The sequence below is a fragment of the Cervus elaphus genome, chromosome 33 (genome assembly GCF_910594005.1).
Source record: "Cervus elaphus chromosome 33, mCerEla1.1, whole genome shotgun sequence".
NCBI classification, from domain to species: Eukaryota; Metazoa; Chordata; class Mammalia; order Artiodactyla; family Cervidae; genus Cervus; species Cervus elaphus.
This window is the reverse complement of record NC_057847.1, coordinates 23,983,647-24,127,825: the sequence shown is the minus strand read 5'-3', so window position 1 is coordinate 24,127,825 and position 144,179 is coordinate 23,983,647. Positions and strand designations below refer to the sequence as shown.

At 37.1% G+C, this 144,179-nt stretch overlaps 1 protein-coding gene across 1 annotated transcript; it reads left to right on the top strand.

The window, feature by feature from the left end:
* Positions 1-40,696: 40,696 nt before the first annotated feature.
* On the top strand, positions 40,697-109,938 carry MTX2 (metaxin 2). The gene is made up of 10 exons (XM_043894424.1): positions 40,697-40,945; positions 72,591-72,638; positions 73,854-73,900; positions 93,328-93,400; positions 96,108-96,184; positions 97,808-97,900; positions 98,392-98,430; positions 98,786-98,911; positions 99,987-100,063; positions 108,599-109,938. Exons 1-10 carry the CDS (start codon positions 40,906-40,908, stop codon positions 108,771-108,773), a joined length of 795 nt encoding a protein of 264 aa, XP_043750359.1. The 5' UTR covers positions 40,697-40,905; the 3' UTR covers positions 108,774-109,938.
* The last annotated feature ends 34,241 nt before the right edge of the window (positions 109,939-144,179 follow it).

Genomic DNA, 144,179 nt, shown 5'->3' with positions numbered 1-144,179 from the left:
CTAAAGCCTAATTATTCTGAGTAACATATTCTAAGATTGTTTGGGAATGGTTTGTTTCAATTATTAATTTGATTTCCAACGTTCTTTTTTTCCTAACCAACATTCTTGATATTTTTAAACTTTTAATTAAAATGAATTTGTTAAATGCATCAGGATTTGCATGATGGAAATGGTTCTCTGCAAGCAGGTTCTTTCCAAACTGAGTGGTTTAAAATGGACAGTAGATATTGGTCAGCATCATTTGGTATTAATAATACCCCTTCCATCTAGATCAAATTAAAGACAAATAAAATTCAAATTAAAGAGTTAAATCAGCTATAGTACTAATTACATTCATAACCTTCTTCAAAATTTTATTTTTATGAAGTTACTACTTACTTACCTTAATTTTCATTCATCTTAACCAGTTGTGATTTTTATTTAAGATTGTGATTTAACCTGTAAACCTGTGTATCTTATATTTATAGTAATTTGTTCATGACCTTGGGCTTTATTATGTATGTATGTATGTATTTCCAGTTTTATTGAGAAATAATTGACATATATCACTGTATAAGTTTAAGGCATACAGCAACATAGTTTGATTTTCATATATTGTGAATACGTTCAGCTAACATCCATCTTTTTATATAGACAAAATGAAGAAAAAGAGGAAAGGAAAAAATTTTTTTCTGCTTGAGATGGAACTCTTAAGATTTACTCTAACTTTCCTACATATCACACAGCAGGGTTTTCTGTAGTGTACATTACCACCCTAGTACTTATCTTATGATTGGAAACTTCTACCTTTTGACCAGTTTCCTTTGATTTCCTCTCACAAGTCTAATCTCTTCTATGAGCTTGGCTTTTTCTTTTCTTAGATTTCACATGTGAGATAACATGGTGTTTGTCTTTCTCTGTCTGACTTATTTCGCTTGGCAAAATGCCTTCAAGATTCATCCATGCTTCTGTAAATGGCAACATTTCATTCTTTTTTATGACTGAATAACATTCATATATATATATGTATATACATGCCATATCTTCTTTATCCATTCATTTGTTGATAGGCATTTAGGTTTCCTCCATATCTTGGCTATTGTAAATAATGCTGCTATGAACATTGAAGTGCATATATCTTTTTGAATTAGTGTTTTCATTTTCTTCAGATATATACCCAGGAATAGAATTGCTGTATCATATAATTGTCCTATTTTTAGTTTTTTGAGGAACCTCCATACTGTTTTTCATAGTGGCTGCACCTATTTACATTCCCATCAACAGTGTAAGAGGGTTCCCTTTCCCCCCACATCCTGGCCAGCATTTGTCATTTGTGGTCTGTTTGATGATAGCTATTCTATTCTGGTGTGAGGTGATGTCTCATAGCTTTGATTTGCATTTCTCTGATGAACAGTGATGTTGAGCATTTTTTCATATGCCTGCTAGCCATCTGTATGTCTTCTTTGGAAGAATGCCTATTCAGGTCTTCTAGATTAGGCTTTATTTTAAATTTTGAGGCCATTGGAACTTCTACCACTGTCTACAGGGCACTACCTAGGTAAAGGGCTCCTCTGCTGTTTACTCTGCTGCTAGGCTAAATCCTCAACTACTCTTCTACACCCAATCTGATTTTCCTCCACCCCACTGAGATTTTCTCCACAGGTGACTATAGCTCATTTATCCATTATAGATCATTTATGTATCTAGTTCTCACTTTGTCCTTGGGATTGGAAGTGTTCCCTTGTCTTCTGGCTTACAGCTTCTGTATTTCCTAACGTCCCCATTCCAGCAATAACTTCAATGGCTACCACAGAAAATGCTCTCCCAACCTCCACATCCCAGGGGAAATAATGTTTCCTTCAGACTTCTCCCAGGCTTGAGGTAGAACCCAGATGCCCTGTTCTTTAAAAAAAATATTATTTTGCTAATTAAATGTTGTATTGTGTAAGCTGGTAGGATGGGTAGGATCAGAAACCAACCTAAAGTTGGGGTTAGGGCTGAATGCTTTAGATAGAATTAGAATATAGCATTTGGGGGTTCCCCAATGGCTCAGATGGTAAAGAATTTGTCCACAGTGTGGGAGACCTGGGTTCAGTCCCTGGGCTGGAAAGATCCCCTGGAGAAGGAAATGGCTACCCACTCCAGTATTCTTGCCTGAAGAATCCTATGGACAGAGGAGCCTGGCGAGCCACAGTCCATGGGGTCACAGAGAGTCAGACATGACACACACAGAGACAGAATTTAGCATGCTTTAGCAGAATTAGAATATGACAGAAAGCCAATAACTGATATTTTCAGCTATTACTTTAATATTTGCAGCTATTCCACTATTTAAGTCCTTTTTATAACTAGGATGAATTAACTAGATCTGCAAAGAACATAACTTTCCTTAAGGGGTCTCTAACAGGAGCAATGATTTCCAAAGTAGAGATAAAAGTTTAAGTGTTAAGACTGAATTCACCTAAGATGAAATAAACCGGGAATCTGTAAGAAAATGAGTAGGGCCCAGCAACCCACTCCAGTGTTGCCTGGAGAATCCCATAGACAGAGGATCCTGGTGGGCTACAGTCCAGGTGTTACAAAGAGGCAGATACAACTAAAGTGACTTAGCACACACGCAGAATTATAAGAAATATAAGAAAACATATCTGTGACAATTAGACCTTGTAGCAAGTAACAGAAACCCAAAATAATAATGGCTTTACCATCGTGGAAGTTTATTTCTCTTCATGTAGAAATATTTCTAGATTTCTACTTCTGTAGGCAGTCCTTGAAATCATCAGGGATTAAGGCTCCCCCTGTATTTTGGCTTTACTGTCTTTAGTACTCTACTTTTGGCCCAAAGTGGCTGCTAAAGTTCCAGCTGTCACATTTCAGCCAACAGGAAACAAAGCTATTACATACATATATCTTATTTCTGTCACATTAGTTATAACTTAGTCATATGGCCATACGTAGTTGCTAGGGAAGCTGGGAAATGATTTTTACCAGGTGGCCACATGCTCAGCTAAAAATCAGTACTATTGCAAGGAAGAAGGAAAAATGTTGGGGAATAGATAAAAACAACGTACCTGGGGACTGTTTGGGGGTAAAAGGATCCATGAGCATTTTATGAAAAATCTCCCAAAGAATATTTGCCTTCCAACATTGTTATTCAGTCAGTAGGTTGTGTCCAACTCTGTGACCCCATGTACTGCAGAACACCAGGTTTCCCTGTCCTTCTCTATCTCCCGGAGGTTGCTCAAACTCATGTCCATTGAGTCAGTGATGCTATCAACATTAAGCAAATAATTTAAAATAGACGTTAAATCATTTTCAGGAACACTTTAATATGGAACTACAGTACAACTCTCAAGAGCGTTTGTAGAAGCCCATCACAAGTTATAGCTCTTAATGTAGGTGTGGAGAGTGAAGAAGAGTGAGTGAGTGTTGAAAACAAAGACCTCAGAGACCGTTGGATGAAGAGACTCCCGCCGTTTAACAGCAGCCTGTGACAATGTAAGAATGATTTTGATCATTGTCATAGGAGGACCTCTAAGTCACAGATTTGGGACTTGGAGAGTTTTACTTGGGTCAGATTTTCCCAGGCAGCAATTTAGTACTTAGATTTTCAAATCAGAGAAACTAAAATCTCAACTCCAAAGGATACCAGTTTTCTTTTATTTTTTTTTCCAAAGGAGCATTTTTCCTCTCAAATGAGTCAATTTCAGTCCTTTCTTGTTATTTCCCTAAGCAATAATATATTTATCCAGGGTGCGGGTGTGCTAAGTTGCTTTAGTCATGTCTGTCTCTTTGAGATCTTATGGAATTGAGACTCTATGGGCTATAGCCCACCAGGCTCCTCTGTCCGTGGGGGTTCTCCAGGCAAGAATACTGGAGCGGGTGGCCATGCCCTCCTCCAGGGGATCTTCCTGACCCAGGGATTGAACCCGCATCTCTTATGTCTCATGCATTGTCAGGTGGGTTCTTTACCACTAGCACAACCTGGGAAGCCCTTTATCCCAGGTACTTCAAATTAACTTTAGGTACTTAATCTGTTATGAGGGAATGATTTATGTACCCCCAAAAATTGAGTTCACTAGTTTGTGTGTGTGTGTAGGAAACCCAAAAGAATGTTCCCTGTGAATCAACAGATTACTCACCATTACCTCTGGCCTCACGTGTTACCTCTGCAGAACTTTTAGATCAAACTCTCTCGGGGCTGGGGAATCTTTCACTTGCTATATACCAAGTGCCTAGCACAGTGGCTCTCACAAACCTAGCTCTCTGTAAACATTTGTTGAAATAGTCTGAAGATGGTTCATCAGAGATACTGACAGAAAAGCACACAATAAAATTTAACAACACAACTCTTGATTAGTCTTCGGTCATTTTTAGTACTTCCAAGATAAAAGAAAATTCACGGCAAGTCAGCCCTGGGAAGTCTTGAGCTTTTGTAAAGAAGTGATGAAGGAAAAATATTTGTTTGACAACTGCTCTTCAGTGTGAAAAATCCACAGCTGTAAACTACAATGAAGCAAAGAAAACCTAATCTATAAGAGCTTAAGCATTTTACCATATTAGATTTCAGGACACATGATTATTCCTTTTGCTACTTCTGTTTGCCAGTTCTGCCCATTTGCCAAAATAAAGATGTCCTTTTTCCAGCCAAACCTCAGCTGTGAGAGTGAATTAATGACTTCAGAATGGAAGACAGATGCTTCCTACAGAAGGATTCCTGGGGTAGACAAAGAACATGTAACCAGAACTGGCCGCAGAGTTTGTGAGGCTGGGTGCAGAAGGAAAATGTGGGGGTGACTTTGTCCAAAAGTCAGGAAAAAAGTGGCATTAAAGGTACTAAAATATAAAACCTTTTCTTTCTTCTGCTACCTCTCTTGACTTGTTATATTGCTTTTTACTGTTACTTAATTTTATTCTAAGTAAAGAAGAATTAGACATTTTAAATTAGTGGCATGATTTTTATCATTCATCTTTTTATTTTAGAACTCCAGTTTTAAGCGTAATTATGAGAACATTTAACTTGCATGTGGAATCACTGAAATTACACAATTTGTATTTTGTAGCTATTACATGTATATGCATTTTGTTCTTACTAGAACACTGGAAACGCTGGAAAAAACAACTTGTATGTGTTTTATTTCACTTCTCGATAGACGCACATTCTACCAACATTCCACAGAAGCCAATGTCTTCTGTAAAATGCTTACCTTGTATTCGCTGAGTCCTGCTCAACTTGCACCCTTAGTTCACGGGAATTCTGTCTCTGCAGCACCAGGAATACTATATGCAAACGGGCTGGCCAGGAACTATGGATGTACACACATTGTGCATATCTACTCATGCTGTGCTAAGATGTGCCTTTGGACTTGATTTACAAAACACAAGTTCAAAGATAAAATTAATATGAATTCAACATAATGACAGTAGAACATTAAACTAAGGGTGGGGCCCTTCTGAATGTGGGGCCTTGTGTGACTGCCCAGGTACACAGCCATGAAGCCAGCCCCCCGTGTAGCCAAAGTAAAAGTTACTCTCCCTTTTTCAATAATTTGAAAAATGAGTAATCATAAATGTTAGTCACTCAGTTGTGTCTGACTTTTTGAGGCTCCCTGGACTGTAGCTTGCCGGGTGAGCCATTCTCTTCTCCAGAGGATCTTCCTGACCCAGGGGTCGAACCCGGGTCTCCTGTATTGCAGGCAAATTCTTTACCATCTGATCCACTAGGGCACAGAACAAAATGAGCACATGAAAGTAAAGTTCAATCGAGAGTCTGAAGTGCAATAGTTACATAGTTATGTGGAAAATTAGTGGATTAAAAATTTTTAAAGTTTGAAACAATTTGGTTTATTACTGCAAATCTTACAACTTTTAGGAACTAATGTTTTAAATTATAAAGTGGTAGTATTAACAAGATACTCTCACAGTTTTAATATATTTTGAAAAGTTCATTGCATATCTCTATAATAACCATTTTTACTTCTAATTCAGCAAGGTGATTTAAGAATAAGCAATCTTGTTCTTTTCATGCACTAAAATTTTGTGTAACTTTATTGATGAGAGTCAGCACCATAATAGCCGCAAAGGAAAATCCATCTAACATTTTCAATTTGAAGGGTTTAAAAAAACAATGATAAATAAGCCATTAATTTGTTTTCATTTTAATGTATCTTGTTTTATATTAGGGTGAAGAATTCAGCTTTATTTTCAAATGATCTATAAAATATAAATAGCTATATTAGAATGATATGGGAAATCATTTGTGACAAGAGGGCAATGATTAAGTTGTATGATATATAGCTTTATGAATATTAAAGTGTTGCTGCAAAATAAAGATGTATTATATACTCACTAATAATTTTTATAATAAAATTAACCAAAAGTCAGATTATTCTTTTGCTTCATCAAATATCCCTTAAAAATAACTTTTCTAATGTATATTATCTAGGGTGAAACAGATCACCAGCCAAGGTTGGATGCATGAGACAAGTGATCGGGGCTGGTGCACTGGGAAGACCTAGAGGGATTGGGTGGAGAGGGAGTTGGGAGGGGGGATCGGGATGGGGAATACATGTAAATCCATGGCTGATTCATGTCATTGTATGGCAAAAACCACTACAATATTGTAAAGTAATTAGCCTCCAACTAATAAAAATAAATGGAAAAAAAAAACTTTTCTAAACACACACACACACACACACACACACACTTGACTATGGATTGACTATTTCAGAAAGGACATTCAAGAATATGTAATTATGTGGTTCCACACCTCTGGGAGTGAGAGGATGTTGAGAGAAAGAATTTTACTTTTTACCTTTACCCCATCTTCTATGCTATTTGAGTTTTTGTCACAAACTTGATTTTATTTTAATAATTTAAAACCTGGTTAATTAGCAAAAGTAGCCCTTCAGTGTGTATACACTAAAATACAGTCGACAGGCACACAAGGAGTGTACAAGTTTCTACATGTATGCCTGCATGCCTTTAGGTTGGCTCCAGTCAGTCTCTAGCCTGGGGGGAATCTTTGTATTAATAATGTCATTGGGGTCCCCAGAAGAACAAGCATCTGCAAATGAGAGGAACTTTTTACAATAGAAAGGCTTCTTTTAAGGAAGGGCAGTACCCATAAACTTTTTCTTGTCATATGTTGTATGTAAATGACATGCCCTTATACTATTAAAACATTTTTTTAAAAAGAAAAATTCAGATATATATACAAAGGTAGAGAGAAATGAGGCCCCACGTATCCATCACCCAACTTCAACAATGGTCAACTTATGTAGAATCTTGTTTTGTTTATAACCCCCTCTCCCAGCTGAATTATTTTGGAGCAAAGGCAAATATACTATCTTTTCATCCATCAATATTTCAGTGTGTTTAAAAAGGACTTTTTAAAAAAAGTAACTACAGTGTGTTATCACATCTAAAAAATTCTCAGGAATTCCTTATTATTGTTAAATATCCAGTTATTCTTAAATTTTCCCTGTTTGTCTCATAAATGTATCTTTTTTCCAGTTGACTTGTATCTCTAATTTTTTCTCACGCTTTGTTTGTGGAAGAAACCAGGTACTTTGTCCCATAGAGTTTCTCAAAATCTGAATGTTGCTGATTGCATGCCCCTATTATTGTTTAACATGTTTTCTGTCCCGTGCATGTCTTATAAATTGGGAGTTAGCTCTGGGCGCTTGGTCAGAGCAGCCCCCACTGTTGGGGAAGACTGCTTCATAAGTAGTGCTGTGTGCTCACTCCTGCTTCGCCTCAGAAGGGGTACAATGCCTGGTTGTCTCTGTGTGAGGTTAGCCTTGGCTGGCAGCTGAGGGGCTGTCAGTAAAGTGCCCTGCAGTAGGTCTCCCCACTCTGCCCTTGCTCCCACCCCACAAAGGGTATTTTCCAGGGGGAATGAGTCAGGGGTTGGCTGGGAGATTCTACTGATCTCAGCTGGGCTTTGGCTGGCTGATTTTTCCGGGCTCATATAGGGCTCTCACACCAGTTGGTCAACCAGCTGTCTGACATAGGATGGCCTCCAGTGGGACGGTATAAGCCCAGTGGGATGATCCAAGAGCTTCCTGTGTTTGATACAATCTGATCCACTAAAAAGATCAGTCTTAGCAAATTCTTCATCAGGCTTCCAATTAGTTTTCAATATGAGCATTTAATACAGATATACTATCTGATAGAGTTGACCTTTCTGAAGTTTTGGCAGTTTCGTCTTGTCTCTTATGTAACAGGATAAGGTTTATTATTAATGCTTTCTAGTTCTTGTACTTACATAGTCTTATAGACTTTCCAACATGATTAAAGGTCTTTATCATTTTATTCTTGAGCTTGTCAGTTCATGCCACACTAGAATTCTTTATTTCCTTTAATTTGTCTCATTGACTCTTTTTCTTCCTGCACAATTCTTCTCTTTCTTTTGACAGCCCAAGCCGATTTACAGTTTTAGCTATGCTGGCCTATCTATTCAGTTTATCCTTGGGAGACTCAGGAGAAATCTGTTGTAGTTAGCATTTATAAGCTTTTGTGATATTTACTTAACAAGTGTGGCCTTTAGGAGATCAAGATAGGCATAGACTGAGTTGACAAATAAGAAAAATAGTGGAATGGCAAACAGGCACAGGTAGACAAGAGTCACTTACATGAGATGAGGAATATTTCCCCCCATCCACCCCCCACAAAATAGAAGCAGCTCTGTCAAATCATTCATTTCTTCAATAATTTACAATTTCTTGGGTCTTTTAAAGTATACAAACTATATATCTCTGTATTTATATCTTTTCCTCCAGTGGTTTGACCAAATGTAATATCTTATTTGTTGTTTCATGTTCTCCAAACTATTTTAAAAGTAATAATTCACTTAATAGTGACAAGACATTGTATCCTACTTCAGGAAGTATTAATTCATAGGCAAAAAAAAAAAAAATCCTAAAGTTCAGGAAGATGGCTTTCCTCTAATTCATGGCAGAGATGAGAGCACAGAAATCCAATTGTATGTTGAGTTGCAATCCCATACTCACCCCATGTACGGAGACAAGATAACTGACAGCCAGAACTTGAAGGATGTTACATAATCAAGTATTTTGCTGGAAATTAAGAATTGAAATCTTTGGATGGATTTTGCGAAACAACACAGTGATCTGTGAATGCCAGATAAGTAGAAAAGAAAAAGAAAAGCAATTCTTTTTTCAGAGCTTAGCCAGCCTCATGTGGGTCTCTAAGGGACAAGCTCAACACTAATTTAGAACAATAAAAAGCTTGAGTGTCTTACATTATAAGCATACTTGCAATCTGGGAACTACAAAAGGTGTTCTTGAATATCATTATCACCAATCAGTTTAAAATATTATCAGTTTAACATTGATCATCAATAAAACACTATCAGTTTAAAAATATTTCTTGAATGACTTAACACCGTGTTCAGTATTTCTGAAGAAGGCAGATGAAATTTGCCCTTGTAACTTTTTAAAGAGACAGTAACTTCTTTTGGTTACTCTCTTAAGGATCATATGAAAGCTATGAATTTTCTCCTCAGGAAATTACACATCTGAATATACACTTCAAATTTTACATTGTTTTGGGGGGCTGTATGGGCTTTCCAGAAAGTGAAGAGGAACTAAGGAGTCTCTTGATGAAGATGAAAGAGAAGAGTGAAAAAGCTGGCTTAAAACTCAACATTCAAAAAGCGAAGGTCATGGCACCCAGTCCTGTCACTTCATGGCAAATAGATGGGGAAAATGTGGAAACAGTGTCAGATTTCATTTTCTTGGGCTCCAAAATCAATGCAGACCTTTGGCTGCAGCCTCGAAATTAAAAGACGCTTGCCCCTTGGAAGAATAGCGTCTATAGGTTTGTCTATAATAAACCTGGACAGTGTATTAAAAAGCAGAGACATCACTTTGCCAACAAAGGTCTGTCAGCTATGGTTTTTCCAGTAGTTATGTACAGATGTGCAAGTTAGACCGTAAAGAAAGCTGAGTGCTGAAGAATTGACTCTTGCAAGCTGTGGTGCTGGAGAAGACTCTGGAGAGACCCTTGGATAGCAAGGAGATCAAACCAGTCAATCCTAAAGGAAATCAACCTTGAATATTCATTGGAAGGACTGATGCTGAAGCTGAAGCTCCAGTACTTTGGCCACCTGATGTGAAGAGCTGACTCATTGGAAGAGACCCTGATGCTGGAAAAATTGAGGGCAAGAGGAGAAGGGGGTGACAGAAGATGAGATGGTTGGATAGCATCACTGACTCAATGGACACGAGTTTGAACAAACTCAGGGAGATAGTGATGGACAGAGAAGCCTGGCATTCTGCAGTTCACAAAGAGTTGGACACAACTCAGTGACTGAACAACAACAACGTGGGCTTTCCAGAAGCCCTTTCATGGGTCCTCTTGGGATGAGTTATGGATTTCAGTTGCCTCTGGTGTACTGGAAAGAAACCAAGTAGAAGTCAGATATACTTCTAACTTGCCATCTGATTTTGATGAAGTCATTCAGCATCTTTAGGACTCAGTTTCTCCATCTGTGAAAAAAAAACAATGGCCCACTAAACTTTACATAACTTCCTCTCTCCTTTGGGAACCAATAATCTGGCTAGAAAGAGAAAATGATCACAAAAAATTCAAGGCATATTTTCCCAACATTTATAGTGAAAAGTGTAAAACAAATAGTGAAAACAGGAGAATTTTACAGTGACCAGCCATATCTCCTTCACTTGAATTCTACCATTAAGTTTTATCCATATTTATCCACTTAGTCATTTCTCTAGTCATCTCTCAATTTATCCCTTTAAACGTGCATTTCAAAGTAAATTAGACATCCCTACTTTCTAAGTTCTTCTGCTTGCATATCATTAAGCTGAGTTCAACATTTGTTTGCAGTTTTCTTCTTTTGATGTGAAATCTACATATAAGAGAATGCCCAAATCTCAAGCTTACATTTGTTGAGTTTTGACAGACTAAATAGTCACTCTATAATTGATCCCTTGCTATGCCCCAATTCTCTTTTCCCTTCTCTCTTTATTGTACTCAGCTGGAGAAACCAAAACTCTGCTTAAATCCAACTATCCAGCCAATAAAAGCTTATCTCTACTGTTGAATGAGATGGGATAGAAGAAACTGTTTTGACTGTGTGTCTTTTAAATTCATGATTACTAACATCAAGTGGATGCTTCATGCTTCCTAGTAGTTATACTGTTTACTTAGTCTCTCCCATATTTTAAACAAGGGTTTTTCAAACTGTGGTGAAGGGCCAGTTTCTTATAATTTAAAATTTATCTTAGAATGTTACTTTTATAAAATACAGGCTTCCCTGGTGGCTTAGATGGTAAAGAACCCACCTGCGATGTGGGAGACCTGGGTTGGGATGATCCCCTGGAGAAGGGAATGGCTACCTATTCCAGTATTCTGGCCTGGAGAATTTCATGGACAGAAGAGCCTGGCAGGCTACAGTCCATGGGGTCACAAAGAGTTGGACATGACTTTATAAAGTATAACTAAAATGAGTTGCAAGAAAAATTAAATAAAACAAAAACATGCAAAATGCAAGTCCCAAATTTTTATTATTAAATTTAAATCTAAAAATTACTCTGTCAGATTGCTAGAAAAGATTCTAAATGCTCACTATTAATTTCTGTACCTATCCTTTCATGGGCAGGTAACAAAGAATTTGCAAGAAAGCACTGGTCTCTTACTATACTTTGAGTAACGCTACTATGGCAACCCGCTCCAGTACTCTTGCCTGGAAAATCCCATGGAAGGAGGAGTCTGATAGGCTACAGTCCATGGGGTCGCAAAGAGTCAGACACCACTGAGCGACTTCACTTTCACTTTCACTATAAATGTCTAGATTATTTTGTACCTTCCCTCCTCAAACTGCCTGCACCTCCTTGCCTTTCTAAACTCTCAACTGATGATTTTTATTCACCAGTACACTTGAAGGAATCAGGAGGGAATTTCCAAACTCTCACCATCACATCTGGTTACCTACCTACTGTATCTGTGTCCATAGGCACTGTTGCTTTCTGATGTTACTGAGGATGAAGGCCATGTTCCTAGGAAAGGCCAATCTTTTCACTCATACCTGAAGTCATGCTTTCTCAACTCAAGGATATTGCTCTGGCAACTCTCTCCCTCTCTTCTGCATCATGGTTGTGCCTCCGCCTCTCTATACATCATTCCCTTCAGCATACAAGCACACTATTATTGCTGCCATTTAGAAAACTTCCCTTGGCTCTCCCTTCTTGTCCAGCTACACACTTACCTCTCTGTCCCTTTCTTGCAAAACTCCTTGAATTAGATGTTTATATCAACCCTCTCCAATTTTTTTCCCTAATTCCCTCTTGGACCCACTTTAGGCAGATTTTCACCCCAACACTGTGTGGAAACTGCTGCTTTTTTAGCATCACTAATGACATTCACATTTCCAAACCAGTAGTCATTTCTCAGTCCTCACCTTCCTTGACCAATTAGCATCATTTGACAGCTGATGATTCTGTTCCTTGGAACATTTTCTACAGTCTTCCAGAAAACCATTCTAGCTTGTTTTTCCTCTGACTTTTCTGGCCTTTCCATTTCAGTTTCCTTTAGTAGTGTTTGAATACCCAATCCTTGGACTTCTCCTTTTTCCTGTCTCTACTTATTCTTTACATGATTTTATTCAACTTCATCATTTTAAATACCATCTATAGGCTGACGAATCTTAGGTTCCAGGAACCTCTCCCCTGAACTCCAGATCACCTATTTATCATCTCTCATTGGTTGTCTAGTGAGCATCCGAGCATCCCAAACTTAAAATGTCCAAACATGGCTGATATTTCCTTCTGCCCCCCACATGATTTTTAGTCCTCTCTATTTTACTTAAAAGCAGCTCCATTTGTCCAAAGCTAAAACTTTGGCATCACCACTGGCATTTCTCTTTTTCTCACACATCATATCTAATACCTCAGTGAGTCTTGTTAATTATCTCAGTTTATCCAAATGTGAAGAGTTTTTGCATAAAGATTGAAAAGTAATACTTTCTTTTTTGATAAAAACCAAATTTATTTTCCAAAGTCAATTCTAACATTTGAGCTTCATGTAATTTTCCCAAAGCCACCTATAATTTGATCATTACTGTCTGATATATAATTATTTGGAAATTTTAAAAATGCTCCTACTTATATGTTTTGAGCTTACTATGATTTCCTGGAACATTTTTAGCCAGCAAATCAATAGTTACAAACACTCTTGTTAGCAGTCTGATCTTGCTACAACTATTCTTATGGATTACTTTTTAATAGAGTGATTTGTTCTGGTTCACTTAAAAAAAAAACAATTTTCCTTAGGTTTTCTTTATAGTAAAACATCTACAACTATTTATGAGTATCATATCAAAAGGCAACTTAACCTCATAGATCAGTGTGACTACTTTGAGTTAGGTAAGCAATGCAAATACAGTGAATGTAAGATAGAACATTTTGGGCATTAAAGCCAGTCACAGACATAATCCTGAAGGAGTATTACTTTTCAAAACAGAAATACTGTGAGAATGCAAAGCCTCTGTGCCCACTGACTATGGGGATGGAAAATGAGCAGCCCCCACTCCAGAGGCTGCAGATGGTTGCTGGGGCACAGCAAGTTGTGAGATTCTCCCCAGGCAAGAGATGAGTCAGGTTTTGTGAGGAGACTGAGGATGAGAGGAATTTGCTAATGGCAGAATTACTGTTCCAGAAGGCACAAAAGAGAAGATATGGGAGACACCTGGGAGATTATGTCATCATCCATTACCATCATCATTGAGTTAGTCGCTCAGTCTTGTCTGACTCTGCGACCCAGGAGGAGCCCGCCAGGATCCTCTGTCCGTGGGATTCTCTAGGCAAGAAACTGGACTGGGTTGCCATTTGCTACTCCAACCATCATCATTAAGTACTCTAATATCATATCAGAAGAATAGTAGGGATACATATACATATAGGTACATTGGATTGGATCCTAACATCTTAAATATAATATACATGTGGCCATGGTAACTTAATAATTTAATGCCAAGACCAATAAATCAATAAAGAAGCCCTAAATCGTAGCTAAACTATAAGAATTGAAGAAAAATGACAAATGCTGTATGATTCCACTTATATGAGATACCTGCTGCTGCTGCTGCTAAGTCGCTTCAGTCGTGTCTGACTCTGTGCAACCCCATAGATGGCAGCCCACCAGGCTCGTCCGTCCCTGGAATTCTCCAGGCAAGAACACTGGAATGGGCTGCCATTTCCTTCTCCAAGGCATGCATGCATGCTAAGCCGCTTCAGTCATGTCCGACTCTGTGCGACCCTATGGGCAGCAGTCCACCAGGCTCCTCTGTCCACAGGATTCTCTAGGCAAGAGTACTGGAGTGGGTTGCCATTTCCTTCTCCAATATGAGATACCTAGGGTAGCCAAATTTACACAGATGGAAAGAATGGTGATTGCCAAGGGCTGAAGGAGGCGATGAGGGAGGGGAGTTAGAGTTTCCTGGGTAGAGAGTTTTGTTTGGGGAAGATGAAAAAATTCTGGAGATTGATGGTGGTGATGGTGGTTGAACAACAATGTAAATGTACTTCACGATGCTGAACTGAACACTAAAAAACAGTTAAAATGGTACATTTTATGTTTTTTATTTTTTACCACAATACAAAATTGGAGCCGTATGCATTTTAACACTTGCTATTTCAAGTGAGTTCACAATGTCAATGGCACAGCCTAATAGGGATCTGATGCTGTGGAAAGGGTTCCATTCAGTTTTTCTTATTTAATCCTCACTCAACCTCATCAGGGAAGAATAGCTATCTCCATCATCGAAGAAGGAAAACTGAAAGAGAGTGTTTCTTTAGCTCTTTTTTTTTTTTTTTCTTTTCGGTTGGTTTATAATGTTGTGTTAGTTTCAGGTGTAGAGCAAAGTGATTCGGTTATATATGTGTGCTTAGTCACTCAGTCATGTCCGACTCTTTGCGACCCCCAGGACTATAGCCCTCCAGGCTTCTCTTTCCATGGAATTATGCTAGGAAGAACACTGGAGTAGGTAGCCATTCCCTTCTCCAGGGGATCTTGTGACCTAGGGATTGAACCCAAATCTCCTGCATTGGAAGCGGATTCTTTATCATCTGAGCCATCAGGGAAGCCTTTGGTTTTATTTATATTTATATATCCTTTTTCAGAAGAATATGTATTCTTTTTCAGATTCTTTCCCATTATAGGTTATTACAAGATATCGAATATAGTTCTTCCCTATGCTATGTTGTAGGTCCTTGTCGCTAGCCAGAGTAGTATTCTCATCCAGTCATGTAGCCAGTAAACAATGGAGCTGGGGATTATATCTAAGCAAATGTATCTCCAGAGCACTATGTGTGTTCTGCCCGTTAGCCCCATCACACTGCAACAGGGGAGATGTCAATTCCGCTTTTAAAATGCTCTGAAGTCCATATTTTAAGCACATGACACAATAGTGGACCCCTGGGAGGGGTCCTTAACTGTCTAGCAATAGACAGTTAAGGCAACTTCTTTTAGACAGAAGCCAGACTGTGCTTAAGTTGAGAAAGTTGAGAAGCCAGTTCTCTGAACCAGAGCGAGTTCCAGAAGTGGCCGAGCCCTTGAATGAAAGAGCACTGCTCAGTGGGAATGCTGTGGACAGACTCACTCATACATCCAATTTCTCAGCTCTCTCTGCACACAGAGGCAGTAATTGCTCTCACTGGGCACCCCCCCTGGATAATGCACAGCCAAAACACGATGTGCTCAGAGGTAAAATTAAAATTTTATATCAGTACTTTAGAAATATAAGTGTTTCATAAATACAAGGCATTAAAATGATTTGGATTCCACAAAGCAGTCTGGGAACAGGAACAGTTTTATCAGATGAGTGTCATAAAGCTCATGAACTGCCAAAACAACAGTGCCCGAAAGGAATTAGGTACAGACCACTCAGGGAAGCCTTTTATAATGCAAACTTGAACATTTTTTTTTTTTCTTTTCCCCACCAAAGCATGTTTTGGAAAAGCTATGTATGTATCCTATTGTATAGAGAACTTCAAAAGACTAAAGTGGACCACTGCAGAAACCTCAGAATACTGTCTTGAGAATACTTCAAATATTTCCAAAACACATCAGTATAAAACATCTGCATTGTAAATTAAAGATGCCAATTGGGTTGCCAGTAAAGGCAAAGTTTAATATTCCCAGATGGTACTATACAGTATCTATGATATGTTGGCTGAGTAGGGTATGCACATTTGCGCATTGTGGTGTTTTTTCAAAATGTAAATCTAGTCCCCAGAGATATAACAAAAGCAAGACTGAATAAATTGTCTGAAAAGTAAAATTCGTATTTCTTTTTTTATTGGTAGTTTAAAAGGTGGGGGAAGGGAAAAAGTAAGAAAACTAATTTCTCTATTAAATGATATTTTTTCTTATCAAAGTTATAAGCAAATTCTTAATATTATTGATATGAAAAGAATAGTTTTTTATTTTGGCATTAATTATTCCTATTACACTGCTTTGAAAGGAAGCAGTGGAAACCAAGTATGTTCATTTGCTTAATAAGTTCTCTTGCTGAGGTACTGACCATATTATAGTATACTCTATTTTTAAAGCTTCCTGTATTTTAAGACAAATTTTATCTAAGATGTTCAAAAAAATGAAGCAAGGTGATTTTACAACATCAAAAAGTCATACCTATATTATAGAAGTGTTTTGGAGGGTTTAGTAATTTGTAAGTTCCCTTGTCCTTGTTGGAGTTGGTAGCAAGGATAAAATAGTAGCAGCAGTTTCATTCTGGAAGCTTTCTCCTACTTAACTCCATTTGGAGTTGAAACTCAGTGATAATAACTGTAAAGAACATTTTTTTAAGTGCAAAATTATTTTGGTTAACCCAAAGGACAATTTTTACCCAGTCACTGTCTCATTCAATTATTCAATAGATTTTGAACTCAAAATATCATTATAGAAAGCAGAAGAGGAACATTTTCAAGTATGTATATTCTTTCTAAAAACAACACAGCTAACGTACCATTCTCTAAGTACTTTGACATTATGCAAAAACTTTCAAGGTACAGATCAGGAAATGAGGTTTCTAAATTCTAACACTAGCTAGTTGTGCGACCTCGGAAAAATAATGTCAGCTCTTTGGAACTATGTTTCTCTATTTTAAAAATAAGAAAGTTAAGTTAGACTAGTTTTTCTGCCCCACCTCATCATCAGAGTATCTCATTTCAGCAGTTGTCAGAGGAGTCCTAGTTGGGAACCTCTAATTCACTTATGTAGTCAATCTGAGGACTAAGGCACAATATCTGTTAGATGTTAGGCTAGGATCAGGGAGTTTTCAGTTTCCTTCCAACTCCAGCAGCCCATGGGCCTATGACTCATTTGGTGCCTATCCTTCAATCATCTTCAACAACAACATGTTATGGGGTGCTTATTATTTTACCATACTGGGCAAGGCAAGGAGGATACTAAAAGTTTTAAAAGATTCCTCTTCAGTCTGGTTGGGAAGAGAAGTTACATGGATAGAATTAGGGTAATAGAATAATGCGTACTGGTTGGGAATGATGCTCTAGGGCCAGAGTGTTGAGGAAGGCCTTCACAGATGGCACTGGAGAGAGCTTAACAAGGTAGAAGAGGATGGACCTGTAGAAAGGAGTGATAAGGTCTTTCTAGGTGGGATAAACAGAGTAATTGGGAATATGGGAGCAGGGATATTTAATGCCTGTCTTGGAATAATGTGTAGGCCAGTTTGACTGGAAAGAATTGTGTTACTATTTAATGAGTCTTTAATCCCAAATTGTGTATAGCAGCTTAGCTGTTATTTTAGCAAACGTGGTAGCTATTATTGCTATATTTAGCCAGTCTGTGGTACATCAGACTATCCAACTGTTCACAATTACTTTTATTAACCCTAGGGAAATTATTGATGTGTCTCAGAATCTAACATGGACACAGTGGAACAACTGACAAATATTTATTGAATCCATATAGTGTGCAAGTCTTTATGGGGTGTAAAGCTGGATTGGACAGTTTCTGGCCCTAATGGAGAAGACTAGTTGCTGTTATAAAATGCCGTCAAGGAAGAAGCAAAATAAAATCCAAGACTATACAGCCCGTTTACCACTTTAAAAAAATAAACCTTCAAGCCAACTGTACTTAGAAAAATGATCTTATTCATGCCCATGTTGAGAATGATTATCTTCATACACTGATCAGACTAAACCTCTAGCTCTGGCCCAAGTCACTGGATTTTTTGGCCTCATTTTGTGCCTTGTCTTAGTTCCATGACCAGGGATTGAACCCTGGGCCATTAGCAGTGAAAGTGCAAGAGCAGAGTCCTAACCACTGACTGCCAGGAAATTCCAAGTCACTTCTTATCCTCATAAGCTCTGAAACAGCATTTCCTCTATTTTTTTTCACTTTGCATGTCTTTACGTGATATCTTGCAAGCATGCCAAATTTTAAGCTCCTATGGAATACATAGTCCTCTTTCCCCAGCGTATCATCTCTCTCCCAAACAATATATAACAAAAACAGAAACCACTTCCATGGCCCCTGCTATCATAAGAAGTTCAGTTCAGTTCAGTCGCTCAGTCATGTCTGACTCTTTGAGACCCCATGAACCACAGCATGCCAGGCCTCCCTGTCCATCACCAACTCCTGGAGTCCACCCAAACCCATGTCTATTGCGTTGGTGAGGCCATCCAACCATCTCATCCTCTGTCGTCTCCTTCTCCTCCTGCCCTCAATCTTTCCCAGCATCAGGGTCTTTTCAAATGAGTCAGCTCTTCGCATCAGGTAGCCAAAGTATTGGAGTTTCAGCTTCAACATCTGTCCTTCCAATGAACACCCAGGACTGATCTCCTTTAGGATGGACTGGTTGGATCTCCTTGCAGTCCAAGGAACTCTCAAGAGTCTTCTCCAACACCACAGTTCAAAAGCATCAATTCTTCGGCACTCAGCTTTTTTTATAATCCAACTCTCACATCCATACGTGACCCCAGGAAAAACTATAGCCTTGACTAGACGGACCTTTGTTGACAAAAATAATATCTCTGCTTTTTAATATGCTGTCTATGTTGGTCATAACTTTCCTTCCAAAGAGCAAGCATCTTTTAATTTCATGGCTGCAATCACCATCTGCAGTGATTTTGGGGCTCCCAAAAATAAAGTCAGCCACTGTTTCCACTGTTTCCCCATCCATCTGCCATGAAGTGATGGGACCGGATGCCATGATCTTAGTTTTCTGAATGTTGAGCTTTAAGCCAACTTTTTCACTCTCCTCTTTCACTTTCATCAAGAGGCTCTTTAGTTCTTCTTCACTTTCTGCCATAAGGGTGGTGTTATCTGCATATCTGAGGTTATTGATATTTCTCCCAGCGATCTTGATTCCAGCTGTGCTTCCTCCAGCTCAGCGTTTCTCATGATGTACTCTGCATATAAGTTAAATAAGCAGGGTGACAATATACAGCCTCGAAGTACTCCTTTTCCTATTTGGAACCAGTTCCATGTCCAGTTCTAACTGTTGCTTCCTGACCTGCATACGGGTTTCTCAAGAGGCAGGTCAGGTGGTCTGGTATTCCCATCTCTCTCAGAATTTTCCACAGTTTATTGTGATCCACACAGTCAAAGGCTTTGGCATAGTCAATAAAACAGAAATAGATGTTTCTCTGGAACTCTCTTGCTTTTTCAATGATCCAGCGGATGTTGGCAATTTGATCTCTGGTTCCTCTGCCTTTTCTAAAACCAGCTTGAACATCTGGAAGTTCATGGTTCACATATTGCTGAAGCCTGGCTTGGAGAATTTCGAGCATTACTTTACCAGTATGTGAGATGAGTGCAATTGTGCGGTAGTTTGAGCATTCTTTGGCATTGCCTTTCTTAGGGACTGGAATGAAAACTGACCTTTTCCAGTCCTGTGGCCACTGCTGAGTTTTCTAAATTTGCTGATATATTGAGTGCAGCACTTTCACAGAATCATCTTTTAGGATTTGAAATAGCTCAACTGGAATTCCATCACCTCCACTAGCTTTGTTTGTAGTGATGCTTCCTAAGGCCCACTTGACTTCGCATTCCAGGATGTCTGGCTCTAGGTGAGTGATCACACCATCATGATTATCTTGGTGATGAAGATCTTTTTCTGTACAGTTCTGTGTATTCTTGCCACCTCTTCTTAATATCTTCTGCTTCGGTTAGGTCCATACCATTTCTGTCCTTTATTGAGCCCATTTTTGCATGAAATGTTCCCTTGGTATCTCTAATTTTCTTGAAGAGATCTCTAGTCTTTCCCATCCTGTTGTTTTCCTCTATTTATTTGCATTGATCGCTGAGGAAGGCTTTCTTATCTCTCCTTGCTATTCTTTGGAACTCTGCATTCAAATGGGAATATCTTTCCTTTCCTCCTTTGCTTTTCATGTCTCTTCCTTTCACAGCTGTTTGTAAGGTCTCCTCAGACAGCCATTTTGCTTTTTTGCATTTCTTTTTCCCGGGGATGGTACAATGTCTCCTGTACAATGTCACAAACCTCTGTCCATAGTTCTTCAGGCACTCTATTTATCAGATCTACTCCCTTAAATCTATTTCTCACTTCTACTGTATAGTCATAAGGGATTTGATTCAGGTCATACCTGAATGATCTAGTGGTTTTCCCCACTTTCTTCAATTTCAGTTTGAATTTGGGAATAAGGAGTTGATGATCTGAGCCACAGTCAGCTCCCAGTCTTGTTTTTGCTGACTGTATAGAGCTTCTCCATCTTTGGCTGCAAAGAATATAATCAATCTGATTTGAGTGTTGGCCATCTGGTGATGTCCATGTGTAGAGTGTTCTCTGGTGTTGTTGGAAGAGGGTGTTTGCTATGACCAGTATGTTCTCTTGGCAGAACTCTATTAGCCTTTGCCCTGCTTCATTCTGTACTCCAAGGCCAAATTTGCCTGTTACTCCAGGTGTTTCTTGACTTCCTACTTTTGCATTCCGGTGCCCTATAATGAAAAGGACATCTTTTTTGGGTGTTAATTCTAGAAGGTCTTGTAGGTCTTCATAGAACTGATCAACTTCAGCTTCTTCAGCGTTACTGGTTGGGGCAGAGACTTGGATTACCATAATATTGAATGGTTTGCCTTGGAAACGAACAGAGATCATTCTGTTGTTTTTGAGATTGCATCCAAGTACTGCATTTCGGACTCTTTTGTTGACTATAATGGCTACTCCATTTCTTCTAAGCAAAATACAAAAGCAAAAACAATACCCAGTTGTGGATGGGACTGGTGATAGAAGCAAGGTTAGATGCTATCATAAAAAAACAACCATCAAAAAACTCCAAACCAAATATATCCAAACTCATCTTTTCTCTGGCAAGGCCCCCCTTGATGAATGGCACTGCTTCCAATAACCTAGTCACTAGTTCTGAAATTTTGGCCTGTGGAAGAGTGGTTGATGAGATGAGGGAGCATGGCATACAGGAAGAGGGTAGGGAAAGTAACCATTATGAGGCCGAAGGATATGTTTGTCTTAATCACTGTGTTTCTACAGTACTTGTCACTTAGTAATTGTCTAATAAATGTTTGTTAAATTAAGTAGAAAGTTGCCCAAGAGCAGAAATTATTGCTTTGTCAAAGGGGAGGAGTTTTTAATATTTATATTTTTGCTTTTTCTGGACAGCATAACATTTTGACCCACAGATTCTTGAACTGGTACTGAGCACTTGAGTACAGTTTCCTTAAAGGCCTTAGATTTCTGTGAACTAGCTTCAAAATCTAACCAGGTACAAATGAACTTATTTACAAAACAGAAACAGATTCACAGACTTAGTGAACAAACTTATGGTTACTGGGGGAGGTGGGAGACAGGTTGGGATAGGGAGTTTGGGATGGATATGTATACACTGCTATATCTAAACTGCATAACCAACAAGGTCCTTTGTAAAGCACAGGGAACTCTGCTCAATATTATGTAACAACCTAAATGGGAATAGAATTTGAAAAACAATAGATACATATATATGTATAACTGAATCACTTTGCTATATACCTGAAACTAACAGAACACTGTTTATCAACTATACTCCACTATAAAATAGAATGTAAAAAGCAATCTAACTATCATTTATAATCTGACTTCTGAGGGAGATTGTATTCAGAGCCACTTCATTATTTTTTAGTATTTAATTAAATCACAATAATGCAAAAATCAACTAAATATTACTGAGCACTTTTTGAACTGCATAGTAACATGCAGTAATAGAGTATCTAATTTTTGCCTTCCCATTACCAAAAGTTACCTAAATGTTCAATTTTATTCAACAATGACCAACAAAGTAGACCCCCTCAAAAAATACTGTTAAGCAAACACTTTATAAAGATACCTTTTCCAAACTTTTTTGTAAATTAGGGATTCTCTGTATTATATGTGACAAATGATGAGTAAGTATTCCAGCTGCTAAACACTAATGGAATGCTCAAAAGGGTAAGCTTATTTCCAGGGGGTAGATGAGAGAAGTTTTCAAGATGAAAGATTTAAACAGAAACTTTAAAAATGGGCAGCGGTTGAAAAGGAATAGAGAAGGCAGAAGAACATTCTAGATGACAATAAAATTATGAACAAAAGCAAGGATTAACAAGGAGTACAGGGTGGTTAGTGAGTAAATGTCTAAGTTGTGTAAGGAAGTATGAGAGATAAGCAAGAAGCATGTCACTACAAGAGCAGCTTTTTAGGAGGATTATCTGGTGATTATCTGTGGCATGATTTGTAATTGAGGGAGACTGGAAATGGTAAAATCAGTTAAGAGTCTATTTCATAAGTCCTGGTATGAGGTTTCATCCTATTTATTTAATGTTGATATTTAAAATGTGAGACAGTTTGGCTGAGGCTTAGTGGTAGGGATCTCCGTGAAGTAGTGCTAGTTTTAGTCGGATGATGAATAGTGGTTGTGGGATTTCTATCCAGCTGGGAGCCAGACCCCAGCCATCAGGTACAGCACAGGAGTAGTGGTGATGATCGTGGTGGTTAAGGGGTCAGCGTGAGCGGTGGAGGATTGAGCGTGTCAACCTGCTGACACGAGGGTGATTGGCAAGACTCTAGTCAAGAGGGCTTGAGTTTAGGGTAGATGTATATCCTAGGAGAGGAATGAGTTACAAAACAAATTGGAAAAGAAGTCCTGTAATGCAGGTTAGATGTGCACAAACAAGGGGTAGGGAAGACACGACACATTCAGGATTTGGACTACTGGTGCCCAGGCTACCAGACTTCGATCAACAAGACTAATTCCAGACCTCACATACTGATGGGAATGAGGTTTCCAATATGCTGCCAGGCTGGGTTAAGACTTGATGAGAACTTAAGCAAATTTAAGACCTAAAACTGAATGAAATTCCATGAGACAAGCACGAATACATTTGATTGTATTTATATACCCACTTATTTCTTGCCCTTATCCAATACCCACTTACCCAATGTCCTTAGGACTTAAATGAAGACTCTTACATTAACATTGGGTAATAAAGCAATTGTCTTCCTCTTTAATTTACTAAAAAATATACAAATATTCCTTTTGCACACAATATAGTCTCTATTTAAGTGAATTCTAGTATTCTTGCCTGGGAAAGCCCATGGGCAGAGCCTGGCTACAGGCTACAGGACATCCCGTGGTTAGAGGGCTACAGTCCATGGAGTCGCAAAGGAGTTGGACATGGCTTAGTGACTAAGCAACAAGGAACATCTTGATGAGCAGATTTATCATAAATTCATCCAACTCTTTGTTATCTGGCTTCCACTGTCACTAGAACTTCTTTTTTGGTGTTTACTAGAGAAATGTTTTTTCCTTTGATGATAAAGTATCTTTTGAGGAGTGATTTTTTGTCTTAGAAAATTTAAAATAACATTTTAAATGAGTGAGTTTAGAATATTTTGTTTGCAAGGGGAAATTCCAGTCAGCCCTGTCCCCACCCTAACTGCCCACCATGTTGGTGCCCGTCTACAGGCTCCATCTGGACAGGCTGTGTCAGGAGCTGCTCCCTTCTGGGAAAAGCCTGGAGCTGCCAGACTCCCAGCATTGAGGATCTGCTTCTGAGAACCAAAGTGTTTTTGGCTCTCGGGCATCAAACCTCTTGGGAACTGTGCTACCAGATTGCGTGTGAGTTTCCAAATATTCCTGGGCCTTTTGATTCCACTGGTTTCGTGTTCTCTCTGCCCTCACAGAGCCCCTCTCTTCCTCAAAGCACCCTCCCCTTCCTTTTAGCTCTCAGGTGCCTGCTTCAGGGTGATTCTCAGCACGCTGTTCAGCTGGGGCAGTGGGGTGTCAACACTGGGAGTACTCTGTGGCAATGTACCAGGGTAGGAAAGTTCTGTTTCCTGTAAAATAAAAATAAAATTCCTAGATTCTGTTTTTGACTTTGAAGGCAGAGAGGAGGCTGAAGAAAACTGATTTGTGGCATGGTCTAAATTTCCGAAGTGTATTCTAAGATCCATCTTATCCTGAGAATCTTCTTTGGAAAAAAAAGATGTGTAAAGGCATGATTAGGTTAATTTGCTACAAAACATTATGCAAAATATTTCTTTTTGCACATAGTATAAGTTCTGTTGAAATGAATGCTACTTCTCAATGAATAGATTTGTGGTAACCCCCATCCAGCTCTTTATCTGGCTTCCACTGTTGCTATAGCCTCATTAACCGTTAGTTGGTTAGAAAAAAAAGTGTAGAAATCTGCATACTGCTGTCTCTTATGGGAATTCATAATCCGTGGCAGCATGCTAACCGTTCTGAGAAGTCCTATTTGATTTTGATTAATCCAATGTTTTTCAAAACTTTTTGATCTCCATAACGTTTTTTTAATAATACCTATCCTGAAGGAACTAGAATGCTGGGGACCCAGCTTTGGAAAACATGAGAATTACCTGCATCTAATGGCATTTGCTTAGGTTTCATTGACTTTACAGCTTTTGCAGAGAGGCCCACTTTTACTCTGGACGGTTCTTTCTTGGCCTCCGTGACTTCCCTTAATCTGATGTTCCTCCTACCTCCACTCTGCATCCTAAACCTGGATATTCCTCACAGTTCAGGCTTCAGCTCTCAGTTCTTTTTCTTCTTCTTCTCCCCCACCCTTTCCTTTTAAATAACCCTCTTTCTCTTATATTACATTTCCTCTGTAATTTCCTTATATTACATTTATATTACATTATAAACATTACATATTACATTTTATATTTATATTTATTATATTTATATTTACACTTTATATTTATTATGTAATTATTTTATATTTGTTTTGTAATTATTATTATATTATATATTTATATTTACATTTTATATTTATATATAAATATATTACATTTATATTACATTATAAACATTTCCTTATATTATTATCATCACCCATATATAGATAAAAAATTCAGTCCCTAATTATTTCTCTTAGCCTGAGTCCTGCACCTCAAATGTTTCCAGAATATTCCCCTTGAATATTGTTCTGCCACCTAAAATTCGACATGTTTCCCCACTTCTCTTCCTATAATATATTTCCCTTTCTGTGTATATATACAAATAATAACCAGTTACAGACTATGAATTTAGAGAAAACCCCATTTTTAATAGCAATAAAAAAGATTAAATACTCAGGAATAAACATAATAAGAAATGTGCAAAACCTAGATGTGAAAATTTTAAAACACACCTGAAAGCCAAAAATGTAGACTTGAACAAATGGAAAGACATTCTCTCTTCCTGGATAGGATGACTCAACATTATAAAGATGTCAGCTCTCCTTAAATCAATTTATAGATTTAATGCAATTCCAATAAAAATACCAACAAGCTTTTTTTTATGAAGCAATATAAATTGATACTAAAGTTCATGTGGAAAAATAAACATGAAAGAATGTACAGGGTAACATTCCAAATTTATGAGAAAAGAAAGACATTGATGATGATGATGAACTACTTCATGTAAAAAGGAAGGGGATTTTAAGAAAATAAACATTTATCTGCTAACTTGTACAAAAGAAACAGAGGAAGGATAAACCAGAAGTAATGAGATACAAGGAGTGGATGAAAGTGAGTGGAGACAATGTGTACTATGAATGAGAGGAACTGACATTTCTCTGTGACTTCTTTTTATATTTCTTTGACTCTTATAACCATGGTAATGTTTCACAAACTCATCCCTTCCCAAAAGAAATAACTGAAATAAGCCAAGACTTGGGGATAACCTCAAATAGAATATGAAGAGCAATAAATGAAACCAAGTGTATTAAATGAATAACACAGTCACACTGAAATGTGTGGTGAAAAAAAGAACTAACCTAACTAACCTTGGAAAAATAGTTTTTTGGCTATAAACTATAATGCTTAAGCCAAAAGTCCTGCATAGAAATGCTGTACTCAACTTAGTAAATTTATTTCCCTGGGGATATGGGTTTGCAATTCTGAAAGTACTTTATATGTACACTGTGTATGTGTGTATGTTAGTTGCTAGTTGTGTCCGACTGTTTGAGACCCCATGGACTGTAGCCAGCCAGGCTCCTCTGTCCATGGAATTCTCCAGGCAAGAATACTGGAGTGGGTTGCCATTCTCTTCTCCAGGGATATGTACACTATGATTGAACAAATAAGAAAATATATTGTAGATAATGAGAGCCAGACTTCTCAATGTCAGATAAGGATATTACAAATAAGGAAAGCGGGGAATGGGGTGGGGGTTGGGGGAAACTTCTTGGTGGTCCGGTGGTTAAGACTCTGCACTTCCAGTGCAGGGAGTGTGGATTTGATCCCTGGTTGGAGAACTAAGAGCCCACATGCTGTGGGGCTTGGCCAAAAAAACAAATAAATAAATAAGGAAAGGGTGACAGGCTAAAATGAAATTTGGATAAACTTCAGGGTATCAGTATGAACTCATGGTTTTATATATATACATATGCATTGTGAAAATAAAGGAAATCTTATTTTAAATGGTGTGAGGGAGCTCTCATACACTACCATTTGCCACTGCTTTCAAGATGCCAGCAGGAAGCAGCTTGCTTTACACCTCAGCAGAAGGTGGAAAGATTTTTCCTCTTCCCCTAGCAACAGGCTAGCCAATGAGAAACCACCACTCCCAGCCAAGAAGAAGCGACCACCACCTCCTAACTTCCTCCTTTTCACTGTAAAAGAAGATGGCCTCTATTGTGTTCTCTAGACTTGCCTATGGTTCTCCGTGGTTTGCATGTCCTGAATGCAATTCCTCTGCTATTCCTTAATAAACTTGATTTTGCTGGCTAAATCACTAACCCTTTTGTTTTAAGGGTAGAATGTATATATTTGCTGTTTGTTATTCTGTGGCTCAGTCATGTCCTACTCTTTGCGACCCTGTGGACTGTAGCATGCTGGGCTTCCCTGTCCTTTACCATCTCCCTGCTCAAACTCATGTCCATTGAGTTGGTGATGCCATCCAACCGTCTCATCCTTTGTCATCCCCTTCTCTTCTTGCCTTCAATCTTTCTTAGAATCAGAGTGTTTTCTAATGAGTCAGTTCTTCGCATCAGGTGGCCAAAGTATTGGAGCTTCAGCTTCAGCATCAGTCCTTCCAATGTATATTCAGGACTGATTTCCTTTAGGATTGACTGGTTTGATCTCCTTGCAGTCCAAAGGACTCTCAAGAGTCTTCTCCAACACCACAATTCAAAAGCATCAATTCTTTCTCACTCAGCCTTCTTTATGGTCCAACTCTCACATCCATACATGACCACTGGAAAAACCATAGCTTTGACTATATACATAGACTAATATGGGCTTCCCTGGTGGCTCAGGCAGCAGAGTCTGTCTGCAATGCAGGAGACCTGGGTTCTACCCCTGGGTTGGGAAGATCCCCTGGAGGAGGGCATGGCAACCACTCCAGTATTCTTGCCTGGAGAATCCCATGGACAGAGGAGCCTGGCGGGCTACAGTAAAGAGTCAGACACGACTGAGCAACTAATTACCACTCCACTAAAAGGAATCAGGGTTCCTTGGGAAATTACTGATTCTATGACTAGAGCTGGAAAAATGCAAAATGAGCCTGGAACATCTTCTAGCTCTTGAAAATATGGAAATGTTCAAAAATTGACAGTAAGTGAAAGTGAAAGTCACTCAGTTTTGTCCGACTCTATGTGACCCCATGGACTATATAGTCCAGGGAATTCTCCAGGCCGGAAGACTGGAGTGGGTAGCCTTTCCCTTCTCCAGGGGATTTTCCTAACCCAGGGATAGAACCTAAATCTCCCACATTGTGGATTCTTTACCAGCTAAGTCACAAGGGAAAATATTGATACAGGAATTTTGAAAAAAGACACAGGAATCAACTTGAAAGATCTACCAATAGCCAAATCTGGGGAAATTTGAGTAAGAAAATAAACAATGATAACTTTAATTTTAGAATAAAATTAATATTCACAAATCTATACTGATATAGATGAAAAATTGAATAAGTAAAAGGAGAGAAAGCACAGCTTTCTTTTTTTTCAGAAAACGAAAATGTTTACTCCTTACTTTCTTTAAAAAAATTTTTTTTAATTAAAGGATAACTGCTTTACAGAATTATGTTGTTTTCTGTAAAACCTCAACCTGAATCAGTCATAGGTATACATGTATTCTGTTCCTTTTGAACCTCCCTCCCATTTCCCTCCCCATCCCACCCCTTTAGATTGATACAGAGCCCCTGTTTGAGTTTCTTAACCATACAGCAAGTTCCCGTTGGCTATCTATTTTACATGTGGTAATGTGAGTTTCCATGTTCCTCTTTTCATACATCTCACCCTCTCCTCCCCTCTCCTCAGGTCCACAAGTCTATTCTCTATGTCTGCTTCTCCATGCTGGCCTGTAAGTAAATTCTTCAGTACCATTTTTCTAGATCCTGTATATATGCGTTAGAATACAATATTTATCTTTCTCTTTCTGACTCACCACAGCTCTTTCTTGAAGTAGGATTCTATTTATAAATGTGGGAGGAAAAATAAAAGTAGAAAATCATTACTAGGCAAAGATCAAAGTAATAATTGTTGCAGGTAAGAACAATCAACAGATATCAAAATTAGAGACAGAATTTTGTATAGTCTCAAAGTATCTTCCAGAATGTACTTATTAATTACAAAAAGTGTAGCTGTATAGTGGAGAAAACTCACGGATAGTATCTTAACCAACTGATCAAACTGAACATGACCAGTAATAAGATGTATTGATGTGTGCCCCTGATATGATGTACTGAAAAAGACACAGCATCAGTTATGGGCAAACTCTTGCCAAAAACACATAACCTCAGTTTATCATGGAAATATCAGAGAAACTCAAATTGAGAAACATTCTACAAGATAACTGATGAGTATTTTTCAAAAGTGTCAATGTCATGGAAGACAAAGAAACTAGAGAAGCTGTCACACACTGGACGAGACTAGAGATATGACAACTAAATGTGTGTGAGATCCTGGACCAGAAAAAGAAGGTTAGTAGGAAAACTGGAGAAATTAGTATAAGATCTGTAGATTAGCTAATGGTAGTACATCACTGTGTTAATTTCCTGGTTTCAGTAATTTTATGATATTTTATTTTACATTTACAACTGCACATACATTTTGCAAATATATTACATTTGCAAATATAATTTTGCATGTACATAAAATACAAAATTATCATTTACCATAAGATATTAACATTAGAACTAAATTAACAATAGAAATGAATAAAGTCCCAGATGGTGCTAGTGGTAACAAACCCACCTGAACCCGCCTGCGAATGCAGGAGACATAAGAGATGCAGGTTCAGTCCCTGGGTCAAGAAGATCCCCTGGAGGAAGGCATGGCAAGCCACTCCAGTATTCTTGCCACTCCAGTCTTCTCTGGAGAATCCCATTGTCGGAGGAGCCTGGTGCAGCTACAGTCCATGAGGTCTCAAAGAGCTGGACACGACTGAAATGACTTAGCACAGCATATCACACCATCAAGCGTATACGGGAACTCTGTACAATTTTTATCACTTTTCTGTAAGTCTAAAATTATTCAAAACAGATAAAAGGACTTCGGCTACTAGCAGGATATACTTCAATACTCAAGAACCGAAATTAAAAAAAATTACTGAGAAGGTTATGTTTTAATCCAACTTACACTTTCCTTTATGTGCTTTCTAACCACAAAATGATTAAGCAGTGCTGGTAAGCTCCAAGTGTTTTCCAGTATGCCATTCTTTTCCTAAGAGCCTTATGTGCTGAATCAGTCGTATCCAATTCTTTGTGACCCTATAGACTGTAGCCCGCCAGGCTCCTCTGTCCTTGGGGATTCTCCAGGCAAGAATACTGGAGTGGATTGCCAGGCTCTCCTCAAGGGGAATCTTCCTCACCCAAAAATCGAACCCAGGTTTCCTGCAATGCAGGTGGATTCTTTACCAGCTAAGCTATCCGGGTAGCCAAAAACCTTATATCTTGCTGTTAACATATATTTAAACATTATGGGCATTAAAGAAAAGTTGAAAGATATATTTTTAGTTTATCATAAGAAAAATATATTGATTATTATATGACTTTTAAGTTAAATACCAAAGTAAATTTATTATTATTAAAAATATTCCCTTAGATATAATTTTTTTCACTTACATCTCATTTTAAGATACTGAGATTTTTTTAAGATACTGAGATTGTTTTTCATGCTTGAGTTTATGTTTGTGTGAAAATGTGTGTGTTAGTTGCTCAGTCTACTCCGAGTCTTTGCACCCCATGAACTGTAGCCCACCAGGCTCCTGTGTCCGTGGGATTCTCCAGGCAAGAATACTGGAGTGGAAAACCATTCTCTGCTCCAGGGGATCTTCCTGATCTAGAGATTGAACCCAGGTCTCCTGCACTGCAGGCAGATTCTTTACCATCTGAACCATCAGAGGACACTACTTACAGAGATACCTTATGTATGCAAGTTCTCTTTTCTCAGATATGGGGGGGTTTAGTTATAAATCCTCTGGAGAAAACTGAATGAAGGAACCCTGTGTGAAGAACAGAATTCTCTTATCCCTCCACAGCTGGTGAAAGGCCTTCTTATTTGATTTTTCTAATATTTCAGCCTTAGATTGCAATTTATTGTTCAGTTGCTCAGTCGTGTCCTACTGTTTGTGATCCCATGGACTGCAGCATGCCAGGCTTCCCTACCCTTCACCATCTCCCAGAGCCAGCTCAAACTCATGTTCTTTGAGCTGGTGATGCCATCCAACCATCTCACCCTCTGTTGTCCCCCTTTCCTCCTGCCTTCTATCTTTCTCAGCATCAGGGTCTTTTCCAATGAGTCAGTTCTTCGCATCAGGTGGCCAAAGTATTGGAACTTCAGCTTCAGCGTTTAGATGCGACTAATGTACTTTGAATGCTCCTCATTCAGTATCTTTTCCCTCCTGATTTTGGAGTAGTAGCCTGACAACAGTACTAGTGTTATAAATATGACTTTAAAGAAAGCAAAGGCAGATGTTCTTTGTGACTTTTACATTTGAAATTAAGTTCTTTACTGATAGTTAAGTACAGACAAAACTAAAGAGAAGATCTCAGCAAAGTTCGTGTGGGTTCATGTGACCGACTGGGCTCAGTAGCAAAGAGAGGAATATTCAAAAAAACTTTGCAGAGAGAAAAGGGGAAACACTGCCATGATTGGTGAGAAGTGCTGCTTTCCAATATCAGTTGCTTTTATTCCTTTTGAGTTCCTGTGTTTTATTTCTGGAATACTGTTTTTAAAAAGGGGAAGCTGGTAAGATACCAAATGTTTTGTGCTGAAATTTGAACTAACCAACAGCTTAACATGGTTGCTTTTAATTTTGAAATGTTTTCACTTTATCTAGAAAGGAAAAATATAATGAATCCCCATGAAGAGAAGCATGTTGTGCCCCTAAGACTGTGAAGTTCAAGCATATGCCAAAATAAAGATTGCTCATTACCCCTGCAAAAGCTATTCGATAACCTTTAAGATTACTGAAGGTGCACTTTATACCACTCCGAGCGGTTATTTTTTTTTTCAGACATCTAATTTCAGAAGACATTCGGTATCCTGGTAAGGGCATCATTTCACTTACCCTGAAGAGTTGTGGTAGCTATGGCAACACAGTGACTTAAAACATTTCTTAGGTAACATTTCTTGCCTATGACTTTGGTTTGGACACTCATAATGCTTATTACATTGTGTTGACATGGCTTGTTTGTTTGTCCATTGTCTCAGCTGGGTCCATCTCAATTAGGCTGTAATTCAGAGCAGACTCTGAATCTTGTTCACCATGGTATCTCCATGATCTTGTTTAGGGCCCAACATTACAAAATAAGGTCCAATAATTACCTGATGAGTGACTAAATCTCATGAATGAGTGACTAAACGTCATGAATGAGTGACCAAATCTCACTCTGTCACAGAGATTCTGATTTGAAAGGCAAAGGAAAATAGTGGTGGCCGTGTTGAATGACATAATCTTATAAATGCCAAATATGTATCAGAGGTGACCTATTTTTCCACCTTGAGAACCTTTTTTCCAAAGTGTCTCCAACTGTTCAGGGGTCCTTTTAAACGTCTGCTGTCTTAGGCCCATCTCTTTACCAGTTGTTGGTGGCACACGTGTTGCAGACACACTTGCTTCAGTCTCCTTAATCACCATCCTCAGCTCTTCAGCTTTGTTTAAGGATTATAAAGTGAAATATGACAACTCAGATAGAGTTTAAAATCAATGCCAAACCATCATCAAAAGCAAGAGTGTCTGTAATTGGTCTGCAAAGTTTGCCAGTTTTTCTCTGTTCAACAGGAAGTCACAGGAGTGACTTCACAACAGGAGTCACACATTGAGATATGTCTTGCCCAGGTGTATACAGCATTGACTGAGGACATACAATCAAATGATAATGTATCTTGGACATTATTCTGTCTGCATGTGTTCTCTACATTACCATAGGAGTGAATCTCTGCTATGGAATAGGGAGGTGGTTCAAGACAGGTTCTCAATAGTATAATTAAGGCTGTGGAGACCTATGCCATGCGAGGCCTGGATATAGACAGGTCAGAGGGCTTGCCATATTAGCCACCTTTAAAAAAGTTCTACTCAGTGTGATAAAAGTACTTATTTTTCTAAGTGGTAAAAGTGGCATAAAAGCATAGAAAAAAAAATCAAAATCCCATCCCTTTGTTATGACAGCTTTATTACATTTAAGAAATCCCAGCCAGGTTTTTTTTTTTTTTTTGTACATAATTTTACATAGTGGCATTCACAATAAGGGGCTTCCCTGGTGGCTCGGAGTGTAAATCTGCCTGCAATGTGGGAGAACTGAGTTCAATCCCTGGGTGGGGAAGATCCCCTAGAGAAGGAAATGGCAACCCACTCGAGTATTCTTGCCTGGAGAATCCCATGGACAGAGGAGCCTGGCCGGCTACATTCCACAGAAGCACACAGGGTTGGACAGGACTGAAGCGACTTAGCGAGCAAACGAGTGAAGTTTACGGCTACAGTGATTTAGGACTGAGTTAGCTTATTACATTTACGTGAAAGTAATTACTACTTTCACGTAAATATAATAATGTCATGATAAATTATATACAATAAATATAAATTGTTGAAAGTTCCTCAGCTCTTCCTTTTAGTTAACACAATCATCTGAATTTCTCTCCCCTTCCCTCACCTCAGAGGCTGTAGTTAAGGCATCATTACATTTTATTATCCCTTTTGTGGAAATAAAAATTACCAAAGAGTTTAAATGACTTCTCTAGCTTTAAAACTAGAAGTGGCAGCCACAGCATAGGACTCTTGAGTCTTACTGTAGACTGCGGTACTATGATTTTTGACTCCTGGCATCTTTTCTTTCATTTATCCTTCTTGTAACAGGTCCCATTTCTCCCTGGCCTGGTTGATCATTGAACCCATTCACCCGGACAAAACATTTAATCCAGAGATGAGAAAGAAAGTGCAAGTGAAAGTTGCTCAGTCGTGTCTGACTCTTTGTGACCCCATGGACTATACAGTCCATGGAATTCTCCAGGCCAGAGTACTGGAGTGGGCAGCCTTTCCCTTTTTCAGGGGATCTTCTCAACTCAGGGGTCAAACCCAGGTCTCCCGCATTGCAGGCGAATTCTTTACCAGCTGAGCCACCAGGGAAGCCCAAGAATACTGCAGTGGGTAGCCTATCCCTTCTGCAGTGGATCTTCCCAACCTAGGATTCGAACCGGGGTCTCCTGCATTCCAGGCAGATTCTTTACCAACTGATCTATCAGAGAATATACAAACAATTATCATTCTTTCCTGGGATTAACATATGGAAGTTTGAGCTGCCAAACCAGGAAGATGTCACGTTAGTGCTGCTGGCAGCAATTTTTCCTGCCATCTGTGAGGTGTGTCTTCAATTAAAAAAATTAAGCTGAACATAGATGAGAGGTGGTGAGACAGAAAGTTGAAACACTAAGGTCCTGGCTCCGAGAGCTCTTCATTCAGTTGTGGGAATCACCTTGTGTCTTTTTTGCCACTATGAAGGAAAATATTTTATCTTTCTTATGTTAGGTTTAATTGTGTTTATATAACTCACAACCAGAAAAGTCCTAACTCAGTTTCTGTAACCATAGGTAAGACATTTATCCACCATAAGAGTACCTTTAGTAGATAGGATTAAAATACTCAGCTCCTAATAATAATAAAAAGCTATGAAAGTGAGGTAGGGGCTTCCCAGGTGGCTCAGTGGTAAAGAATCTGCCTGCTAATGCAAACGAGACAAGAGTTCGATTCCTGGGTTGGGAAGATCCCGCGGAAGAGGAAATGGCAACCCACTCCAGTATTCTTGACTGTGAAGTCCCATGCGCAGAGGAGCCTGGCAGGTTACAGTGTGGTGGGTCCAAAAGAGTCACGAGACTGAGCACATGAAAGTGAGGAAATGTACATATTCTGCAGAATATTTTGGAAATTAAACATTTTAATTTCTTTTGATAATCAGTTAATGTTTGTAGAATCCAGGCCCATTAGAGTTAATAATGTAGTTATTTCCTGAAGTGTAGTTTGATAGACTTGCAGTTCATGTGAGGGTGTGCTAACTTAAAATGTAAAAGGGTGGGATCAGAAAGTGAGGAAAAGTTAAGAATTTAACAGTACTGGATTGATCATGATTTCTTAGGAATTAAATAAAGTGGGGGAAAGAGGGGTTGAGAATGATAAGAACCAATGGCTGTCACATTTCTGTACCCTTTAAAAGATGTCTTTGAAAATATATTTCAAAATATATTAGATTGCTTATAGTGGTCCTCAGTTCCATTGTTTTTAAGGAATGAATTTGTTAACAGATGAATAGAAAAGCTCTGGGGCATAACATGGTTACCTTAGTGTTTTTTTTTAAACTGTATTAAAGTTAGTTGATTGATTAATCATAGTTAATTCAGTTGATGGGATTGGGGGGAACTAACTTGATAAAAAAGGCCTGAATTTATGAAATCATTGTAAATAGTGTAATTTTGAAGAAATTTCAGCCCCAAATTTTATCTTGCAGGCATTTTTGATAAAAGAAAATGTTTACATTTAAAATATTAACATTCCATTACATAAAAATGAGAATAAAATGCTTTAGTACCTTAATCTTAATAAAGCATATATTCACTATGATTACCGTTATTTTTTATTTAACATGGTAATATAAAATTCAGATTAGAGACATGAAAATGACATGACAGAACAGTTTTGCAAGAAAAGTGATTTTATTAGAGCTAACAATAAGGCTGTTAGTGTCATGCATTAATATTTTATTTTAAATAATTATGTGATTAAGCTTTTAGTAACATATGAATTCCTTAGCACTATTTTTTAACCTCATTCTTAAAAATTCCAGTGGCTTGTTTTCTTGTATTTTTCTTAATCATGGTGATCTTAAACAGACCTTCAGTTTTAAATCTGCCAGTTGTTCTAATACAATGCATAAATATATTTTATCCAGTTGACTATTACAAAGACAACTAACTTGTTTGTGGGCACCGTCAGGACATCTGCATTTTATTGGATTTAATTTTCAGTAATAAAGACCTCCCACATTATAGATTATTTCCAGCCCAAATTAGCCTGTGTGGGAAGCAAAGAACGGTCAGTCAGGGAGAAAAAGTGAACCCATATGGCACCAATGATTCAGTTTCTCTGGCTACAGTGAAGAAAGAGTTGAGTATAGACAGTTTCCCCCAGCAGATCTTTTTTTTTTTTTTCCTCAAAAGCTTGCTACAACAAAATTGGTGTCAGTCCCAACCCAATGCCTTTTAGCTAGCCCAGCTCATCCGCGTACCATGCATCTAGTCATAGATACCTAACTGAAATTTCAAGGGCGAATTCTCCTTCCTCTAACGTTTCTGTTTCCCTTATATGTATGCCCAGTCCCTGCTCTGACCATTCTCTTTCATTCTGGGGCTCACTTCTGCCTTGTGGACTCATTTTATTTTGTTTTTGCCCATCCAAATTCGTAGCGCTTTCTCAGGGCTTTGGTTCAGGCTCCTAAACAAAGGTCTATAATATGGAGAAATCTTTTAAAAAAAATCATTGTGTCAAAAAGCAGTCAAAACATTCTATCTTCAGCTTTAAAGGTGACAAACTAAACCTGGTAATAGAACTTGAATAGATGATGGATATTCTTCACTTTTAAAAGTTATATATAATTCTCTGCTATATAGAGAACAGACAGGAACCGAAAGATTTTCTTTCAATTGACACTTAAGTACCTGGAACAGTTCATTTCTCTTGGTCAGTGTCACTCATGGGATGAGGAGGAGGAAACTGGGCATAGCATACACTTTATTATCAGTGTTAACTCCTTCAGCACAAGAGGAAGGAAGGGAGGGAGGGACGGAGGGAGGGAGGGAGAAAGGAAGGAAGAAAGAAAAAGAAAGAAAGAAAGAAAAATATAGCACCAAGTTGTGTCTGACTCTTACGATCCCACAAACTGTAGCCCGCCAGGCTCCTCTGTCCATGGGATCCTCCAGGCAAGAATACTGGAGTGGGTTGCCATTTTCTTTTCCAAAGGATCTTCCCAACCCAGGAATTGAAGCCAGGTCTCCCGCATTGCAGGCAGATGCTTTAGCGGCTGAGCTATGCAGGAAGCCCAAGAGATAAACCTATTATCTCTACTTCTTGGCAACTCTGAATCTCAGCCAGCAAGATGCTGATGTTTCTTAAACACTGCTATCTTTATGTCCACGTGAGTTTTTGGTTAAGTTGAAATTTAGTTTAGCAAGTTTCCTGGTTGCAGAGGGTGATACTGATGTGCTTGCTCAGTCGCTTCAGTCATGTCCAATTCTTTGTGACGCTATGGACTGTGAGCCGCCAGGCTCCTCTGTCCATGGGATTCTTCAGGCAAGGATACTAGAGTGGTTTCTCATGCCCTCCTCCAGGGGATCTTCCTGACCCAGGGATTGAACCCACATCTCCTAAGTCTCCTACATTGCAGGCGGATTCTTTACCACTGAGCCATGGGGAAAGCCCACAAATGTTGCTTTATCCTTAAAAGAAATTATCTACTGAAGTGGGTAGAATTGTGTCCCTTCTCTCCCACAATAGAAAGGTACAAATTTCTAATCCCTGGTACCTGTGATCTTATTCGGAAATATAGTCTTTGCAGATGAAATCAACTTAAGATGAGGTCATCTTAAATGAGGTGGGCCCTAATCCAATGACTGGTGCCCTTATACGAAGAGGGAAATATGCCCACATAGACAAACAGCCTCTTGCCTATTGATGAAAGAGAAAGAGGAGAGTGAAAAAGTTGGCTTAAAACTCAACATTCAAAAAACTAAGATCATGGCATCCCGTCCCATCACTTTATGGCAAATAGATGGGAAACAATGGAAACAGTGACAGACTATTTTCTTGGGCTCCAAAATCACTGCAGATGGTGACTGCAGCCATGAAATTAAAAGACGCCTTCTCCTTGGAAGAAAAGCTATGACAAACCTAGACAGCATATTAAAAAGCAGAGATATTCCTTTGCCAATAAATTCCATCTAGTCAAAGCTATGGTTTTCCCAGTAGTCATGTATGGATGTGAGAGCTGGACTATAAAGAAAGCTGAGTGCAGAAAAATTGATGCTTTTGAACTGTGGTGTTGGAAAAGACTCTTGAGAGTCCCAGCAAGGAGATCCAACCAGTCCATCTTAAAGGAAATCAGTCCTAAATATTCACTGGAAGGACTGATGTTGAAGCTGAAACTCCAATACTTTGGCCACCTGATGCGAAGAACTGACTCATTTGAAAAGACCCTGATGCTGGGAAAGATTGAAGGCAGAAGGAGAAGGGGACGACAGAGGATGAGATGGTTGCACGGCATCACTGAATCGTTGGACATGAGTTTGAGCAAGCTTCGGGAGTTGGTGATGGATGGGGAAGTCTGGTGTGCTGCAGTCCATAGTGTCACAGAGTCGGACACGACTGTGTTACTGAACTGAGACACACAGCAAAAATGCATATTACGATGGGGGGCAAAGATTGAGTGATGTGTCTACAAGCCAGAGAAGGCCAAGGATAGCTGACAACCCCCCAAAGCTACAAAGAAGCAGGGAAGAATTCTTCCCAGCAGCTTGGAGAGAAAGCATGGTTCTGATGACACCCTGATTTTAGACTTCTGGCCTCCACATTTTTGAGAGAATACATTCCTATTGTTTTTAGCCACCCAATTTATGGTTATATGTTATGAAACTAATATATTAGTTAAAGAAGCAGAACTATGAACCAGAAACTGTAATAGAGCTATGGAAGCATAAATATATTGCTTTCTAAATGTCATGAACGGTAATTCTCAGAACATCATGTTTCTTTGCAGAAACTTAGTAAGCTATCTGACTTTTAAATTTATTGTTTTTTTTTTAATTGAGGTATGATTGACATAGTAGTAGTAGTAGTGTTAGTTGATCAGTTATGTCTGACTCTTTGCAACCCCGTGGACTGTAGCCCACCAGGCTCCTCTGTCCATGGGATTCTCCAGGCAAGAATACTGGAGTGGGTTGCCATTCCTTTCTCCACAGGTTCTTCCCAACGCAAGGGGCAAACCCTGGTCTCCTGCATTGCAGGCAGATTCTTTACCATCCTAGCTAAGAGGGAAGCTCCATGATTGACATACATTATATTAGTTTCAGATGTACAGCATAAAGATTCAATATTTGTATGTATTGTGAAATGATCACCACAATACACCTAGTTAACATTTGTCATTCTACATAGTTACAGAAGTGTTTCTTGTGATGTAAACTTGTAGGATTTATCCTCTTAGCAACTTTTAAATATGCAATACATTATTATCTATAGTTGCTGTGCTGTACATTATATACTCTTGACTTATTTCAAAACTAGAGAAGTTTGTACCTTTTGATTTCTTTCACACATTTCTTACACCCTGCCTCTGTCACCCACCAATCTGTTCTCTGTAACGGTAAGCTTTCATTTCTTCTTGTTTTTTTTTTTTTGTTTTTTTTTTAGGTTTCATGTATAAGTGAGATCATATGGTGTTTTCTTTCTCTGACCTATTTAGTTAGCATAATGCCCTCAAGGTCCATCTATGTTGTTGCAATGGCAGTATTTCATTATTTTCTATGGCTGAATAATATCCCTTTGTATGTATATACATACAGTGTACCTATATATTGTGACATTGGGCAAACTACTTACCTTTTTAAGCCTCAGGCTTCCCTGGTCGCTCAGCTGGTAAAGAATCCACCTGCGATGCTGGAGGCCAGGGTTTGATCCCTGGGTTGGAAAGATCCCTTGGCGAAGAGAATGGCTATCCACTCCTGCATTCTGGCCTGGAGAATTCCATGGACTGTATAGTCCACTGGGTCGCAAAGAGTCCAACAGGACTGAGTGACTTTCACTTTCTTATTTGCTCCAGCTACCTTCTTTCTGGCAAGCATGGTTGAGTAAATAATTAAACGTTAATGTCTGTCCAGGGACCAATCAACAGTAGCTGAATACAGGAAATTAATGTGGATTTGAAATCTGGGCTTGAGCGGACTCCCTGGGCAGGCAGTTTAAACTTCCTAAGCCTGTTTCTTTACCTGTAAAACGGCAATAAGATCTCACCGGCTTGTTTAGAGGATGAAATGAAATAGAATACTGTATATATATTTTAAGTCTGGTATTCAGTGGACGCTTAGAAATGCTACTTGTCTTTATCATATCACTAATATGTGGAATCTAAAAAATACAACAAAGTAGTGAATGTAACAAAAAAAAAAGATACAGAGAACAAATTAATGGTTACAAGTGAGGAGGAGGAAGGGGCAATACAGGAGTGGGAGTGTGGGAGACACAAACTACGGGATGTAAGATAAGCTATAGGGATGTATTTATTGTACGACACAGGGGATATAGCCAATATTTTGTAATGTAAATGGAGTTTAACCTTTAAAAATTGTATAAACATAAAACTTAAAGGAAACGGCAACCCACTCCAGTATTCTCGTCTGGAAAATCCCATGGACAAAGGAGCTTGGCGGGCTACAGCTCATGGGCTTGCAAAGTGTTGGTCACGACTAAGTTAGCACATAGAATCATGAGCAAACAACTGCCTCTTGTTTGAAATCACTTAAAAAAAAAACTTATTTGCTTACAAAAATATCGCTTGGAAAGGAAACTGAAAACTTCTGGGGTACACCCGCCCACCCTGTACGCCAGAGTCGGGAATCAAATACCCTTCCCTTCCCCTCTCCCTTGCTGGGGTGGCCCCAGCGGCCGGGAGCCCGGGGACAGGAAATGCCAGAGAAGGCGGAGGCGGGGCCACCGGAAGCGCTCGCGCGCCGCTGTCAGCTGCGCCGGAAGTTCCTGGCCTGGCCTGGTGGTAACCTTGGGAGTCTAAGCCGGTGGTCTGCCGCCGCCGCTGGGTGGGCTGTGGGAGTCGGAGCTTCAGTCGGGGCCAGGCCTGTTAGGTGCCAGGAGCCGCCGGGGTTGCGCGGGAGTTCGCTGAGGATCGCGGGGAGCAGGAACTGCGGGCGCAGGGCCGCCCAGCCGACATGTCTCTAGTTGCGGAAGCCTTAGTCTCCCAGATCGCAGGTAGCGTGTGTGGCAGCGGACCCGGACGGAGGCGGGGGCCGGCGTGGGGTAGTCGTAGGGAGCAGTGCGGCTTTAAGCATTGCAGCTTTCCTCCAGCCTTGCAGCATTAGACGCTGAACCCAAGGTTCGGGATAGAGGCGGGCACTGACCGCCAACTCCTGGATGAGAAAACTGAGGGGGAGAAACTCAGTTACGGTCAGCTCGGAGGAGTGGGAATCCCATCCTTTTTTACTGGGCAGTACTTTGTCCAGTTACCCATTTGGTCTGGAGGTGTTGGGATAAGTGGAGAACGCTGTGGCCTGGAATTAAGGTGGGGGGCGTGGCCATATCCGAGAGCTTCAGAGTTAAGTGTGGGGGCAGCCTCGGTGTGGGACCTGAGGTTTAAGGTGCTGTCACTAATGAGTCGCCATTGTCATTTGAGAGGCCAATGAAGTTTCCTCTCCGAGCAGCCCAATGTTGCCATTTGCTGGGTCTCCAGCTTCACTGACACATTTTTAAGGCTGCATGAATTTTTTGAAACACCTTTGACTTGACGGACTGAACATGGCTGTTGTAAATAGATTTACAATATATTTTGAAAATTTCTGTTATTGAATATATTTCTGTTATCAAGATTCTTATTTACTGTAGTGAAAGATATTAAATATTGTTGAGAAAGTGAGACTATTGTAGGTATAGGTTGATGGGTTAATCTTTAAATGGAGTTAGTTTTAAACGTCCTAGAAGTATTTTCATTGTGAGTACGGTAAATATTCAGTTACCAGGATACTTAGGTACCTTTGCAATAAGGTAGTATTTTTGAAATGAAAAGTATTGAATGTCATGGAATTTGCCAAAATATTTTTCATTACATTTGTGTTAACATTTAGTTCTTCTTTCTTTTTCTCACTCAAAGACATTGTCTTCTAAAAATGAGGGAAGCCCCCACTAGATTGCAAGCTTCTTGAAGGCAGGAATAATATTTACATTGTTTCTAGTATCTTGAGGACCTGTCAGTTGGTGCTCAATAAGTATTCGTGACCTGAATTAATGAATAATCTTGAGATTTCAAGCAATGATTATTTGCTCTTACTGTTCATGTTTTTTAAAATGTTAGATCATGAATGTAGATTGCTATATTAAAATATTTCACAGTTACATACTGATATTGGCATACAGTGTGCATGTTCCCCTAATGTGTGATTTCTTTTAAGGAAGAAATGAATATCTTGTAATCAGTTTGGAACTTTGCTTCAATTACTGAAATTTAGGAGTTTCTAAGAATTTTATCAATCTGCCATCTTAGCTATTTGGGGTGATCACTCTAGGAGGAGGCACTTATAAATGGATAATTCAATAAGTGGTGTTGGGACAACTCCTCAGTCATGACACTGCAAGAATAAATTCTAGATGAATTAAAAATTTAAGTGTAAAATAAGAACAAAAACCAAATTGTAATAAAATAATTAGGAAAAATATAGGTGATATAGTGTAGGAGGCCTAAGCAAGATACAGAGTTCAGAGTGCATGGAAGAAAAAATTAACAGAATTTTTGCAGATACATTTTAAAAGCTTCGTATGATGAGACACATAAGTTTCTACAAATTAAGAAAAAGGCAGTCCAACAGAATCAAAGGTAAAGGATAAGAACAGGCAGTTTACTAAAGGGGAAATGCAAATCAGCAGTGAACATATGAAAAGATGCCCTCCATCACTAATTTCCACCCAGTCAAATGGGCAGAAATGAATATGATAATTTTTAGTACTGACACTGGCATGGGGAAAACAGTTGCCCTCGAAGTATTGGGGAGTCTGTAAGAAACAACTGCTTTTGGGGAACTTAACATAGCAATATTTATTTAAATGCTGTTAATTGAGTCAGAAATTCTTCATGGGATTTATCTGATAGAAATGTAAGGGCCAGTATTTAAAGAAATATACAACTGTAGTAATTGTAGTAGTATTTGTAATAGCAAAAACCCAGAGACATCCTAAACATATGTTAAATTACGGCATGCATGGTCAGTTGTGTCTGACTCTTCGTGACCCCATGGACTGTAGCCTGCCAGGCTCCTCTGTTCATGAGCTTTTCCAGGCAGGAAATCCTGGGGATCTTCCCCCATCCAGGGATCTAACCTGCATCTCTTGTGTCCCCTGAATTGGCAGGCAGAGTCTTTATCACTGCGCACCTGGGAGAGTAAAGTTATGGCATGCCCACATTATTGCAGAAAAATGATGAGGTATAGCTGTTAAGCTTTCCTGGTGGCTCATTGGTAAAGAATCCACCTACCAATGCTGGAGACATGGGTTCAGTCCCTGGGTTGGGAAAATCCCCTGGGGAAGGAAATGGCAGCCCACTCCAGTATTCTTGCCTGGGAAATCCCATGGACAGAGGAACCTGATGGGCTGCAGTCCGTGAGGTTGCAAGAGTCAGACATAGTGACTAAACAACAATAGCAACATAGCCGTTAAGCATATTGGCTTGAAGACTCTGATTATCTTAGATATTAATAAAAACAAGTTATAGAGTTATGTATATATATACTATGAACCATTTAAATGAATCCTGTGTAAACAGGTGAAGTGAAGTCGCTCAGTCATGTCCGACTCTTTGTGACCCCGTGAACTGTAGCCTACCAGGCTCCTCTGTCCATGGGAATCTCCAGGCAAGAATACTGGAGTGGGTTGTCATTTCCTTCTCCAGGGAATCTTCCCAACCCAGGGATAGAACACGGGTCTCCTGCCTTGCAGGCAGACGCCTTACCCTCTGAACCACCAGAGAAGCTGTGTAAACAGCTGTATACCTGTGTAAACAGGTATATGTAAGCAAAAAAAATGTAGGAGAATACTCAATTTTAACTAGTAATTTCAGAAGAATAAGGATAGTGTGTTGGAGTGAGAATATTTTAATTTTGAATTTAAATGGTTGTAATTATAAAAATTTGGAAGATTATATTTTGGCAACAGCAAAAAAAAAAAAATGATGGTTAACATGATTTATATGAAACCTTGTATTTGACTGGTAAGTGTGACTCAAATCCAGCAACTATTCACAGTATTCTGCTTCTTGTCACAGCTATTTGTAAGACCTCCTCAGCCAGCCATATTGCTTTTTGGCATTTTTTTTTTCTTGGGAGTGATCTTGATCCCTGTCTCCTGTACAATGTCACAAACCTCTGTCCATAGTTCATCAGGCACTCTTGTCTATCAGATCTAGTCCCTTAAATCTATTTCTCACACTGTATAATCATAAGGGATTTGATTTAGGTCGTACCTGAATGGTCTAGTGGTTTTCCCTACTTTCTTCAATTTAAGTCTGAATTTGGCAATAAGGACTTCATGATCTGAGCCACAGTCAGCTCCCAGTCTTGTTTTTGCTGACTGTATAGAGCTTCTCCATCTTTGGCTGCAAAGAATATAATCAATCTGATTTCTATGTTGACCATCTGGTGATGTCCATGTATAGATTTTTCTCTTGTGTTGTTGAAAGAGGATGTTTGCTATGACCAGTATGTTCTCTTGGCAGAACTCTATTAGCCTTTGCCCTGCTTCATTCTGTACTCCAAGGCCAAATTTTCACAAATAGCAGTGAAAAGGGAAGCGAAAAGCAAAGGAGAAAAGGAAAGATACATGCATTTGAATGCAGAGTTCCAAAGAATAGCAAGGAGAGATAAGAAAGCCTTTCTCAGTGATCAGTGCAAAGAAATAGAGGAAGACAATAGAATGGGAAAGACTAGAAATCGCTTCAAGAAAATTAGAGATACCAAGGGAACATTTCATGCAAAAATGGGCTCAATAAAGGACAGAAATGGTATGGACCTAACAAGCAGAAGATATTAAGAAGAGGTGGCAAGAATACACAGAAGAACTATACAAAAAAGATCTTCCCAACCCAGATAATCATGATGGTTTGATCACTCACCTAGAGCCAGACATCCTGGAATGTGAAGTCAAGTGGACCTTAGGAAACATCACTACGAAAAAAGCTAGTGGAGGTGGTGGAATTCCAATTGAGCTATTTCAAATACTAAAAGATGATACTGTGAAAGTGCTACACTCAATATACCAGCAAATTTGGAAAACTCATCAGTGGCCACAGGACTGGAAAAGGTCAGTGTTCATTCCAGTCCCAAAGAAAGGCAATGCCAAAGAATGCTCAAACTACCGCACAATTGCACTCATCTCATATACTAGTAAAGTAATGCTTAAAATTCTCCAAGCCAGGCTTCAACAATATGTGAACCATGAACTTCCAGATGTTCAGGCTGGTTTTAGAACAGGCAGAGGAACCAGAGATCAAATCGCCAACGTCCACTGGATCATCGAAAAAGCAAGAGAGTTCCAGAAAAACATCTATTTCTGCTTTATTGACTATACCAAAGCCTTTGACTGTGTGGATCACAATAAACTGTGGAAAATTCTGAGAGAGATGGGAATACCAGACCACCTGACCTGTCTCTTGAGAAAACTGTATGCAGGTCAAGAAGCAACCGTTAGAACTGGACATGGAACAACAGGTTGGTTCCAAATGGGAAAAGGAGTATATCAAGGCTGTATATTGTCACCCTGCTTATTTAACTTCTGTGCAGAGTACATCATGAGAAATGCTGGGCTGGATGAAGCACAAGCTAGAATCGAGATTGCCGGGAGAAATATCAATAACCTCAGTAAGCAGATGACACCACCCTTATGGCAGAAAGCGAAGAAGAACTAAAGAGCCTCTTGATGAAAGTGAAAGAGGATAGTGAAAAAGTTGGCTTAAAGCTCACCATTCAGAAAACTTAAGATCATGGCATCCAATCCCATCACTCTATGGCAAGTAGATGGGGAAACAGTGGAAACAGTGACACTTTAGTTTTTTGGGCTCCAAAATCACTGCAGATGGTGATTGCAGCCATGAAATTAAAAGACGCTTACTCCTTGGAAGGAAAGTTATGACCAACGTAGACAGCATATTAAAAAATGGAGACATTTCTTTGCCAACAAAGGTCCGTCTAGTCAAGGCTATTGTTTTTCCAGTAGTCATGTATGGATGTGAGAGTTGGACTATAAAGAAAGCTGAGAGCCAAAGAATTGATGCTTTGGAACTGTGGTGTTGGAGGAGACTCTTGACGGTCTCATGAACAGCAAGGAGATCCAGCCTGTCTGTCCTAAAGGAAATAAGTCCTGAATATTCATTGGAAGGACTGATGCTGAAGCTGAAACTTCGATCCTTTGGCCATCTGATATGAAGAGCTGACTCATTTGAAAAGGCCCTGAACTGGGAAAGATTGAAGGCGAGAGGAGAAGGGGATGACAGAGGATGAGATGGTTGGATGGCATCACTGACTCCATGGACATGAGTTTGAGTAAGCTCTGGGAGCTGGTGATGGACAGGGAGGCCTGGGGTGCTGCAGTGCGTGGGGTCACAAAGAGTCGGACACGACTGAGTGACTGAACTGAGTGAACTGATTCTGCTTCTGGCAGTAATGTGGTTTTCTTGGAAGAGACGAACCTCGAGAGATTAGAGATATATATATATCTACACAGTTCTGTTATATTAATAACTTAAGTAAATGTGAATCTGTTTTTGTAGTTGAGAGCTCTGTTTTTAAATGTATTTAGCACTTTGCTTATAATTCTTTCCTTCAGTGGGCCAACAAACTGGTGTTTCTTTTGGAAACATATAAAGATGTCTTCCATCTAGCTGTGATACTCATGAGGTACCCTCCTTGAGAGCCTCATTCATAAGGACATCTTTTAGAAGCCGCCTCTGAATTCCCCCATTTAAGTGAACCATTTCTGTCACTTTACTACTAATGTATTCCCCCTCCAAGTTCTCTCAGTTCTTACTCCTTATTATGACTCAGTGGCTATTCCTTCCATCTCTACCTTAGTTTAGGGTTTGTTATTTCTGGCTTGAATTACTGTAGTATTGTCTGAATAGGTTTCCCTGATTTCAGTCTTATCTCTTTCTAGTACAGCCTGTATACTGGAAGCCTCAGTGGGCTTTTGTTTGTTTGTGTTGAATTATTTTTATTTTCCTAAAATGCAGAGGTAACTCCTCTTGTTTGAACACCATCATTTGTTCCCTGTTGTCAGTAGATGGAGTGAGGCATGTAAGACCCTCTGTAAGTTAGAGTCTGTCTCTCTAGCTTCATCTCTTGTCACCCCTTTCCTTGAACTCTTGCTGTTCTAAACTATTTGTAGTGTCCATCTTTGGCAAATGTTGACTTTTGCCTCAACTGTTCACTTTGCTTGGATAACTAAGCACATTTTAGTCTGTAAGTCTACTAGACATTATTTCTCTGTCAAATAAGAAAGGTTTATTTTTTTTTCTTTTTTCCCTCATAATAAAAATAATACATTGTTATTGTAGAAAATGAAAAAAAAAAAAGGATATAAAGTAAAAGTCACCTAAAATCATAAATTTGAAATCCCATCTTCCTCATTATAACTTTGGTGAACAAAGCTACCCCATTCACTCTCTCTAAAATAAAAAAAGAAACATAAATAATATATAATATGCATACTTTTTTGTAATCTGTTTGTCATGTAACATTGACATCTCTTTTCCATGTCTGTGAATGAAATGACATATTTATCATTGTTAAAGTTTGTATTGTATTTCATTGTAATGAAGAAATCATAATTAGCTTATCTAGTCTTTTTATGATGGGTGTTCATGTATTACATTAGTTCAGACTGAGAAGGAGAAATGGTAGGAGCTCTAGTTCTGTCTCTGTGTACACACACACTTGCACACACACACATACATGAATGGGCTTATGCTGTTGACACACACACACATGAACTGGCTTAGGCTGCACACACATGCACATACACACACACTGGCTTATGTTCTTGTGGAGGTTGTACACACACAGACACACATACAGACACACACAGACACACACACACACACACACACACACTCTCTCTCAGAGGCTTTTGTTCTTGTGGAGGTTGGCCAACCAGATGCTAAGGCCACAGGCAGATAGCCATGAAGGGGCTCCATGAGGAGAGCGCACGTGCAGCAGGTGCTGCTTGCAGAGGCTGAGCTTTGTTTGTTAGTAAGTTCAGCCCACCCAGGATAATCTCCCTTTTGATTAACATAAAGTTATTATCAGGGCTTGCTTTAGTTATGTCAACAAAATTCCTTCCCAGCTCGCCTAGAGTAGTAGTTGAATAACTGGGAGGTGCTTGCTACAAAATGGCTGTCTTCCCTCTGTGTTCCCACTACCTGCTGGAGGATGTCCCTTGTAGCTCACCCTAATAAGACAACAGTAGAAAGGGTATTCTGGCAAAGGTAGTTTAGTCTAACCAGTTTAATGGACTTCAGAGCCATCATAGGTATATATGAATTTGCTGATATAAATGGTACTTGCAAATACATATTTGTGTATCTAACTGAATAGTTCATTTGGATACATTTTTTAAGGAGAGAATTTTGAATTTTTCTTTTAACTTGGTGATGTGGAAAGGAATGGTAACTTATGATTTTTGAACTAAAGTTTGAATCTCTAGATAAGGACATGCTAGATTAAGAACTGTAAAAGGAGGATAAATAGTCTGGATATTGAATGGTTTTCAGAATCTTTTATAACAGCCTGTGTATTTTAAATTTTCACTTGCTTTTTGTTTTAAACTGGCAAGATTTTCAACACATTACTTGAGTTTCAGGTTAAAAATGTATTTTTTACAGATAGTTGGGTATGAACATATCCTGGGGAAGGATTCAGTATTCCCATTTGGGTTGTGTGACCAAATTTGGCGTGGTCACTGTAGTAGTCAAAGGCTGGGATACTGTGACAGGAAATGACTGACTCACTTGCCTGTCTCTGCACCAGGAGCGTCTCCAGCTTTTAGGGTTCCACACTGTCATCAGATACATGCAAAAAACTAGAGAGATACTGAATTTAAACTGCGGGAATCTTCTTCAGTGCTGATCACTCCCTTCGCCTTGCTTTCTTTTTGTGGACTTGGAAGTGAGAGTCAGATCTGGGTTCTTATTCAGCTACTTGCTAAAGGTGTGACCTTAGGCAAGTCACTTGCCTTTTAAAGCTTCAGGTTTCTTATTTGCAAATCGGTAAAGATAATTGCTGATTATTTAAGGATTAGATAAGAAAAGATAGAAAATGTTTGGCATTGTGTCTGGCACATAATAAGTGCTCAATAAGTGTTCATTAATGTTATTTTTGACACATTTACCTATCAGTTTTTCTCTCTTGCTGGACTTTGCCTCTGTCCTCTTGTGTAAAAATACAAGTTTGGTAAAACTTTTAAAATTGCTTTTAGATAATTCATTTCAATAATATAAAACATCTGTAAACAGTTATTACATTAAAATTACCCCATAACAAATTATTCTAAGATATTTGTTTCAAGATTATACCTTTGATAAGTATCAGCCATATTTATCTTCATTACATAATTGAATCTTCAGTATAGGTCATAGGTGTAAATACTCTGAAGCTTTTTCAGTGGTTTATCATGAGGTTTTGCTGAAAGCTTTTAGCCTTAAAAAATTAGTTGCTATGTATCTGGTTGATGATAAGAGTAAGTCTCCATTTTTGACCCACTGTGCTAGATAATACATAGCTGCTGATATTAACAATTTGATCCTTTTAGGTGTTGTTTTTGTTTTATGGATAAGGAAATTGAAACTTGTATGAAAATAAGGCCACTGGAGTGAGATAGAACTGAGTTCTAAGCTCAGTTTTGCCTTTTGTTTTATAATCTTGGACAGACCTTGATAGGCCAGTTTCCTTATTTGTGAAAGGACAGTATATTTTATAAAGTATGGTCGGCAGCTATTTTAGGGTGGTACATGGTAAATTTAGTACATGGTAGTTTCTGTTATTACTTTGTTTTCCTGGTGCCTTTGAGGATATTGCCATTGTAATATCGTGTTAATATTTTGGACACAAAAATATCCGAAGTGTCTTTATTTTTATTAACTATGCCATCTTTTCTGAATTAGTGAATATTACTTCACTAATGTGTTGATATATTTTAAGCATATTAGTCAATTTCATCATAGCACAGTTAAAATAATCTTTTGAAATCAGGGCGATGTCTGTTCTTTATTTAGAAGCTCTGTAAACTATGTAAAGTATGAAAAAGAAGACTTGGGATATTTCATTTATCTCATTGTGGGTATGCAGGTGCTTAATTATTTAAATTTATTAATAATTTCCTTCTGGCAGTAGCATTACTTTATGGTATCATCTCAGAAAGTAGTTTTACAGGGTTCCATGACATCCTTATGTAAACATGAAGTTAAGTGTAATAAGTACAGACATGTTTAAAAGTTTTGTTTTTTTTTATCAGTAATAAGCTTTTTTATTCCATCTTTCTTTCACATGAATACTGGGAAATCTGGACTTAGAACATTTCAGGAGGATTCTAGAGGCTCAATGAAGTGGAAACTATGGGTTAAAAGTCCTTTGTATAATAGAAGTGATGCTGTTGGTCACAAGGTATATTGAGAATAAAAAAGTGATAGTCAGGGCTCTTATATCTGCATATCAAATATCTAATAATCATTGCAACAGATATTTGAAAAAATATGTTACATTTCTTTGTTATTGAAAATAAAGATTTGTTAGTTATTTGTAATCTGCATTCTGAGGATTTTCCAGTATTGAGGAAGGCACTGAGGAATTAATAAGAAGTTACTGAATTGGCCATAACATTTCAGAGAGTCTTTTTTTCATTTGTGTTCATTGTAGGAATAGTCTCTACTGTAGTGCTTATCACCTTGGCACCTGTGAAGTAAATATTAAAGGGGCAGATGCAATAACAATGACAAAATAGCTTAAACTTCAGATTAGAGACAAAACACAATTTATTGACATCAGTGTGATCTATTTTATCATATTTGTATTCATGAATAGGTTGGAAACCAAATTCTTAGAGCCAATAATTTGTTTCATTTTAGAAAACTTTGGTATGCTGTGAAGATCACATGAGAGACTTGTTTTTGACCTTGTAATAGTCCACATTAAGCATAACATGAATTTTGCTTCTGTTGTATGCTTTATTAACAATCTATACCCTGAAATTACTTGACTTTTCATTTTTAGCTTAAAAGATTTTGTTGATGTATGCCCCATAAAATTTGTCAGTCTCTCTTCTGTGAAGACTTCTGAGTTATTAATGTTAGCTCAAGTCTTTCATATTTGAGTGGAAATTGAAAGAAAACACCATCAAACTTCTTAACATTTTTCAAACGTTTTTGATATTTCTTGATAAGCAGTTATCAGATGGACTGAAGATGTCAACTGGAGATGAGATATTAAATTCAGGCTTCTCATTTTTTGTTCAAAGACAGACATTATATTCAGCAAATCCAGCTACAGACATTTATGTGTAGAAGTATCTGCCTTGGCAGTAAGAAAAATGCATGTTTAATTTTTTATTGCTTTGTAAATGATCCTGTACTCTGTTCTTGAACACTTTTCTTATTTTTGTACGCTTTATAAATGAATCATGGTTTTGAACTTTTCTACATCAGTAATAAAAATGAAATTTGATTGGTTAGTAATAAAGAAGGTTCTTTTCATAAAAACAATCATTTTGTCATGGCAATGCCCATTAACTGTAACTGCTTTAGCAAAATAGAAACCATAAAAAGCATTTCATTATGCATATACACTTAGCTCTGTTTTTGTGCTGATTATATATTTTTTATCTCTAAGAACTTCTATAAGCCAAAGAAGTTACTTCATGACTTAACCTGAGATGTTAGTTTGTTTAGATGGTTTTATTTCCAGACTTACAGCAATTTTTTGCTGTCAATTATCTTTTAGGCTTTAGATAGCAAAAGACCTGCTTGTATTTTCCATAGAATATATTTTTAGGCTGAGTATCTAATTTGTGCTGGGTGCTCTGCTAGGTGCTGGGGTAAAAAAATGGGTGACAATTGTTGCTTTTGATGAACTTAACATCCTTGTGTAGGACACATCCATCAAAACAGATAGTTTGGATACAAAGTGGTGTATCCTATAGTACAAATGCTAATTTAGGAAGTCTTTACTGAGTCTTTTACCTCTCTTCTCTCAAACAGAGTTTGGGTGTTAGATACTTAGTGACCATCTGAACTCCTCTCTCTGCACCCTCACCCGCTGTCTGGCGCCCTGGTGATTATTATTATTTGTGTTTTTACTCAGTTCAGATTTCATCTCCTCTTGTGAATTCTTTCCTGTCTTCCTCCAGCAGGTTGTTATTTCTTCAAGAAGATTCCTTTAGTGCTTTATACAAACCTCTGGTCTGATGCTTATATTAATGTTACTGAATACATTCTGTGAGCTTAGAGCTTGTATATGGTATTTACATAGTTTATCTAGTTTTATTCTTCAACAGCCTTACAAGGTGGGTCATTTTCCTCTTTTTACAGATGAGGTAAATGAGGCAAGAAAGATTACACAACTTGGCTAAGGTCACTTAGGCGATAAGTTGTAGAATTGGGAGGGGAACCCCGCCATGTCTCACTTTGAGACCTCTGTTTTCCCCAACCCACCTGTATGGGTTTATTGTATTGTGAATGGTGACGTGTATCTCAGTCACCTCTTCTCCCTCCCCCTGTTCTGCGCCCCCCACCTACTCAACAAAATTAGATCCTAGAGAGCAGTGGCAGTTTTATATTAATCGTTGTCTATTTATCATAGTCCTTGGTACATTTTGCAAGTTTAATAACCTATGGTAGTTTAGTTCAAGGCTTTAATATATTTTTTTCTGCCTCTCTGAGGATTTTCTTTCCCTGTGCTCCTGTTCATGAAGGGATTCTGTGATGGTTAGGCTGTATTATCTTATTTCCTGTTTATTTTGTCTTTTTGTTTTTGTTCTTGGGGAATCTTGCAATTCTGCCAAGATTTCTGGAGATGTAACAACAGATCAGATCCTCTGTAGGGAATCATTTGTCTCATGGCTGCCAGAGAGGAGTGACGCAGGAGGAAAAGAGAGTTCTCTGGTTACCTAGCTTGACAGGAGAGAGTGAATCTATGTCCAGTATTAGAACATAGTAGATATTTAAAATAACAGATAGTATTATTACAATGATTGTAATGAGTTTAGAGTGGTGGGGAGGATTGCTTCTTAGTTGAAGGGACATTTATTTTACATTTACTAGGATTAGATTTAGAAAACCATTAAATCTTGAAGGTTAACATTGTTAGCAATGTTGAGTTCTGATATTTGTGTGGGACTGTTTGTCTTTTCTCAGTTTTCTGGCCAGAAATTGCGCTTTTAATCTAAACCAGCTGTTTTTGTATAGCTCTGCTATTGATCACATATTCATCTTTGTTTCTGAGAAAAGCTCAGACATGGTGTCAGTGTTTCCTCTTTTATGAATTCCAGATTACCATTTTTAAAAACAAAATTCGCATTTTGAGCCCTAGCTACAAGGTTCATATCTATTCATAGTCACTTGGAGTTGGCCAGCTTTTTATTGGAAATTAATGAAAAATGATGGATCATTTTTATAATGAGACAAAGTCTAAACATAGCCATTTGAGAGGATGACATATGAATCCTTACTGAATAAGAATGGAACGTTTTCAGTTTTAGCTTATATTCACTGTAGTCTGGGTTATTGGCTTGATGATGCTATGAATTTGTTTTTTTCACCCTTGTTAAGCTCCAGAAATTTGTCTGTTTTGTGAAATTGATCCTTGAGTAACTTTTTGAAATTGATCTCTAGTTTCAAGTAGATAGGTTCAAATGGCTCACGTTCAAATCTCATAGCTACTAACTTAATTTTACTTTCCTTATTGATTACATCTAATGGAAAAACTATCATTTAACCACTTTCTGGTTCCAGAACAAGTGTGGCCTCAGTTCATTAATCTTAAAAGCTTATTCTGGAACACTGTAAAATTGCAACATATTAACTAAAGCCATGTTTTAAGACATGGCTTTAAGCCATATCCACAAATACTTACATAGAATAAGATTGGCAAAAATCTTCTTGAATAAAATTAATCTACAGAGATCCTTACTGCCACATTCTTTAATGAGGCAAATGAATGAAAGGGGTGAAAAGAACTTACTCTTATTTCAGGTGTACTCCATGTCCTCAGGACAGTTTTTTTTTTTTTGTGGTCACAGACCATCTTCATCAGATTTACTGGACATGCCTGTGGCAAGTTTGGATTCTTGGCCTTCATTTCTACAGTATCAGAATCTCTGAGTTTAGAGTTTGATGGAAATACACAGTTTTATGAAGTTTTTTAGGGGATTCTTGTTTATTAAGGGTTGGGAACCATTGTTGTAGAATGATTATAATTGCTTTAATTATAATTAGTTATAGTAATTATTACCCGAGTATGTTTGTCTGTGGGTTCTGTAAGAGGTTAGCTAGTACAGTTGTGTGTTCATTGACTCTGGAGCCGCTACCTGACAAACCCTAGCCCTTGTCATTGATTAGCACTATGACTTTGGCAAATTATTTATGGTTGTGCCTTAGTTTTCTTATTGTAAAATAGGGATAATAATAGTAGTGGCTACCTCATCATGGGCTTCCCAGGTGGCACCAGTGCTTAAGAACCTGCCTGCCAATGCAGGAAACACAAGAGACATGGGTTCAGTCCTTGGGTCAGGAAGATCCCCTGGAGGAGAGCACAGCAACCCACTCCAGTGTTCTTGCCTGGAGAACCCCATGGACAGAGGAGCCTGGTGGGCTACAGTCCATAGGGTTGCGAAGAGTCAGACACTACTGAAGCGACTTAGCACACATGCACCTCATAAAGTTGTTGTGAAACAGTTACTATGTCAAGCACTTAAGTGTGCACAATAAATGCTAGAAGTGTTTTAAGATCTATTTATGATCTATAACTTATATACCTTTTAAAGTATAAAATTAAAAAAATTTTTAGTGTATTTATAGAGATGTGATTATTACCATAATCCAGTTGTAGGACAAACATTTTCTTCACCCCCAAAAGAAATTTCTTGCCCACATACAATCATTTCTATTCCCAGCCCCGCCTGAGTCAACCACTAACCTACTTTCTGTCTGTAGATTTGCCTATTCTGAATATCTTGTATAAATGGAATCATACAGTGTGTATTCTTTAGTGATTGGCTTTTTTCACTGGGAATAATGCTTTTGAAATTCATCTGTCTTGTATCAGGTTTTCTACTCGATTCTTTTTTATTGCCAAATAGTGTTCTATGGTATGGATATACCACATTTTGTTAATCCACTCATCAGCTGATGGTCATTTAGGTTGTTTCCACCATTTGATTATTATGAATAATGCTGCTGTGAACTTTCTTGTACAAATCTCTGTGTGTATATGTTTTCCCATTTCACATGGGTGAAATCCTAGGAGTGGAATTGCTGAGTCGTAATGGTAATTTTGAGAAATCCCCACCAGCAATGTGTGAGAATTCGAAATGCTCCATATCCTTTAAATATTTGTTACTGTCTGTCTTGTTAATTATAGTCATTTTAGTGGCTCTGAAGTGGCACCTCCTTATGGTTTTGATGTGTGTCTCCCTAGTGACTCATGATATTGAGTATTTTTTCATGTGCTTGTTGGCCAGTCATGGAGAAATATCTATTCATATCCTAAGCTCACTGAAAAGACTGAGTTGTCATCTTTATTACTGAGTTGTCAGCATTTTAAAATACATGCTGTATATTAGCTGTAGAATTCTTGAGGAATCTTAACTGCTGTCACCATCACCACCACCACCACTACCATCATCATCTGTGAAAGTAGAAGTCTAATTTTTTTTTAATTTATTTTTTTATTGAAGGATAATTGTTTTACAGAATTTTGTTGTTTTCTGTCAAACCTCAACATGAATCAGCCATAGGTATACATATATCCCTTCCCTTTTGAACCTCCCTCCCATCTTCCTCCCATCCCACCCCTCTAGGTTGAAACAGAGGCCTTGTTTGAGTTTCCTGAGCCATAGAGTAAGTTCTTGTTGGCTATCTATTTTACATATGGTAATGTAAGTTTCCATGTTACTCTTTCCATATATCTCACCCTCTCCTCCCCTCTCCCCATGTTTGTAAGTCTATTCTCTGTGTCTGTTTCTCTATTGCTGCCCTGTAAATAAGTTCTTCAGTACCATTCTTCTAGATCACATATATGTATTAGAATACAATATTTATCTTTCTCTTTCTGACTCATTTCACTCTGTATATTAGGTTCTAGATTCATCCATGTCTTTAGAACTGACTCAAATGCATTCCTTTTTATGGCTGATTAATATTCCACTGTGTATATGTACCACAGCTTCTTTATCCATTCATCTGTTGATAGACATCTAGGTTTCTTCCATGTTCTAGCTATTGTAAATAGTGCTTCAGTGAACAATGGGATACATGTGTCTTTCAATTTTGGTTTCCTTAGGGTATTTGCCTAGGAGTGAGTTTGCTGGGTCATACGGTGATTTTATTCCTAGTTTTTTAAGGAATCTCCATACCATCTTCCATAGTAACTGTATCAATTTACATTCCCACCAACAGTGCAAGAGTGTTCCCTTTTCTCCCCACCCTCTCCAGCATTTATTGTTTGTAAGACTTTTTGATGATGGCCATTCTGACTGGTATGAGGTGATAAATCTCATTGTGGGTTTGATTTGTATTTCTCTAACAATGAGTGATGTTGAGTATCTTTTCATGTGTTTGTTAGCCATCTGTATGTCTTCTTTGGAGAAATGTCCGTTAGGTCTTTTCCCCACTTTTTGATTGGGTTGTTTGATTTTCTGGCATTGAGTTGTATGACTGCTTGTTTATTTTGGAAATAATCCTTTGTCAGTTGTTTCATTTGCTATTATTTTCTCCCATTCTGAGGGTTGTCTTTTCACCTTGCGTATAGTTTCCTTTGCTGTGCAAAAGCTTTTAAGTTTAATCAGGTCCCACTTGTTTACTCTTGTTTTTATTTCCATTACTCTGGGAGGTGGGTCATAGAGGGTCTTGCTTTAATTTATGTCGTCAAATGTTCTGCCTATGTTTTCCTCTGAGAGTTTTAAAGTTTCTGGTCTTACATTTAGGTCTTTAATCCATTTTGAGTTTATCTTTGTGTATGGTGTTAGGAAGTGTTCTAATTTCATTCTTTTACGTGTAGCTGTCCAGTTTTCCCAGCACCACTTGTTAAAGAGATTGTCTTTGCCCCATTGTATATTCTTGCCTCCTTTGTCAAAAATAAGGTACCCATAGGTGCATGGGTTTATTTCTGGGCTTTCTATCTTGTTCCATTGGTCTGTATTTCTGTTTCTGTGCTAGTACCATACTGTCGTGATGACTGTAGCTTTGTAGTATAATCTGAAGTCAGGAAGGTTGATTCTTCCTTCTCCATTCTTCTTTCTCAAGACTTCTTTGGCTATTTGGGGTCTTTTGTGTTTCCGTATGAATTGTGAAATTTTTTGTTCTAGTTCTGTGAAAAATGCCATTGATAATTTCATAGGGATCACATTGAATCTGTTGATTGCATTTGGCAATATAGTCATTTTCACAGTATTGCTTCTTCCTACCCAGGAACATGGAATATCTCTCCATCTGTTTATGTTGTCTTTGATTTCTTTCATTAGTGTCATAATTTTCTGTGTACAGTTCTTTTGTCTCCTTACATAAGTTTATTCCTAGATATTTAATTCTTTTTGTTGCAATGGTGGATGGGATTGATTCCTTAATTTCTGTTTCTGATTTTTCATTGTTAGTGTATAGAAATGCAAGTGATTTCTGTGTGTTGATTTTGTATCCTGCAACCTTGCTAAATTCACTGATAAGCTCTAGTAATTTTCTGATACTTTCTTTAGGGTTTTCTATGTACAGTATCATGTCATCTGCAAATAGTGAGAGCTTCTTTTCTGATCTGGATTCCGTTTATTTCTTTTTCTTCTCTGATTGCTGTGACTAGGACTTCCAGAACTGTGTTGAATAATGGTGAAAGTGGACACCCTTGTCTTGTTCCTGATCTTGGGGGAGATGCTTTCAGTTTTTTTTACCGTTGAGAATGTTTGCTGTAGACTTTTCATATATGGCCTTTACTATGTTGAGATAGGTTCCTTTTATGCCCATTTTTAAAAGAGTTTTAATCATAAATGGGTGCTGAATTTTGTCAAAGGCTTTTTCTGCATCTATTGAGATTATCATATGGTTTTTGTCTTTCAATTTGTTAATATGGTGTATCACATTGATTGATTTGTGTATATTGAAGAATCCTTGCATCCCTGGAATACACCCAACTTGATCATGGTGTATGAGCTTTTTGATGTGTTGCTGAATTCTGTTTGCTAAAATTTTGTTGAGGATTTTTGCATCTATGTTCATCAGTGATATTGGCCTGTAGTTTTTTTGTGTGTGTTGTCTTTGTCTGGTTTTGGTATCAGGGTGGCAGTGGCCTCGTAGAATGAATTTGGAAGTGTTCCTTCCTCTGTAATTTTTTGAGAGTTTTAGAAGGATAGGCATTAGCTCTTCTCTAAATGTTTGATAGAATTCTCCTGTGAAGCCATCTGGTCCTGGGATTTTGTTTTTTGGGAGATTTTTGATCACAGCTTCAATTTCAGTGCTTGTAATTGGGTTGTTCATAATTTCTATTTCTTCTTGGTTCAATCTTGGAAGATTGAACTTTTCTAAGAAAGAATAGATAGTTTTTCTTAGGAAGAATTAATAGTTAATTCTATTAATTAGAATTAAATAGTTAAATAAGTTAAATAGAGGTAGTTAATAGTTAAATAGAGGTAGATGAAGGTTTATATACATTAAAGATTAACTCCAAGGAGAAAAGAACAGTAGGAAAGGCAAAGAAGGGAATAAATGTAGAAAAAATATAATAGGTTTAAAAAATTAAAAATTAAAATTATAAAAAAGAAAAGAAGAAAGAAAAAAATGGAAGAAGAAAGAAAAAAGGAAAAGAAAAAAAAAGGAAAACTCTACAGAACTGTAAAAGCCCAACATAGAGGCAGAGTTTTATAACATCAGTAAAAATTGTGACTGAATATACATATATACATATACACCCATAAGCAAAATGAAAATAGTCCAAGAAAAATAAAGTACAATAGATTGACCCAGTGAACCAAGGAAACCAAAAATTATATCTACCAGACAAAACTAACTAAAGCAAAAACTGGAAAACAAAACTAAAACAAGGTGCCAATTGGGGAATAAAGCAATAAAAATAAAACTAACAAATATGTTGAGGAAAGAAAAGAAAGAATAGATATGCAAAGTTATATATAGATAGATAAAGAAGATTTATATACATTAAAGATTAACTGCAAGGGGAAAAGGACAGTAGGAAAAGCAAACAAAGGAATAAATGTAGAAAAAATAATAGGTTTAAAAAATTAAAAATTAAATTTAAGAAAAGAAAAAAAAAGGAAAACTGCAGAACTGCAAAAGCTCAACAGAGAGGCAAAGGTTTATAACTATTAAAAAAATGTGACAGAAAAAAAACAAAAAAGTGCAAAAGCTTAATTAGATTTCGTAATGCCAGTAAAATCGACAACTACAACAAAGCAGGGGAGAAAAGGAAAAAAATCCAAAAGAATCTAGAAAACAAATCAAAACATAAGAATAATAAATGTTTTTCTTGAGTCACTGCTGTCAGAGTCCTTTCCCTCGCTGGAAGTCACAGTCCACTCACTTCCCTAGGATGCTTCCAACACTGCTGATGTCTGGACCTGCTGTGGGGGCAGCTCAGGTTCTAATCTGGTCCTACTCCTGTGTGTTCTTGCCTTGAGTGTCCACAGCTATCAGAACTAGTGCGTTCTCTTTTGTGGGAGCTCTTGATGACCTTTTATATATTCCATAGACACAGAGTTGCCAGGTTGATTGTGTGGATTTAATCTGCAGCTTGTACAGCTGGTGGGAAGGTTTTGGGTCTTCTTCCTTAGCCACACTGCCCCTGGGTTTCAGTTGTGGTTTTATTTCCACCTCTGCATGTGGGTCATCCACTGGGGTTTGCTCCTGAGTCTGCCTGGAGGACTTGGGTTTGCCCCTAAGGCTGCCCTGGAGGACTTGGGTTTGCCCCTAAGGCTGCCCTGGAGGACTTGGGTTTGCCCCTAAGGCTGCCCTGGAGGACTTGGGTTTGCCCCTGTGAGGGCCAGTTGAGGTGGTGCAGCTGCTTGGGTCACAGGGGTTCTGGCAGCACCAGGTACTCAGGGGGGTTGGTGGCTAGAGCAGCAGGAAATGTAGTGCTCTAGAAGGGTATGGCAACCAGTATTGGCCCATACGTTCCAGCATTCTTGCCTGGAGAACCCTGCTCCCTGACAGAGAAGCCTGGCAGGCCACAGTCTACAGGGTTGCAAAGAGTTGGACACTACTGAAGCGACCCTGTGCGCATAGATGCAAGACTTTTTTTTGCTTGTGGCAGCTGTGCCCAGTGAGAGTTGAGTGTGAAGGTGGCGCAGCTGCTTGGCTTGCGGGGACCCTGGTGGTGCCAAGTGTGCAGGGACACAGACTGCCTTCGCTGCAGGAGTTATGGCCCTATGAGAGTCTTTTTTGAGCCTCTTGTAGCTGGCAATCAGAAGGCCCCTTTGGCCAGTCTTTGTCTGTAGCTCTGCCTGTTCAGGCACTTAGAGGGCTCCCTTGCCTGGGTTCCTTCTCTGTTGTTTGGTGGATCGGGCACATAGAAGGGCCCCCCTGGTTGGGGTCCTACTCTGTAGATCGGTGCGTCAGGCACTCAAAGGGGCACCCTGGGTGGGGTCCTACTCTGTAGTTCAGTGCTTCAGGCGTTTGATGGGAGGCTATGGTGATGGCTAACCCCTACACGTGACTCAGCAGTATTGCCTTGCTTCCAAGGCTGCCTGGCTTTCCTCCACAGGCATTTCCCACCTCCTCCCTCATATCTCCTCGATCCCGTCTCTTCGCAGCCAACAGCAGCCCTCGCCCTGGGATTGCTCCACAGTTCCTAAACTCCAGCTCCCAGCTGCTGCGCTTTCTAGGGGACTTGTGTTCCTGTCTGGGGTATGTATGGCTGCAGCAAGGACTGTCTGATTCTCATTCCATTTAGGCTGCCACAGATCAGCTGTTTCACTCTCAGCCTCAAATGTTTCTCCTCTGACTTAGACAGTTTCCCCAATGTGGGGATTGGACCCCTGCTTCAGTTCCCCCACTGGCTGAGGGCAGGTCCAGTCCTACTGACACTCCTGTTTTTCCTCCTAGTTCCTTTGTCCTACCGAGTTTTGGGTGGTTCTATATATTCTTTTCCACTGGTCAGGTACTCCTGTCCGCTCTCAGCTGGTGTTCTGCATGCACTTCTGTGTCTGAAGATATATTCCTGATGTATCCGTGGAGAGAGATGTGCTCCACGTCCACCTACCCCTCTGCCATCTTGTTCTCTTTCTAGTTAGATTTTGACCAGAAGGAGATCTTCATTGTTCTCTAGTTTCATTTGGGCTCCCACTTTGGTTGTAAGGAGGAAGTTCTGCCCCTTACTAGTTTTCCTGAATTTTTAATCAGTTTTGCTTTTCTTCCTCTGCTTCCTGAATGGCAGGGTATTAGAACCCATTTATCTAATGTATCACTCAGTCATATATCCTCACTTTGAGTGTTTTTAGTCTTTTGTTTACCACTTTGTTACAAATGAGTGGGTGGTTGGAGATATTGATGATGGGTTGGTGAGACTGATGATTTATCTCCCGTGGGCTCAGTAGATTGGCATTCCTTTGGCATTCTGGAGATTGTGCACTGTTGTATGTAGTTCTTAGTTGTCTGTAACATGTTGATAGAATTAAGACTTGTTGCGAGTGTATCGTGTGTGTGAGCATGCATGCTCGTGTGCTCAGTTGCTCAGTTGTGTTCGACTCTGTGACCCCATGGACTGTAGCCTGCCAGGCTCCTCTGTCCATGGAATTGTCCTGGCAAGAATACTGGAGTGGGTTGCCATTTCCTCCTTCAGGTTGGAATCTTTCCAACCCAGGGATTGAACCCACGTCTCCTCAACTCCTGCATTAGCAGGTGTAATCTTTACCACTGAGCCGTATCAGGTAATCCTTACTGTTATCTTCAGATGGGCTCTAGTATTATAAAGATAAAAAATATGGAGATGGGCCATATGGTACCACTAAAGTCTAAGTACCTTAAAGGCAGGTACTTGGTTTTCTTTGTAATTTTATCCTTAAGTGCTTAGACTGGTGCGTGGTACACTATATTTAAGGGGGGGGGGTATATTTTATATATATAAAATATGTGTGTGTGTGTTCTGTGACTATATGTTGAATGACTGATAAAGCAGATTTGTAGAATGTGACTAAATTTACTTTCTAAAATGAAAGCTATATACAGTTTACTACATATATACAACAAGCAATAAAGAATATTCAGTGAATTTTGATGTCAGTCAACAAGTTTTTTCTCCTTAAGGACTGATTGATCAAGCCAAGGAAATGGTTCTAGTGTGGATCTTCTTTTAGAGTTTGGCAGTCCCTTTGTATTTATCTTACACTTCTCCAGTCTGTCTTAGAATGTCTGCTTCTTGCTTCAGGGCCCTTATTTCAATCTAAGGTAGTCTTTAATCTTTTTATCTGCACTTCCTTGCAGTTTATTTTTTAAGTGGCTCCTATGAATGTATCCCCCTTCCCCCTACTCATGTGTTGAAATCCTAATCCCCAAAGTGATGTTATTAGAATATGGGGGCCATTGGGAGGTGATTAGGAATTAGTGCCATTATAAAAGAGATCCCAGAGAGCTCCCTAGCCCCTTCCACCATGTGAGGACCTGGCAGGAAGTCAGTAGTCAGTGACCTGGAAGACGTCTCTTACCTGAACCCAACCGTGCCAGCACTCTGATTTTGGACTTCGAGCTTCCAGAACTGTGAGAAATAAATTTCTGTTGTTTGTAAGCCACTCTCTCTGTGGTATTTTGTTATAGTAGCCCAAATGGACTAAGAGAGTAACCTTACTACTATGTTACAGAATACTACCTGTCAGTATTTTAGGTTTATGGAAATGACAACATGACACTGCATCTCTCCATTTGCTAACAGGAGCCACTTTCTTTTTTTAAATTTTCTTAAAAATTGAAGTATAGTTGATGTGCAATATTGTATAAATTACAGGTGTACAACATAGTGATTCACAATTTTTAAAGGTTGTACTTCACTAATAATAATTATAAAATATTGGCTCTATTCCCTGAGTTATAAAATACATGGACCACTTTCCCACATGTTGAACATTGATCTCCGACTGTTGAGGTGATTGGAGAATGGTTTTAAACTCCTGTTAGGTGAAGAGTCACTTCCTGCTTACACATCCTCTGTAGTATCATTAAACATCCCCTAAGAGACAGTGCCTCGGGGACATTGTCATTTAATCATTTCATCATCAGTATTACCTGGGATATAGTGTTATATTTAAATTGTACTGTAATTTGAAAATAGAATTACAGGTTTAATAGTTCTTAAAATTCTAGTTTTGATAAGGTTACATGTCATTATATTTTAAGTCTAAACGTCTTGAAAATCTGTTTTAAATGAAGGCTTCATATTATAACTTCCTAAAACTTAGCAGGTTTTGAACTTAGTGGCTATGTTGATATCACTGAGATCATCAATATAGTATTTATGACAAACTGGTAAATTTATTTCCTTTTCTCTGTGTGTCTTGCAGCAACTTGTCCATGTTTTAAGAGCTGCCAGATGTTCTTTGAGCATTTTGTTATATTAGTAGTATTTGCATTTACACCTTTGGCAGAAAGACATCCAAATTTGGAGATTGGTTACATATGTTTCTTACTCCTTTTGTATTACACTGTCTAAATAGTCTTTGGAAGCTGAAGAGATGACATCTATGAGCTTTTGGAGTGTAGTTGCCTAAGGATAAACTGGGTTTGACTTCATTAGTGTACAAATGATAGGTTTGTGTAGAGTTATTATAGCATTAATCAATTTGATGGATTGGAAATATGACAGTTCTAAAGCAGCATGTATTATTAGTGCCTTTTATTCTACAAATTATGTCTTCACCTGTGTTCATATGCCAGAGGAGTCATGTGGTACATTAAGAATGCAGAACTTAAAAAAAAAAAAAATCAACAAGAGAGGGCATCTCTTTTCACTGCCCTTCTCTTGTCCTTTTAGATTAGATCATCAAGAGGTGGACTTTGGAATTAGACTTGTTTATTAGGTCATAGCACTTTCATGCTGTGAAATGAGTGGAATGCCCTGAATTGAGTGGAATAGACAGATCATCTGGCACCAGAATGACTTATCACCCAACTTGATACTTGAGAGAATACTGCAGGTAAAATGGAGTATTTAAGAATCTTAGGTATATACATATGTTAATTTGTTGGCAGTAGTCATTTCTCTAAAAATTGTAATGGATTAATAGTAAAGAATGTTGGTGTTTTTGTTGTATTGGTTGATAAAACTTAAAAGTAGTAGGTACCTTAAAGAGAATTAAATGAGAATCAAATATGTATTTTGGGGGTCTGTGAGAGTTATTTTACCATATACGTATTTCTAGCATAAATTTATTTGTTTATTTATTTATTTTATGTTAGGGTTTTCACAAGTCCAAGAGTGTGTATTCCCTCTCTTTCTAAACTTTCTTCTCCTCCAACCTAAATACTTATAGGAGATAGAAATTATCTTTGAAAAGCTTTGAAATTCATTTGCATAAAAAAGCCCTCTATCTCACTAAAGGTTGCAACCTTTGCTCCTAGTAAAAGAGACATTAGTGTAAAATTCTCAAGACAATTTTACCTAGACAAAATTGGAAAGACAGTAAAGGACAAAGGGGTTAAAAGACTTCTAACAGTGTTATTTGAATAGGAAGTGTTGAGGTGCTCCAATATTTGCTTTATTTCTAGATGTTTTAAATTTATACCTATCAAATAGGAGTATATTTCTTCTTTATAAAAGTTATAAACATTTTCATGGATCTTTTGCTAGGGAATGGGAAGTCATTGTAATTTTTAAAAATGAATTAATATAGGTCACTAGGAATGTCTTAGTGTAAGTTATTTCTTTGGTATGAAAATGAGATAGTAGTTTCTGATTGTGAAAGAATTAATTTCTGAAAGGTGGGTAATTTTACCTTGGAACTCCTGTGATAAAGATTAGTTTTTAAATGATACTTAGACCAAAGTAATTTAAATATTGCTTAATTTGAATTTCATATCTTTCCATATAGTGTATACATTGTTATTAATATTGTATTCAGTTTGGGGCAGTTGAGAAGCTGAGTCTTTAATAAATACTCTCAGGATCATGGGAATTTTCACATTCTAGGAACTTACTGCCTAGAAAGGAAGATAAGATATTGATGTAATAATAGAGTAGAAAGCAATATATGATATAAGACAAGTGCAAACTGCTATGAGCAGTAGAGATAGAGGAGAAATTAGATTTGTTTAGTTACAGAAGCCTTCTTGATGGAGGCTTGGTCTTGAAAAAGGTGTAGGATTTGGTCATGCAGTGGGAAGAAGTATTCTGGGTAGAAGGTAACAGTCTGAGCAAAGTCACTAAGGTGAGAAAGTATAAAGTATACGGGGGAAATTTTAAATATTCTGGTAAGATGCAAGGGTCCTATTATTAGCTGGTTGGGTAGTCAGGTCTTCCCCCCACCCCACATTGATTTGTGTGTATTCTTTCCAAGCTCTTTTTGTGGTCAAAAAGATGACTTCCCTAGGATAGAGGAGGACTTGTCTTTGATCAAGGGCGTGTGAATGGCCGAGTTCCCTGATGAAACTGCAAATAAGGAGTTATTTATTTCGAACCGTGTTTTCTAAAGTGGGGTTAGGTGTACATATAGGGGTTTTCCTGGAGAAGGAAATGGCAACCCACTCCAGTACTCTTGCCTGGAAAATCCCCTGGACAGAGGAGCCTGGTAGGCTACAGTCCATGGGGTCGCAAAGAGTCGGACACGACTGAGCAACTTCACTTCACAGGGGTTTTAAGCTATATAATCCTTTCAAGTACAGAAAAGAAATATTGGAATTTAGGTTTCAACTTTTTAACTGTTTTTTTTTTTTAGTGTATTTTGTAATGTGCATGATTCACTAGATTAGGAATATTAGCCATATGATTTCCAAATCTATTTGGGTCTGCCTACTCAAATATTTTATTGATGGGGACAAGAGATTTTAGAAAGTGGTAATCCCTAGGTTAGAGTTAAAGAATATGGAGGGGAATAGTGAGATGACTTGTCAGATGGTTGAGGGCATTGGTGATGGCCTTAGGAGTATTGCAACAGTATTATCTGATGGAAATTATGTATTTGATAGAAATCAGAAACAGATTTCCAGTTTCAGGGTAAGTTTACAGGATTAGATTCTGCCAGCTGTTTCAGGGAGCTGTTTAATATTTTTATAGTTGTGTTATTGGCTGTAGAGTTGGAGTTCTCTGGGGCTTCCTTGGGGGCTCAGTTGGTAAAGAATCTGCCTGCAATGCAGGAGACCCAGGTTAGGAAGATCTCCTAGAGAAGAAAATGGCAACTCATTCCAGTATTCTTGCTGAAGAATTCCATGGACAGAGAAGCCTGGTGAACTACCGTCCATGGGGGACTGTAGAACTGCAGTCTACAGTCGTAGAGTCAGACATGACTGAGCCAGTTTCACTTTCACTTTCACTTTATCCAGAGAACCCCAATGTGTGTGTTCGTCTCTCAGTCATATCTGACTCTGCAACCTCCTTCTCTAGAGGATCTTCCCGACCCAGGGATCAAACCTGGATCTCCTGCATTGCAGGCAGATTCTTTACCATCTGAGCCACCAGGGATAAAAATTTACCTTTTTTGGCCATTTTGAGTAGTTTTCTTGTTCTTCTCTGCTGCATTTTTTTTTAGCCTTAACAGTACAGAATCATTAACAATAATGATAGCAGTAATAGTAAAAACAAACATTTATTCAACCAACATTTACTGATTGCCTATTTGGTGCTGGATTCTAGGAATGAAGTGGTAAGTAAAAATCAGAACTGAACACTGAATTCATGGGGCTTACATTCTAGTGGGGGAGATAAATGAATAGTCCTCAAACCCCTGTGAAAATGTTGACTATGGTAAGTGGTACAAAGGAGTGTACATGCTATTTAAGCTTGGAGAAGAGAGGGTTTGAACTATTCTAGAGGTCCCTGAAGTTTCCCTGAGGACAGGACCAGCTACATAATTTGTAGGGCCCAGTGCAAGATGAAAATATGGAGGCCCTTTGTTTAAAAGAATTCTAGGACTGCCATAAGTAAGTAAGTAAATGTAGTCGCTCAGCCGTGTCCGACTCTTTGCGACCCTGTGGACTGTAGCCCACCAGGCTCCTCTATCCATGGGATTCTCCAGGCAAGAACATTGGAGTGGGTTGCCATTTCCTTCTCTATAGTAGACTGTTTAACTGAGAGTAGAACCCTTCAAGTACCAGCCCTGTGCAGCTGCTCAGCTTGTATGTCCATGAAGCTGGACCAACATAAGGAAGTGATGTTTTTGCTGAGATATAAGGACATAGTGGGAGGGGAAGATTGCTCCAGGGTAAAGGAAACACTCTAATGGCAGAAAGCGAAGAGGAACTAGAGAGCCTCTTGATGAAGGTGAAGGAAGAGAGTGAAAGAGCCGGCTAAAGACTAAATATTAAAAAAAACTAAGATCATGGCACCTGGCCCCATTACTGCATGGCAAATAGAAAGGGAAAAGTTGGAAGTAGTGACAGATTTCCTCTTCTTGGGCTTCAAAATCACTGTGGATGGTGACTGCAACCATGAAATAAGATGATTGCTTCTTGGCAGGAAAGCCATTACAAACCTAGACAGTGTGTTGAAAAGCAGAGATATTACTCTGCTGACAAAGGTTCGCATAGTCGAGGCTACAGTCTTTCCAGTGGTCATGTTTGGTTGTGAGAGCTGGACCATAAAAAAAGCAGAAAGCCAAAGAATTGATGCTTTTGAACTGTGGTGCTGAAGAAGACTCCTGAAAGTCCTGTGGACAGCAAGGAGATCAAACCAGTCAATCTTAAGGGAGATCAACCTTGAATATTCACTGGAAGGACTGATGCTGAAGCTGAAGCTCCAGTATTTTGGTCATCTGATGTGAACAGATGACTCATTGGGCAAGTCCCTGATGCTGGGAAAGATTGAGGGCAGAAAGAGTAGAGGGCGTCAGAGGATGAGATGGCAGGACAACATCACTGATGCAGTGAGCATGAACTTGGGCAAACTCCCGGAGATGGTGAGGGACAGGGAGGCCTGACTTGCTGCAGTCCGTGGGGTCACAAGGAGTTGGACGCAACTGAACAACAACAACAGCAGCAACAACAAAGGAAACAGCTTAGATGAGTTTCTGGTGCAGGAAGAAACATGATGCATTCAGAAACTGGGTGAAGGCCAGTGTGGCTGATGTACAGAGAGGTTGGAAAAGAATGATGAGGCCAGAGAGGTAGAGAGAGCGATGTGTAAGGTCAAGTTGATCTTTATTCCAAAAGCCACAGAACTATTAAGGTGTATTAAGCATAAAGTCTACTTTTGATATGCTGATTATACCAGTGTCTTGTATTTTGACAGCCTTGGACAATGTTCTCTCTCAGTCCCCATTTTTTTAATCAGTCTCCTTTCCAGAAACTTTTAGTCTAACCTTCTATATTTATTCTAAGACTGGTCCTTCCTTAAGGCAAGTCTAAAAAGGCTCTTCACATCAGGGAGAGATTTTGGTGGTAGAACTTGAAAGTAGGATGAGTCATGGAATTTTTATTCACTGTTGGATGGGTTAGTGTGGTCTAAAACATTTTAGGTTGACTGAGGTAAAACTAGTAAGAGATGAAAATGTTTTAATACTGTTTTAAAAAGATTTTTCTTTTTAAATGCTGAGATATTTAAGGCTTTTATCAGTACTATGGTTTTGAATTCTTCCTCTCCCTCTCTTTTATACATGATCAAGGGCAAGCGTGGGTATTGACTTGCTTGACCTTTGGAAAGAGGAGTGAGGAGTGGGGAATAATTGTACTTTTGGACTTTCTCTTTCACATAATAGGCATTCTCAGTGAAAAGGCTTTATATAATATTACCCAAACCAAGAAATAGGCTTTGTATTTGTTGTGTGTGTATAATGTTTATGATTCCTAGACTGACTTATTATGAAGGCTTCTTTCCTAGAGAGATAGCTAGCTACATGGTTGATTTGTAGATCCAATGCTATGCCACACAATTTAGGATTTTTGCTGTTGTCTCTCTATTGAATAACACACCAGCTATTTCTTCTCCCATGTCATGCTTAAAATGTGAGCTGATTCACATAGGTGATGCACTTAAATCAATGATGTTTATATTTTCTGAACTGCTCATGGGTGAGATCATTCCTTGCATACTCTGCCATTTCTTGCCTTCTGCTCTGTGGATGTACTGGAATTTCAAGCTGTTGAAATAGCATGGTTATATAGGTTTATATCAGCTTGCCTTCCCTTTTTAAATGAAATGTTCTGTTTGTGACCCACTCCAGTATTCTTGCCCGGAGAATCCCATGGATGGAGGAGCCTGGTAGGCTACAGTCCACGGGGTCACAGTTGGACACGACTGAGCAACTTCACTTTCTTTTCTTTCTTTTTTCTGTTTGTGAAGACAACATCAAATGTTTTGGCAGAGTTACTTTCTGAGAATTTATTTTCAGTAATAGTTTCTGAGAGCAGAAATTGGATAAAGAAAAATATACTCTGCCAACCCCATTTTCAGCTGTAGGTTCTTAATAACAACTTTAAAAAAATAATTTTCTTTTCTTCCTTTCTTTCTTTATTTTCGGTTTTGCTAGGTCTTCGTTGCTGCATGGGCTTTTCTCTACTTGTAGTGAGCCCGCTACCCTTTGTTGTGGTGCACAGGTTTCTCATTGCGGCCGCTTCTCTTTTTGTGGCGCATGAACTCTATATCTCCAGCACAATGGCTTCAGTAGTTGTGGTGCATGGGCTTAGTAGTTCTGGTTTCTGGGCTGAGTAGTTGTGGCACATGAGCTTAGTTGCTCTGTGGCAAGTGGAATCTTCCCGAACCAGGGATCAAACCCATGTCTCCTGCATTGGCAGGCAGATTCTTTACCCCTGAGCTACCAGAGAAGCCCCAACTCCTTTATTCTTATTTGTGGTTGAGTCATATGTTACAAGATTTCTTTTAAATATGCCGGTTGTATTAGATCAGGAGAATAGGAGTGCGGCCGGTGATGATAAATGAATTTTTAACTCAAATTGTAAACATAAGTTCCTGTTCTTATGAGACCTCTGATATTGCAGAGTAGTGACTTTAGCTTCTGATTTATTAAAGAACACTTCAATTATATTCAGCATATATTTAATGCTAAATGTATGTTACTCTTTTGAAAATTTGTAATTCATGGTCTCGTATGTATACAAATAGCTAATCAAAAATTAAAATTATCAGAATATTTAATTAGAGCACCCTAGTACTTTAATATATTGATTAGTAAAACTTTGATTAGCCAGAATGTTTAGGGAATTGAGTGATAAGCTTAATATCCCTTTTCTTTCCATGCATGATTAATGAACACCAACTGTATGCAAAACTTGGCACAGTGTGGCATACACAATGCATGTGACACATTTTTGCCCTCAAGGAACTTAAATTCAGTGTCTTTGGAACTTTTGTAAATTTTATTCCTTTGCTTTATTGCTTTAATAAGATAATTGAATCTTTGATGATTCTTAAAACAAATGAACCTCACAGTATTGTTCTCATATGAATGTAAACGGTATAGGTGTGCTGACCATATAGTTTATCCTAAAAGGTTATTTTTGAGTAGTTTGCAGATGTCAGCTTATTTTTGTTTCCCTGTCTTTTATTTTATTTATTTATTTTTTTTTTTTGTGTCTTTTATTTTTAAAACTGTTAACACTGGTTAATTGGATTCTTATTGAAATTTTACTTTGTTAAAAGTTTACAGTAACGTAGTAAGTATTTAATTGCGCTGCCTTTTTGGTATGTGAGTTGAAGTTCGGTAGCTTTTATATATATGTATACAGACAGTCTCCAACTTAACAATGGTTTGACTTAGAATTTTCTGACTTTACAATAGTGTAGACATGATATGCATTCAGTAGAAACTGTACTTCAAATTGTGAATTTTGATCTTTGCCTGGGCTAGTGATGTGTAGTGAGATACTCTATCTTGATGCTGGGCAGCTGCAGGGAGCCGGAGTTCCCAGTCAGCCAGAAATCGCAAGGGTGAACAACTGGTACAGTTAAAATCATTTTATACCCATAAAATCTTTCTGTTTTCACTTTCAGTACAGTATTCCATAAATGACATGAGATATTATCAACACTTTATTACAAAACAGGCTTTGTGTTAGGTGATTTTGCCCATCTGTAAGCTAATGTAAGTGTTCTGAGCACGTTTAAGGTAGGCTAGGTTAGGCTATCATGTTTGGTAGGTGAGGTATATTAAATGCATTTTCAAGTTACAGTGTGTTTATCAGGATGTAACTCCACTGTAAGTTGAGGAAGGTCTGTAATATTGTGGATAACTGTACAAAACTATGAATTATTTGCTTGGTGATTTCATGGTGTCCCTAAGTATAAGTTTAATTTTGTGTAGCCCAGACCAAACCAAATTTTACAGTTTATAATAATTACTACAACTTTTTCTTTTCATTCTAAAGTGGAAGTAAAAGCAAATTAAGGTGTCCACCTCCCACCCACTCCTAAGACTGTTTGAGTGAATACATCTTAAATGATCATTCTTAAAAGAAAAAATGCTTCATGTGTATAAATTTCTTTTTTAAAAAACCAACTAGAAGTATATATTAAAAAATAATTTGTTGCTATGTCACAGAGACTGTGTTAGTTTAAACACCATAAGAAAAGTTAATCAAATTTCATATATATGACTGACTTTCTTGATAACAGCAAATATAGTTAGTGTGTTAGAATTGGTGATTTTGATGTTTTATGGATTTTACAAAGAATTCAGCAAATAATATCCTGAATATTCTGTCTGTGGAGGCACTGCTTCTTATGTGCAGTTGATTAAACAAATTCAAATCTAGGGCTTTCTCCAAGCACTGGTAGGTTGCTAATACTCTTTGTAGCTGGAGTCTTCTCTAGATGGGAGGTTGAGAGTCAAGGTCAAGCCTGACTTTAGGCCTAAAATGAGCTTCACCAGCTTTATTTCACATTGTTTTGATAGGGACTTACTGTTTCATCGTATTCTCTGTTTTTGTGAGATGATGTTGGTGGGCTCAAGGCAATTAAACATAGACAACAGGATTCCAATGTTTAAATACTATCAGCTTATAAGGAAAGACGCACAGCCTGATATGCATAGATTTGATTCTTTCGTACAGTGTCTTCTGAAAATTTACTTTGTTAAAAGTTTACAGTAAAATACAAATATTGTTTCACTATATTTCTTTTTGATAGTGAGCTGAAATTCAGTGTCTTTTTATGTGTATGAATATCATTTTGGATATGTCTGTGTTTGAAGGAGGGTAAAGGAATAGTAGCATATAGGCAGTTTTATTTTTTAAATTTTCACTTTTGATTGGGCAAAATGTCTTCCATTTCCTCCCCATAAAAAATTAAACTGCCATCAAACATTCATTTAAATGAAATTATCTAACCTGCTTATATAGGTTCTCATAGAATCTACAGTAATGTGATTAGTTGCCATATTTAAGGTATCCTTGGTAATTTGATCCTTGGCAATTTATGCTTGACATTAAATGCTCCAGGCAAATGTATGTGTTTATTAATTTGGTTGGTTATTGATATATTTTTGCCCTGTGTACCTGTTTCCACAGCTGCAGAACCTTGGCCTGAAAATGCTACATTGTATCAGCAACTGAAAGGTAGGTGCTTATTCTCCATTAAAAATGGCTTCATATCAAAATATGTGTGTTCAGTCATGTCTGACTCTTTGTGACCCCACGGACTGTAGCCCAAGGCTCCTCTGTCCATGGGATTCTCCAGGCAAGAATACTGGAGTGGGTTGCTATTTCCTCCTTCAGCGGATCTTCTAGACTCAGGATTCAAACCTGCGTCTCCTGTGACTTCTGCATTGACAGGTGGATTCTTTACCACTGAACCACCTGGGAAGCCCAGATATATCAAATACATCAAAATATATTATTTATTATAAAAAACACCCATCGATAATGCAATTTAATGCAAAGAGAACATGAAACATAAAGAAGGAATTCCCTTGTATAATTTGTCTAGGAGATTTTACCTAAACTTGTATGTGCCAGTGTAAACCAACTATTCATGGCCTATAAGGTGCTTAGTTTATTATTGACTCATTATATTGGCTGCTGTAGGCAGTGTAATATGATGTGGTTGCAGGAGCAGTTGGCAGATTTACTGCACCAATAGCTGACACAGCAGATTTTTGAAGTCCTGTGGTAAAGTGGGCTCTCACTAAAAAGGAACTGTTAAAATGTATAGGCTAGGATGGTTCAGGCTCCCTTTAGCAGCTCTTCATATATCATCAGATCACATTATGGACCCCATTTGGGGCTCAGCAGCCTGCTCCAGTTGTCAGAAGACTGCATAGTAATGAAGACTAATAGGCAGCAGCCCTAGTCTTCTAAGCATGGAATTTTTATTGCAGTGAACTTGTCATCTTTCTTTTGTGTGACAGATCTAGACACACTGTGCAATATTAACTGGAAGCTGGTTTTGTACGAGTTTGAATGCTTTTACTTTTAACTAGAGAGGTTTGAGCAGAGATACTATTTTACTTAATTTTAATGAAAGGGATTATTTCTTAAAAACTTGAGGAAAGCTTTCGTTTTTAAGTGAGCAGTTTTACTTACATATTGCTGATAAAATACAATAAGTGATCAAATAGATTTAGAGGAAATAGTCTTCATTGTTATTTACATAACATGATACTTTAATCCAAATTATAATCTTGTAACATTGATATAGAACTTCATGATTACGCTTTCTTTTTAGAAATAGGAATAGTTTTTTAAAATAAAAAAGCACTTGTAAAAAAAAAAAAAAAAGCACTTGTTTAGTAGTTATGCTTTTGACTCAGACCTTTCATTGTATTTCTACAGGGGAGCAAATTTTGCTTTCTGACAATGCAGCTTCTCTTGCTGTGCAGGTAAATATGTAAAGAATGCAGTATTTTTTTACTTTTTGCTTTTCGCTAAATATGCTAGTATGGATTATTTGGAATGATTTCTTCATGTATAGGCACAAACCTATTTTCTAACTTACTTGTAAAGATTTATTCACTACGCGTATTTAAGTGTCACTTTCTCATTGTACTCATTCTAGCCTTAATCCATTTGGTGGTTATGAAGCAGACCTATTTTTCTTTAGCGACGCCTTATATATTTATTGATTATATTAGTGCCTGTTATCCCCAGACCACTTATTGAATATAATAGCTCTTTGAGTTTTATATCACAGTTGTGTAATCCAAAAGATTTGTGGCCCTGTAAACTTTAAACTGCACTATAGGAAGAATAGGATACTTGGGGATTGTTTGCTTTTAAAGAAAACACAATGTTTATGTAGATTATGGAATTATAAATATTGAAACATTTTACATATTTAGCTGCTCTTTGTTTGGTTAGCTTGCGTAGTTTGAATCACAAAGAGTATTTTAACGTGTAGCACCTAAAAGATAACTTAGAAATTTAAGACATGCCATTTGTTGGAAATGAGATTGTGAGCTTCTTGAGAACAGAAAGAAAAGAAAGAGGGACTGCTTTTGCCTCATTCTAGGCATGATGCTAGGCATTTGGTCATCTTGTGTTTTTTTTAAACACAACTTGGTACTTTCTGGACTTAATAACTATGACTGTTACACATCCATAGTATGTCATTCAGTACATTTTACTTTTAAGTTGGATAAAGAAGGAAAAGATAGAAGGAAATGTGTTTGAACAATATTTGTATGAGTACTGTAAAGTTTCTTTCACGGATTTTTACTTCTTTTAGAAGATTTGTATATTTTTACCAAGAATATAAATTTTATTTACTTACATTTATTTTATCTTTAGGCACTAGTACTATAACTAGTGTATTTTCTTTCTTATGTTAATCTTTGAGAAGCAGAAATTCTCGGTTGGTTTTATTTAATAAATAACTACTTTATACTGCCTTTTTGGCCGGGGCCATAAGGAAGTTGGAGTTGGTTTAGTTTTCAAATACTAATAATATAGTGCCTAGCATATAAAGTGTGCTCAGTAAATATTTGTTGAATGAAGGGTTTACAAGTGGGGTAGAAACAGTCTTGCTTGATAACTGATAACACAAGTAAATTATTTGTTATGTATGAAATAGTGTCTTCAGTCTTTATATTTTTGAAAAGATGGCTTCAGGGCACAGTAACTATTTTAGCTGAAGCACTAATTCTTAACCCTGTCTTAGTTGCCATTTTGGGGATAATTCTTTCAATCTTATGAAGCTATGGGATATTTTTCCAGAAAACATCTCAACATACACACAGGTATAGACATACCTAGGCAATTCTGCATATAGTATCAGGTTTATTGATCTCCCAGCTGAAGCTCTCTGGGTATCCAGTATGAAGAGCCTCTAAAACTAAAGAATATTAGTTTAGGAAGTACGGAAGTAATTTTCACCAGTAGGAATGTTATTTTGGGTAAGAATAGACCAGTGGTTCTTAGCTGAGGGAGGGTTTCAAACCCACAGAGAACATTTGACAGTGTTTAGACATTTTTGATGGTCACAGCTGTTGGGGAGGCTGTTTTTGGCATCTGTTGGGTAGATGCCAGGGATTCTGTGAAACAGTGCACGAGACAGTCCCGCCCCAGAAAGAGTTATCTCACCCTAAATGTAAATGGTGTCAGTGTTGAGAAACCCTAGAGTAGATGGCTTAACTAGTTTTTGGCATAAACCAAGATATCAGTATATTACCGTTAAAAGAAATTTAACATTTTAAATAATCTGGAGAAGGAAAGAAAAAAGAAATCTTAGTGTGTACCTTCTTTAGTAATTCTGTTTTTATGGTTCTTATTAATTGGTTTTCTCAACATTCATCTCAAATCATAGTTGCAATTAAAGCTAAGACCAGAAAATAAGACTCTTTTAAAATGCAGAATTTTGCATAACTGTTTTAATTTTTTGTTATCCTACACATGTCACTTAGATGATGAATTAACCAGCATATATTAAAAATTCTTGGTTTTCTTCAATATTCTTTGACTTGACAGCTGATAGTAGCCATGACTATAAATGTGACTTTTCTAGATATCTGATGTAAACTTTATGGAATAATTTTCTTCTATATAGTGGATGAGTATCCATTTGGAAGAATCAGTTAAATGTATAAAATTGATCTAACAGTGTGACAGGTATCCATAAATTGGATATTTCCTAGAAAATACCAGATATTAAGCATTAGATCCTTTAGTAGTTAGCCACCTAAGCCATCAGGAAATTTAAATTTTACATACCACATAGGCTTTGCATTTATTATGTTCCTGGAACTAAATGGTTAGACTTTTTAAAAATTTAATTAAAGAAACCTCTTTATGATTTCAGTTTAAAAGAAAATAAAAAAATTTTTCTCCTATGGCTGTTATTTTTGTCTTAGATTTTGCTTTCCTTCTTTCATCCATGAAGTATTGTTATTACCTGAAGTGTTTGCCTAGTCATAAAATAATCTTGTATGTTGAATATTATGAAGTATTAGAGTAGTGTGTCCCTCTGGTTCTCACAAGCAGTAGTACTATGTGTGTGTGTGTATACATACATATATATGGCAGTGCGTACATACAGTGTTATACATACACAAACATTAGGGAGATAAATCTTCCATTTCATAGTATTACTTCCACTTTGAAGCTTGTATTGATTGGAAAAGAACTTTGATAACAATTCTCTGTTACTATCCTCTCATCCCCTAAACCAACTGCTTGATAGATACGTAATGTATATAATGTTGCCTACATATATGTAAGGTGGTGGGTGTTGTTTAGTCACTAAGTCGTGTCTGACTCTTGTGACCCCATGGACTGTAGCCTGCTAGGCTTCTCTGTCCATGCAAGAATGGACAGGCAAGAATATTGGAGTGGGTTGCTATTTCCTTCTCCAGGGGATCTTCCTGACCCAGGGATTGATCCAGCTTCTCCTGCATTGCAGGCGGTCTCTTGCATTACAAGTGGATTCTTTACCACTAAGCCACCAGGGAAGCCCAGTCACATATGTGTAATAGTTTAAAATTTTCTAGTAACCACACTAAAAGAAGTAAAAAGAAATGTGAAATTAATTTTAATAAATATATTGTATTTAATATTGTCAAATATTATCATTTAATCAATACAAAATTTATTAATGGGATGTTTTTCCTTTTTTTTAATGTTAGGTTCAAAATCTGATGTGTATTTTATACATCTCAATTTGTGCCAGCCACATTTCAAGCACTCAATAGCCATATGTAGCTGGCAGCTCTTGTATTGGACAGCACATGTCTAGAAATACTATATAAGCAAATATATATGAACTTCAAAGTTTTCTGCAGAAAATACTTTATTTGATTTTTCTTCAAGAAATTTATGTCTTTACGAATTTAGTATCTCTTTTATAGTAGATTCCACAAGTGAAATGAGTGAATAATCTGTTCCAGATACCTCAGACATTACTGTTTGTCTTAAGTTTCCTCATCTTTAAAATGCAGATATAATAGAAGCTGTCCTACTGGATGTCATTAAGATTGAATGTGTTTAAAAAAATATATGAAATGTGTATAAACATTAAAGCACTTAGAAAAGCACCTGGCATATTGTAAACATGTGGTGAATATTGGTTATTTCCTTCTTTCCTGGTTCTTTGACAGAAGTACACATTATCAGTGGCAGCAGCAGGAATGGAAGCTTGTAGGCTTTGTAATACCTAAACTGATTAAAACAAATGTTAGGTGTAAGAATTATTTTTGGATGTATTTAAATCTATATGAACATTAATAATTTTTGTAATCATTCTTTCATTGTATGCCTAAAAGTTGTTAGTGTAGATTGCTTTAATTCAAACAAAATATTATTTTAATAGTATTTACTAAATAAGGCTTGTTTCAGAATTAAGTATTGAATGCTTTTGTTGTTTAAGGCACTCTTTTTAAAGAGCTTTTCTGAGAGACATCTTATTCAATCATTACCATAACCCAAGTGTATGGTACTGTTATTAAGCTCATTTTTAAATATGTGGAAACTGAAGCTCAGGAAAACTCTGGCCAAGGTCATAAAGCCCATAAATTGTGGAGGTAAACAGACACCAGCAGCACTGGCTGAGTGCCTACTACATGCTAATCACTGTGCTGAGCATTTAATTCTTAGGAACTCACTTAGTCTTTATAATAACTGTATGAAGTCAGTGCTGCTCAAATCCCCTTCTGCAGATAATACTGATAGAACAACAATAATAACTAGCTAAAATCTATACCGTACTTACTCAATGTGCCAGGTCTTATTATATATACTTTAGATATCGTAGATAATCCTCACATGCAGCCACCATATGAGGTAAGTAGCACTATTATTATCATTTTACAGATTAGGAAGTTGAGGCAGAAAAGTTAAGCAGTTGGCCCAAACTTATATAATTAGTACTTGACAGAGCTGGAGTGCAAACTCAGGGAGTCTGGGTCAAGTCCATGCTTGTAACACTTTGCTGCATACCAGTTCAGTGTGTGATACAGACCTTTGGACTTTTCTCTGAAATAAGTAGATAACTTAATTCAAAAATCATTTCTGACATTTCCTAGCAAATTATATATAACAATTTATGGATTACATTAAGACGTGAAAGCTATATTGCTGCTTTTGGATCTCTAAAATGTGATGAAGATAGTCTTACCTATATTATGGGTTGTTACGAAGTTCAAGTTAGGTAGTAAATGGGAAATTCTTTTGAAAGAGAAGAAAGCAGTATAACTACAAGATGATGTTGAATGCTGAATTAGTGCCTATTTTTCAAGGATTTGTGCATATTTTGTGAATGTCTATATAATAAAATGTTATTTCTAGTAAGTTTATTAGAAAGAATAGGATTACAGAATCCTATTCTAGAAAGGATTTTGTTTAGTATATATGAAGCCAATTTAAAAAGAAAACTGTTTCCCTTTTTTGTATGGCTTAATTTAAATACTGTAAAAGTTTAATTATTGAATTTATTTTTTAGACAGTGTCTCAAACTGATTATTAGAATGCCACATGAAAAAGTAGCCTTACTTTTTACTTCTACAGTTTTTACTTACTTCCAGTAAGAATAACATTTAAGCTCAGGTTAAGGGAAATGTCCCTATTTTACTTAATATTCTTATTTTTTCCTATCCTTTGTGAATAAATACTTAATCTCTAAAAACGAAAGGGAACACAACAGAAATACACTGTATTCTTTCTGTTGAATGTGTTTTAATCATTTAAAAAGTCAACATTTTTATAGGCTGCATTAATACTGGGCCACAAACGTTAATATGTTAGATATGCTGATAAATAGCTGACACTTGCTTTTTCCTTTTTTGCAAATGATGCCTTTTAGGTGGACGTATTAATCTGAGGTTAAATGGTAATATCCTGATATAGTGGTTGGGGAAGAGCAGAAGAGAGGAGTATCTCTTTTCTTTGAGACTGCAGGTCAGTTGTGTGGGGAATCACCTGTGATTAAGAAATTACAGCAGCTGTAAACTTGTATCATTCAGAATGTCACAGTGGACAACTTACCTGCAGAATTTTAGAGGAAATGATTTTAAATTTTCAGTTTCGTTTAATGCATTTTTTGGTTTGCTGGTTCTATGCAGTTTCTAAGTGTCAGTTTAAACCTGATATAAATACAACAGGTAGGAATGCACCAGTGCATTGATTTTAATAGAGAAGTAACAGAATGCTATTTTATGTAAAACATTTTAAAATTGATATAACTTTCTTAAAATTTCATAAAAGATACAATATGTTTATCCTTTCCACTTTGATCATTTTCTGCAAAATGAGGCTCCTGTGTTCCCTTTCAGGATGAGGAGAAGGAAAACTAAGGGGTGGAGAGAATTCAGTGAATCCTTTTCAGGATTCTAAAATGAGCAAAATGCAGGCTGCAGATGTTTCCTTGATTTAAATTCTTCAGGTTGAATGTTACATTAGGTTACCTTTTTTATCTCAGAAGTATTACAAAGTGTTTTGGTGATATATGCTTATAGCACCTGTAATGATTTAAATGTATAAAATGTGACCTTTAGAAAAGATAACTGTGAGCTTAAATTGCAAATAGAATTTAAAAAATTCTCAATATTAATCCCTCAACACATAAATGATATGGTATATAGAAAACATTTAAATTAGTCTTACAAAATTTGTGAAAATGAAGTATATTCCAAACAGAATTAGATGGGTATTAGAGTTGTCATTATTAGTAATTAGTGAAATAATGTAAAATGGTTACACAGGGTAATAGTTTGCTAATATCAGTATCTACCTAACTTAGCAAAAAATTTACACTCCTGTAGTTCTGAGAGATTACAAATTAGAATATCAACCATAGGCTTTCTCTGTTTAAGAAGTAAACAGCAAGCAGAATTTTACAATTTGTTGCTGTTAAACAGAACAATAAAGACATAGCAGTAAGATGAAAAAAATGACAGTCTATTTTCTTAAACAGAAAAAGGCTAGAATTCTTCATTATTAGATATACAGTATCAACATAATCAATCTAGCAGCATTATATTTGAGCTGAAAATACACTTAAATTTGAGGTCATACACTACCCCATGTGAGTGAAACATCTTTCATATAGTTCTAAGATGAAATTACCCTTGAATGAATAGCATCTTCATTTATCTTCAAACCTCTTCTGTGCTTTTAGTGAATCTACTCTTTCAACATTCTACAACAAGAATTACATTATACCATTATACCAGAGTATTTCTGCAGTGTGAAATAGATTGGTTTGGAAAATGAACCTGGCTTTGCTATAAATTACATTCCCAGGTACAAAGGAATTTGTTATTTTGTTTAAAATAGTCACAAATATAATTAAGGTCTTAATTTATGTTAAACTACAAATGCGGCTATTGCTTTAACTGGATTAGGAACTTAATCTGTCACTTTAAGAATGATACCTAACACTTTCCATTTGTAACCTTTAGATACATTATTTCAATTATAGGGTCTACAGCTGTTTGATATAAAAAATGAATTATTTTAAAATTTGTTCTTGGTTTTTAATTTTAAAACATGTCTCTTAGTAAGGTGGAAAATAATTCTTCAGTTGTTGTCACAGATTTTCCTTTGTGTCCTGACGAAACAAGATATGAATTAAAATTTGGAATCATTCTTATTTTGTGCCCTGAAAATGGCATTGCATGATTTAGAAGAGTCCTTAGTGAGTTCTTACCTAAAATATTTCAAATTTAATTATGAAATGAATAGAAGCTTTGTCCTAAAGAGGAAAACCTGAGGTCTGCTGTCTATGGATAACTGATAACAGCTGAACTGAAAATGGATTTTCTCTATTTAGAGTTTGGATAGTTTTGTTAATTTTAAATTTATGTACATTTAGAAACTATGTTTATAATCTCTTAAATTCCACAGTGTTAATCAGTGTAAAGTACCCAGTGTTTTAAAAACTTATTAAAGACAATTCTTTAAAATTTTGAGTTATTTTAATATTGGCAAGCAATGTTGATTTTTTTGTTTAAGTGCAATTAAAGAGTATTGTTTTGTATTTAATTTATAAGACAAATGTTTCTTCTGTTTTTGGGCTAAAGAAGAGGAAGGAAATGTGTTGTTCATTGGTAAATGGTTTAGTATTGAGTTTATCATTAGGTTAAAAAATGAAATGAATACATTTTATATTGCTGCCATCTACCACTTAGTTTGTCCTAAGAATTTTAAATTTAGTGGGTTTGTTGTTGTTGTTGTTATTGTTATTTTTCTCAGTTGGAATATTTATCTGTGAATCACGAAACTTCACAACATTCATAGGAACTTAGAAAAAAGCAGTTTCTTGTCATTAGACCCAGATTGTTCATTGAATGCCAGTTATGTGACTGGTATTGTATTAGGTTCTTGGGTTACAAGAGTTGCTTCTGGGTCTTTAACTACTTTTAACTCTTTTACTTAAATTTCGACTCTACAATTTACATTTATTTATATTTAATTCTAATGGGGAAAGTTTATACCTTTTCCTGTTATGGTCATCTTTTTTTGTTGCTTTCTTTCTGAACTTGATTTTTTTCTACAGCTATCAGATATTGATATATCTAAACTTGAGTCATATATTCCAAGAGTGGTATTCAGGTGAGAGTTGTGTTAATTAGGAAGGTCCTCTTTTATGGGATCTGTTTCATTTGTGCTCCCAGTAGCATTTCATGTTTTTGGTAACAAAGTTTCTCTATTTCATATAAAACTTTTTGTGCTTATTGAATTGTAGTTTCTGATGATTTCTGCATAGCTAATTTTTTAAAAAGTTGAATTCCTGTTACTGTTTTCCTAAAACATTACTTGTTTAAATACCTCTGAGTTTAATAGGAATCATATTGATCTTTTTAATGCAGTGAGCTTTGGTACCATAAAATCATGAAATGCTAATCTGTGTTGTAGCTTACTAGTTTTCTGTGAACTTGGGTATGTTTTTATTTTTATGGATATCTGTGTCTTATTCATTAAGAAATGTTTATTGAGAGTCTGTGGTGTGCCAACGATAAAGTAGTGAACAGGATAGGCATGGTCATTCTGAACTAATGGAGCTGATGTTCTGGAGGGGGAGGCCTTTTATCAGTTTCATCAATGTGTGTGACTTTGAAAAGTTATTTGTAAAGTAAAAGTTTATGTCAGTATTAAAATATCTTCATTCATATTTTTGCTTTGTTGAATCGAGTGTGTATTATATAGGCTTTTGGTTATATTCTATTTATTCTTTTGATATCTACTTAGAGGTTTTTATCTTAGTATATAATTTTTCTATTTTGATTATAAATAGTTACAGTATATAATTATTATTTATTTACCCTTTTCTCTTAAGGAGATGTTAATAGGTAAAGTTTTCTTTTGAAATCACCAATGTTGAAAAGTCTTTTTTTTCCACAGATAGATCTATCAGTTCAGTTCAGTCGCTCAGTCATGTCCGACTCTTTGTGACCCCATGAACCGCAGCACACCAGGCCTCCCTGTCCATCACCAACTCCCAGAGTTTACTCAAACTCATGTCCATCAAGTCGGTGATGCCATCCAACCATCTCATCCTCTGTCATCCCCTTCTCCTCCTGCCCCCAGTCCCTCCCAGCATCAGGGTCTTTTCCAGTGAGTCAGCTCTTCTCATGAGGTGGCCAAAGTATTGGAGCTTCAGCTTCAGCATCAGTCCTTCCAATGAACACCCAGGACTGATCTCCTTTAGGATGGACTGGTTGGATCTCCTTGCAGTCCAAGGGACTCTCAAGATTCTTCTCCAACACCACAGTTCAAAAGCATCAATTCTTCAGTGCTCAACTTTCTTTACCGTTCAACTCTCACATGCATACATGACCACTGGAAAAACCATAGATAGATCTATAAGTATTTATTATTACTAATATTATTACTACTAATTTTAATAGTAATATATTTATTAAAATACTGTGTGCCAGCTGGTGTGTAAAGTGTTTCACATACAACACCTCAGTTAATCTGCCTAATAAATTGTCTTCCTTTTAGAAATGGGGAAGCTTATGAGGTAAAGAAACTTTCTCAGACTAACACAGGCATCAAGATTCTACTCTTGAGATGGCTCACTGGGAGACTTCTGCTCTGTTAAATCTTACTGTTCTGTGAGTGAAGTTGCTCAGTCGTGTCCAACTCTTTGCAATCCCATGGACTGTAGCCTACCAGGATCCTCAGTCCATGGGATTATCCAGGCAAGAATACTGGAGTGGGTTGCCATTTGTTCTGTATTGACTCTTAAAAGACTGATGCAGAGGTTTCCATTTTTTTAAGATACTCTAGTCTTCCACTCAAACAGCGTGCTTCTTAAATCTCTACTCTGTTAGGATCCACTAGGTTCTGCTGGGGCACTAAACCAGTGACAAAGGAGTGGGAGTGTGCTAATAGTAGCCCCGTTATAAGAGTGGTAGGGCTTCCCGGTGGCTCAGATGGTAAAGTGTCTGCCTGCAATGTAGGAGACCTGGGTTCAATCCTTGGGTCGGGAAGATCCCCTGGAGAAGGAAACGGCAACCAACTCTAGTACTCTTGCCTGGAAAATTGTGTGGACAGAGGAGCCTTGTACGCTATAGTCCATGGGGTCTCAAAGAGTCAGACATGACTGAGCGACTTCACTTCACTTGTAAGAGTGGTATGGCTTATGAGTCAGCAACAGCAAGTCATATTACTTTAAATGATGATAAGGACAGCATCTCAATGAGGCAGCATCTTCCCTGTGCAGATGCAGCAACAAGGGTGGGCTTGTTGTTGGCTGGCTGTGTTTCCATTCAACCAGGATTGAGCCGTTTTCACCATTTCATAAACTGAGTATTTTTAATTATCTTACCAGAAGCCTTGCCACCATGTTACTGAAGGATTGCTGTTATAGAATCTGTCTATAATTCCTGGTGCTCTTTTTTAAAAAAATTTATTTTATTGAAGTGTAGTTGATTTATGGGCTTCCCCAGTGGCTCAGTGGGTAAAGAATCTTCCTGCAGTACAGGAGACACAGGTTCGATCCCTGGGTCGGGAAGACCCCCTGGAGAAGGGAGTGGCAACCTGTTCCAGTATTCTTGCCTGGAAAACCCTTTGGACAGAGGAGCCTGGCGGGCCACAGTCCGAAGGGTTGCAAAGAATCAGACACAACTAAGCACTGAGGCATGGCATAGTTGATTTACAATGTGTTCATTTCTGTTGTACAGCAGAGTGATTCAGTTATGTGTATATTATATATTCTTTTTCCTTTATGGTTTATCACAGGATATTGAATATAGTTCCCTATGCTATATAGTAGGACCTTATTGTTTATCCATTCCATATATAATAGTTTACATCTGTTAATCCCAAACTCCTAATCAATACCCCTCTCCTTGCCCCCAGCCCGTTGTCAACCGCAAATCTGTCCCCTGCTGCTGCTGCTAAGTCACTTCAGTCGTGTCCGACTCTGTGCGACCCCATAAATGGCAGCTTCTCCATCCCTGGGATTCTCCAGGCAAGAACACTGAAGTGGGTTGCCATTGCCTTCTCCAATGCATGAAAGTGAAGTCGCTCAGTGGTGTCCAACTCTTAGCAACCCCATGGACTGCAGCCTACCAGGCTCCTCCGTCCATATGGGATTTTCCAGGCAAAGAGTGGGGTGCCATTGCCTTCCCCAATCTGTCCTCAATTGCCATTCTTTTATCTTCAGCTGTGTTAGGTTTTTCCACAACATTTAAGCTGCTAGTTTTATAATCTAATCAAAGCAGTTACATTGTTATCTACAATAGCAACTTTTGAATATAGGATTTAGATATTTGTAAGGGTCAAATTGATTGGTAACAGGTTGTTCTTATTTCTTTAGACTCTTGGCCTTAACTTTAATTGTATGTAAATGAAATATATTTTACTCCTCAGAGTTATTTTTTTTATAAAATATCTGAGCTGTAGTTCCTGAAAGGTATGATTCAGAAGTAATTACTGAAGAAATAGACTTTAAAATCTTCATCAAATATCATAGGTGTCATCTTTTGGAACTGTTTCTAGAATTTCTCTTATTTAAGTTCCAAATGAATGCTATTTCTAAAAAATGTAGAGTTAAGAAAAATGTATAACCTTTTTATCTTTACTTTTCCCTTTAATAGCAGTTGGTAACATATATCCTTTTTAGCTTGGAATTAGAAATTTTGGAGTTGCTGCTCATGTTAGTGGGCATATGAGTTCCTGTTATTTGATTACATGGGTGAAGTTGCTAGGGGCATTCTTGTGTGTTAGTGGCTCTGTGCCTCCTTTCTTGTTGATATATTTCTGGGAAGGGGGATTGTTGGCTGATAGAGTAGGCATCTGCTTAGTAGTCAGTATTACTAAACAGATCAAAGTGACTCATTTTACTCCCACCAGTAATGTATGGGAGGCCTATCACACAAAAAATGTATACTGTCCCACCCTACCCCAAATCCTGATACTCAGAGACAACCTCTTTCAGTTCTTTTAGCTGTATTTTTTCCCTTGGGTATTCATTGCTATAATTTCGAAGTAAGATGTTTATGTTTCTATTTCATTTTTTAATTTAAATTTATCTATTGAATTTCACTGTGAAATTTAATTTTCCTTTTATAACTCTCTCCCATCTTCCCAATAGTTCTCTAACTGTTGGGGTTAAATTAATATTCAGTGTTTATATTATAATTAGAATGTAAAGATTGATACTAGCTGAGTGGCTTGGTGTACAACAGACATATTCTTTCTTTCTTTTTTTTTTTTTTTAATTTTTTTTATTAGTTGGAGGCTAATTACTTCACAACATTTCAGTGGGTTTTGTCATACATTGATATGAATCAGCCATAGATTTACACTTATTCCCCATCCCGATCCCCCCTCCCACCTCCCTCTCCACCCGATCCCTCTGGGTCTTCCCAGTGCACCAGGCCCGAGCACTTGTCTCATGCATCCCACCTGGGCTGGTGATCTGTTTCACCATAGATAGTATACATGCTGTTCTTTTGAAACATCCCACCCTCACATTCTCCCACAGAGTTCAAAAGTCTGTTCTGTATTTCTGTGTCTCTTTTTCTGTCTTACATATAGGGTTATCATTACCATCTTTCTAAATTCCATATATATGTGTTAGTATGCTGTAATGTTCTTTATCTTTCTGGCTTACTTCACTCTGTATAATGGGCTCCAGTTTCATCCATCTCATTAGGACTGATTCAAATGAATTCTTTTTGACGGCTGAGTAATATTCCATGGTGTATATGTACCACAGCTTCCTTATCCATTCATCTGCTGATGGGCATCTAGGTTGCTTCCATGTCCTGGCTATTATAAACAGTGCTGCAATGAACATTGGGGTGCACGTGTCTCTTTCAGATCTGGTTTCCTCAGTGTGTATGCCCAGAAGTGGGATTGCTGGGTCATATGGCAGTTCTATTTCCAGTTTTTTAAGGAATCTCCACACTGTTTTCCATAGTGGCTGTACTAGTTTGCATTCCCACCAACAGTGTAAGAGGGTTCCCTTTTCTCCACACCCTCTCCAGCATTTATTGCTTGTAGTCTTTTGGATAGCAGCCATCCTGACTGGCGTGTAATGGTACCTCATTGTGGTTTTGATTTGCATTTCTCTAATAATGAGTGATGTTGAGCACCTTTTCATGTGTTTGTTAGCCATCTGTATGTCTTCTTTGGAGAAATGTCTGTTTAGTTCTTTGGCCCATTTTTTGATTGGGTCATTTATTTTTCTGGAATTGAGCTTCAGGAGTTGCTTGTATATTTTTGAGATTAATCCTTTGTCTGTTTCTTCATTTGCTATTATTTTCTCCCAATCTGACGGCTGTCTTTTCACCTTACTTATAGTTTCCTTTGTAGTGCAAAAGCTTTTAAGTTTCATTAGATCCCATTTGTTTAGTTTTGCTTTTATTTCCAATATTCTGGGAGGTGGGACATAGAGGATCTTGCTGTGATTTATGTCAGAGAGTGTTTTGCCTATGTTCTCCTCTAGGAGTTTTATAGTTTCTGGTCTTACATTTAGATCTTTAATCCATTTTGAGTTTATTTTTGTGTATGGACATATTCTTTCTATATGATTTTTTTTCCCTTGAGTAAATAATTGCTTTATCTAATTCATTTGGGTAATTTTCTCTTCTATACTCTTTGAACTTTCCCTCACAGTAGTCAAACACATCAGGTCTTTTATTTATTTATTTCTTGGAAATATTACGTTTCTACTTCAAAGGGAATGGTTCCTTTCTTGATGGGCTTCAGAAATGTTTTCTTACGACTGCTATTCATTATCATTCAGGGAATTCTTTTTTCCTTTTTTAAATGTTGGATCCCCTAATTTTCTGCATTCTGTGCTCGTTTTTTCTTGGTTTATTATTTTTATTTTGGCTTTTTAAAGACCTTGCTTATGTTGTGTTGTTTTTATTCTGTCCACACTTGATTGATACCTTAGCCACATGGAAAATTTTAGCTTGACAAGATTTTCCCTTAGAATTTGGAAGGCCTTTTGTCATCTTCTAGCATTTGGAATTGCTGTTGAGATATTCAGTGTCATCTCAGTCCCTTGTATGCTTTGCTTTTTTTCTTTTTTCCCCTTTTCTTTGTTTCCTTTTTTCATTTCTTTCCCTTTTTTTCTTCTTTCTTCCCTCTCTCCCTCCTTTCCTTTCTACCTATATGCCTTAAGTAGATTCCTTAATCTTTCTGTACTTCTGTTTTCTTATCTTAAAATAGGTTGGTTTTTTTTTTTTGTATCTACCCCATAAAGTTTTTATGTAAGTACCTGGGACATAGTAAGCGCTCAATAAATATTAGCCATTATAAATTTTCTTTGAAGTTGCTCTCTGCTTTCTGTCTTTTCTGTTTTCTCTCGCCTCCGTTTTTTGTGGTTTGTTTTGGCTCTGTATGTTTGAAGCTATCCTCAAATATCTCTTGATCTCTGCTAACAATTTATATTTAAGAGTGAGGCACTAAAAAGCTGATGGGGACTTTTTGACATGTGGGCTTCACTATAGACTGATTGCACAGCTAGCTACTGTTTTTTTGGCAATTATCTAAATGGCCACCTACCCCTCACTAAAACCATCAGTATTTGCAGGTGTTTTCTATGGAGAGATAGTCTATAAGGACTAAATTTGGCTGCCAGTGTTTGGGAGCTGAGAGAGAGAGGGACGCTGTGGGTCTCTACCATCAGTGTACATACTTTCCCTTCACTTTCTTTTCATTGCTACTCTCCACTCCTGGCCATCTGCTTTGCTTGGATCCTGATTCAAGAGTCTCTCTGGTTTAGTTCTTCCAGAGGATGAACCTGTGAATTTTGCCAGATTGGGGATGGCTGGTTGTCTGATGACTTTCATCCAGTTCTCCTACTTTGACTCCTTTATCTCGCCTCTGCCTTCTGTGGTACTTGGCCTCCAGTTTTGGAGTCTTCCTAGTTTCTGTGATGCAAATGTATTGATTTTCTCCTCTTTATGCTCTTAGGTTTCAGCTTCCTCTGCCCTGCTAAGTCTGCTTTTCGTCTTACAAAAACGGGTTGACATCTCTGGTCTGCTTTGGTCTCCTCTTCCATTCTGTGTGTTTTTCTGAGTTTATACGTTTTCTGTTTCTTCACTGTTACTTCATTGGATTTTTTTTGAAGGTTTGCAGAGATAAATATAGAAGTTCAGTCCTTCATATTTAACTGATTGTCAATGATCTAGTGTTACTTTTTCCTTTGAATTTTTTTCAGAAATAAAAAAATGTACCAACACAACCCCTTCAATGAATTTTTTTGTGTGCTATGAATTTAATTAATTCATTCAATATGTTGAAACTACATCAAGCTTATTAAATTTCAGGGTCTCAGCCGTTAGGTGCTGGGTTTTATGTTCTGTGTGTGTGCGTGTGTGTGTGTAAAAAATTCCCACCATGTTATGTGTTTAGACACTTGGCAAATTTATATTCATAGAATCAATACATTTAACAGCTGTGGTTTTATTTAATTTATTCATTCTAAAGTCTTAGTTTTCACTTTTTAATAAACTTACCTGACCATTTTGTCAATTGGGATTGCTCAGCAAATGAGTAAACCCTATACTAGGTCTTTCTGAAATGGAAAATATTATGGTATTTAATGTGTCACTGTCATCAAAAGGTGATTGATCAGTTGCAGGATTTGTGGACACTGTAATACTCTGCAGGCTGTTTTTATAATATTTAGCCTAATCTCTTTCAGATGATGTCAGCCTCTTTTGCTTAGATGTCTTTTATGCACTGATTGCCGTTGCAATAGACCCATGCTGTCCAATAGAACTTTCTGTGATGATAGAAATCTTCTGTTATTTATACTGTTCAATAAATGTGGTAGCCACTAGCCACATGTGGCTGTTGAGCACATGAAATGGCTAGTGCAGCTGGGGAGCTGAAATGAACTTTTCAACTGTAGTCAATTTAAATTTATGTTAAATAGCCACAAGTGACTAGTGGCCTCCATGTTAGACAGCACAGTTACAAGTCATTGTTCTTATAGGATGTGCTAACTTTTTGATTTAAGTTATTTTATGTTGTCAGTCACTTGAATTAGTTTGGAATAATGTATCCAACAGAGGAATAGGAGTTGACTGAGTTATCCTGACTTTCCTTATTATTATTGGAACTACATTTTTCTTTGGATTTATATAAGAATAAAAATATGCAGATTGCTATTTCAGAATTGAAAATAAAATGTGTTTTAGGTTGGTGTATCATGCTTGTTTTATTTGGAGTATTTGAGGTGCAGATAAGAGATTGAAAATCCAAGTGAAAGGTGAAAGTACTGTTTTGAAACCTCAGAGATTTTTCTCCTAGCCTATAAGAGAAAGGAGAAATACTGCTGAATCAAAGCCTGGTTTGGATTTAGAGTTTTTATATTCTTGAAGACAGTCATGGTAATGTTTTGTTTTGCAATTTTAATGTTTGGATGAAAATACTGTGTTTGTGACCTCAAATGTCTTTGTGATTAATTCAGATTAATTCAGAAAATTTCTTTTGAATCAGGGATGAAGAATAATTGCAGTGAATGCTATAGCATTAATCTTTGGCTAAGTAGACTTGTGGCATCAGTTGAGGTCTGTGGTAAGTTGAATATTGTGAAATTGGTCAAAATTAAGTCAGTTATTTTTTAGTAAAGAGGTAAAAATTTCATAAGACTGAAAACATGGCTTTGATTGTAGAGCATTACAATTTTGCTTAACCTTTTTTAGTGAAACAGAGCTTTTTGGAATAATGTTTAGTATAGTTACCAATATAATACATGTAGGTTAGCAAAATATACTGTATTTGCTATTTTATATAGTATTATGACTGTGGCTTCCCTTGTGGCTCAGCTGGTAAAGAATCCGCCTGCAATGCGGGAGACCTAAGTTTGATACCTGGGTTGGGGAGATCCCTTGGAGAAGGGAAAGGCTATCCACTCCAGTATTCTGGCCTGGAGAACTCCATGGGCTATATAGTCCATGGGGTCGCAAAGAATCAGACAAGACTAAGCGATTCTCGCTTTCATGACTTAACTAACAACTGAATATTATTATGATCTACAAGAAGATACTTCAAGCAGTTCTTTCCAATTCTTTTTGTTCTTCTGAAGCCTAATACCCCCCCAGGTCCTTCATTCTCGACAGTTTCTCCTCCCATTTCACAGAATGTGGCACTCCCTCATTTTCCCATCCTCACTTATCAGCTTATAGTCATCATCGCTGATTCTGACCACCCCTTGCAAGTACAGTGAAAAAGTGTCCTGTTTTCACTGCAGAGGCGGGGGGTAATGCTGCTACCTATGCTCTTATTTCATTACTTTTTATCTTCTGTTACTTGTATATCAGTTATTACCTAGTTCTTGTCATTTCAGCCTATTTCCACTGTTTCTTCCTGCTATATATGGTTTAATGAGCTCAACTTTTTTTGTATCATTAGGTACAGATACATATGTAATGAAGAGAGTTGATTCTTCTTAATTCCTTTCTCCCTTTTCTTCTGTCTTCTTGAAAGATCTCTTTATACTTATTTTAATTCTTTCCTTCTCAGTCTGTGTTTTAACAAGCCTTCCGCATGATTCTGATGCACACTGAAGCTTGAGAACCGCTGCCTGCAGTCCATACTTGTGGATTAACCAAGAAACTCACTATTATTGTTATAAATTGGGAGTGTAGGTTATAGTTTTTAGAGGACTGTTAGTGTATACTTACATAGACAGAGTCTATGGTTGGATGAGTTGTTCTTTAAACCTGGAAACAGTTAATTGTTGGTCAATTAGGTAGGATGAGGTTTGGCTTTTGGTTTTGGAAAACCCGAAATAGCAGTGGCTTAAAAAAGAGGATTCTTTCTTTCTTTCTCTCTCTCTCTTTCTCTTTTTTAATACAAGTAATCCAGGTTTGGTGACTGCATGATTATCAAAGACTTAAGCTTCTTTACTCTTATTGTTGCTCTACCACCTTCAACATTCAGCTTCTACTGTGATTCAGTTTGGCTACTGTGGCTATATGATCAGCCTTTTCACATTCTAGTCAGCATGAAGGAAAAAGAGGAGAGGTCACATCTCTTGTTTTTAAAGACACTTCACAAGCAGTTGCCCAAACTTTAAGTCCCATAGGCCAGAATTTAGACACTGGTCACACCCAGTTGTAAGGAAGGTTTGGAAATAAAGTTGTTATTTCAGACAGCCTTGTGTGAAAATATAATTAATGATTTAAAAAATTGTATAGCATTATGTGGTTTGCATTTACCATAAATGATTTACCAGTTCCCTATTGTTAGACAGTTAAGTTGCTTATAAAATTTTTGTTGCTATTTTTGTTGTTCAGTTGCTCCTACTCCTTGTGACCCCATGTACTGCAGCATGCCAGGCTTCCCTGTCCTTCACTATTCCCTGGAGTTTACTCATGTCCATTGAGTCGATGATGCCATCCAACCATCTCATCCTCTGCCGCTCCCTTTTCCTCCTGCCCTCAATCTTTCCCAACATCAGGATCTTTTCCAGTGAGTTGGCTCTTCGCATTAGGTGACCAAAGTATTGGAGCTTCAGTTTCAGCATCAGTCCTTCCAATGAGTATTCAGGGTTGATTGCCTTTAAGATCGACTGGTTTGGTCTCCTTGCAGTCTAAGGGACCCTCAAGAGTCTTCTCCAGAACCACATTCAAAGGCATCAATTCTTTGGTGCTCAGCCTTCTTTATGATCCAGCTCTCATATCCATATGTGACTACTGGAAAAACCATAGCTTTGACTTTGTGGACCTTTGTCTGCAAAGTGATGTCTCTGCTTTTTAATACACTGTCTCGGTTTGTCATAACTTTTCTTCCAAGGAGCAAGCATCTTTTAAATTCATGGCTGCAGTCACTATCCACAGTGATTTTGGAGCCCAAGAAAATAAAGTGCCTTCTAAAATGTTTGTTGCTATAAACAAAGTAAAAATAAACAATTCTCTGTCTTTTAAAAGTGAATTAGTGAGCATAAAAGCTACATGTTAGGATATTGAGTATTATTGGAGAGAACTTTGAAGTAGTAAAAAAAAAGCAGTTTGAGAGTTTCAGCCTAAGACGAAGATAAGAATCCTGAGAGTAGTGGAATTAACTAATAACTTACAACGTTTGGACTTTTTAGTCATCTGTTATAGAAAATTAAAGAAATACACAGTATTGCTGACTTACCTAAACTAATGCAGTAAGTGTGGATAACTTACATTTGAGTATATAAATGCTTTAAGCTTCATACATTTACTTGAGTCTGAGTCATATGTATTGATCTTTTAGTATTGAAATGACATTTTATTTTTGTTTTAGAGTACAAATCTTTCACTTTAAATTGATTTATTCTTTTCCTTTTCCTGAGCTTTACTTAAGAAATAAAACATTGTGTTCTAATATGCATATACTTTCATTAGACTTACTATAGATTTCTTTTGATTGACAGGCCTTTTTGCAAATGTGTAACCTGCCTATCAAAGTGGTCTGCAGGGCAAATGCTGAATATATGTCTCCATCTGGTAAGTGTCGTCCCCCCCCACCGCCCCCCCCCCCCCCCCCCCCCCCGTTAATACTCTGCATTGATAGAATTGCAGTGATAGTCCAGTTTGTACCTAGAATTTTTTAGAATGCCTACACTATACTGTAGTCTGTTAAGTGTGTAATAGCATTGTGGCTAAGAAAAACAATATACATATTTCAATTAGAAATACTTTATTGCTAAAAAAAATACTAACCATTGTCTGAACCTTCCGTGAGTCAAAACCTTTTTGCTAGTGGAGGATCTTTCCTCCATGCTGATGGCTGCTAACTGATCAGGGTGCTGGTTGCTAAAGCTTGGGGTGGCTGTGTCTGTTTCTTAAAGTAAGACAACACTGAAGTTTGCCTCATTGATTGACTCTTCCTTTCACAAATGGTTTCTCTGTAGCATGCAGTGCTGTTTGCTAGCATATTACCCCGCAGTAGAGCTTCTTTCAGAACTTCTCAAATCCTGGTGCTCTTTTATAAACTAAGTTTATGTAATATTCTCATTCCTTTCTTGTCATTTCAACAGTCTTCACAGCATCTTCAGTAAGAGTACATTCCAAGAAACCACTTTCTTTGCTCATCTATAAGCAGCAACTCTTCATCCTTTAAAGTTTTATAACAGAATAATAATGAAAATGTTTGAATTATTGTGAAAATTACCAAAATGTGATACAGAGACATAAAGTAAGCAAATGCTGTTGGAAAAATGGCACCAATATACTTAGTCAATGCAGGGTTGCCACAAACCTTCAGTGTATAAAAACGCTCAATATTTGCAAAACACAATAAAGCAAAGTGCAGTAAGGTGAGGTATACATAAACTCTTTGTTCCAAGAACTCCAAACTGGATATTGGAAATGAGAGATACACTTTGCTCTCAAAATGTACCACCCCAAAATACTCTTCAGTCTGGACATTCGTTCACCAATAGTTTTCATTCTGTAATCATATTATCTCAGAGGACCTGCACTATTTCTAGCAGTATAGTAGTTGTAAAGATTTTATCCCAAGTTAAAAAAAGAGTGTGATCTAATGCTTACGCAGATAAGATTTTTTTTTTCTCTTTTGCAAGATTTATAAAGCCGTAGAAAAAAAGAATGCAGGATTCAGTGTTTTTATATTGGTAAATGGAAATGTCTTCTAAATTCATTTGCTGAGTTGTATTCCAAAAGGCCTGTGTTTCCTTTGTAATGTTATCCTATGGATGCAGATGAAGCTTTTGTTGGTGCAGTGCACCTCATCCATTACCCTCAGGCTGTCTGAGCCAGAGAGGAGTGAATCTATTGAAAAGGACCAAGAAGAAGCCCGGTGTTAGTGTGAACTCTATTTGAACTAGGTCTGACAGAGTTTCATTCTCTAGCATTTGAGGTAGACTTTATTACTATTTGGAGATTGTCATCTCTGATAATTTCACCAGTTATTAGTATTTATAAAATTAAAACATTACTTTTTAATGTGATATTTACTTAGAGAAGCCAGTTTTTCTTTAAACTAATTTATTTTAATTGGGGGCTAATTACTTTACAATATTGTAGTGGTTTTTGCCATACATTGACATGAATCAGCCATGGATTTACATGTGTTCCCCATCCTGAACCCCCCTCCCACCTCCCTCCCCATCCCATCCCTCAGGGTCATCCCAGCGTTCCAGCCCTGAGCACCCTGTCTCAAGCATCGAACCTGGACTGGCGATCTGTTTCACATATGATAATATACATGTTTCAATGCTATTCTCTCAAATCATCCCACCCTTGCCTTCTCCTACAGAGTCCAAAAGGCTGTTCTTTACATCTGTGTCTCTTTTGCTGTCTCGCATATAGGGTCATCAGTACCATCTTTCTAAATTCCGTATATATGCATTAATATACTGTATTGGTGTTTTTCTTTCTGACTTACTTCACTCTGTATAATAGGCTCCAGTTTCATCCCCCTCATTAGAACTGATTCAATGCATTCTTTTTAATAGCTGAGTAATATTCCATTGTGTGTATGTATCACAGCTTTCTTATCCATTCATCTGCCAGTGGACATCTAGGTTGCTTCCATGTCTTGGCTATGGTAAACAGTGGAGAAGCCAGTTTTTATAAGCATACTATTTATTCTTTTTTTCCCACATGTGTTGGGAGCAAACTTTGTATTATAATTCATAAGTTAGCATACCTTCAAAGATTGTTATTCACTTAATTCCTAATATTTTTGAATCAGATACATTTATTAATGCACCATTATGTGCTTAAACAATTGACCTCAATGGTTGTCTGAGATATGAAAGTAGTAGATGTAAAAAAAAAAAGTTTATAAATATTGTTTAAATATAGGTTGATTTATTGTAGTCTGAAGGGAAGGCCTAGTTAAAATTTTAAAAATCTATCAGTCGTGAAACAATGTCCAGGCTTAGCTCATATAATTTAGATAATTAGTATTTACTGCTGCATAGTGATTTGTTAGTGTTAGCTCTGAAAAGGGAATATTATGTTATTATATGCAAGTGAGAGCTCTAGAAATGAATCATTTCTTTTATTTTAAAATTGTTAGAAAATTTTTATAATTTAATATACATGCTTAACTATAATTTTAAAAAGTCATAATGTTACAAAACTCTGTATTAATAAGACATAACCAGGTTTTGTGTTGATTTCCTTTTTAGCACAAACTTTAATTTACTGGTCATGTTCTCACATTGTTTTTCCCCCTCCACAGGTAAAGTACCTTTTATTCATGTAGGAAATCAAGTAGTATCAGAACTTGGTCCAATAGTCCAATTCGTTAAAGCCAAGGTAATAAAAATGATATTAAATGCATTTGATCACAGTTACTCTTAAATAGGTCATTCATCATCTTTAGTGTGTCGTAGCATTTACATTGATTTTAACCTAGTTTTATAAAATGCTGATATAAACTCCTGGAGAAATATTTCTGGAGAGTAAGTTTTTTTTTTTTTTTTACTTTCCTAATGTAAATCAATGGCAAAAGAGGCCATTTGATCTTTACAAAATGAGAGATAATTTTCTCACTCATGTTTATGAGAATTTTGGTCACAAATGAAAATGTTGTAAAATATCAGGTTAACTTTTGAGAAGGGAGTTATAGAATGTTTACAAGTTGAATGTACTCCTTTACCCATTATTCAGTTTAGATTTTAACAGTTATCAAAGAACAACCTCCATTAACATTTTGGGGGACATCCATCCAGAAGTTTTTTTGCATATGTAGAAAAGTATAGGTAATACTATTAGTATTATTTTGAAACCTGCCTTTTAAAATCATCAATATGTTTAGAAATTCTTCCATGTTAATGACTATAGATGTGTATTATCCTTTTAAATTGTTGCATAGTATTCTTTTGTATTCAGTTCAGTTCAGTCCCTCAGTTGTGTCTGACTCTTTGCGACCCCATGGACTGTAGCACGCCAGGCCTCCATGTCCATCACCAGCTCCCGGAATCTACTCAAACCCATGTCCATTGAGTTGGTGATGCCATCCAACCATATTACCGTCTGTTGTCCCCTTTTTCTCCCGCCTTCAGTCTTTCCCAGCATCAGGGTCTTTTCCAATGAGTTAGTTCGTCGCATCAGGTGGCCAAAGTATTGGAGTTTCAGCTTCAGCATCAGTCCTTCCAGTGAACACCCAGGACTGATCTCCTTTAGGATGGACTGGTTGGATCTCCTTCCAGTCCAAGGAACTCTCAAGAGTCTTCTCCAACACCACAGTTCCAAAGCGTCTTTTATATTAGAATTTTTTTACTTAATTCTTTATTGATGGACACTTAAGTTGTTGGCAACTTTTTGCTGTTATTGAGTGCTAAGATAAATATTCTTTTATATACACCTTTGTACACTTGTTAAATTATCTCCTTAGCATAAATTCCTAAGAGTGATATTACAGTGTTATAGGGTATACATTTTAAAAATTTTACAACAGATCATCAGATTGAACTAACGTTTACACTATTTTATATGTCTAGTCATTACTGTAGTGTATTAGAATTTAAAAATTAGTGTCTGTTTCCCTATCCGTTACTAATAACACTTTAAAAAATCTTTGACCACTTTATAAGTAACACATGTCAATCTTTGGAATTTATTTTATCACTAAGGTTTAGTGTCTTAAAAAAACACAGTTTACTGACCATCCTTGTTTTCTTCTTTCGTGAAATAATAAATTTTATCTCTTGAATGATATAGTTTTATAATGACAAGTAAATATTTCTTATTAATATTTTGTAGTCATAGCAAAGTATTATTTTTTCACATAAAATATTATGTTTTGGGGACATTTTGGAAACTAATCCTTTGGACATTTGCAGTAAGACATTGATGTTGTATTACTTGGTAGTAAGATAACTGAAAGTTTTTGTGTTTAATATGATGCTGTTTAAAATTTTTTTAAATTCCCTCTAGGGCCATTCTCTTAGTGATGGGCTGGATGAAGTTCAAAAAGCAGAAATGAAAGCCTACATGGAATTAGTCAACAATATGCTGTTGACTGCAGAGGTATAATAGAAGATAATAGGCCTTGAAAATAAGCTTTTTCTCTCATAACAGATTATCTTTCTTATGTGTTATTTTTAAGTTACTGAAATAAAGGAAAATAGTCAAGTAAACTCTAGGGCTAGTATGGTTACCCAGATTATTTGATCATTATGTTTGAATAAGTTGCCTGTTTTTTCATTTCTAGTTTTTCCTTTTTGTAAACAGGAGTGATCATTTTATTTTAGTCTTGTGAAGTTTTCCTAAGTAATATCCGTGAAATACTCTAATGGCATATAGAGATATATTTTATGAATAAAAAATATTTTTAAGGTACCATCATTAAGCTTAATAATTCTGTGTAGAACATTAGCCAAGGGAAGAAAAAAACCCTCACATATGTGACTGCTATGATACTGGTTTATAAAAAATTACTCTGGCAAGAAATAACTTACTTTATCCATTTTCTCTTTGATATTCTAAAGTTTTGGTGACTGGTTTTTTTTTTTTCCTAGCTGTATCTTCAGTGGTGTGATGATGCTACTGTAGGAGAGGTGAGTGGTTCTGCAGCATTTATCTTAATTAAAATTTAATGAAAAAACACTTTTGCTCAGAATCGTAAGTCCCTGCTCATAAATGAAACATTGTGGTTTGTACCATTAGTGATATAGTTTTTCACTTAACTTTAATTTTGCTTGCACATACATTTTGGGGAAGCTATGTGTTTGATATAACTGGTTGCAAAGTACATAAAAGTTTCTATATTTTTAAAGGGAATGGTTTAAAATTTTAATTTTAAGATTGCAAGCTGTGTTTTTGTTTCTCTGCAAGTATATTTCCTTTAGAAATCTATTTGTGAAAGCACTTTATTTTTAGGATTGCAATTTTAACATGACCTTTTTGCTTTAGATCACTCATGCTAGGTATGGATCTCCCTACCCTTGGCCTCTGAATCATATTTTGGCCTATCAGAAACAGTGGGAAGTCAAACGTAAGATGAAAGCTATTGGATGGGGTAACAAGACTCTGGACCAGGTCAGTTCAGGTTGAAGTTGATAAAACCCTCAACTTTAATGCATAAAGAAAAAGAATTTTTAAAATGCATAGTCCTTTAAAAAAAAATCCCAACATAAAAAAAAAATTAACAAACCATTTGTTCTTATTTTCTCTGACATGAAGTAGTTTATTGTTTTGTAAAAATCACACATGCTTATCGTAAGACAAATTATGTAATACAGAAAACTTCAAAAAGGGAATAGAAATTGCTTTGGATCCTACCACCTAGAAATTGCCATTGTTAACTATGTGAAAAACATTCTTCTAGATGTCTCTTAATAACATTTTAAAAAAGTGGGATCATATTATACTCACCACTCTCTAACCTAATTTTTTTTTCCATTCAACAATACATTGTGGGCATTTTTTATGCCAGTAAATACAGATCTGCAGCATCAGGGCTTAAAAAAAAAACAAAACTCTGTTAAATGCAGTGCTTAATATTCCCACTTTTCTTTGGTCTTAAATTTACTGAAGTAGCAAAATTATAAAAATATGAGTTTGAGTATCATTAAGCTTATTAATGTCTCTTTCAAGGATACCCCTAGTCCTAGCAAGCCAACCATTGATTTGTGCCACTGGCCATGAGGAGGATTGGGTAATTGAAAGGAACAGTGTAAATAAAATCTGTTTTCCACTAGTGGAAAACAATTCAAATGCTTTCTATTCATGGTAGATCAGTAGAGTCATCTTTATGAAGCAGATATTTTAATACATGTGAAATCATTTGATTATATGGATTCAGGAAAACTTTTATAGTGAGTAGAGTTTTTTTGGGGGGGAGAGTAGAGTTTTGAGATAAAAACCTTCTTGATCATAATCCTTATGAGTAACTTAAATGTACTTGCATTTAAAGGAAATTTGTTCTCAAATTTTCCTATTTCTTATATAGAAAGTATTACTTATGCTCTCTATGTGGTCTCTTGTCTGATTTAAATATACTATAAAAGGTTACCTAAATTTATTATAAGCTATGTTACAAATGAAGTTTTAGACAAATTTTTTTTGCTTGCTAATGTAAATATTTTTCTGTGGGGTCTGTTGTTTGTGTTAGGTCTTAGAAGATGTAGACCAGTGCTGTCAAGCTCTTTCTCAAAGACTGGGAACACAACCATATTTCTTCAATAAGCAGTAAGGATTTTATTCTTTTTAGTTAGTTTCTTTTCTGTATTGTTATTTTATCATATATATAATATCATTTTGTCATAGAGGAATTGTTTTATCAATAAATATTTATGAAAACAGTTACATTAAAATTTATTTTTGCATTCATTAAACATTTAACTTCTTGAGTATCAGGCACAGCACTAGCTTCTGGGAGACTAAGATTTTTAAACTGTGGTGCTAGCCATTAAGAATTTTCTTCTGAAGGCAGACGTGTAAACCCGTCATTATAGTATGATATAGAGGTTCTACTAGAAATACATCAAGGTGCTTTGTATGGAACTATGACATCTTAAAATTCTGAGCTTGCAAAGTACTATTAAAACATGTAGTGTAGCCATTGTATGTATAGGATAATTCCCTGAGGACTAGAAAAGTGAATAAAACTAAACAGTATACTGTTGGATGGACAAGCACTATTAGAAATTTTTTCTTTTTTAAATTTAATGAAAATATTGTAAAGCATAGAAATGATTGTGAAGGATATAGATTCAAAATATGTATGTATATATGTGAATTGAGTATTTCATGTTTCATTAAGATAGAATTTTTTGTAATTTGGAAAATAATATCTAATGTAGGCAAAGAATGAATTTTTCCTTTTTTTTTTTTAAGTTACTATTTTACTATATCAGAATCATTTATCCTGTGATCTACTTTAAGATTGGTTTAAATAAGCATTTTAACCTCAGTGGTTTGCTTGGAATCAAATCTTTTTTTAGCTTTAATAAAAATCCCTTGACTTTTAGATTGATAATTTTTAAAAAGATTTATTTGCTATTATTTATTATATCTTCATAGGCATTCATCTGTAGCTATATCAAACATCTTTTGGTAGAGATATTAATATTTGTAGCAAAAATGATGATGATGATAGCCAGGAAATATTTAAGTTATATTAATGTATATGCTATACAATTGATATTCAAATAAAATTGGAGTCTGTTGATCTTTGAAGCAGATAATGTCATAGAGTTCAAACCATGAAATCCTGGTAGGTGAAGCTTCTATAGCTATATGTTCTTATTTCTAGTGATGTTTGCTATACTGATTCTAGTTGTTTAGTCTCTAATACAAAAGAAATATATCAAAATGTTACTATTATGTAGTTCCTTTTCTTTCTGATACAGGAATTCATAGGAGCTGAAAAGCTCAAAAAAGGTATAGTTTATTAATCCACCTTGAACATCTGGAAGTTCACGGTTCACGTACTGTTGAAGCCTGGCTTGGAGAATTTTGAGCATTACTTTACTACCGTGTAATTATTTTTAAACTTGTAATTGAAAATTCAAAGTTTAGAATAGGTGCAAAAATAAGGTTTGTAACTGAGAAACTGTTTAACTGGTATTAAGATGTAGGTTTTTGAAATAATTTTATCTTATATGAGAGTTAAACATTTTTATTTTTGAAGTATAGAACACATTTAATTTTACCCACTTGTTTAGTAATACTAAAATTTATTTCCCTGTGAATCTTCTGCTTACCCTCTAAAATTAGAATCAGCTTTTCTTCTAACTTACTTACTGGACATGTTGAGAGGCCTCATGAAAGAAACTCAGTCACTCTTGAGAAGAAAGGGAAAGAGTTGAGGGAGATGTTGTGAGAATTTGTTGTTGCCGTTTAGAGCTAAGTCGTATCTGACTCTTTGCGACCCCATGGACTGTAGCCCATCAGGCTCCTCTGGTTCATGGGATTCTCCAGGCAACAATACTGGAGCGGGTGGCCATTTCCTTTTCCAGGGGATCCTTCTGACCCAGGGATTGAACCTGCGTCTCATGCACTGCAGGCAGATTCTTTACCAAGGAGCTACCAGGGAAGCTCTGCCGCAAGAATAGTAGTTGGGAAAAGGAGACAAAGAAGCTCAATGGTGGAAAGGAAAAAGGAAGGTGAATTTGAAAACAAATTAGAAATAATACAAAGTAGATACTAATGATTGTTGGCCTTTTTATCCTTCATGATACACAGTGTTGGTGTGTGCTTTATCGCTCAGTCATGTCTGACTCTTTGCTCCTTTGTCCATGGCGATTCTCCAAGCAAGAAAACTGGAATGGGTTGCCATGCCCTCCTCCAGGGGATCTTCCCAACCCAGAGATTGAACCCAGGTCTCCTGCATTGCAGGCAGATTCTTTACCATCTGAGCCACCAGGGAAACTCATATTTCTAAAATGAAAGTCAAATAAAATCTGTGCTATCTGTTGTATACACATGACCTTGCTGATGTGATGCCTGTTAAGACACCTATACAAAGACTGGATCATTTGTTCCCTTTGACCTGGTGGGTGGATTTGAAATAAAAACCTGAAAGTTTTCTTAAAGTGGTATTTTCCTGTTACTTTTTAATAAAGAGAAAGAAGTAGGAAAAAAACAGTTTTTATAAATGTAATCAGGATAGTAAGAGTTATACTACTCTAAAGCATTTATGAGCTCCTTGCAGGTCTTAAGTGTTTTCCAAACAAAATCTGATAGAGGAAACTTAGTAAATGTTGGTTAAAACTAGATTAAATTGAATGAGAAATTGAAAAAGAGTTAGATTTGAAAAAGAAAAAAATACTGCTGTTAACCATTAAGTAAATAGTAAAATTTGAAAATTATACCTTCATATATAGATTAGAAATGCAAAAATTATACTTGTGAACCTTAAGAAAAATTTCAGGGGGGAGTAGGATTTCATTGAGGTTTTTTAAATTAAGAAATCACCAGTTAGGAAAATTAAGTAGAAATTGCTCAAAAATACCCACAGGTAAAATACCCAAAGCATAATATAGCAAAGTTAATGGCAAGAAGCTTGATTTACAAATTTGAGTGATAGTCCTAAAGATCAGTGATCGATATAAAGAAAGGATATGTAAATTATTTCTGTTAGTATGAAGAAATGACAAGTTAATAGTATAACAGGAAAGAAAAATAAGGGAACACTCAGACAAAATTAATGTTTTTGGAAAGAAAAATTAGAGAACACTCAAGACAAAATTAATGTTTTGGAAACTAGACTATGAAAGGTATCAAAAAGAAAGAAATGTGGAACCATAACAATTGAAGAAAATGAAAAGGATGAGTGCAAAAATTTTTAATGGAAAGGTTAGGAAAACATTCATATTTTATGGTACTGTTTTTATTTTTATATGCAAATGAAAGACTAGTAGGTAACTGATGGATGTTAGCTGAACCTATTAATAGCAATTTTATAATATATGTAAGTCAAGCTATCATGCTGAACTTATACAGTGATGTATGTTAATTATTTTTCAGTAAAACTGGGAAAAAAGAGAATAGTGGATAACCAACAGAGAAGTAGAAAGAATGATAATGCAGGATGAGAAGGCAGCATTATGAAAGATGTTAAATGTCTTAGGAGGGGAGTTGCTGTTTATATCCAAATTACAATCCACAAACTACAGAAATTACACAAACTACAGTGGGCAGAAGGGTGGAAATGTTATGTTTTCTCTCCATATTATATAGAAAGGGTAATTAAAGCTGGAGGTACATGAAATCTTGGCTTGATTACATGATTCAGTAGAAATACTGGATGTCTCATAGGAATTGCAAACATTTTTCTGAGTTTACTGTTTTTTTTTTAAAAAGTCAAGTTTGTGGTATAATTTACAAAAAGTAAAATTGGCACTTTTATGTGTATATAGTTTTGTGAGTTACAGCAGTGGTATATAGTTGTGTCCCACTACCACGGTGTACTCTTTATTTATTTTTAACAATATCAATATTTCAGTATACAGTCATTAAAAGAAAAGAGAAATAGAAACAACAGAGAAGAGTAACAGCACATACACAGTGTACTTTTTAAAAAGAGAATTGTGGGAATTGATAACATATATGTCAGAGTCAGCTAATGTAAGTAGTTGCTGAAGGATTGCAAAAAATACGCATTGGAAGTTATGCGTGTATTTTGATTTAGTGTAGTTTATCCTACTTCCTGTTAGGTGTTCTAAAAGTAATTGGTCATGAAGTTGCGGTCTTTAGGTAACATCAGATCAATTTTTATACGCTTGTTACCTGTATATAATTCAGCACCTTTTGAGTTATATAGATTACTTTTGCAGCAGATAACATTTTAACCACTTCAGGGGTACTACTAGACCACTCTGTTTAAACATACCTTCATACCCAAGCTCATTCAGAGCCTTCATTTATTGAGAAAAGGTGCCCTACTACTAGAAGTTGCATCGCAGAATATATTCACCTCTTTTAGGCTCTAGTACAAGAAACAGAGGGTGGTTAATCCTAAGTAAAGATTAGAAAAAAAATCCTAAATTGATAAGATACACATTTTAAGAAATATGCTTAGGGATTTGGAAGGATTAGTGTTCGTATTACTTCTCATAGAGTGCCTCAGCTCTACGTTATCTACCTTCTGCATCTTTGGTTTTTTTCAGGTGTTCATTTGTTATTAATTCTTAATCTGTGATGCTAGGATCATAGTGCTATTAAGTCCCAGGACACTTGTGATTTCTTTTAAACTATCCTGTTGACTACCTTCTTAAACATGGCCATAAATTGCACATTTGACTTTGATTAATAGTTCATGAATGTGTCAAAAGAGGGAAGGCTTTGGAAGACTGTGAATAACTACTATTGGAAAATTAAATATTCTATCTAGCTTAGGATGCTTTTTGTTTCATTATTCATTTAGCATATAACCATTCAGTTCCTTAGATTCCTTGCTAAGAACTGGGATTATAAAGATGTATGCTTTGTTACCTTTAGAGAACTTAGGGAATAAGAGAAAAACATTAAGTAGTTATAATATGGTATGAAAAGTACTTCACCTTTTTATTGTTTCATTTAAACACATACTTACTGAGAACTTACTTTGGGCCAGGCGTTGTTCTAGGTAATGGGGACATAATAGGAAACAAGTAGACAATGTCCTGGTGGAAGGAGACAGACAATTAAAAACAAATATGAGAAAGTTTTAAGTGCCATATGGAGAATTAAAATAGGATCACATCACAGTAAGTGACTATATGCCCAATTTAGTTTGCATGGTCAGGGGAGACTTTCAGATGTGACATTTAAGCTGTATTCTGAAAAACAAGGAGGAACCAGCAATGTGAAGTCAAGGGAAGGGTGTTCCAGCAGCAGGAATAGTTGGGTCAAGTCCCTAAGATTGGCTAGTTTATGTTCAGATGAAAGAAACAAAGCCATTTATGGTTGTGTGTTGAAAATGGTGTGGCTCAGACTGTAAAGAGTCTGCCTGCAGTGCAGGAGACCTGGGTTCAATCCCCGGGTTTGGAAGATCCTCTGGAGAAGGAAATGGCAACCCACTCCAGTACTCTTGCCTGGAAAATCCCAAGGATGGAGGAGCCTGGCAGGTACAGTCCATGGATTCACAAAGAGTCAGACACGACTGAGCGACTTCACTTTCACTTTCACAGCTGCAGAGGTGAGCCAGAGCCAGATCATCTGAGACTTGTATGCTTTGGGTAAGGAGTTTGGCATGATAGTGTAAGTAGAGTGGAAATTCATTGGAATGTTTTATGCTTGGCGTGGTATGAGCTGGTGATGTTTTTTTAAAAAGTAGCAGAGCAGTTAAGTAGAAGCAGGGAGATAGGGTAGGAGGGTAGTACAGTTGTCTTGGTGAGATGATGGTGGTTCAGATGAGGAGATAATAATAGATAAGTGGTGGTATTCAGGACGTATTTTGGTGGTTATGTCTCACCTGGCTTGCTAATAGATGTGAGAGGATAAGAGAAGACTCAAGGGGAACTCAGATTTTTGGCTTGAACAGGTGGTGCATATAGGTGCATATAGACTTTAATTTTAAGAAGATGAGACAAGCTGATTTGAGATCATTATTGAACATTCATGTGGAGATGTTTGAATGTATTATTCTGGACTTCAGGGGAGAGACTCAATCTGGAGATAAATATTTAGGAATTAGTGACATGAAGACATATAAAGCCATGCAGCTACAAGAGGTCATTCATGAGTGGCGATCAAGGTTACATAGCTAGTAAGTTAGTGGCAGAATTAGGATTTGACAAAACCCCGTTGTGAAGAGAAATATCAATAACCTCAAACATGCAGATGCCATAACCCTTAACTGCAGAAAGCGAAGAACTAAAGAGCCTCCTGATGAAAGTGAAAGAGGAGAGTGAAGAAGTTGGCTTAAAACTCAGCATTCAGAAAACTAAGATCATGGCATCTGGTCCCATCACTTCATGGTCAATAGATGGGAAAACAGTGGAAACAGTGATAGACTTTATTTTTTTGGGCCCCAAAATCACTGCAGATGGTGACTGCAACCATGAAATTAAAAGACGCTTGCTCCTTGGAAGAAAAGTTATGACCAACCTAGACAGCATATTAAAAAGCAGAGATGTTACTTTGCCAACAAAGGTCCGTCTAGTCAAAGCTACGGTTTTTCCAGTAGTCATGTATGGATGTGAGAGTTGGTCTATAAAGAAGGCTGAGCACCAAAGAATTGATGCTTTTGAACTGTGGTGTTGGAGAAGACTCTTGAGAGTCCCTTGGACAGCAAGGAGATCCAACCAGTCCATCCTAAAGGAGATCAGTTCTGAATATTCACTCGGAAGACATGCTGAAATTGAAACTCCAATATTTTGGCCACCTGATGAGAAGAACTGACTCATTTGAAAAGACCCTGATGCTGGGAAAGATCGAAAAGATCGAAGGCGGGAGGAGAAGGGGATGACAGAGGATGAGATGGTTGGTTGGGATCACCGACTCAATGGACATGAGTTTGAGTAAACTCTGGGAGATGGTGATGGACAGGGAGGCCTGGCGTGCTGCAGTCCATGTGGTCACAAAGAGTTGGACCTGACTGAGTGACTGAACTGAACTGAAAAGGTCTATTTTGCCAAACCAGGTTACTGCAACATATTTTTACATTTCAGGTGGATTAACATATTTTCTCTATAATTTAGGACTACCACTGTAGGATTGACAGCAATAATTACTGATGGCGTATAATGATGTGTTTTCTCCTTTTAGTAATACCATGCTGTGCTTAATCACTCACTTGTGTTCAACTCTGTGCAGCCCCATGGACTGTAGCCCTCCAGGCTCCTCTGTCCATGGGGATTCTCCAGGCAAGAATACTGGAGTGGGTTGACACGCCCTCCTCCAGGGAATCTTCCCGATCCAGGGATTGAACCCATGTCTCCCCCATTGCAGGCGGATTCTTTACCATCTGAGCCACCAGGGAAGCCCAATATTGTGCTAATGCAGTATACTGAGAGGGTTCAGGGTGCTGACCCTCTGCTACAGTTGAAAATCCATGTATAACTTTAGAGTCAGACCTCTGTGTCTGTGGCTCCGCATCTGCAAACAGATTCGGTCAACCATGGATTGTGTAGTAATGTAGTATCTATTTATTGAAAAAAAAACTTGGCATGTAACTGGACCTTAACAACAATTCCAGCCAGCCTTGTTCACAGGTTTACTGTAATTATTTTAATATAATGTAAATTTGTGATATCCCATATATAGACCATTGGTAGCAAGGTAGATAAATTTCATCTTTTTGTTAGGGATATTTAATTAAAGGGGAAAATTTTTTGTTGAAGCCATTTTTGTATATCCTCCAGAAAGCTAAGTTTACTTTAAAAAGGGTAAGTAAACTTGCTTTCTTACTTTTATATCTTTAGCGTCTGGCACAGTTACTGGCTCATTGGAGACCTGTTGTATATTTAGTGAATAACTTAATAAAATTAATGTGATTATTTACACTAATATTATTTTAACACATTTAAATGATACTACTATTTAAGAAGGGCTTCCCTGATAGCTCAGTTGGTAAAGAATCCACCTGCAATGTGGGAGACCCCAGTTTGATTCCTGGGTCAGGAAGATCCACTGGAGAAGGGATAGGCTACCCACTCCATTATTCTTGGGTTTCCCTTGTGGCTCAGCTCGTAACGAACCCCCTGCAGTGTGGGAGACCTGGATTTGATCCCTGGGTTGGGAAGAGCCCCTGGAGAAGGAAAAGGCTACCCACTCCAGTATCCTGGCCTAGAGAATTCCATGGACTGTATAGTCTATGGAGTTGTAAAGAGTCGAACAGACTGAGTGACTTTGGGCTTCCCTGGTGGCTCAGACAGTAAAGAATTTTCCCATAATATGGGAGATCCGGGTTCAATCGCTGGGTTGGGAAGATCTCCTGGAGAAGGGAATGGCAACCCACTCCAGTGTTCTTGCCTGGAGAATGTCACGGACAGAGGAGTCTGGTGGGCTACAGTCCACGGGGTCGCAAAGAGTCGGACACAACTGAGCAACTAACACACACACTATTTAAGAAAGCAAGTCACATAACCAGCACATCATAGTTCAGAAGTTTTCATATTTTTTAATAGAAACTCCAGTAAAATAGAATAAATTCTATCAGGTTGGGGTAGGATTTATTTCTTAAATTAGTTTTTTCTTTTAGATATAATAATAAAGTGTTTATTTAAAAAGTAGTGTATATTCTACCTTGTAAGTTAAACCCTGTTCATGTTGCTCTCATTTCTGCTTTTGTCTTAGGCCTACTGAACTAGATGCACTGGTATTTGGCCATCTGTACACTATTCTTACTACACAAATGACCAATGATGAACTTTCTGAGAAGGTGAAAAACTACAGCAACCTCCTTGCTTTCTGTAGAAGAATTGAACAACACTATTTTGGCAAAGGCAGCTCATCTATCAGATTGTCTTAGAGTTATGTGTCAATTTAGTTATTATTAAAAAATTTAAACTTTTGAAATATGTGTTACTTGAATGATGTAATAGATAATAGTATGAGAATTCAAAGCCCAAAATACTGCTTTTCAAAACCTCAGAACAGATTATGTAATGTATCATATACATGTCCTTTATACTATTACTTGTGTATACATTAAAATAATTTTAAATGATTTCATTTGATATGTTGTACCCCATATCTTTGAAAATTTTGTTTTTTTGACACTTGTATGCATATAAAAATGAAGCTCAAGCAACTCTATGGCTGGTGTATTTATTAATACTTTCCATCTTTCTGAAAGCTGTTCTTTGAGCTTTATACGTGTAATAAACAGTGTCTTTTCTAAGGCAGTAATTTGTGTTCCATACTCCCAAGATTACTAGATACATGATGAACCTGGTCATGGGAAATACGTTCTTAACAGTGTACTTAGAAAATGCAAATGATTACAAAGCATTTAAGTCCTGGAACAGATTTAAGAACATTTTTCTTATGTCAACTTTATTGAACTTAAAAACATTTTTTCACAGGAGCTATGCTTTACATTTGATAAAAAGATAGTTTTAAGAACTTAACTTTTTTTAAACTTCTTTTGGAATAGAATATTTTAATATTGCTGTTTTATTCCTTTTGTGGGGAAGTTGAGGCTTTCATGCAGGCTTAGACGGTAAAGAGTCTACCTGCAATGCAGGAGACCCAGATTTGATCCCTGGGTCAGGAAGATCCCCTGCAGTAGGAGTGGCAACCCACTTCTTTATTCTTGTCTGGAGAATTCCATGAACAGAGGGGCCTGGTGGCTACAGTCCATGTGGTCGGAAACAGTTGGACACAACTGAGAGACTAACACTTTCTTTACACTTTTGTTTTCTGAGGATAGTTTTCACAGAAGTATTTATTTATACCTAGACACTAGAGTTATATGCTGTATTTCTTTCAGTTTTTTAAATATTTTATGTAAAACCAGGGATGCTATAAGAGTCAGATGTAAAAATCATTTCATAAAATTGTCTAGAATAGTAGTACTTTTATGTTTGTTTATGTACCAGACATTTTAACTCATTTAATCCTTACAAAAACCATGAAGGTTGTTATCCCCAGTTCACACAAGAGGAAATGGAGACACAAAAAGTTAGTAAGTGGTAGAATTGGAATTCAAACCCAGGCGGTCTTGGCGTCTGTTTGGATTTTTTAAAGAACACTATAATTTTTTTTTTAAGATGATAGATTTATACCTTTTAAGGAATGTATTAGGTTCTCCTTAACCCAAGTCCCATGTAAACATTGGGTTCTCCCTTTTGACTGTAGTGCTATTTATTAAAGCTTTCCTGAACTAATTTTGTAATTTGTATTATTATTTAAAAAAATTCCAATTTACGTGTGATTTTGTACAATTTTTATGACAGGTTTTTTGGCTCTGTATTTTTATATGATTTTTTTTTATACTGGATAATATTCTCTTCTTTTAATAATACCATTATTAAAGGAAATTAATACACTCTTGTAAATGCTGCTGTTCTCTCCAAGGAACCATAAGGGACAGTTTCTAAGGTTCCTGCCATGCCCCCCATTTTTTGTTTTCTTTTTCCTTTTTTTTGGTGAACTTCCTGTGAGGTCCTTGGAGAAAATCCTGTGAGTAAATGTGAATTCCTCTTGGTTTGTGGCCTCCAAGGTTTTGATGGTCTCCTGTTAGCTCACACTCCGCCTTTAGTCATTAAAGTATTAGCTGAGTTCTCACTATTGTCCAGTACTGCCTTTTTCAGGTAAACAGCTGCTCATGTCCCTTCTCTCCTTAGATTTGGGTTAGTTGGCCCTGTAACCTCAGCTTTCGGCTGGGTTCAAGAACCAGAATGAATTTTTGTATGGTGTTTATCATTATTACAAGATAGGGAGCAGTGCTTTTCTTTACATTCTGAAATGGGAAATCTGGGAATCTGGGTTGCTTTTTATTCTTGAGGTAAGAAATGCTCATTAAGAATTAAAAGTGCTGAATTTTTAAAGTGGCTTTATTATGAAGAATTTCAAACATGAAGAGAAAATAAAAAGAATTCCCATGTACCTATGAACTTACCTCACTTCAACAGTTAGCAACTCAGGGAGGTCTATTCCCCACCCCACCCCCTTTTTTTATATGCTTTATAATATATGTTGCACACAAGTTCATGTAAGTCTGCTTTTGAAGATGTAATATAGAAACATATTCTTAAAAATATTTTCTTGTTATTTGACACTATTTTCATCTAATCCCAGTCCCTTACTCTACCACTGGAAGTTGCCATTATAGTGAATTTTGTGTTAACCATTCCCATGATTTAATTTTTTGCTTTTGATGTTTATATAAATGGAATCACACTCTATGCATCTTCTGTTTTGCTTCTTTCACACAATGTTACATTTAAAAATTTCATTCATTTTGTTGTACCTAGCAGTGGTTCAGTTCAGTTCAGTTCAGTTGCTCAGTCGTGTCCCACTCCTTACGACCCCATGGACCACAACACGCCAGGCCTCCCTGTCCATCACCAACTGCCAGAGTACCCAAACCCATGTCCATTGAGTCGGTGATGCCATCCAACCATCTCATCCTCTGTTGTCCCCTTCTCCTCCTGCCCTTGATCTTTCCCAGCATCAGGATCTTTTCAAATGAGTCAGCTCTTCGCATCAGGTGGCCAAAGTATTAGAGTTTCAGCTTCAACATCAGTCCTTCCAATGAACACCCAGGACTGATCTCCTTTAGGATGGACTGGTTGGATCTCCTTGCAGTCCAAGGAACTCTCAAGAGTCTTCTCCAACACCGCAGTTCAAAAGCATCAATTCTTCTGTGCTCAGCTTTCTTTATAGTCCAACTCTCGTATCCATACTGGAAAAAGCATAGCCTTGACTAGACGGACCTTTGTTGGCAAAGTAATGTCTCTGCTTTTTAATATGCTCTCTAGGTTGGTCATAACTTTCCTTCCAAGGAGTAAGCATCTTTTAATTTCCTGACTGCAATCACCATCTGCAGTGATTTTGGAGCCCAAAAAAATAAAGTCAGCCACTGTTTCCACTGTTTCCCCACCTATCTTCCATGAAGTAATGGGGCCAGATGCCATGATCTTAGCTTTCTGAATGTTGAGCTCTAAGCCAGCTTTTTTACATAGTTTTCTTTTATATGCAAACATAGCACTTCTTTTCTCTGTTCTCTTGTCAGTGGACATTTTAGTTGTTACAGAAATTTGCTATTATAAAAAATGCTACTTATGAACAATCTGTACATATGTCCTGATATAAATATGTATGAAGTTTTCCAGGGTATATACTTAGGTGTATTATCACTGGGTTGTCAGGTATGTGTCTGTTTAACTTCTCTAGGTAATTCCAAATAATCTTTCTAAATATTTGTGCCAGTTTACACACTTACACTTAGCTACTTTGCAAACATTTGGAATTATTAGTGTTTTTTTGCTAATTGGTTTTTATTTAGTATTCTCCGGGTGACATCAATGAGTTGAGGATACATTTATTTATTTATTCTTAGCTATTCTGGGTCTTTGTGGCTGTGAAGGCTACTCTCTAGTTGCAGTGTGTGGGCTTCTTATTTCTGTGGCTTCTCTTTTGTGGAACACAGGCTCTAGGGTTCATGGACGTCAGTAGTTTTGGCACATGGGCTCCTGGGAGCTGCGGCTCCCAGGCTTTAGAGCACAGTAGTTGTGTTGCACAGGCTTAGTTGGTCTGAGGCATGTGGAATCTTCCTGGATCAGGGATCGAACCTGTGTCTCCTGCATTGACAGGTGGATTCTTTGCCCCTGAGCCAGCAGCAGAACCCCTACATTTATGCTTATTGGCCATTTTCTTTTTTTTTTTTTTTTTGAAGTGACTACTTGCTGTTCAGTCACTCAGTCATGTCTGACTCTTGGTGACCCCATGGACTGCAGCATGCCAGGCTTCCCTGTCCTTCACCATCTCTCTGAGGTTGCTCAAATTCATGTCCATCGAGTTGGTGATGCCATCCAAACATCTCATCCTCTGTCGTCTCCTTCTTCTGCTCTCCATCCTTCCCAGCATCAGGGTCTTTTCCAGTGAGTGGGCTCTTCGCATCAGGGGGCCAGAGTATTGGCGACATTTTTCTATTGGGTTGTTTGCTACTCTTACGACCTATCAGAATCCTATTTGTATCATTGATATTAATGTCTACTTGACTATAAATGTTACAAATATCTCCTAGTTTGTTGTCTTTTCACTCCCTTTATGATGTATTCTAATGTACAGAAGATCTTAATTTTTATATAATCAGTGATGATCAATCTTTACCTTCATGATTTGAGCTTTTTGTCCTGTGTTTATACAGAATATCCTTCCCAGTCATTATATATGAGTCAGGCTTCAGTGTTACAGTCCTGTCATTCATGGGACTCCAAAATATGGCCTTATTTCCTTTCCATGGGAAGTGACTCCGAAGACCCTGTGCTTGCTTTATTTTCTGTATTTTAATCAATCCAGTGGACACAGTCTTGGGCACCAGTATGGTTATGGTATATCTCAGTGTCACGGAGCAGGTAACTGAAAACTATACCCACCCATTGTATGATGTTAAGCAAAATATTTCTGTGAACTTATTTTAGTGTTCACCTTGTAAGTTCTCGCCTACTTGAATCAACAGAGGGGGATAAATGTTAAAAGACAATATGTCAAAGTAATACCAAAAGAACATTTTGTGAAGTTCCTAAGCACATTCAGTTTACTTTTTGTAAAAGTTTGTAGAGAAAGACCGTGTGAAACTGACAGCAGATGTGTTGAGAAAAGTATAATCTCAACTGCATAGCACTCCTATATAAAACTTGAAAAAAAGAAAAGCTTAAGTTACTCAAGGATTGGTTAGCTTGAAGAACTGTTCTACAAAAGCCCAACTAAACTCTGCCTACCTGGCTTCTGTGTTCTGTAGAGTTTTTTTGGCATAATTTATGATGACTCCATTAATAACTCTTAAACATTAAAAAACAAAAATCCCAACAGAATTCACTTTAGAGTGTTCTAGCAGGGGAGCATTTATTGTAAGGTATGAAATGGCTTACAGGACCACTGAGAGTACTGAAGAAACAGTAGGTTGTACTTTCAGTAATGACTCCACAGAACTGGGTCACCAGTGAAGCTCTTGCCTCTTCTATGATCAGGAAGCCACGGGCTCCACAGCCATTTCTCACTGTTGTGATCAAGAAGCTACCGTGATTGGAATGCTCTGGTCACTGCTGCAGCATTCTGAGCAAGAATCCGATAATGCTTGCTGTAGTAAGCGTTAGCAAAAACAGATGCCTCTTAACACACCTCCTCTTAACTTCACAAAGCTGGTGGCTAAATACCAGGATCTCTGCTGATGCTCAGTCGTGTCTGACTCTTTGCGACCCCATGGACTATACAGTCCGTGGAATTCTCCAGGCCAGAATACTCGAGTGCGGAGCCATTCCCATCTCCAGGGGATCTTCCCAACCCAGGGATCGAACCCAGGTCTCCTGAATTGCAGGTGGATTCTTTACCAGCTGAACTGCAAAGGAAGCCCTTACTGATGCTACTACAAAAGAATCAGAGCCTATATGATAATGCTGCCAGAGAGAGAGTAGAATTGTACCTTCCACCTCACTTTTGCTTTTCAAATCTTTCACACATGCATCTGATTGGCTTACTCTAAATAATATCCAGAACCCTATTTGTAAAGCATCTGGAAGATGTAGGTTTTAACTTTCTAGCTTCTGTAGGAAAGGGTGATACAATGAATGTTGAACACCAATCCACACTGTATTCATCACCCTTGAGTTTATAAAACTACTCCCCAACATATTCCTAAACAAGTTTTGCCTCTCATACTAAATTTCTTAATGTATCTGAAATATTCTTTTTTAATTGTTTGAGGTGGCTGTTTAATTTCTTTCTTGTCTGAAATGGATAACTAATTTTTCCAGCATCATTTACTGATTTTATTATCTGGTCTGACTTTTTCCTGTTGGTCCACAATCCCAGTTGTATTACCAGTTTGCACATAGGATTGTTTCTTGGTTGTTCTGTTACATTGGTCTAGTCCATGTATGGCTATCCTATTTGGCAACAAAATAAAATTCTCTTAGTTACTATATTTTATGTCAAATTTTGATATGTGATAAGGCAAATCCCCCATTTTCTTCTTCACCTTCATAAATTGAAGTTGGACCTTTGCACTTCAGTGTAAGTTTTAGAATCAATTTTTTAAATTCCATCAAAAACAAAAAAGTGGAATTTTGATTGCATTTACATTGAATCTCTGAATTATTTTGGGAAGAATCACAAAATTCAATTTTTATATTCATGAATGTGTCATGCTGCCACATATCTCTTTAATGTCCTTCAATAAGGTTTTTCTTCATAGAGGTTTTGAAAATCTTTTGTTGATTTTGTTTCTATGTTCTCCTTCTTTCTATTTTTAGCCATTATAAATAATTACAAATGCAAATTGTTGATATAAAAAAATCTTCATGAATTTTGTATGTAGTCTCTCCAGTCATCTTGTTAAATGTTTTTATTCTAATGGTCTTTCTAAGGATCCTTTTTGGTTTTCTGTAGATAAAATAATATAATTCCTAGATAATGGGAATTGTGTTTCTTTCACACTTTTGTTTTTTACTTGTCATATTGTGGTAACCTGCACCTTACATTAATGTTAAATAAAAATGGAATATCCTTTTTTGTAGATTAATTAGATGGGAGTTGACAAGCTTAAACATATTGTTTCTGCTCTTAAAACATGATAAATATCTCCATTCATTTATTATTTTCTTTAAGTACTTCTTGAAAGCTTTATATCTTGCTGCATGTAAACTGATTTCCCCCCTTACTACAGGTTGTATTTTCCTGCTTCTTTGCCTATCTGGTAACTTTTTGATGTTGGATAATGTTAATTTTGTCTTTTGAGGGTCTGGGTTGCTTATTTCTCTGAATATTGTGAGCTTTGCTCTGGGATGCAGTGTTCTGTTGCATTTTGGAGTCTTTCTCCCGTGAAATTGGTTCTCTTTGTATGTTTGCCAGTTCTCGGTTGTCTGCTTATCTGTCTTTGAGGATCGCTGTACATCTCTTTGTGGACGCTAGTTACATTCCTTTATCTGGTTCTTTTCACTTCCACGATGTGCTTCTAAATAGAGTTTGGTGGTAGTCTGTGAGTGTTGTGTCTCCTCCTCGGATTAGCTGTTCGCGTGCCCCGCTGTCTGTCTAACCTCAGATCTGTGCTCGCTGCATCGTTCTGAGGGCAGATGCCTTACCGCTGCCGAGCACTTGCTTCTTAGCCGGAGTTGAAGGAGAGCCGCACTGGCCCAGCTGCTCTGAATTCATCTTCCTAATGAACCACTTGAATACCGAAAATCCTTCCCGCACTTTGTAGAAGGTGCCATCTACCAGTGGCGTTTCCTTAGACTCCTGCCATTCTTCTGAGATAACTTTCTGCTTCTACCTGGAGCTTTGGTTTCCTCCAAACTTATTTCTGTATAAATTTGATGCCATCTGCGTCATTTTTAAAATCAGAAGTTCTTCAGAATTTGTGCCCTTTGGTAGCCCTTTTGTGTGTGTTTGTTTTCCACTGTTGCTTTAGATATATTCTTTTAAAATACATATTTATTCTGACAGTTTATGGGCTTTTGGGTAGGATATTGTGGACATATGGTTAGCAGTTACACGTTCATTATATGAAGGTGTATAGTAAGTGTTTATCACCCTGATTAATAAGGGATTTAGCTGGTTTACAGTGTATATGTTATAGTGTAATAAACATTCTTGAACATATATCTTTAAATACGTAAATATTTCTGAAGTATTAATTTTTAATGGTGGAAATTTGTTGTTCTTGCTTTTGGTAAGTTTTAAGAGTTAACATTGTCAAATTATCCTAAAAAATGTATACTTGTCCAAACCCATAGAATGTATAATATCAAGAATGAACTGCAAACAGTGAACTTTGAATGACTATGATGTGTCATTGTGGGTTCATTAGTTGTAACAAGTGTACCTCACTCTGTTGAGGGATGTTGACAATGGGGGAGAAGCTACGCATATGTGGGGGCAGGGAGTATATGGGAAATCTTTGTACTTTCTCTTCAGTTTTGCTGTGAACCTAAAACTGCTCTAAAAAATTATTTTAATTTTTTAATAGTGTATTTATTGAGTAAAGACTTATAGTACTTGCAATTTTGAAGCATTATTCTAAGCTCTTTACAGATATTAAAACTATTCTTCACAATAACTCTGTGATGTAATATTATCCCCATATTAGAGATGAGAAAACTAAGGGCTCACAGAAAAATTAAGAAATTTGTTCAAGGTTATATAGCTAAATTAAATCAGTTTACGTCCCACAAAACTGTGTTTCACCATTAAACATTTAAATATTTGCCAATCTAAGTGAAAAGTAACATTTCATTACTCTTTGGCTTTGTGTCTTTATCTAAGTGAGATTAAACATTTTCATATCTTTATTAGTTATTTGTAATCTTGGATTTTATTTGTAGCCAATTGGATTGTTTCTTTTCCTTATTGATTTACATGCGATCTTTGTATCATGCATAAATTAACCCACTGTTTTCATAGGGACTGTGGATCTTTGTCCTCAGCTTGCCATTCACTTTTGACTTCATTTTTCCTGCAATGTGAGAGACCTAGGTTCGATCCCTGAGTTGGGAAGACCCCCCCTGGAGGAGGGATAAACTACCCACTCCAGTATTCTTGCCTGGAAAAATCCCATGGACAGAGGAGCCTGACAGGCTACAGTCCATGGGGTTGCAAAGAGTCAGACACGGCTGAGCGACATTTGCTTTCATTTTTTCCAGGAGTAAGTTAAAATTATTCTAATATGTTGTCAGCGTTCAAATAATTAAAATGCAGTAGATTGTAATTAATAGTGAAATAGCATCAGGTATAACTTTAATTACTCAGAATGAATTAGAAAGGATTTTAGGATATTGTAATGCTTCTGGTGGTTTTTGTTAAAATTAGGATGAAAAATTTTTGTGCCAATTGATACATTTATGCTTGAATGATAGATATATCTGTTTATATCATAACTACTAATCTTTATGAAGTTCTGAAACACAGCTTATTTGATTTGCTCACATTATATTTAAACTCAAAAGGCATATAGTATTCATTTTAACCTCACCTGCCTACTTGATGAAATTACGTTAGAGGATAAAATATTGATTCTAATTTGAAAAACAGTGTTTCTCCTTCCTGATTCCTAATTTCCTCCATTAATGAGCGATAGAAAAGGCTTTATGTTAAAAAACAAACCCTTTTATTTACTAGGTATTTTGAAAATTTTACCAAGTATGTGAAATTAACATATTACCTAATATCATAGGTGCTGTTGATTTATGCTAATTATCAGATCAATGTCTTAAGTTTGATGTGTTAGATATTATTCAGTATGTGGGTTTCACATGCAAATATGTAATGTATGCACTTTCAATAACTGCTGGATTGAAATTGTACTCCGGAAGGGAGAGCATACTTAAATCTCTCTGCCCCCACATAACACGTGCATTTTGTTCATTTTGAACATGTAATTATTTAATTTTGGTTTAATCATACATTTAAAAGAGATACCATTCATAGGTACAAAGTTGTTTCTGGGGTTTAGCTCCTTGTTTTTCATTGCCTAGGTTTTAAAACTGAAGTTATTTTAAAAATAATATATGAAAGACTATAGTATAGCTTAGATCAGAAAAATGATTAATTTTATGGTGATTTTTTTCCCTTTAAATCAGAAACATTGGCTCACTGAGTTTAATACAATATACTTCATCAATGTAATGTTTCATTCCTATAAAATCAGAGAGAAATGAAAAAACAATAAAGATGTTGCTATTTTTAGCTTTTTGTTGTACATATTTAGTTTGAATTCCCAGTTGTATTTACTTTTTTCTGTTAGACTAAGTAAGATATGTACTTAAAGATATTACTGAGAATTTTTATCACAAACAGGGAAACTGAAAGAGAAGTAGAATGTGCCATGAGGAAAAACATATGACAGTCTCATTACTGACCACATATGGAGTTTCAAAAGACACTCTTTTGTCTTTTTGAAAAGACAAAGCTAATGAATGAAGTTAAGTAAATTAATGAATTTTTAAAATGTCTATTTAAAAAGTAGGAAAGATCATTCTCTAGCTAGTTGTTTATTATGATAGTTGATTTTTTAAATAGACTGGAAAATTAGTTAACAATCTATGATATGTTCTTGCATATATACCTAAAATTGTGTAAACAGTAATTTAACCCACTGGCGATATTGGGGAGATCCACTGTATCATTTATTGACAGTCATTTGACTATGTGATGTTACAAGTTTTTTCTAACTAAAAGCAATAACAGATTCAGTTCAGTTCAGTCACTCAGTCATGTCCGACTCTTTGCAACCCCATGAACCGCAGCACGCCAGGCCTCCCTGTCCGTCACCAACTCCCAGAGTTTACCCAAACTCATATCCATTGAGTCGGTGATACCATCCAACCATCTCATCCTCTGTCATCCCCTTCTCCTCTTGCCCTCAATCTTTCCCAGCATCAGGGTCTTTTCACATGAGTCAACTCTTCGCATCAGGTGGCCAAACTATTGGAGTTTCAGCTTCAACATCAGTCCTTCCAATGAACACCCAGGACTGATTTCCTTTAGGAAGAACTGGTTGGATCTCCTTGCAGTCCAAGGGACTCTCAAGAGTCTTCTCCAACACCACAGTTCAGAAGCATCAATTATGCGCTCAGTTTCTTTATAGTCCAACTCTCACATCCATACATGACTACTGGAAAAACTATAGCCTTGACTAGATGGACATTTGTTGACAAAGTAATGACTCTGCTTTTTAATATGCTGTCTAGGTTGGTAATAACTTTCCTTCCAAGGAGTAAGCATCTTTTAATGTCTTGGCTGCAATCACCATCTGCAGTGATTTTGGAGACCCCAAAAATAAAGTCAGCCACCGTTTCCACTGTTTCCCCACCTATTTGCCATGAAGTGATGGGGCCAGATCCCATGACCTTAGTTTTCTGAATGTTGAGCTTTAAGCCAACTTCTTCACTCTCCTCTTTCACTTTCATCAAGAGGCTCTTTAGTTCTTCCTCACTTTCTACCGTAAGGGTAGTGTCATCTGCATATCTGAGGTTATTGATACTTCTCCTGGCAATCTTGATTCCAGCTTGTGCTTCTTCCAGCCCAGTGTTTCTCTGATGTACTCTGCATATAAGTTAAATAAGCAGGGTGACAATAACAGATTAGGCGTCCTTTATCTGCTCTTTCAGAGAATTTAGAAGTGTTGAATTTCTCATTAGCACAAGAAGCATTATTTTGGCAAGTTCTTAAATATCCAAGTAGTCTTTATCCCTTTATATCAATCATATTCTTTATCACTAGACTAATACCCTTGAGAGTTAAGTTCTAATTAAATTTCATTTTCATATCCCCCAAAGTGTTATATTCATTCATTTAGTAAACATCTTTAATTTGCCAGGTACTGTGCAAGGTTAAGTAGTCTGGATAAAGATCTGTTTTCCTGTCCTGTTATCTCCAGATACTTACTAACTTGTTGAGCATATATGGCAGGTGCTCAGCAAATAGTAACTGCATAAATTTAGGTCATGGATAATCTCCTGAAACTGGAAATTAAACAGAGCACTTAGAAATAATCCATGGCCAAAGAAGAAATCCAAAGAATGTTAGAAAATATTTCGAATTTAGGAATAATGAAATTATATCCAAGCTTGTGGCATTTAATTTAAGCAGTGCCTAGAGGGAAAGCTATAGCTTCACATGCTCATAATAGAAAAGGAAAAAAGTTTTCAGTCGGTTATCTAAGCTTCCACTTTTAGAATCCAGAAAAAAGAAGAGCAATTAACCCCCACCCAATAAATACAATGAAGGAAATAACAATGAAAATCAATAAAGTAGGAAGTGGGTAAACAATAGAGAAAAGAAACCCAAAATGACATAGAAAGCAGAGACAAAGTAGAGAAAATCATAAAATTCTAGACAGTTCAAGTACTGAAATGGGTTGTCATGCCCTCCTCTAGGAGAGCTTCCCAACACAGGGATCAAACCCAGGTCTCCCACATTTAAGGCAGTTTCTTTATCATCTGAGCCACCAGGGAAACCCAAGAACACTGGAGTGGGTAGCCTATCCCTTCTCCAGGGGCTCTTCCTGACCCAGAAATCAAACCAGGATCTCCTGTATTGCAGGTGGATTCTTTACCAGCTGAGCTACCAGGTAAGTCCAAAAAACAGACAAAATGGAGAAAATCAGTAAAACTCTAGACATTTCCAAAGGGGAGAATGGATCTGTTTTAGACAGATGATTCTGGAATAACAATATCATATGGGAAAAAAAACCAGTATTATTTTGATCATTCACAAAAATTAACCCAAAATATATTATAGATCTAAATGTAATAAATGTAAAAGTTTAAAACTAGAAGAAAACACTTCTAGAAGGAAGGGATCTTTGTGTCCTTGGGTAGGCAACAGTTTTATAGATAGAACAGAGAAAGCACTTATGAAAAAAGAAAATATTGAAAAATTGAACTTCATTTAAAATTCTGCTCTTCCAAAGATACTTTGTAAAATGAAAAGGCTTGCAACAGATGGAGAAAACATTTTGTAATAATGTATCTGTTAAAAGTCTTGTATCCAAACAGATAAAGAACTCTTAGAACTTAATAAAAAGACAACCCAGATTAAAAAGTGAAAAAAATACATACACAGACATTTACAAAAGAGAGGATATAAATGGCTAATAAATACATGAAACAAGCTTAATGTCATTAGTTATCAGGTAAAAGTAAATTAATCCATGAGATACCATTATACACCTACTAAAATGGCTAAAATTGGAAAGTTTTATATTATCAGGTGTTGACAAAAATGTGGAATAGGGCACTTTGCTGGTGGTCCAGTGGTTGGGACTCTGCCCTCCCAGTGTGGAGGGCATGGGTTTAATTTCTGGCCAGGGAACTAGGGTCCCCTTGCTGCAGAGTGTGGCTAAATAAATAAATAAATAGATGTGAAACAACGGGAATTCTCATACACTGATGTGCTGTGCTTGGTCGCTCAGTCGTGTCCAACTCTTTGCAACCCATGGGCTGTAGCCCTCCAGGCTCCCATATCCATGGGGATTCTCCAGGCAAGAATACTGGAGTGCGTTGCCATGGGAATGTAAGCTGGTGCAAGCATTTTGGAAAACTACGTTTCTTAAATATACATTTACTATATGACTAAGCAAATCCACTTCTGAGTGTATGCCCTAGAGGAATGAAACCATGTCCATTTAAAGATTTGTACCTGAATGTTCACAGCAGTTTAATTCATAATAGCATGGAATTTGAAAAACAAATCTCAAAATTCCATCCACAGATGAATAGATAAAAATTATGGTTTATTCAAACAATGGAATACAACTCAGAATAAAAGAGGCAAACTACTATGACTTGCAGCACTCTTGAATCTCAGGATCATTACCTATGCTGAAGATAAGAGGCCAGAAGTGAAAATATATACTCTACGTATGGATATGTGAAATTCTAGAACACAAAAAGTTAACCTATAGTGACAACAGATCAATGGTTACTTGGAGTGAGGTAATTTGGTTTTGAGGGGTGTTTGTTTTTCTTTTTGATTGAATACAGAGGGGCACAAGGGAAATTCTGGGAGGGATGAAAAAAATTCTGTATTGTGGTGTTGTTTGTAAATTGTATGCATTTGTCAAACCTCACCAAACTGTATTTTTTTCCTATGCAAATTATACCTGGATAAAGTTGATATAAAGTAATGAATTAGATGGAGGCTTCCCTGGTGGCTCAGTGGTAAAGAATCAGCCTGCCAATGTAAGAGACACAGATTCGATCCCTGGGTCAGGAGGATCCTCTGGAGAAAAAAAATGACAACCTACTCCAGTATTCTTGCTGGGAAAGTCCCATGGACAGAGGAGTCTGGTGGGCTACAGTCCATGGGGTCATAAGAGTTGGACACGACTTAGCGACTAAACAACAACAACAGTGAATTAGATAACACTCTGTTCTCTGAAACTTGCATGATACAGTGATTGTCATTCTTAAAGTTTATTAGACTTGGGAGTGGAGTAGATTTTTGACTACCAATTTATGTTTTTTGTCATTCATTTATTTAGATTTTTCTCTCAAAGAGAAAATCAGTGGTAAATCAATAGTCTAGAATTTCAATTTCAGGTACTTTTCTTCACTTTTTATTAAAAATTGTGAGATATTTGGTTACTGAGTGAAGAGGGTTCTTGTTTCATTCTGTTTTTCTCCATTTATTTCAAATCTTGGCTGAAACTGTTCTTAAGAGTTATCCTGAGATCTCGGGTGGGTTACATTCCCCTCTTCTGTGTTTTCATATCACTTATAATACGGTGCAGTTTTCAAGAGATCTTGATACCATGCTAGGCATTGCTTATTTAGATACAGCAGAGGTAAAATATCTCTTAACTGAAGAATTTGATTCTTAGATAATTTGTGATTCTTGAAAACTCTGGATACATTTAGCCACATATTTTCATCCAAGTAACTTTCTTAGTTTTTTTTTTTTTTCTTGGTTATTATTTATATCTGTCTATTTAGCTAGGGATCACAAACTCAATTCAGAAGTTAGAATGAAGAGAGACAGGATATTAAGGCAATAGGGAATAGTGGGGGCTGTGCCAAACTGGAGAATGCATCCTTCTCCTTAAGGCCTTTAAATAACATAAAAAAATAAAAACAAAATGCCCGCCAAACAAATACGTTTTTAGGCCATGTTCAACAGGTCGACACCATTATGAATCCATTGACTTGTGACTTAAGATGTATCAGTGAACCAGTGAGGTTGCTTAGTCGTGTCCGACTCTTTGCGATCCCATGGACTGTAGCCTACCAGGTTCCTCCATCCATGGGATTTTCCAGGCAAGAGTACTGGAGTGGATTGCCATTTCCTTCTCCAGGGGATCTTCCCAACCCAGGGATCGAACCCAGGTTTCCCGCATTGCAGGCAGACGCTTTACTGTCTGAGCTACCAGGGAAGCCCAAATATATGGTTTCATTTAAAGAAGTTTCTCAATTTGGAGACAAGGAATATCCCGGAAAACTTTTCAAACAATACATATTCCCCTTACTATCTGCTCAATTGAGGATGACTAATAGACTACCTTGGTATTCAGCGCTAAATGATAATAATCAAGTTGATGGCACCATATGGCTTTAGTTACTGGCCATTACTAACAGTTTTCCTTTTGCCAGCAGAGAATGTTAAGTTTGCTATGGGTTTTAGCAAAACTACATTGGGCACAATTGCATTATTAGAGAAATGACAAGAGATAACCATACGTAGCTCTCAAATGACCCGTATTACTATGTTGAGTACTTGGGCAAGAATTCTATTTTTCCATTTATTATTCATTTATCCATTTATTCAATAAATATTTACATGTATGCAAAAATGAGTTAGTGGCTTCTTTTCTCTGAAGATACTTAAAACTTAGTGTCGGGTGGGAGAAAATCTAGCACTGGTATTCAAATGGTGAATGTCGCTGAGATGGGCTTAATGAAGCCTCTTAGGATCAGCTGGACTGCTAGCAAACGCATCATTTCCTATGGATTTCTTTCCTCACAAGCTGAGCAGGGCTTCAACAGTTCTCACAACAATTATCACCCACTTGTTCTGTAGGTCTCAAGTTTTTTGCATTAGTCAGGTTGAAGGATTCATGGTATTAATCACGACTGAAGTTGTTATTTATCACCTGCTGGGTGAGAAATAATAATTTTGGCACTAGTGGGGCAGCAGGCCAGAGGTACCAAATTAAGTAAAACATCTAAACACTAGCAAGGATCATTTCTCTGATTAATGAATTGTTACAAAGAAAAAGCACTACTCATTATCTGGTCTTACCAATACAAAGTGGGGCATGTAAGAAAAAAATATACCAGCTTGCTCAGGCCAGTTTTTCTGTTTATTTCATTCCTTTCTTGTTCTTTCCACATTCTCTCTCTCTTTTTTTTCTATGAACAGACTTGTGTAGCCAATCACATTATTTTTTGTTTATTTTTGCTACCAAATAACACAAATGGACAAATACTTTGTATTTGAATCAGAAAATATTTCTGGCTGTTGCAGCAGTGTTTTTTGTGACCTCTAAGAAATTAAAGCGACTTTGAAAGAAGTTAGGTAAATTACATTTTAAATGTTGAATTATCTCTTCATACATGTATAAATAAAAGATTTTTAATTTATACATAGAAGATGACATATTTTACTTTTTCTACTTGAAGTTAATACCATTTCTGAAGTGCTTATTTTAGAAAGGGTAAATTTTCATTTCTATTGGTTAGGTTTCTTTTTTTTTTTAAAATATATTCCAAAGAAGAAAGACTCACTTGGACTCTGACTTATAGAGCAATCTTTAACTTTCATTAATGCCACCAACAAGCTGCTGCTTCTAGTCATAATGGGAGTAAGAGAGATCGGGTTTATTTTCCTACCTTAAACAACTAAAGAAAGCAGACAAAATAGATGAAACAATGGCTTTCAGACATGAAACAATAGTTTAGGACAGTGATCCTTGCATGAAGGGAAACACAGGTGAGACCCTCAGTTGCCTCAGTTTCTGCCTAGAAAACATCTCGATGCTGCAATAAAGGCCAGAGGACTCCAAACAGAGCCAAGCAGAGCTGAGAAGATAAGAGCTGAGAGTTCAGGAAGGCCAAGGTAGCTAGAATGCAAAAGTGGAGTGCTGGAGATAAGCCCCTGCACACAGAGAGAGAACTCTGCAGAGCTGTAGATGGTTCCACTTTTTGTGTTCTATTGAGTGTTGATCACCACATGCATATGAAGAAACTACCAAGACTCAGGGGGGAAAAAAACAGAACATGTTGAAGAACAAGCAGAGCAATCTTCAGAGCACCTGGAGGATTAGGAGGAGTTTGTGTTCCCACCAGATCAGAGTGGAAAGGTCAGACCAAGCTGTGTGGACCTGCCTAATATAACTTCAAAACAAGCCTCAAAAGAACTGAGTTTCAAATAACTGCATCCCAGAACAAAACCTTAAAATATTAAAGGAACATAAATATCTTCACCACCCAATAATGTAAAATTCACAATGTCTGGCATGCAAGGAAAAAAAAAAAAATTACCAGGCATGCAAAGAAACGTGAGAAATAGTAGTCAGTAGAAATAGACCCAGAAATGACACAGATGACAGTATTAGTGCACAAGGATGCTATAGTTATTATAAACATAATCCCTATACTTCCTATATACAGGAAAGTAGATGAGAGAATGTTATGTAAAATAAGTGTTATTTTAGGTTGACAATTGATGGCAGAGCTTTGAAAAGGTGCTAAGGACTGAATCGGTGCAAATAAGCAGGATAAATATGATTAACTTTTCAGAAGATGCATTTTAATAAGTAGAGAAAGCCTTGAAAAATTTATTATTTGTATTTTTAAACAATAGGAGAAGAAAATTATCCTGAATAGTAAATTGAAATGCTGAACTTTGTGCTTGTGTTAAAAATTATCCTAAAATGATTAAAAATATACAAAGAGATAAAAATGTAGGCTTATGTCCTCTTCATTTGGTATACCATCAAAACTTTATAATATATTTAATAATTACTATTGATTAGTGACACATTTCCCCTATAGAAGTTGTTTCAAGTGGTTTTCTAATAGGAGTCAGTGAACACCATCTCTGTGTAAAATCTAATCCGAACATAATGTCACAAGAAAATTTGGTTTCTAAAAGAGACCAAGAATTAAGTTACTTTATTTTAAACTCCTCATTTAATGATGATTAATGATATATATAGTATTTAAAATAAAATGTAAAAGAATATGTCAAATCAAAAGGATTTAAGAGAGGGTTGTTAGGATATCTGAATATGGAGAACTATTTTAATGCCAGAATGGAAATTCCAAATTTAAAAACCATCTACTAACAAAACTCAATCAAAATGAATTCAGTTAAACATATTTGTTGAACATTTAATATTGCATTTATTAAGTTCTTAAGGAGATACAAAGGTAGACATAGCTTCTGCTGTCAAGAAGATTGTAATCTATATGGGTAGATCACACAAAGATGTGTGAAAAGTTAAATGAGAGTGCAAGAAAGCAACAATTTAAGAAGGGACATGGACATATATAGTTAAGTATTTAAAAAATGACACAGTTTAAACATGTGAAAAGTTATAGACATTTAATGGATTGGTTGTAGAAAGATTCATGGATAAAGTCAACTAAATTATGGTAGACTTTGAATGAGTGGAAACTTTCATTAGAAGGTCACAGTATTAGTCAAAAATACCCAGCAAGTTCGTGGACAATAGGTAAATAAATGTGGTTGGATCAGAAGGTTTCTATGGGATAGTCATGAAAGAAGAAGTAATAAATGTAAATTTAGACTAGATTATAAAAGATCTTGAGTGCACTTCAGAAATTTCAACATTGAGGCAACTTGCACTGATCCTACACAGAATGTAATGGAAACTGCTCCAGGCTTGGAATCAAAAGACTTGATTTAGATTCTTGGCCCCAGGTAGTAGCTATGCACATGGTTTCAGGCAAGTCACTCCCTCTCCAAGTTTTAGTTTCCTGGTTTACAAAATGGAAATGTGAATACCTGTTCTGCCAACCTCCAGCCTTGGTATGAAGATCAAACAAATTAATTAATGTGAAAATGCTTTGTGGATTATGAAGCACTCCACAAATCTAAAGTGTTATTTTTTTTGGAGAGAAAGAATAAAATATGATTAAATTGGCTGTTGAGCAAGTTTGATCAGGAAGTGAGGTGTCAGATGCTTCCTGCAGCTAGGAGACAAAAATGAAAGGCTGTTTCATTAATTTAAAGTGAGGTAATGAGACCTGGATTAGGAAGGTCGCCAAGTAAAAGGAAATAGAGGGCAGATCTGAGAAAAATGTAGAAGGAAAAGCTAACAGGGCTGATAGCTAATCAGATGTGGAGGAGAAAAAAAGCATCAAAGGTTTTTCGTCTCAATAGCAGAAAAGTTATAGTTTCTAGAAAAGCAGTCTCACGAGTTGTTGACAGTTTGGAAGTCAGTTTAGGTTTGCTACCCTGAACATCCAGATGAAACTGTCCAGTAGGCAGTTTACAAAGACATTAGTTTTTACAATTCAAATTTAATGAATTTCTCAAAGAATCTTCTGTATGTAGAGAAAAATTTAATAACTATTTCCTTGGTATTTTTAGGGTACAGGAGAGCAAACAGCCTGGGGCTGAGCAAGGGGTAGATTGGGTATCATTTAGCTCTGGCAACCTTGACAATGCTCATTTTAAAACATGCAAATTAAACTTGTCAGAATAAACTCCTGAGGACCTGCTGGCCACATCTTAAAAACTCCCCAAATGTAAATTCACGAACTCCATCATGCTTGTTTTCTATAATTTTATTATTAACATAAGTATGTTTCCATTTTCTTCCATTTTGTCATTAATTGAAAGAATTATAGGTAATCAGAAGTGGCAAATATTGATGGAAATTCTGTTAACTGCCTGTTATTTTCAATAGACAGTATTCAGTTTCTGGAAGTCATATCATTTGAGTCACTATGAAGATGGCCTTGATGGCTTCTCTTTCATGCACTCCCATAAGCATAGCTGGTCCTAAGGGAGATGTTTCATTTTGGTAAGTACATAGATTTTTTTTGTTTTATAAATTAATTTTGAGAGATTGGTTTTTAAAATTAAAAGGTATTTTGGTTGAATTTTCAATGTCCATGTTCACAAACTTTTTTTGGTTTGTTTATGTCCAAACCTGATAAATGGTAAAGGAGGAGAACTAAATGTCTTGTCTTCTTTTAATGCCCCTCCCACTTCCGGCTGCCCACCCTTCACTGAAAGAGGGAGGTTGGGGAGATATTTTGTGTCCATGTGAATTTTACAGGAAAATAAACCCATGTGTTTCTGATGAACTTACAGTTAACTCATCAAAATGTGTGGTTTTGTAAAAGCTATTTGATGTCTAAATAGATCCCTTTGGGACAATCTTTAAACTATTTAGTTCTCTATGGCTCCCTGATAAATGCAGAGGAAAATGCTGCATTGAATCGAGGGTCTGGATTCTAGAGAGCTCTTAAAAGAAAAGATATCTTAATAGTTCAGAAATTATGTTTTATGATCTCATTCTTATCGTGTGTGTGTGTGTGTGTGATTTTGCAGGGATGATACTTCCCTCTCCTTCCTGTCTATAGTAATGACAAATACAACGCCTTCTGGTTGTAGGTGGAGCTGGTTCGGTACCACCAGTGATTTCAGTATGCCTTACACCGTGTTCTCCTCCAAAGGAACAAAACGCAGGCCGTTTCCCAGGCATTTGGCACAGCAGTTAACCAGGGGATGGCAAAGTACCCTTGACTTTTCCCTTTATCAAAATACATTCATTCCAGTTTTCAAATTGCCGTTTTTGAGTCCTAAATCCCTAGCCACACTAATTTCTGCGGGTCAGACTTTGACCCTGATTAGAACAAAACCCGGAGTCGGATATTCACACCAGAGCGCCTCCGCCGCGCGCGTGTCAGAAGCCATATTGCGGCAAATGCCTCACCCACCTCGGAGCGCAGCTTGTGGAACTGATGAGGGGAGAGCGCGGCACGGAGGCGCGGGCCCGGTAATCACAGGACTGAGGAAACACATACATCATCTGCCACCCAGGTTGGCATTTCAAGTAAAAAACCTTCACACTGTGTAAGATGTTGGACAAATGATGGCCATATGCATGTTTGTCTGGGTGCAGATGGCTCTGCGTTCTTAGAGAGGAGAGAGCTGAGCTCGGCTCTTTTTGCAGACAGTTTAATATTGGTGACACAGTTTATGTCCTCTGCAAAAACAATAATGGAGGGGAAGGTGACATAAATTATTTGCAAATCGTTTGACATATGCAGGGCATTGTCCTTGCAATAATCACCATCAGTCTGTCAGTTTAAGATATGAACCGTGCCACTGCCATTTTATATCACTGTGTTAAGCTTTCACATGTTGTAATTTTACAGATTTGTTCTTTGGAGAACCACGGCAACACAAATCAAATTGGATTATGTTTAGTCATGGACTGTATCGTGCTCACTGCGTAGATAAAAATAAAAATGTGCTTTCTATGGGATGGGGATCTTGAGGCAGTCTTCCATTCCATGTCTCAGTGAGGCTGTAGTTAAATAAACCTTTCCATCCACACCATTAGTCAACTTTACTTCATTTTTCAAGTTGGTGAGGCTATTTTTTAGAGTATTGACTTTGTTTCTTACTATAAAGATGTATAGGATGTGGATAAGATGAAAATGACCCATAGTAAGTATTTTTCTTATGCTTTCTAGTAAATTTAAGAAAATGCAAATAGTCAATGATATCTCATAGCCACTTTTAACTTTATGTATAGTATTACTGGATTTCTTACTCAACCCATGAAATTGACGGTAAATGGTCATTAAAATGAGATTGTGTTGTCCTTGTTTCTACCCTACAAACTTAAGGCCATATGGCACTTTTTGCTTATTAAGTTCCTGATGCCAAATGATGTTGAAAACGATGTTTTTTGGTGTAAACATACACAGCAAATGTTATAAACACTCCTGTGTCATTGGTCTATTGCACATGTTTGGATAAATGAACTGATAAATGAACTTTAGAGACAGTTTCTCAATTTCCCCCAGGTTCCAAGAAGACTATAAATTCTAAATTTATAGAAGACTATAAATTCTAAAACAGGGCATTCAGAAATTGAATATGAAAAATTCTAAAGAGAAATATGACTTTTTTTTATTTGGAAGAGTTACTTCCATTTGGTTGTCTTAGGAGAGCTGCATCTGCCTTTTTTCATTATATAATCTTTAAAACAAAGATTTATTACATTTCCATCTTTGAAATAACATTTTTTTTCCTCAGGAAGTTACCTATTATCACTATGCTATTTTGTGTCTATACTGATAAGTGTAGTGAAGCAAGCATTTGTAAATAAATTATTTTAATCTATCTTAAATAATGCATTTAAATGGTGCATCAGGGAATTTGACATTAGATTTACATGATTTCAGGAAGTTTTTATAGTAACATTAAATCAGAATATTCTTTACTTAGCACTCAGAAAAGGTTTAAATAAATAAATAAATAAACTTGATGAAGATTCTGATAATAGCAAATATTGTACTCATAGGACCAAAATGTTAAAGATGACAATGTTTTCCAACAAACTTAACTCGTCTATTTATTTTGGAACTCATTACCTATATGCTGATATATGAACTAGTCTAATCTCCCATCAAACCTGTTCAACAGAATGTTCCATAAGCACCTCACAAAATAGAGTCCTTTCTAAACCACTGTTCTGTCAGTATTGTCCCCACTTTGGTTAGTATCTCCATTTGTTCAGTTGCTCCTTCATCTCTGTTCTTTTACTTTCATGCTAATTTCTGTTACAAAATATTTGTGTGTGTTATAGTTTATTAACTCTTCAAGAAACCTGTCAGGTCTTTGAGACGTGAAAGGCACCCCGATGCTTGGTAAATACTTGTTGAATCAAATTGAGTCAGCTTTGGCTCCTCTCTTTTCCTTGTTTCAATATTAAGTACTGTCGGTTGTTCTTGTGCATAGTCTCTAGAATTTATCCCATTATCTTCATCCCACTGTTTTGTCCCTGGTTTCAGATCCTGACTGTTCTTACTTTTGGCTGACTACTCCCTCCAGACTGAGGTCTTCCCTTTCTGCCTCTTCTCTAGTTGGGTACATGATTCCCCATGGTTCGTGTGTTGCTTATCTCTTCCTGTACCAGGAACTTCATGGCCTTAATTAGTTGATCAAATAGAACTTATCAATTTTTTTTGCTGTTGTTGTTCAGTTGCTAAGTTGTGTCCAAGTCTTTGCGACCTCATGAATTGCAGCACGCCAGGCTCCTCTGTCCTCCACTATGTCCCAGAGTTTGCTCAAATTCATGTCCATTGAACTGGTGATGCTGTCTAACCGTCTCTTCCTCCTTTGCCTCTTCTCCTTTTGCCTTCAGTCTTTGCCATCATCAGGGTCTTTTCCAGTGAGTCAGCTCTTCACATCAGGTGGCCAAAGAACTGGAGTTTCAGTTTCAGCAACAGTCTTTCCAATGAATATTCAGGGTTGATTTCTTTTAGGATCAGCTGGTTGGATCTTCTTACAGTCCAAGGGATTCTCAAGAGTCTTCTCCAGCACTACAATTCAAAAGCATCAATTCTTCGGTGCTTAGCCATCTTTATGGTCCACCTCTCACATCCATGCACGACTACCGGAAAAACCATAGCTTTGACTATGCGGACCTTTGTTGGCAAAGTGATGTCTCAGCTTTTTAATACCCTGTCTAAGATTGTCATAGCTTTCTTTCCAAGAGCAAACAATTTCATGGCTGTAGTCTCTGTCCACAGTGATTTCGGGGCCTAAGAAAATAAAATCTGTCACTTTTACTTTTTCCCCTTCTATTTGCCATGCAGTGATAGGACCAGATGCCATGGTCTTAGTTTTTTGAATGTTGAGTTTCAAGCCAGCTTTTTCACTCACCTCTTTCACTCTTATCAAGAGGCTGTTTATCAACTATTATCTTATTGTTAATTTTTTGCATTTTTTGAATTTGGGAATCAATTCTTTACATTTTATTATAACTTTCACCAACTCTGATCCCCCTTGTACGTGACATCTATTTTTAGCTCACAAGTCCGGTTCCTGATTTCCCTTTTGCTTTCAACTCTTAACATATGGTACTTAAAAAACTTATAAAAAATTTTAAACATACAAAAGTCTAGAGAGACTAAATGTAATAACACCCCTGTACCCATTGCCCAGCTTCTACAGTAGTGAACTCATGGACCATTGTTTCTGTGAGTTATTTTACTGATTCTGATCCTAGATTCTATATATCATCTTTAAGCATAGTATATATTTCTAAATAATGAAGACTCTCTTAAAACCTTAATAAGTACCATTATAACACAGCAAAATTGCCGGTGACATCTTACTATCATCTAATATGCAGTCAATGTTCATATTCCTTGGTTGTCTTATAAAGGTATTTTGAAAATTATGTTTGTTTGAATAAAGATCTAAATAAAGTCCACACATTGCTGTCAGATTGATGCATCACCTACTCTTGATTAAGCTATAGAGAACTCCTTCTTCTCTATTTTTTCTTGGCATGTAGTTGTGGAAAAAACTAAGTGTTTATTCTATATTTTCCTGCAGTCTAGATTTGCAGATGGCATCTCCGCCCCCCCCCCCTTATTTTTTTTACCAGTTTCCAAATAAATGAATTTATTCCCTAATATCCTTCAATGACCACTGAGTGGATTTGTTGTTGTTGTTTTAGAATCATTTAGAATCATGATCTTTAAAAGTTTGTTTGTTCAATCCACCCACTTAGCATCTCACTGATGCTCAAATGGTCCCATCTTTGGCCAGTGGTAGGTTCTTCAATTTGACATCTGAGTCCTTTTGACTGGGGTAGTCTTTGGTAGCTTCCTTTGGTTTTTATTGTGATCCATTTATACATTTTCTTTCTCAGACATGGGATCAACTGTCTCTCTTAAAAATTCTGGCTCTTTTTGGTGGTTAATGGTATTTGGAAAACACAGATTAGATGTTGTTGCTATTGGGGCTGATCATTATTTTAGGCATTTTCGGTGAACAGAACTAGGAAATATAAATATAAGTATATTCATATATGTAAATGATACCCAAGGCATATTTTGAGAATATGAATTTCTATCTCTGTCCTGAATATACCATATTCCATAACCCTAACCCTTCAGTTCAAGATACCATATTATTTTTCTTGAGATTTCTTCTTCAATTCATATATGTGTTATTTACAAATATATGAGGGTTTTCCAATTATCTGTTAATTATTGATTTCTAATGTAATTCCATTATGGTCAGAAAATGTGCTCCATGTGATTTCAGTCCTTTTACGTTTACTGAGACATGTTTTATGGCCCAGCATAAGGTCTATCTTGGTGAATGTTCCATATACACTTGAAAAAATTTTGTTTTGTTGTTTTTGCCTATAGTATTCTGTAAATGTCAATTTGACCAAACTGGTTATAGTTTTGTCTTCTGTGTTCTTACTGAATTTATGTATACTTGTTCTATCAATTACTGGAAGAGGAATATTGAAGTCTTCAATTTATGCTTGTGGATTGTATATTCTCCATTCAAATCTGTAGTTCTTGCTTTTCTCTACTTTGAAGCTTTTTTATTAAGTGAATTCACATTTAATATTGTTACATCTTCTTGATGCATTTACTCTCTTATCATCATAAAATATTCCTCTTGTTCCTTGTTTTGATATCTATTATCTCTGTTGTTAATGTAGCTATTTTGTTTTCATATGATTAGCATTTGCATGGTGTATTTCCCCCATACTTTACTTTTTAGCTTATAAAGCACATTTTTTTAGACAGCATACAGTTGGGTATAACTTTGAAAAAACTCCAGTGTGACAATCTCTGACTTTTAGAGTATTTATTTCAGTAATGTTTAATGTAATCATCAATGTATTTGTCTTTACGTTTACTATAGTCCTCTTTGTTTTATATTTATGCTGTCTGTTTTTCATTCCTTCTTTTTTCCTCTTCTCATTCCTTATTTGAGATTGAATATTTTTTTGTCTTCCATTTGAATTTTACTATTGGCTTCTTATTGCTCCCTCTTTCTCATTAATTTTTTTTTTCAGAGGTTGCTGTAGGCTTTGGAATAAGCATCTTTAACTTGTTACAGTCTAGATTCAAATAATAAGGTACCACTTCCTGTATAAAGTAAGGACTTTACAGTTGATATACCTCTATTTCCCCCTCTTATCCTGTGATTATTATTGTCATTTATTTTATCAATACATGTGTTATAAACTCCACAATATCTTGTCATTATTTTTTGCTCTTAGTCAGTTGTCGCTTAATGAAATTAATGAATGAGTAAAAGAGTCTTTCACATGAATCCTCATATTTGCCACTGCCAGTTGTTTTCCATTCTCTTTTGTGCTTTTAGTCTGAGAACCTTCCTTGCAGTGCATGTCTCCTGGTGATAGATTCTCTCTGCTTTTGTTTCTAAGAGTGTCTATTTGCCTTCATTTTGAAGGATATTTTTTAGGCATAGAATTTTAAGTTGGCAATAATTTCTTTAAAATTTTTAAAGATATTGCCTTCTTATTATATTCTTCTGGATGTGAAATCTGTGATCATTCTTTTTTCATTCCTCTTTGTGTATTTGCATGCTCAGTTGCTCAGTCATGTCCAACTGAGGTTCCTCTGTCCATGGGATTTTCCAGGCAAGAATACTAGAGTGGGTTGCCATTCCTTTCTCCAGGGGAAATTCCCAACACAGGGATCAAACCCATGTCTACTCCACTAGCAGGAGGATTTTTTACCACTGAACTACCTGGGAAGCCCATCTCTGTATGTACCGTATCTTTTCCTCTGTCTGTATTTAAGATTTTCTAATTTTTCCTAGTTTTCTGAACTTTGATATCTTGGTGTGGTTTGTGGGGTGTGTGTGTGTGTGTACACTTATTCTTATTGGGGTTTATTGAACTTCTGGAATCTGGATTTATATCATTCTCAAGTTTCGAAAATTTATATATAGCTCTCAAGTTTACCCATTGCTACTTGTTAAAAAGTCCATTTCCCCCATGAATTTGAGATACTGCCTTTATCATATACTGAATTTCCATGTGCAGCTGGATCTACTTCTGGATTTTCATTGTTTCATTGTTCTGCCTATCAGTGCACCAAAATGATACTGTTTTAATATTTGAGCCTTTATAGTATATATTTCTACTCAGTAGGACTGGCTTCCTCACCATTGCTCTTTGTTTTCCAGACTATTATTTGTTGGTTGTCTCAAATGAACTTTATAAACAACTTGTTTAACTCCAAAAGTGAGTGGAAGATGAGGGGGAGGTGCTTATTTTTTAGCGGATACAGATCTATAGAGAAAGTTCTTGAAAGTTCCATTTCAAGAGTATTTTGAAGGTTAATTTTTTGAAGCAGGTGTTGCATCAAAGGGTAATTGGGATAAAGGTCATTTGGGAAGTTGGAACTTGACTGAGAAATTAACCTTGAAGTTTCAGGAAGTTAGTATGAAAAACACAGAGAACACAAATCCAAAAATAACAGTATAGAGATAATGATGCATCTTGTTCTTTTCGTACTAATCTGATTTTTTGTGTCCCTTTGAAGTTTTTAGTGAGAGTTGATTTGTCCTAACTTTGGCATTTCTCATCTCATATAAGACATTCCTTCCAGATAGAAAAAGACACCACTGATCTAGTCTTAATCAGATGTGTATACTGAATTAACTAGCCACTAGCAAAGATGGCCTACTGTAAGCCATCTGCCCTTGGTGTTAACAGGGGGGGCCTTCTGTTGCCTCACCAAAAGCACTGCTTTTGGAATCAATCCGATCTGGGTTCAAATCCTAGCACCTCTGCTTCCTAGTTATAACCTTGGGAAGTCAATTTCTTCACTTGTAAAATATATAATGCTTACCTTAGGTGAGCTAGTTCAATGTAAAGTGTATGGTAGTCTTTCCTCTTGTCTTTTATTAAGGTGTCATTAATCAGCTGTGACTCAAGAAGACTATTTTCATGCCCTGAATCTTTCTCTAGTGGACACATCTAGGAATTAAAGCAATGATCTTGGCTTTATCTTGGCTTTATGATCACTGTGTTGGTGAAGAAACTCACATTTAGCTTTTATTTCATTTTGTTTGGAGTTAGAATGTTATAGAAAAAAAGAATGTGTTTGTCTTTTTGCTAGAATGGTATTTGAAACAAGAGCTGGCAAAGAAGAAAGTGGTAGGTAAACCTCCTCCTTTCACGGGGCATCTCCTTGAAGATGTGAATAGATCCAGGAATGTCTGCTGCTCTCCTCCACAGATGGAAATAGAATCCTTCTCAGATGCAGAGAATGCCAATACAGCATTTTGGCTTAGAGCTCAAGCATGCCTTCAGTGTTTTTAGACTCTGTATCGATTAAAAAAAACTCTCATTTCAAATCTTAACTGATGAAATCTATGCCAAATGGCAGATTCAGTTCGACACTTTTCAATATCATATATAATATCTGAGTGATTTTCCAAACAAGTCTTGCTAGCATCATTGATTCAGTCATTTGACACAAATTACTGAGCTCCTATGGTGAGTAAAACACTGCCAGGTTGCAGGGACATAAAAAACAGTTAAGGTGAAATTCTTTTGCTTAAGTGATTTCTGAATAAAAAGAGGAAAATTAATATGTGTAATAAAAAAGTTCAATTTCAGTATTTTGAAATCAGTTTTCTGATTTCTAGGTGCATAGTGGGAAATAACAGGATTCTATGTATACTGCAAAAAATCCAAATACCCAAGAAGTATAGTAGGTAGTTGAATGATTACATCAGTCTTAAAGATATCCCATGTAATTGGAAATGAATGATATATGATAATTTTTGATCTTGAGTCACCTTGGTATTTTTACTACAGATTAATTTCTTAAATCAAATAAATGTTTAATTAGAGGTATTTTGTGTCCTTTCAGCTCAGTTCAGTCACTCAGTCATGTCCGACTTTTTGTGACCCTATGGACTACAGTATGCCAGGCCTCCCTGTCCATCACCAACTCGTGGAGTCTACTCAAACCCATGTCTGTTGAGTTGGTGATGCCATCCAACCATCTCATCTTCTGTCGTCCCCTTCTCCTCCTGCCTTCAATCTTTCCCAGCATCAGGGTCTTTTCAAATGAGTCAGTTCTTCACATCAGGTGGCCAAATATTCAGCTTCAACATCAGTCCTTCCAGTGAATATTCAGGATTGATTTCCTTTATGATTGACTGGTTAGACCTCCTTGCAGTCCAAGGGACTCTCAAGAGTCTTCTCCAACACCACAGTTCCAAAGCATCAATTCTTCATTGCTCAGCTTTCTTTATAGTCCAACTCTCACATCCATACATAACTACTGGAAAAACCAGAGCTTTGACTAGACAGACCTTCATTGGCAAAGTAATGTCTTTGCTTTTTAATATGCTGTCTAGGTTGGTCATAGCTTTTCTTCCAAAGAGCACACATCTTTTAACTTCATGGCTATAGTCACCATTTACAGTGATTTTGGAGCCCCCCCAAGATAAAGTCTGTCACTGTTTCCACTGTTTCCCCATCTATTTGCCATGAAGTGATGGGACCGGATGCCATAATCTTAGTTTTTTGAATGTTGAGTTTTAAGCCAACGTTTTCACTCTCCTCTTTCACTTTCATCAAGAGACTCTTTAGTTCTTCTTCACTTTCTGCCATAAGGGTAGTGTCATCTGCATATCTGAGGTTATTGATATTTCTCCTGGCAATCTTGATTCCAGCTTGTGCTTCTTCCAGCCCAGCATTTCTCATGGTGTACTCTGCATATGTTAAATAAGCAGGGTGACAATATACAGCCTTGACTTACTGTTTTCCCGATTTGGAACCAGTCTGTTGTTCCATGTCCAGTTCTAACTGTTGCTTCCTGACCTGCATACAGATTTCTCAAGAGGCAGATCAGGTGGTCTGGTATTCCCATCTCTTTGTGTGCCCTTTACAGTTATCTATTTATAAGAAAAGAAAAACATACTCTGCAGTGCCAAAAATATTTATAATTTTGTATTTTTATTTCAGACTTACATATTTTTTTAATATCAGTGTAACAGTCAGAGCTTTTCTGAGATTTATCCTATTGTAGGAGGGAACCCTGAGACGCACATATATACACCTTAAACCTCAAACAAGTCAACCCACTCCAGATTTGCCCATTTGTAAGTATAAGGGCCATATCAACAGCCACTTCCTTCCCTGTGTTAAGTATAATTGAGGTATATATTTGCATGTCCCTTGTCATTATAGTCTTGTTAGAAACACACATAGACTGTGTAGAGATGACCTTTCTCCGCTTTCACACAGGCTACCATAAAATGCAATGCTTTACATTTTTGTATTATGTTAACTCAAGGGAGCTGAAGCTCCAATACTTTGGCCACCTGATGTGAAGAGTCAACTCAATGGAAAAGACCCTGATGCTAAGGAAGACTGAAGGCAGGAGAAGGGGGCGGCAGAGGATGAGATGGTTGAATGGTATCATCAGCTCAATGGACATGAGTTTGAGCAAACTCCTGGAAATACTGAAGGACAGGGAAACCTGTTGTGCTGCAGTCCATGGGGCTGCAAAGAGATGGACATGACAACAACAACAAGAATTCAAGGAAATTTAACAAAAATAAAAGCATTATCATAGTATGCAGTGTCCCTCCACTTTAGGAAAGGAATATCACTGAGGTTTTCCTTTGTACCAAATCTACTGCCTTTGGCCTAAGCACTCATGGTCTTCAGCTAATAATGAACCAGGCAAATTAGTTCAAATTTAGTTTCTTACAGTAGACTTGTGTGATCTTTGGTGGCAGTAGGCTGATAGAGTTAACAGATAAAATATATGATGCCTAATTAAATTTGAATTTCAGGTTAAGAATGTGTATATTTTGGTATGTTCCAAGTATTCTATGGGACATATTTAAACACTAAATATTTATTGTTTATTTGAAATTCAATTTTAACTCTTGTTCAGTATTTTTCTTTGCTAAATTTGGCAACCCTGGTTGTTGGACTTCTTGGCAAGAGACCCTTCTTACTGTATACGTGTTAATATATCTATGAAATTTAACATGGAAGTATGTCTAAAATAAGCCCAAACCTATGTGGATTTCGGTTTATTTTTTATTTTGGTTTATTTTTATTTTTTAAATATAGACATCTGTCTGTAAACCCTGTCCAGAAGTCCTGGTACAACTTACCTATTCAGCTTTTAGAACCTTTAGAATGATTAAATAGTAAAGTACAGTGTCTGAGAATGAAAACACCCCTAGTCCATAGGGAGTTGAGAATATTTCAGAGCTGGATCACACAGCCACTTCCTGCTGTCTGGCTAGACGTGAGACTGGGTGTTTCCATTTCACCCCCAACAGATCACAATAGGTACAAAGTCTTCTTCCCTTAGTTCAAGTTCACTACTTGACTTTTGTTAAATGTTTCACAACTGTGGAGTTTGCATGTCTGGAGTTCTTTTTATTGGATTTTGATGTCTGATTCTGTCTCCATAGGCATTGAAACCACTCACACAAAGATTCAGTTTGAAACTTGTTTTAAGGAACCCCCGCCTCCTTACATCTGAATATGCAGGACCACCAGCAATGGTCCTGTTCTCCTGTGTTACCCCAGTGTAATGAGTTTATAATCCAGAATCTTTAGATCTACTAGAAGCCTAACTGAAAGAAGCATTTCAGCCCTAAGAGCTATCATTCAGTGAATTGAAGGGGAAATAAGAAAATAACATTGATGTGTGTCTAGGGTCCACAAATACACCAGATGAACAAATGTATTGGCTCAAACTTTATTTTGAAAAGGGCTTATAATACAGTGTTGAATAATGAAAGGTGGTTGATAGACACCTATGGCTAGGGCTACCATTTTTAGAGAACTATCCCCTTTTCTAAATAAGGGTCCATATCACCAGTGGCCAGTCTTTAATTATATGGAGAAACAGAAGAGATGGTGTTCTGGGAAAGCATCTGAAGGTGAGTTACTATTATCAAATGGCCTACAACACTGTCACATGAGGGCAATTAAAAAATAACAGGTTGTGCATGGGAGTACCTCCTTTTGGCAGTGTTGTCTTTTCCCTATTATATAAGAAATTCACGTAATTCTCTTAAGAAGTTACTTGGCTGTAGTAGGGTGATCCTGATTGGCTGGTAACCTTTATTAAGTTGTAAGTGTAGTTTATACAGTTGTTGCACTTACCTAGCCTGTGAGAAATTTTGCCCAGAAGAAACTTCTCTTGGTCTTCTGTATTATCCAAGAAAAAGTCTTTTCAGAGTTTTCAGACTTAGGTGTCCCTGTATAGTGAGTGAATCAGCATCTGTTTTTGGTTTTTTTTTTAGATTTATAAAAATTAATTAATTTATTTTTTAATTGAAGGATAATTGCTTTACAGAATTTTGTTGTGTTCTGTCAAACCTCACCATGAATCAGCCATAGGTATACATATATCCCCTCCCTTCTCAACCTCCCTCCCACTTCCCTCCCCATCCCACCCCTCTAGGTTGATACAGAGCCTGTGTTTGAGTTTCCTGAGCCAGACAGCAAATTCCTGTTGGCTAGATAGCATCTGTTTTTGATTGATTTGTGATGTTTCCTCTGCCATTTGTTGAAGGTGTTAGCAAGCAGTAAAATGACCAAAAAACAAGGGACCACATTTGACTCAGACTAATGAAGATCTTTTCCTTGTTCCAGACCTTCAGAGTTTGGGATTTGGGCTGTGAAACAGTTGTATTTATCATTCTAGTTAGTTGAGCTCTTACTTAGAACATATTCATTTATTACAAACTATTGAAATCTAAGTATGTTTTTGAAGCACCTACATACCATAATCATTAAGCTGTATGTGGATTACCTAAGCCTAAGAAGCATCTGAGACATTTGTTAAAATATAAATTCCAAGGCCTTTTTTTGGAGATTCTGCAAGTTTAGAAGACATTTACTTAGAGAGGGTTAATGTATCAAGTGCCCTGGTTGCCTGGAGATTGTCTAGAATTTGATCTGTGGGATTTGATGAGCAAGTACATCATGTTACCCTACTCATTATTTATTTCAGTTTCATAGACTTTGGTACATTTTGCCCCTTTAGGTTTTATTAGGTAGGGAATCTACATTTTTTTAAAGTCTTCCTTTTTATGAAAACTGCTTCATGCACATGATCATTTTAGTTGCCTTTCATCTAAGCTTCTGGCCATGTGTAAATGTTAGGTACAAGGACCAGAATCACATGCATTTTTCCAGATATGAATGTGCTATTGTGGCTGGGAGGGTAAGAACAAGTATTTACCTCTCAGCCTTCATCGCTCCCAGACCCCATCTCTTCACCTCTATTCTGGTCACTCAGAACAGCTTTATCAACACCTCCTAGGCTCCCTGTGGGCCTTTTCTCTTGTAGTTTTTTTCTTTCTGGGACACTGAATCCTTTCAGCCCTCTGTATCCAGCTAATTCCCACCACTTCTTTTATCTTCCTTGCCCCCAACCATCTAGGCTGCTTCTTTTTCCATATAGCATCATGAGCTGCCATCTAGGAGAGAATTCATCATATTACATCAATTTGTCATGCTGCAAGACTGTGTATTTCCAGCAGCAAGCATAGTACCTGGCATGTAGTCTGTTTTCAGTACATATTTATTTGAATGAATGTTTATTGCATTTTCTGATGCCATCCCACATTTATTCACTTCTTTGCCCCCATGGCAGGGGACATTGTCTATGGAGAAAGCCCTTGAACTCTTTGGCAAAACCAAAAGCCCAAATCCTGCAGTACCACAGGTACATTTTGTGTGACTTCTAAATGCTGACATCTGTCTCTCAATTCTAGATGAAATCACAGAGTTTTGAGAGATTCTTTTGGTGTTTTGTTTCTATGGACATTTTACATGTTGGCTATCTTACATCACCTATAGTCCAGGAGCTTTTTCTTGTGCTCTCTTGCAGGACATCTGTGTGGCACCAATTCTGTTATCTGTGGAAAGTCATTTTTGTGCCCAGGAGAATATTGACTTCTACTTGCTTTTTTGTTTTTAGCTTTTATACTTCTCTCTCCTTGACAAAATGACAAAGCATTTAAGGACAGAGCTCTTAAACTCATGGATAGCCATTTGGATAAGAATGATTCTAATCAGACTTATAATTAAGTGATTAGAATGGGAAGAAGGTGTATAAAAATGCATCAATGAGAATCCATACCAAATGATGGTATGGAGCGTAGGGACCTTAGAGAGAAGTGGATACTTTCAGAATGTGAATGAAAGCATCTGTTAAGAACTCATTTCTACCAACTCAACTCAAAGTCCTTACAAAGGAGTAATGGGCCTGACAAGATCTGGTCCCTGCTACTTTTCTGAACACACCTTTTATCATGTCCTCCTTCATCCATCAGGTTCCAGCCAAATAGACCTTAAAGGTGTTTCTTGTTCACGCAGCCTGGACCACTTTCTCACCACTCTTCATTCAATCCTTTGGCAAATATCACCTTCATACTGAATTCAGTTCAGTTCAGTTGCTCAGTCATGTCCGACTCTTTGCAACCCCATGAATCGCAGCACACAGGCCTCCCTGTCCATCACCAACTCCCAGAGTTTACCCAAACTCAATTCCATTGAGTCAGTGGTGCCATCTAACCATCTCATCTCCTGTTGATCCCTTCTCCTCCTGCCTTTAATCTTTCCCAATGTCAGGGTCTTTTCAAATGAGTCAGCTCTTCGCATCAGGTGGCCAAAGTATTGGAATTTCAGCTTCAACATCAGTCCTTCCAATGAACACCCAGGACTGATTTCCTTTGGAAGGACTGGTTGGATCTCCTTGCAGTCCAAGGGACTCTCAAGAGTCTTCTCCAACACCACAGTTCAAAAGCGTCAATTCTTCTGGCACTCAGCTTTCTTTATAGTCCAGTTCTCACATCCATACGTGACTACTGGAAAAACCATAGCCTTGACTAGATGGACCTTTGTTGACAAAGTAATGTCTCTGCTTTTTAATATGCTGTCTAGGTTGGTCATAACTTTCCTTCCAAGGAGTAAGCATCTTTTAATTTCATGGCTGCAATCACCATCTGCAGTGATTTTGGAGCCCCCCCAAAATAAAGTCTGTCACTGTTTCCACTGTTTTCCCCATCTATTTGCCATGAAGTGATGGGACCGGATGCCATGATCTTAGTTTTCTGAATGTTGAGCTTTAAGCCAACTTTTTCACTCTCCTCTTTCACTTTCATCAAGAGGCTCTTTAATTCTTCTTCACTTTCTGCCATAGGGGTAGTGTCATCTGCATATCTGATGTTATTGATATTTCTCCCGGCAATCTTGATTCCAGCTTGTGCTTCTTCCAGCCCAGTGTTTCTCATGATGTACTCTGCATACAAGTTAAATAAGCAGGGTGACAATATACAGCCTCGACATACTTCTTTTCCTATTTGGAACCAGTTTGGTGTTCCATGTCCAGTTCTAACTGTAGCTTCTTGACCTGCATACAGGTTTCTCAAGAGGCAGATCAGGTGGTCTGGGTATTCCCATCTCTTTCAGAATTTTCCACAGTTTATTGTGACCCACACAGTCAAAGGCTTTGGCATAGTCAGTAAAGCAGAAATAGATGTTTTTCTGGAACTCTCTTGCTTTTTCGATGATCCAATGGATGTTGGCAATTTGATCTCTGGTTCCTCTGCCTTTTCTAAAACCAGCTTGAACATCTGGAAGTTCATGGTTCACATATTGCTGAAGCCTGGCTTGGAGAATTTTGAGCATTACTTTACTAGCGTGTGA

Excerpts from the sequence above, each read along its gene's own strand:
- MTX2 (XM_043894424.1), top strand. The coding sequence starts at position 40,906 with ATGTCTCTAGTTGCGGAAGCCTTAGTCTCCCAGATCGCAG. Across the intron at positions 40,946-72,590 it reads CTTAGTCTCCCAGATCGCAG|CTGCAGAACCTTGGCCTGAA; the intron begins GTAGCGTGTGTG and ends CTGTTTCCACAG. Across the intron at positions 100,064-108,598 it reads CCATATTTCTTCAATAAGCA|GCCTACTGAACTAGATGCAC; the intron begins GTAAGGATTTTA and ends CTTTTGTCTTAG.